This window comes from Melozone crissalis, unplaced genomic scaffold (genome assembly GCF_028551555.1).
Source record: "Melozone crissalis strain CALT ecotype California unplaced genomic scaffold, PUWL_Pcris_2 ptg000027l_1, whole genome shotgun sequence".
NCBI classification, from domain to species: Eukaryota; Metazoa; Chordata; class Aves; order Passeriformes; family Passerellidae; genus Melozone; species Melozone crissalis.
The window spans coordinates 23,573,920-23,675,163 of NW_026535805.1; the positions used below are offsets into that span (position 1 = coordinate 23,573,920).

The 101,244-nt window shown below is 36.1% G+C and overlaps 1 protein-coding gene across 1 annotated transcript; it reads right to left on the reverse strand.

Annotated features, from left to right (window-relative positions):
- Positions 1–7,960: 7,960 nt before the first annotated feature.
- WDR27 (WD repeat domain 27) lies at positions 7,961–98,416 on the reverse strand. Its single transcript, XM_054279977.1, has 24 exons — positions 98,206–98,416; positions 97,202–97,343; positions 94,845–94,969; positions 94,272–94,385; positions 93,488–93,539; positions 92,939–93,009; positions 91,957–92,071; positions 90,494–90,626; positions 87,379–87,482; positions 86,846–86,913; positions 85,806–85,939; positions 83,926–84,002; positions 82,345–82,423; positions 81,751–81,822; positions 80,509–80,612; positions 79,304–79,393; positions 76,275–76,396; positions 75,570–75,703; positions 73,052–73,149; positions 72,624–72,745; positions 68,627–68,724; positions 59,246–59,348; positions 49,455–49,553; positions 7,961–8,592 (listed from the first exon to the last, which is right to left on the reverse strand). The coding sequence occupies exons 1-24, from the start codon at positions 98,386–98,388 to the stop codon at positions 8,545–8,547; spliced, it is 2,487 nt and encodes an 828-aa protein (XP_054135952.1). The 5' UTR covers positions 98,389–98,416; the 3' UTR covers positions 7,961–8,544.
- Positions 98,417–101,244: the final 2,828 nt, after the last annotated feature.

The window sequence follows — 101,244 nt, forward strand, 5'->3', positions numbered from 1 at the left end:
CATTTTGTTTATCATTTTTATAGAAATGTCTGTTTTCTATTACCCTGAAGGTCAGTTTTATGGGGAGAACTCTTTAGTATGTTACCTGCTGCCAGGGTCCCATGAGCCTGGATTCAGTATTATCAGAAAAAAGTCCTTTCTGTTTTGGCTATAGCTTTTGCTATCGCATTTGGCCTTGATAACATTTGGCCTTGATAAAATTAATCACTTAACCAAGTTTATTTTCTAAATATAATTTCTTCTGCTCCATTTAGAGAAAATACAGGCAGTTTACGTACGTAGGGAATCTTTTAGAAGGTTGGGAATTTAAGCTCTTGTATCTTTCACATAATTTGCAACCTACAGTAAAAAGGAATTTGGAAAAAGCACTACAAGAGGAAACCTCACCCTTCTTACAGGTTTCCCTTTGGGAGAAAGTTATTTCCCTTCCTAATTACATTTTATATGTGTCTTCTTAAGTAATGTATTGCCTACACAATAAATATGAAATTCATAGGCATATTGCTAGGTGTTAGCTACTGTTGTCATTTATTAACTTTAAAACATTTTTCCAGTCTGTCTGCCAAAAGAGTGTGAAGGATGATGATGGTGTATGTATATTATGACATATATGACATATATAATGGGTGTGCAACTTCATTATCCTTAGTGGATGTCCACATTTGGAGGAAAAATGTCTTAAATCTCCAGTCTCCTCCATCCCAACTATGTTTCTTTCACATCATCCTTACAGTTTTTATTTTAATCACTGGATGTTAGATTATTCTGCCTTTTCTTAGCATGCAAACCATTTTAATAGGTGCTTAAAAGTGAGATGATAAAGATTATTTGTATTAAGGTATTAACTGGCAACCTAGAAAGTATAAATACATAAATATTTCTAAAGAAGAATAATAAAAGCACTTATCTCTTGATTGAAACATGAAAAAAAATTTTACCACTGTCTTATTACACAATTTTGTTTCCTTTCAATGCAGCTTACTATCCTGAGATTAAAAACCAAACAATCAAACAAAAAATGCAGTGAATGAAAAAGCCTTTGGATGAGTGAACTAAAAAGGTAATTTTCATTTACTGAATACCATAGCTACACGTCATGCTTCACTTGAACATATTCACTGTTATGACTTCATGGGTGGGAGCAAAAAGGAATAATGGGTAAAATGAAATTTTCCACTATGTCAAACCACTCATCACAATGGTTTAAACTAGAGAAGTGAAAAAAAGCTCATTGCCACTGTGTTTTTCACAGCCCAGGATCACACAGGGTGGAAGGCACTTTATTCATTTTTTCAGCTATTATTTCCTTTCCTCAAGATGTCTTCTCCTCTATGATTGTGGAGAGTGTGTTTTATATTCATTAGGTCAAGTTTCCCCCTGGTGCAACCCTAGCCAAGTGCATAGCATTGGGCCAGGAACAGTTTCAGCATCTGGTGTCCTTTTTTGGGGGATTGTTACTACCTGAAACCAGCATCCTCCCCCGAGGCCTGGCTTTGGGATGGGTTAGTCAGCGTGCACAGATGTGAGGCAATGCTTCCTGCCAGGGATGGGCAGCTGCCTGTGAGCCCCATCTACAGGGGGGTTAAACGAGACATTCTGGGCGTTGTCAGAGAGGAAACTACACACAGACATCTCTCTCTGCCTAAATGAGAGATTAAATGGTAAATTTAGGGGCAGGTGTTGCCCTGGGAAAGTAAAAAGCAGTTCATCCAGGGGTTTTGGCACATCCCTGAGCAACAGCATGGAGGCAGAACCACAACCACACTACTCTGGTTACTTTTCACAGCTCACATTACAAGACGGCTCTAGGAGCTCTAAGTTTGCCCTTACAGACCCCACACACAAATGGGAACTACTCAAACAATATTCCAGTGAACCCTTAATTTGAGCCTGTATTTATGATATTGCTGCCTTTTCTTATTTACTCTTTCCCTGAGGCTTAAAACAACAGAATGTATCAGAAAGTTCTGGCTGTGCCTAAGCTCACTCCCTGTAATTGCTCCAGGCAGAAATACACTGGGTGATGCTGGTAGATGACTAGAAATCATCTTCCATGTAGAGACTTAAAAAATGTTGGATTAGTACTTTAAGCCTAATGAGACTCAGACCATTGAACTCTTGAAGGCGCAGAAAAATCAGGTTAACTTTTATCCTTTGCTTTTATTCCTATTAATTGTCACAGAAAGAGACCAAAACAAGGGAGAAATTGCTTACCTCACATAACTTTCATTTCTTCTCTGGCTTCAAGAAAATTGCATAATTCTTTTCTTCTCCTAATTCAACTGCTCAGTGGCATATTATGCAATAATATCCTAGCTCCCTATCCTTGACAGAGCTAATGAGAGAAACAGGAGCCACGAACCTCCAGTAGGCTCCTGCAGTGGCACAATGCAGCCTTCACATGGAAGCTGCATGAAACATCAGAAAATGTTGTCTTGAAGATGATAATAGTAATAATTTTGGGGGGTTTTGCTATTCCTTCTAAAAGATCTTAATTCACTGAGGCTGAGTCTACATAACCAAGCAGAAGCATTTATTGCTACCTCACAACAATGACTTTGGAGGGAAGTAAAGTCAGAGATTTAATTCACCTTAATTCTATCAGTGATAATGAGGAACCACTCTTTGAAAATGACTGGAGAGATTCAGAGTTAAACAATCATGAAGGTGTTTTGGCCAACGTGGCTGGTCCTTTTCCAGTTATGTTGCCTTTCTCACATTAGGAATGCTGTAACTAGTTGTCCTGAGAGATGATAAATTTCCTAGCCCTGGAAACACCCAAGATGAGGCTGTGTGGGGCTCTGAGAAACCTGATATAGTTGAAGACCTTCTTGCTCATGGTTGGAGGGATGGTCAAAGTGCTGATTTAAAGTTCCCTTCAACACAAACTATTCTATGATTTGTATGAAGCTCTTTGAGCCTAAAAGGAGAGTGAGATCAACAGTGTTTCAAAGTCCATGCCTTCAGAAAAAACCAAAGGGTCAACACATAATTGTGTGCAGGATTGTTTTTTACAGCAGAGGGCTAATGCCTCTACACAAAGCCCAGATGAGTGAAGGAAGACGAAATTTGCACCGTGAAATAATAAAGTAACAATGATGCATTTTGTCCTCAGCAACATCAATAAAAGCTAAGGTGCCCTGCGTTCACTTTGGGGACAGTAATTTCAGGTAATTATTCACTAAATATCTTCTCTCATGAGCATGAGCCATGTAGAGCAAGTGAATATATAACCTAGGAGCCAAATCAGCAGGCAATCCACTTTCTCTACCCTCTGGAATCATTACTGATCTGATTAACAGAAAATAATATTAATAAAAATTGAAGGGCTGGAGGCAGATTGGAGTGCAGGATCAGAATGCAATGTGATGGTGGCCAGTCGGAAAAATTAGCTGAAATGAAGGATCCAGCAAACCTAGGGGATGGACATGAGTCAGTAATGCCACAAATGTGTGGACAAACTCCATAGCACAGTGGAATGCCAAATTATGAGTGACATATTTGAGAGGCACCAAGCCATGCCTTTGCTCTACACTGCAGTGGCACAGCACATACTAGTGTAAACTTTTGAAAGCACTGCACTGCCAGAAAGAGGAACATGGGACTATAGGAGGTTCAGAAAACAGCAAAAATTAACAGAAGTCTGGAAAACATGACCTTTGAAGACAGATTGAGTGACCTGGCTTTGTGTAAAGTATAAAAGAAAAGTCTGAGGGGAGACACGATAACAACTGTCAAGTATGTAGAGTGTTGCTAAAACAAGAAGGTAATGAATTATCCTCTCTCCTCAATGGATTAAGACAGAGAATAATGGGTTTTAATTGCACCAAGGGGATTTCACCTCTGGGGAGGCTGTGGAATCTCTGTCACCAGAGGTTTTGAGGAGCTATTGAGACAAATGTCTTTTGTGAATGATTTAGAAGCAAATGCTTTGGGCCATTGGGCTGGTCTTTGGACGTGACTTCCCCGGGTGCCTTCTGTGACTGGATGACAGAGGCAAGCTAATTGTCACATTATTTTATAATACCTTTGTACTTTGGAATTTATTTTCATCCAGCAAAACTAAACCAAAGAAGTCAAAAACTGTCTCTTGTTTGGACAGAAGGGAAGGCATGAGTTCATTTGTATACATTACCAAAAACGGTGGAAATGTTTCATTGGGGTTCATTTCATTTCAGACACAACATAAAACTAATCTGGAAGGTCTTAATCTGGTAATGGAATGTATATTGCTTTGCTAAATCAAATTCATCATAGCTATAAACCTAATTTATGCCACATTATTTACTCTGTTTGGTTCAGTATCTTCCTTTAACAACATTCAGTTTTCATGAAAATATATATATAAAAGATATTCAGTTTAACACTAATTTTTGAATGAAAGTGTATTTTTAGTTAAAGACACTATATCCACATCAAACATAAATATTTAACATAAAGCAGTTAACACAGGACATCAGTGACTTCTGTAGACCTTCACAGGTGTATTCAGCTTTTAGACTCAATACCATTTTGTCACCCAAAAATCTGTTAATAATAAAAGCATGTTGTTTCCCCTTCAAAGTTATTAAAATGCCCGAAACAGAGTCTACTCCTAGCCATGCCTTTTTCACAAAAATAAGGAGAATTACTCTGGCTTTAACAAAGTGCAGAATTCTGAAGAGCAGAATTTGGCTTAAGTGATCATGGGAATGCTGGTGGGTAGAAGTTCAATGTAGACACTAAGATAAAAAGCAGTATCAGCCAGAGCAACATCTTACATTGTCCTTAAAAGAAATTTCACTTTCAAACCTGCAAGGGTTTAAGGGAAGGTCTTATTTTAGTATTTCATTTCTGTTGCTCTATGTTTCTTGACTGCCACTCATGCATTGAAGCAAGGCATCCTAAATTAGATTTTGACAGAAATTACCGACCACTTCATTTTTATTTATTAGACATGTGCCAATTTTTTTTTAACAGTTTTATGGATTTTTATTGATATTTTCTCTTTCTGCAATAAAATACCATGAGACAAATAGATCTACTAATTTTTTTTAAGGGAAAATAAGAGCCACAACACAGTTCTGAAAAGATCATTTGTTATGATCAAATGAAAAAATAAGAGAAGAAAGAATAGAATAAGTGCTGCTGCCTACCTCCAGATATTCCAGGGTTATATAACTTTGTATCTAAATGCAATCATCATGTATAATGAAAAGCAATATAGTCTTGGGGAATACATCCAAAAAAGCACTTCTTTCATGGTGAATTACTGAAATAGAAAAGGTCAAGAGAAAGGAGAGGTCATGGGCTTGCTCTTCCCCTCCTCCTGACAGTGCATTTGTATATACTGTATATCTGTATACTTGATTTATACAGAACACTGGGTAATACCTGATATTTTGCAAACTTCTTCATCCCAAACAGTTTTTTACAGCATCTGCTTCAGAACAGCGCTGGCCACCCTGCTGCACTCTCTGACCTTTACAGCACCAGAAAAAAAAACCTGCTGTGCATTTTAAGAATTCTGTGGCATTTGGTAGATGTTCAGCTGGGAAAGTCCCCCACATAACAGCACGCGGAAAGTCACAAAAACGCCACTCCTCTCCCCAGCATATAGGACATTCAAGGACAGATGACACAGCAGACATTTAATGAAGCTAGACTATTCTTCTGCCAGCTGTTTTCCTCACATATTGCTACATAATCCTTCAGAGCAAGACTTTCAATTTTCTTTAGCTGTTTGGGAGTTATATTATAATCACTTTTTCCCCCCTAAAAGCAGTCTGAAAGCATACTCAAAATTCCTTAAAATTACATATTAATTATTTACACTTGCAGCTGTTTGTGTCAATGTTTTTAGCTGGAACATGATATGCACCTTTGCTAACCAGGAATCTTTCCTATCTGCTTTTGGGACTTTCTAATTGCAAATAGCTTTGTCTTTAGAACAGAAACTGAACACGTAAATTTCAGATTTGTCAGATTTGCCTATTAAAAACACAAAGATATAGATGCTGCTTTTCTGGATACACCCTCATGACTTAAACTCTTTATTAATTAAATACCCCCTCCTGTGTTCTTCTATCAGAAGAAAAAGATATCTCAGAAGGATTATGATTATGAAAATTCTAGTGATTATGAAAATTCTAAATGTAATATTATAAGATGGTAACACCATCCACAACAGTTTTTCCTCCTATTTGTCATTAGAAAATCTTCTTTCAAGCACTTAACTTTGCCAAACTTGAAGTGTGTCAGCTAAAGTTTTCCATTCTCAAAACCACAAGCATTCAAGCATTTATGAGGAGTCTAGGGGGGATTTTTTTCTTTCTTAAGATGGAAAAAAATTACAGTGAATTTCCATTTGAAAAGTTCTAGTGCCTGTGTGGTAGGACAGATTCTCTGTCTCCCTTGAGGGAAAAAGGGGTTAACAAATTCCTGGGCTGTGGAAGAGCTGCACATCTGCAAGGCCTGAACAAATGAATGTCTCTATTCAGCATGGACTGATGATGCCGTGGTCACAGCCAAAATGCCCCAAAGAGTTTTCTATCCAGAAAAAGTCCTTGATAAAATAAAAGAAACCGGCATACAGCTGAGTCTCACTTTAGGGAAAGAGAGATAACACCGTATGTTTGGAAGAAGAGTTCCTCCTTCAGAGATCAAACTAGCTCAGAGATTTAGAGGGGTTTTGAGGATACACTGTATAACTGGTAATAACAGCAGTTAGTTAGTTCTGGAAGGTAAGAGATGTAGAAAATTGAAGTATTTCGCTTTTATTTCAGTCCAGTGGGGATTGTGACTACCTCCATGTTTGCAGCAAGAATTCAGTTTTTCTGTGTCCTCTACCTTAAGCCTGAGAATCATTCTTCTGTCAAAAAAATGTGTTGCTTTTTATAAAAAGAGTAATAATTGCAGTTCACACCTCTTTAGCAGATATTTCAACCTCCCTGAAGAGTCAGTCACTACTAAGTAGCGACACAAGGCTCAGAAACGCTTAACTTGCAAATATAGCTATGGGCTATCTTCTGTATTTGATAGTGACTCTTGATGTGGAATCCACAGCATGCAGAGGAGAAAACTAGCTAAATTAAATTTGAAAAAGACCATCCTGAGGATCTCTTTGATGGAAATTAAAATTTAAATCTTGCTGATAATTTGTGAGTAGAGCATACCAGCATTTAGCTACAATATAGAGCATGATTTCTTGCTTAATCTGATTTTGAATGAAAAAAGTATTTAAAAGTACTGAAGTGGGTTATTTCACATTTTCTTTGATGATACAAAACCTGATTCTGATATTCAGAGTTCTTCTGAGTGTGATCTGGCTGCATTACACTCCTACAGTCATTGATGAGACCTCTGTGTTCTAGAGAATAGGAGAATATCTGGATATGATATAGTGTATCCTACCACTGTATGATTTTGCTTAGCGAAAAATTAGTAAATACTTTACAAAAGAATGCTTAATGGAAACTAAATAGTTTATAGAAATAACTTGATCTACTTAATATTATATGCATAAATTAAGGACAGCTATTAAATAAAATATTCTTTACAGTACTGAAAATGATCTGACTTTACCAATTGGTGTTAAAGTGGAGGTAGGGTAATAACTCCAACCTTTCTTTCTTTTTTTTTAAAGTAATCTGATTACTAAATTCCATTCTGGGAAATTTAACTTTGAAAAGGCAGCACAATTTTGCAAGGAAAATAAAAACTGCATCTCCTTTCATTAGTCACATACATGCTCTCTACTCTTAGCTAAAGCCAATGAAGAGAGACTGGCCAACCCTCCCCAAAAGAAAGTTGTCTAAAAACTGTTTTCTAAGAGCACGACAAGTAACCTAGGGAGAATACAAGATATTAACATTTTTTTCTGATAATTTTATTTTCATATTATTCTAACATTTTTGAAAATACTTAAGGGTTATTTAAAAGACAGAAATAGTTTCTTTTAAAGACAAGACATTTGTCACATATTCCCTAAGAAATTTAAAGAATGTGGTATAAATAGTAAACTGGCAAAATTCTGACGTCAAACAATATCCATGCTGATTCCAGTAACCCGAAAGAATTATAACAGATGGACTCTCATGGCATTTCAGAAAGACTTACAATTCTTTTTTCTGTCAGGTTAATTTAAAATTTTTTCACAAACAGATCTAGCTTTACAAATGGAATACTTGTTATTTTACTTGAATTATCAGTCTAGACTAAAGGGGTCCCTGTCTAACAAAGCACTACAGAATGCACCTGACTATAAGAACCCAAGAAGACCTTTGAAAGCCACTGCTGTGGTGATTTGCTAGAATGAAGTCAGAATGAGTAGTGTCCTCCTTTTCGTGATCTTTCACCCTTATTTTTGCAATAAAGGTAACAGACTGTACAGCAGAAAAACTTTGAGAACATCTTAAGGAACTTCCTGAAAATAACATCAGAAGAAAACTGTAGTTTAAAAGGGAATATTATGCCACTTTCTTCTGGCCAGTTAGCAGTCTCCTTTCTCTCAGCAAGTCATTATTCTCATAGTTCCACGGCCAAAGCTCCACAGGCTGGTGAGTATCAGGGTAGGAACAATCGGAGTTTCCCATCCAAGGTGGCTGTGGTGAGCTGCAGGTCAAAAGAAAAGAACATGTGGCTTTAATGAAGATCTTTCCAGTAAGCAGTTTGCTTTAGAGCAACAGAACAAATGAAGATCATTAAGATGATATTTAAATTACTTCTACGTTAAGTGGTCCAGGATTCATTAAAAAAAATAAAAACACCATAGACTCTTCTCAACCAAGCTGATCTGAAAATTCCATTTCAGTTAGATTTTTCTTTTCCAACTATTTTCAAATTTGTGTCAACATCCGCTAACACATCAACAGTCTGTAAAACTGAAGCATATGTTAAAACCACATAGAAAGTCAAACAGACTTCACTGTGTATGACTCAAGAAGAGAATATGGAAGAAATAAGAAAACAAGCTGGAATAAATGAAGATGGAAAATACTGTGAATTAAATCAGGCATACCAACAAATACAGTTTTCTGATTTTATTGGTGTTGAGTGTAGAGTGAGAATTTCCTTTGTAAGAAAGTATGTTGACAAATTCTATGAACAGGCAAGTCTTGAAGACACGCATAAAGAGCCTTCAGCTGCATTAGCTTTCTTTCACCAGGCTGAGAAAATCTTAACTATAAAATAAGAGGCAATACTATTTTCTGCACTTACATCTACAAACAAGCACTTGAAAACCTGCTGTATCTCAGAAAGAAAGGAACAATCTACAAATGACACCACATACTAGTCATTAAAAATTAAAGGTGTTTAGGCCTTGAATATTAGGATTCACAGTCATTTCTCACCAGTGATAAAAAATCTGTAGGGCTGGAACAAAATAGGCCGCTCATGATCTGACCAGTTCCTTTGGTTAACTTTTTGCATGCTCATTTTTCTTGATCTGCCCTTTCTTTGATACATTGACTTATTTGTTTTATTCCTCTGGATAAAGGAACTCTGTGGTCAATTAATTATCTTCTTGGGTTTGTATTCCCTCCTTCAATATCACCAATGATCAATTATTCTAATCTCTCATGAGCTTAGCTATGGTTTTGTCTGGCTAAATCTTGAAAAATTTCAATGAAATTTCACAGCTCATTCCAGTGTTTAAGTGCCTTCTTAGTTGTCTTTCAGTTTTTTTCCCTAATGTCCAACTTGAACCTCAAAAACTGCAATGTGTGGTCAATCTTTCTGTGATGTCCTCTGACAGACAGTACTGAAATGCAGCTTGGTGTCCACCTGCTAAATGTATTCGCTACACTGCTATTACATTCTGCCTCGAGGGACCTTCAGTTTTCATTGAGCATAAAAAATTATCTTTCTATTCCAACTAACCACTTCCACACTTTTGGTAGCACCAAACCCATCACTGAATTGTTGGCTGAACTAAAAATCCACACCTCCTGGCTTTAAGATCCCTCCTTGTTGGTCATATGATCTAAACTGCTGTCTCTCAAGTCCTTCTTCTTCCTTTCCCCTTTCTCTTACTTTTTCCACTTGATTTCCTGGGCTGTTGATAAAATGAAGTTGATCTTTGCACTGTTCTCCTGAGAAGCGTTACACTCAATATCTTGCCACGAACAAAAGGAATACACCTATATACAGAGCCAGTAGTCTTTATTTAGCTCAATCAATGTTTCAATAGTCTAACAAAAATAAACCAAGTACTAGAGAGTTAACACTCATAACACAAAAAAAAAAACCTAGTCATTAAAGAAAGATTGCATAAAAAATAGAGGGTTTGATGGGGTCAATTAGCCATTAGCATCCTGAATTCTTTCAGTGTTATTGATAATTTTTGTCCTTAGAATGAGTTTTTTCTTGAGTTATATATTTAGGTATTATATGAGTTAATGTAAACTAGCTCTGCTCTTGTTCAATAGATTGAAAGTCTGTTAGCACACTGAGTTCATTTTCTACTTTGAAGTTGTCAGAGACAAGCCCAAAATGCACCCTCACTAAGGATACAACAATGAGAAGTGAAGTGGGATACGTAGGGACAACTGGCAAATTCAAAATCACATCTCTGATCCAAACTAAATTGCTAATACACACTCACAGGGTGTCCAGTTTAGCCTTCATATATTAGAATAAATGCCTATGCCTGACTGCTGAAAAAGCATATTCACTTATGTAAGTGGCATACATCATAGAATCACAGAGTATGCTGAGTTGGAAGGGTCTCACATGGGTAATTGAGTTAAACTCCTGGTCCTGCACTATCCCCAAGAGTCACACTATGTGTCCAAGAGCATTTTCCAAATGCTTCTTGAACTCTGCCAGATTTGTGTTCAGGCAATATAGAAATTTTAGTTAATAGTGTAACAGCAATATAATAACAGGAGAAAGCTAACTGCAATTTGTATTAACACAGACAATAAGAGTTACTAAAAATCTAGCCTGTAGGACCCTTGAAATTCCTGATTTATCACACTTAAAGAGCTATTAAAATTGATTAATAGTGTTGTCAACTGTATTTAGAATCTATAGAAATCGCAGTAAGTTTTCTTTTAAAAGTTTAACTTACGCCAACATTACATTTCCAAATAATGCAAGCATGTTACTTCATTCAAACCCCTCAGCTCCCAAACATGCTGCTCCAAAACTGTTTTACATTATACTTGAAATCTCTATAGTTAAGTCAATATACTACCTATCATTAAAAAGGGGGAAAAAAAAAAAACAAATCAAATTCCCAAACTAATTATGTCTTCCTATTACGTATTCAAATCTTGGCATCAGTTCTGTGAATAATTTGACACCTATGTAAAGGCTTCCTCTGGGACAAACATTAGAACATTATGGGAATATTAGGAAAATGTAGACTATTTTCTGTATCAATAGATATACATGATTGAAGAAAAGACCCTCAAGAAGGACAGAGGACAAGACGGATGTTCTGTGCATTTTGAGCTTTTAACAAAAAGATTCCAGCTTTTAAAAGTACCTATGACATTTGGCACCAGAATGGGGAGGAGCACAAGTTCTTGAACACAGCTCTCTTCTACCTCATGGTCTGCGCAACATATAAAAGTTTATTGGATATTTAAGCTCAACCAGTGACATGCAGTGTTGGAAGGCTGTGAGTTAACAGTATGATTTTCAAGACATTGTCTACTGCATTATCATATTAACACAATGTATATATTTTTCTAGAATTACTTTTGTTTGGAGGGAAATTTGTTTCTGTAGTGATACCACATCAAAAAAAAAACCCCAAAGACTATGCTGCAAATTAGATACCTGGATTTTCTTAAGCCACAAACACAAACAGTTGAATTTGTATAGAAATGCATCAAACTAATATTTTGTTTTAATATTTCACACAACACACATATGTATATATGTGTATGTGTACAGGGAAAGCTTGAAGACATTCCATTTTATTTCTGGAAATAAAAAGAATCAAAGCAATTTCAGCTGGTTTCACATCACAGGTACATAACATCCTTTTGTTTTCCTTCAGTTAGTATAAGTATCCATAATATGCAAGTAGAGACACAAATTTTTAAGAAATACATGAGCTGCACAGCATAAAGTATCATCTGGCCAAAAGTCCAGTATCTAAGAAGCAGAACAGATGGGAATATAGTTTTTAGGAGGTTAGTATTTTCAGCTTTCATTATTCAAACTATCAGGCCATAATTAGAACCAATGCTCTTGAATTTCGCATTTGTTTCGCAACTAGCAGCAAGCAAGAGCAACAGGAAAAGGAGACATTATGGAATTGGGTTTTACTATATTTTTCCTGTTCAGAAAGTGGAGTCTAAAGCAATGAAGAATTCATCACCTTTATGATATATAGTGCATGAAGGCTTTACCAACTCTGATTTTGTAGTTTAAGCCAAGAACAGAAGACATGTAAGTAGCACTTTGGAAAGATTTGTTTTCTTGAAAGATGAGTCTTTAATTTGACAGCTGCACTCTTAAGCATTCAATCAGCTAGATCAAAGCCACATGGGGTTTTTTTCAGACAGAAGACAGAAACTTTTATTCTTAAATAGCTCTCCTATTGCAGAAATGAGAATTGAGAAGAAAGTACAAAAAACAGGTAGAAAGCTTCTAAACCATAATTTCTTGAGGTGTATCATACACAGATAACCATAGAGGGGTAAGTACAGGTGGTGTCACTCAAGCTGAGAATTTCAGTTTTTATAGTAGCTGTAGATGACATGCTCATATTTTCCCTCCCATTATGCTCAGTGCATGGATAGGGTTGATCAATTTTAGTGTCTCTAGTTCCTGTGTTTGATATACTCTGCATATCAGAGGTGGCTTGCCTATTCAGAGGGACTCTACCTGAGGCCACCATGAATAAGACATTAAACAGCTGTTAAAGGGCCCACTGATGATGTTCATATAGAAATGCTCTAGGTAGGCTTTTTGCCTTAAAGAGGAGGAAGTGTTTTCTGCAATTGATGGGAAGGATAATTGTATGGAAAGACAAATTATTCAACAGATTAAAGTTGTAAGAGGAAAACAATGTCTCAAAGTTAGTAAACTGGGGCTGTAGAGAGGTCAAGGAATGAAAATACTTTTCCAGACAATCTATATGTGCCGAATCCCATCAAAAGAATTATGAAAATGTAACCGATCCACCATATCCAGTATTGTCACTAGTCACATAAACAAATGAACAGATACATTTAAAGATAACTAGGTGTACAAATATTCTATTCTTCCCATATAGGACTGGAATTTCAGCCTCTCCAGGGCCCATTATTATTAAAGTTTATTAATTTGCCTCTCTTCTATGCTGTCTCTAATGTAAAGCATAACTCCACTGCCAGCAAGGTGCAGTCTGTGTTCCCTGCACACTCTGTAGGCACGCACTGCAGTGTCTCCCCTGATTACCCTTCTGCCACCAAGTTTGTGATAAGCCTGACCGGTCACCCAGGGCCACCTTCACTCAGTGCTGTCCACCCTGTTTTCTCATCTTATTACTTTAGTTTTAAAACCTTTTGTCTTCCCTTAAGACCCAGATTAAGTTCATCTGGAACCTCCTGGGAAGTTTCTCTAATGCATAATGCTTTTAAAAGTATTACCTACTTCAGCACTTCAGCACTGCATTTCTTTGCTGTCGGCCTTTAATAAATATTATTTATGTGCTTATTAAAAGCAGAATTCTCATCTATTTAATTTAACATGACATTTTTATCGGCAAGTAAAACTAGTAATTCCCAATAATTCTTTTGATGTGTTAAAATTACTTGATCAACTTGTTCTTGGACTCTTCACTACAGTTATGTAAGATCCATTTCAAATTATGTTCACAAATCTGGAAATACTGAGTTTGGTAGTGTAGGGTGTTTTTTGAATTTTCTAGGTTTTGGGGTTTTTTTGTTCTTTTTTTTTTTTTTTTTGCTTTATTTTGTTTTGTTTTTTGTTGCTGTTGTTTCTGTTGTTTGCTTGCTTGCTTTTTTCTTCTATCAATCCCTAAACACTCTAGATTTCCTCCATGTTATCATACTGGGGTTTTTTTCTCAACCTAAATAACTAGGAAAAAAATTACCAGTAAATTATATTTTCTTTCTAGTAGATAAACTGAGTTGCCTGCTGAACATTTGTTTAAAAGGCAGTAAATGTCTTATTGCATATCTCAGATCTAAAACTAAGAAACTACAGACACAGAAGTTCATAAGGAAGAACTGTAACTGCAAAGATCAAAACATAGTAAGATGGAATAACTTATTTAATCTTTTCCTAGGCTAAGGAACAGAGAAGAGGAATAAAACTCATCAATATTGATAAAAGTATTCAAGTCAAAAAAGGAGAAGAAACTTCAAAACAAAACTGAGCCATTTATGTCTAATTCCTGCTCCCATCTGAGGTTCAGGCAACCTCTCCTTTCATTCATAAAAGCATTCAGCTTTATTTAAATTAATAAACAGCCCCCCATATCTAAGGTAGGGATTTTTTCCCTTGGCAAAACTCCAACTGACTTCTTGCAGGCCAGGAGTACAATTAAGGTCTTTAATTTACAGTACGCATATGTAAACCACTTCATCAGTTGTTCTGACTTCCCTTACCAGATTTCAGATGCACAGAAAGCTGACCCTTACTTCAGATTACTTAATAATACTTCCACTAAATTAATTAGCCAATTTACTATCAAATTAGGAATTTTGACTTGTTTGAAAAACAGAGCTGATGTGGGTCCAGAACACAAAGGAATCGTATCTCAGACACCAAAACCTTACAGCAAGGACATTCCTAGTTTCTGCAGTCTTCAGTATTTTATTCCAGAATGCTACACAGTCCCCACACCTTGAGCATGCACACTATCCTCAGTGAGAGGGTGGGAGACCCCACCTTATGTCCAGTCCTAAATTACACAATAATCTATTGAAGTGAAGGGAGACTCGACCATCCGATTGATGCATCGAACTCCAATTTATTGATCAATCAGCCACTTTATATAACAGTGTTAATTAACTTCCTGCATATTGCAAAATCCAAGCTCACGATAGGTTAACAGAGAAAACTCTAACCACTCCTTTTGTTTTACAATATCTGTAATTGTTTATTAAAAACAGAACCAACGTTCCCACTGTGATATGAAAAGTTCCCAAAACTTCCATATCTGTTCCCAGGGAGCTATCTTTTCCCAGACAGAGTGCTTTGCTTGTTATGGGAAGACTGTCTGAGAACCTTATTGTTTATAAAGTGATGAGTGAGAGAGCCTAATTATTTATAGAATCAAGCCTGGGAAATGCTTTATAACTACCTTTTTTACTTTTCCCTCAGCTGTATACCTTCATGGCTCTCCACAATAATCCACACTGGTTCTTACATCAGAAGTCAAATGTCAATGTGTCCAGCTGTAGCACAGCAATCCTTCCTGCTCTGGGAATCCACACAGAGCACAGCTAATTCATGAACAAGGGAAAAACTTAGTCTAGAGCAAGGGCTTCTGAAGGCCACAGAGAAAGTGACACAGCACTGCCAATGCTTGAGACACAGTTGCTGCAGACAACATAAGAAGAATCAAAATTGTTTCACTTATTGTGTAAGAGCTGATAAGTGATTTTGAGGTTTTGCTTATCCGTGGTGCAATTTGTGGCATACTATTCTTCACGTATTATTCCTCAAACTGACACATATGGCTGTCTTGCACATAGAAGTCTGGCTTTCCTTGGCAAAGGCTAAATTGTGCTTACATCAAGCCTACTGGAGTCCATAATAGATATCATTTCTTGAGGCCAGTAAAGCATTTCTTGAAATGTAATGTCCAAAACTTTTTACAGTGTCCCACGAAGTGATTCAGCACCACTGATGTAGATTGAATAAACTACAAAAATTGATTGATGTCTGACATTCCTATGTTGCCATCCCTCATTCAATGTACTTAGTGCAAAACTTGGCAACAAATAGTATGACTTCATGTGCCAATTATGCCTGTATTCCAAGAAATGGGTTTCTAATCCACATTAATTAGAGGTACCATGCTAATCACCTGAAGCTATTTAAATCTTATTTCTGTCACAGATAAAATAATTTCTATTCCCATGTCTCATTACCACTGCTAATTCTTCTTTGGCTTCCATTTTCTTTCCTTTACATCAACACCAATAAGAGATTAAAAACATACCATGAACATTTCCTCTGCTTTTAGGTAAAATCATGCCATAAATTACCAATGCATGTTTATATGGGCATTTACACATGAGTTCATATCCATACACATACATAGAGTTTATTGTTACTTTCTTCAAGCTTTAAAAGTTGGTTATGTATTGGTTGTGTTTCAGATAAAGAACTCGTTATGCTTCAGATAAAAAGTACCTCAGAGCCTTTCTTACTGAACCCAAAAAGGTTCAGAAATATGCATTTAAACAAGAGTGCTATGTTAATATTACTGTCTTTATAAATACACATCAATTTACATATAAAAACACACAACATCATTAAAAATACAGCTGGCTTGCCTCAGGATATTACACCGAGGAAGCTTAAAATGTCTTACTTCACTGATTCATAAACATAAAAACTGTAGAAGAAATAAACCTATTCATTGTTAGACTAACCCAACCTAAAATTTTACAATATGTTATAAATTTACAGTATCTAAACAGCCTGTAAGCATTCATATCTGGAATTTATTTCCTTTGATAGTTCATACTCAGAATCAGCACTTCTTTGTTTTCTGATAAAAAAGCTGAACTGTTTCAATGTTCCTGGATGAAGCCATGCTCCCATTGGAATTGAAAGGAAAGTCACCATCAACTACAAAGAGCTGGAAATGATTTCTAGGGTTTTGTGGTTTATACCACCAACAAAGATTATGACTTCTGCTTTAGGTATTCATCTTGACTGCTTCATCTGTTCTGTAGCCATAAGAGACTCACAGAGCCTTAAAATCCTGTGGAGATTGAGATGTGAAATAGGAATGCCACAAAAATATTTTCAATTGCAAGAACAAAGAAAGACTAAGGAGCAGATTCTCATTCCTAACCAGAATTAAACTGGATAATTCTACTGGTTTCCATGTTGTAACTCCACTTTTTCATTGCTTTGACTTGTATCATAGTCAGTTACGTCTCAGCTGCAAACGGTCCTTCTACCAAAAAGTTCCACCATGGAATTCATTCTCTAGATGGCCACCTCAGTTGTCCATAAGAAACAGCATAGAAAAAGTAAGCACCTCAAAAAGGAATCCATACCAGCACACAGAGTAGGAAGATGTTTGCCAACAGAGACAACAGAGGAACAATGAAATCAAAGAAATGTCTTAACTTCCATCCTTTCCCAGGGTTTGGCTCTTTACCCAGGATTAGGCAGTGGAATGCTCACTTCACCAAGGATTCATGGTCTAGAACATTTTCCTGAAAATAGTTTTTATGGCCTGCATTGCTGTATCTATTGGCTGATTACTGCAATTCATACGGGATTTTTTCCTTTTAGATTCTGAATGTTTTATTTAATATTCACTTCATATATATCCATATTCATGTGTGTGTCTGTGTATGCCTATATACTTCAAACAGCTAACACTTTTAGACCAGGGTGTGCACAGTTTTGGGTACTGCCAAAGAACTGATGCTGCACAAGAGGAGCTGACACTAGGAAGGGAACCTCCAGGATAGGTTATGGCATGTGGCTGCAGTTATGTGCAGGAGTTGGCAGCATCATTCATTTCCAGATTAACTAACTAATAACCTGCACTGACATTTCACCATGAAGTAAGCATAGGACATGGAATCAAAAGAGCATTCTAGATCAAGAAATGTTTATCTGTTTCATATATAATCAAGATCCATTCTGCACTTAAAAGTCTTTCTATCTCAAAACTTCCAACTAGAAGTCTGTTCCAGGTCCTCACTCATTGATTACTAGGCAGGAAATCAGGAAAGAGATTTTAAGTTTTTCTGTCATTGTTGTTTCTCTAGGAATACTTTTCTCAGTAGAGAATTCTACCGAGAATTCCACATTATTTCAGGATTTCAGGCAATTCTCCCTTCTCCATAGTTCTCTATCTCAAGTTCTGTGCAGCAGACACAACTTTGCAAAATCAAAAAGTTGCTAATCTGGCTGCTGATTTTTTCAGTCACATATCCACTCTTAATGTGGGTCATTGTAACAAAAGGGTTGTCATAATTACAGCTTATTGAAGGCCATCTTGCAGTCAGATTGCTGTCCATTTGCAGAGAGAGCTTGTGGAGCCTCCATTCTGGAAGGTATCCAAAAGCTGACTGGACATGGGTCTGAACAACCTGCTGCAGGTGGCCCAGCTTGAGCAGAGGGATTGGACTGGATGACCTCCAGCAGACTCTTCCAATCTCAACCTTTCTATGATTTTGTGATATTAGATTGGTGAAGCTGGGATCTGAAGATACTGCATGATGAAAAACAACAAAGAGCACTGTGCAGGTATTTGGTTCAATCATTATATGAGAAAGAAAGTGGCAGGACTAGCCAAACTTGCAGAGACTAAAGCAAAATCCAATTAAATTTTAAAAAAATGCATAATTAGTGGTGCTTTTAATACATTTTTAATGTAGAAAACACTTGCACTTTATCCTTACAATAGCAACTTTTGAAAGTCTGCAAAATACACTTGGAATTCACATGGCTGGACAAATGATCAGGAATGTTTTCCAGATCATTTGTTTTAATGATGGGTTTGAAACAACTTAAATGTAATCTCAGACATTCTTCAAAAGCCTGCCATAATCTCTGAGGCTACTAATGTTTGCATGACATCATTGACATTACAATCCTGTCTCTTCACTCAGTAACTAAATAAACTGATGAAAACATGAAAAAGAGTTTTTACTAGCATCCCACTCAGGTGTATAATTTAAAATTCCACTTCAAAATCTGGACATTAGCTCACAGGAAAATATACTAAAACCCAAAATTCTTTCACGCAAACCTAGCCACACAAGTGTAATCAGGCATTCTTCTTCAAAGAAATAGTTTTACACCCCTAATTAGCCTTGAAACACCAGAGGAATGGATTTTTCTTTCTAAAACTGAAGCTTGTATCAGAATTTAATAGCCTCACATTTCTTTTATTATTCCACACAAATGACTGAACATGTTTACTCAGAGTATACCGTGGCATTTTTTTACCAAAACCCAGATATTCTCATGGAATTTCCATATTTAAAATAGTCACTTCATTATGAAATGATGTATCACAAAAGACAGACAATTATAAAAAGAATAAGCCTTTTGTATGAAAGTATTTCTATTACTTCTTGCATTCAACATTTTCAAAAAAAAAAGCAAGAGTAAAAGGAAATTATCAATATGATTCATCATGAATAGTGTTGTTTCTATCCCCATATGATATTGACAAAATTTCTCCAAGTGGCATAAAGTCTGTGTTACAAAAGTTTTGAGAAAGAACAACTTTTTTATTTTATTTAATTAGGTGTTAAGTACTGATCACAGAGGCCCAAAGCAGCATAATGAAGTCATTTGTGCCTGGCAGATCTAGACCCAGTTCAAAGTAACTGCAGGTGGATGTATTTTTTCAGTGTACGTACATATACAGTTTAAATTGGCACCATAGTTCAAAATATTTTGAAATAAAATGTATCAGATTGGTTGCTAAAAGAAAGAGGTAGAAAATCAGACATATCATTAAAATATTTAGCAATTACCACAGTGGCTAGAGGCATCCTAAATTTTGCTCAGTTTTACTTTACTTCTGGGCTAACAATTGAAATAAAGAAAATAAACAATTATTAGTTACAAATCTTCTTATATGCTTATACTGAAAAATTTACTACTGAGATGCAGTGAGTTTATCTAAATTTTTTTTTTAATACCATCAATGTAATTTTTTTTAAAATACCATCAATGTTAAGAACATTAAATTATGGAAATGCTAAAAACCTTCCGTTCTGCCCTATCCTAAAAAATATAGCATGATCTTTTTATATAAGTTAAATTCTCTAAAGCCTCTTAATGTTTACTAATGACATTTAGGACATGTATTCTGAAAGTTATTAAAGCAAAAATACAATGATTAAATAAAAATAATTCCAGATGTCTATTAATATTGCCTAAAATGGTAGAAAACAATGAAATTTGTATTTTCATCTTCCATAAACATAGGTATGAATCAAAGTTTAACCTGAGATTAAAATTCAACCTTATACATGAGCTACAGAATTGTACCTTCCTAATCACATCTTCCTAAACAGATTCCACTTTGTCAAAAATACTTCTGGAAGCAACTACTGAAAGTAATTCTTAAGATGAACTTTGAAGAAAAGGAGAAGCTAAATGTGTTTTCCATATATAATGAAGTACAGTTGCTGGCAGCCAAAAGCCATAAAACATAATGAGATGTCAGCACCAGAAGAAAGTACCTTCCCACTGCTCAGTGACACAAGAACTGTCTGTACATGAAGGAGACCAGGTGACTCATTAGCAGCACTGTGAGTGTGCCCTTACAGCCCCCACAGGCTCTATTCTGAGAGTCATGGGCCATTGTCACTTGGAATCTAACACACTAAAAAGCACGGATAAGTCCTAAATCTCACTGCTTTCCTGCCTTAAAATGGGAAAGCTCTCTTGTCAAAAAGTGGAAGATGATTTGTTACAGTGCAGGCAGCTAAAAAGCATCTACGAGTCTCTGCAGCAGGATCAGCTGCATGACATGAATTTTCCATTCATGATCACCACAGTACGTGAAATCATCTTGAGTAGAAGGCCATAATTCATTTCACTTCTGCCATTCAGCAGATGGTTATTTTAAAATTTTTCAAATAGTCTTAATATGATGAGATTATAATTGTTGACATTAGTAATTACAAGAAGTGGGCCAAGATGCAAAGTTTTAATGACAAAATAGGGCTCAACTGTGGACATATAAATGTAGATGACTCTTGATAAATGGACCTTCTGAAAGAGAATGAAAGACCTGGTAAACCACTCAGGAATCACAAGAGGGAAAGAGGGAGAATTTATATGTGTTATGCAGGTAAGATATTTCTAAAAGTATTTTTTTCTTGAACTCATAAATATAGTCCAAGTTTCATAATATAATACAGAATATGAAAAAAATCTCTAGTCTTGTTGTGATCATAGTTAATTTTATAAAGAAACTTTCAAGATTATTGAAATCTCGCGCAGATTCACCTTTAAATCTTTTAAATCTGTGTTTAAGTCTCATCAAATCATTATTTAAGTCTCATTAAATCATTATTTAAATCTGTATTTAAGTCTCATCTGTATTTAAATCTCATTAAGTCCTAATTACTAAGACTTAAATATGTCTCTTCAATAGTTTACTATTCCTGTGAAAAGTATTTGATATGGGTGTACATATTTTTTTACCTTGCACTTTTACAAAGAGTATGTCATCACATCTAGAATACCCTTCACTTCTCCACCAACAGATGCAAGGAATAATAGAGGGAAAATGTGACCTGATTTCACTTTTCACTTTCCATATTAACCTTATTAAATTAGGAAGTTTAATTTTTCAGGTAGCTGAAATAAACTTGGCAAAGGTGCAATTTTAAGATTCCTCACCATTGCAATTTTATCATGCAACAGTAGGCTCTACGTGTGGAATTATTTATTTCATAATATGAAGATTATTTATAAACAATTTTTTAGAGTTGTTTGATGCCATTTGGGAAATGAGGATTTATCTGAAGTTCCCACAAATAATAATATTTGCTTTTTATCAGTTCCTCATTAAGCTGATATCTTTTGAACAGCATATACAATATATCACAATGAAAAGTTGAAATGAATTTTTTTTTAAATGCAAAGCATTTTTTTTAAATCATGTTTTAATTTATTTTCTAGTATGTCATTGGAAAGTATGCAGATTCCTATTTATGTTTTTGACTACAATCCTATAAAATATGGAAGGCAATAAATATGCATCATTATAAACATTCCCTCTAGCTAGCAAGTCGCACCGAGAACACACATTTTCAATAATCTAATTTCCAGAGCATTGAATATTTACCAATTTCTGTTAACTTTTCAAAATTGTAAATATGGAGAAATGTTCTGCAGGAAAAAAATGCAACATCACATTGCAATTTGGAACAAAACCAATTACTAAAATAATATACACTCACAAAACACTCAGAACACTAACAGAAGACTAACCAGAATTAGTTTCCTGGAATAACTTAGGTCACAGAGGAAAAACAGCAGAGAAACTAGATTAATAGCTTTCTTAAAATGTGCTTTTTCTAAATGCATGATTTGTACAGCCAAATGAGAACTTTAAATGTAGCAAGTCAAGTAACAAGCTCATTTAGCACTCTCTGCGTCAAATGTACATATAAAAACATTTGCGCTAGCAACCCAAGGAGTGATTAGACTGCATACGTTAAATTTAACCAAATTTTTAAAACAACTGTAAGCCTTCTAAGGAGAAGTCTGCTATTTATATCATCATAGAAACAAAAATGAAGAACTTGAAGGCATGAAATTAAGGGTTATCCCTCAGTCAACAGAGAAACAAGGCAGGTTCATAGAGTTTAGCATAGAGCAACACAGTCTTACATATGTGAGCTCAGAAGCAATGTAGCCATGTTAGTTTGGTGTGACCTTCCAGGGAGTTAGTAAGGTTGACAAGAAGCATGAGTTCATTTACAGTGCTGGAATAAAAGTTTAACTGTCCCAGACCACAAGCTGGCTTGTTAGAACTCCGCTGATGAGTTTAAGCCCAGTGGGACTAGCGCAAGGCTGGATCCTTTGTGCACACCTACATAAATATATCACAGAGCCATACAATCACAGAATGGGTCAGGCAGGAAGGGACCACAGTGGGACACCTGGTCCAACCTCCCTGCTCAAGCAGGGTCATCCTAGAGCATGAGTCACAGGGCTGTGTCCAATGGTTCTTGAACTTCTCCAGTGAGGGAGACTCCATAACCTCTCTGGACAAATGCTCCAGTGCGCAGTCACATGCACAGTAAAGAAGTTCTTAGTCACATCCAGATGGAATTTCCTTTGTATTCAGTTTCTGACCATCCCGTCTTTTTCTGTTGGTTGGCACCAGCAAGCAGGGCCTGGTTCCATCCTCTTGCCATCCTCCCTTCAGATAGTTATAGACACTAATGAGGTCCCCTCTGAGTCCTCTCTTCTCAAGGCTGAACAGGCCCAGGTCCCTCAGCCTTTCCTCATAAGTGGATGCTCCAAACCCTTGATTGTCTCTGTAGTCCTCTGCTGCATCTGCTCCAGGAGCTCCATATCTCTCCTGTCCTGAGGAGCCCAGAACAGGACACAGCACTCCAGATGTGCCTCAGCAGGGCTGAGTAGAGGGGCAGGATTGACCTGCTGGCAATGCTCTTCCTAATTCATCCAGGATAGCACTGGCTCAGCCACAAGGGCACTGCTGGCTCATGGACAGCCTGTTTGCACCAGGAGCCCTTCTCCACAGAGCTGCCTCCCAGCGGGCCGGCCCCAGCCTGTGCTGGTGCATGTGGTCACGCCGCTGCAGGACCCTGCACTTGCCCTTGTTGGATTTCCAAAGGTTCCTCTCTGCCCATCTCTCCAACCTTCTGAAGGTTGAGGTCCTTCTGAAGGTCACTCCTCCCAACTTTGGTCACTCCTCCCAACTTTGTGTCATCAGTGAATTTGCTGAGGAGGCATCTGCCTCTCCTTCCAAGTCATTAATCCAAGACTGGACCCAGTATTGAATCTTGGGGAACACCAATAGTGACAGGCCTTCAGCTACAGCCTGTGCTGGTGATTATGACACTCTGGGATCTGTCATTCAGCCAGTTCTCAATCCACCTCGCTGTCCACTCATCCAGGCCACAATTTCTGAGTTTGCTTACAAGGATGTTGTTAGACACAGTATCAAAAGCCTTGCTGAAGTCAAGGTAGACAATATCTACCACTGCTCTCCACTCATATATCCAGGTAGGTGTTAAGTCACAGAATCACATGTAGGTCAAGCATGATTTACCTTTAACAAATCCATGCTGATTGCTCTTGATCACTTTCTTGTCATTCATGTGGGCAGAGATGGCCTCCAGAATGAGACATTTCATCACCTTTTCAGGGATCGAGCTGAGGTTGACTGGCTGGACCTTCCCTGGGTTCTCATTCTTCCCGTTTTTGAAGATTTGGGTGATGCTCGCTTCTACTCCTCAGGCACCTCTCCTGATCTCCATGCGCTCTGAAAAATACTTGTGAGTAGCCTTGCTATGGTGTTCACCAGCTCTCTCAGCACTTGTGGATGCATCCTGCCAGGGCCCATGGACTTGAGGATGTTCAGTTTGCCTAGGTGTTCTCTACTCCAATCCTCCTTGATTAAAGAAAAGTCTTCCAACATTCCTTTACCCTGAACTCCTGAGTCAGGAAGGATGGAGTTGGGGTGTTTCCCTACTCTAGTATTGAGGATAAAAGGAAGTCATATATCAATATTTTAAAGTGGAGCAGTCTGCACAGACATTCAGCCTGTGCACACGTGTGCCATCAAGCATCGAAGACTAGAGGTATCGGTGTCCCACTATCTGAACCTAAAAGAAAAGATGAAGAGAGGGCCCCACCTTCTTGGTTACAAACCCAACTCTTCCCTTTGAACAAGGGCCAAAGAGTAGGAATGCAGCTGTGAATACAGATAACAATTTCCTAAGAATTTCCCTCCCACCATCCCTCTGGTTTTTGAAGAAATAACCTTTTCAACCATGAGATTATCACTGCATGCTCATCCTCTGGATGGCCTCAGGCTTTATCATTCCTAGCCTATTCAATTAGACAAATTCAGAGATATTAGAAGAACATATTCACTTTAGCAGTTGCATAATTTTCTATAAAAGCACCTATCTTCAGACTGTATATACACACATCACTAGCTTAGACACACTTCCAGAATTTACTTGGGAGAGCCTTTGGATTCAGCTGACGAGTTGCTGCTGAAAATTCTCTCCAGCACCTTCACAGCAGATACGCACAAAGCTGGCACTACTTTGGAGAAGAATATAGTGAAAGCCTCAGGAGTAATCATATCAGGAAAAGTAAATAATATGCAGCAGATCTTTTTAAAAAACCTAAATCTATATATTTTTCCAGGAAAGATGGTGATTACCAAATGGTCATTTTTATTAAAAGAAGAAGATACTGTAGACATAAAAGGTTCACAGTAATTTGATACCCCTTTCTCTGATATAGTCTCTAGAGGGAGAAAGCAGCAATTGTTCAAAGCTACAGATGTCAGTGTATGAAAAAATTTTATAATCTTCCACAAGAGCACTGAGCAGACACTGACACCAAGTGCATCTTCACACAGTTTACAGAATTCCTCATGCCAAATGGGGAACAAATGGGTCTTCTGGGATTGAAATGCATCTGATTACGTTCAGCATCGGAATGCCAGTCCTCTTCACTATGTATTTTCAGTTTCCTTTACATTATTAATTATGTGCCAAGTAAACTTGCTTTAACCCTCAGAGTCATACAATATTCCTTGGAGCAGATTTACAAAGTTTGCATCAAAGATTCATTCCAATCCATTAAACAGGCTTGCACTGGTAAGCAGCCCTGAAATCATGACATCTCTACCATGACAGTGAGGTAATTTTCTTGAGAAAATGATGCCTTGCTTTCCTCTATATTTACTGAAGGAAAAAATCTTGACAAAGCAGAAACAAAAGGACTATATTAGAGCTTCAGATAAAGACAAAAGATAGAACCAACAAGGAATCCTAAACAGGTCCTGGGGAAGAAAAATTGGCATCTTCCTATAAGTGGTCCTGTTAGCAGAAGACATAACAATAGAGGAAAAATGTGAAAAAGGTTGATTATGGCTGAAGCCATGGCTAGCAGCAGAAGCTCCTGTCATCAGATGTTTCAGGGGAAACAGAGCTCTGTACTTTTTCTTTCCTTTAGACTGCTCTGAATGGTTGACACATAATATACAGAAGCCCTGGGGTTTGATCCAAGTTATTAAGAACTTCCTGAGCAGCCATGCAGAAGGTGAGAATGCCTGGACCAACTAATCCTTGAAATCTAAAACCAAATTCTCTACTAAAACCACCCACATTTTTCTCAGTAACTAAATAAGAACCATGAACATACATGAGCTCCTAAAGAGACAAACAGTAGAGAGAATGTCAGTTTTTCCTGATACTTCTGCCTAATTCAGAGAATGAATACTCAAATGCTTAGCTGTACATGTTCCTTCTTTAAAGAGTGGAAGTGGGCTCCCAAACCAGAAGTACAGGTGAAGCTCAGTCCGTTCATTTAGGAGACAGCAGGAGGTCAACAGTGAAATGTCAAGACAGGCAGCATATTCATGACCCAGAAACTAATGTGGAAGATGAACATGCAGAATATAAATAAAATTCTACATCAAAAGAAATTTGGCTCTGCTGTAGAGTCAAGAAGAGATGTGGTGCATTCCCTAAGAGTTTCAAAAAGTAAACAATGGAAAATTAGGAGCATGCCCTGTGGTATTGCAGATATTATAAAAGCCTGGGATCTTATTTGCTGCCAAAGTTTGCAGGTCAGTTTTTAATATTATCCTTACACATCTAAACCTGTCAAGTTAATTGGCAGATACAGAAATGTGCATGAAAACTTATGAAAATCAGTTCCACTCACTTATGTGAAATATACAGAAAATAACGACAAAAATCCTTCTTCAGACTTTCAAGATGTTGACATTTTCTTGAATAGGTTCTGAGAAAAGCCCTATTGTATATGCATCTTTCCACAAGAAGCTGTTGGTGTATTTGTGTTACCCATTTATTATGTTATATAACATCCTGACTGTGGCTTTAGGTATTACTCCAGTAGGCTTTGCTACTATTTGTTATCATTTCATGACAGCCTCCAGACACGACACTGCTCCAAATAAAACAGATGGCTGTTTCCACTAATGTCAGTCAGAGCAAGATCCATTGTTTCAATCCTGCACTCAGAGAACAAAAAACACAAAAACACACTTGCTTGTATTTTAAAATCATTGTCAAATTAAGTACAACTACAACCTACTAACCTTTAAACAAAGTTCCGTATTTAGAAGTAGATCATGTCTCCAAATATCAAGATTTTTCAGCATACTATATAATATCCTAGTCAGGCCAATCAAACCCCAAGTTCTTGGCCTGAAAAGCAGACTCCATAGCCAAATAAAATAGCACTCGGGATCTGTTACAAACATTTCATGAAAAATTGTCAAACCCAGTATATTCAGTCCTGTGACTATATTTTATATCATAAAGGACTAAAATTCTTTTTATAATTAAAAGATTCAAAAAATTAATCTATTTTCCAGTTTTTCTCTGAATTTTAACACGTATTTTAAAATGGCTCTGGTATACATAAATAATATGCTATATCTTTTAAAAATAAAATACTTACTAAAACAATTTCCTTCCTAGAACACTTGGATTTAAAAATATATTTTTATAAGCATAAGCCTGGAAAACTGCATCCACTCACAAAAGTATGTGTGATACTACAGTCACTATTAGTCCATTCTTATGTGCAGTGATCAAGAAAATCCTTTGTATCTTACATGCAAACAACAACAGAGAATCCACTGATGCATAACAGAAATTTTCTCCCACACAGCCATCAGAGCAAATTTTTTTCTGTTTAATTAATTTTGATACATTTTCTTTTATATAATTATTTTTATCAAGTTAATACTCAATTTTTAATCAATTATTATTTCTTATTCTTGTTGAAATGTATTATATTTCTAATGTCATTGTCTCACAAATCCAAGGCATATTTCTTTTTTTATTCAACTCATATTTACTAATGTTTTTAAATATTTTTCATTACCATTTCTTGTTTTAAGATTTTTTCATTTTATAAATGTTCATTCTACCCTTTCCTGCAACTTTAAAGCTTTGCACTAGAATTGTGTGTGAATACACAATTTTTTCTTGCTTTTTTCTTTCTGTCTGGATTCTGTTCTACTTCAACTTCTTTTTGTTATGTTTTGTGAGTTTAATTGTATATAACTATTTTACATAATGGCTTAGTAGTCTGATGGAATAAATTTCTATTACTTTTGAAGATTAATTTTTACTCAAATCCCTGTCTAATATACAAGCTTGTGATCTTGGTACTTTTTTCTCTGTAGTTTTGCCTGAGTAAGATTTCTCCTTTACATGATAGAGTCATCAAAACCAGATAGAAATCTTATTATATTTTCACCTAGTAGATGTATTTCCTTCAGGAAAAAAAAAATTTCAAATGGAAAAAAATAATCTCCTCTTCTTAAGTGCCAGTACAAAGCCAAGACCATGAAACTGTCAAGGTTTGACAGGCATGCCAGTGCTAATGTGTCACCTTCCAAAGGTACCTTTTGAATAAACATAAGCAACCAGATTAATAATATGTTCCATATATAAACATAGGGTAGGATGGTGCAATTAGCCTTCTGAAAATCTACTATTCCATATGGGAGAACATAAAGTATAACTATTTTGGCATGTAAAAATCTAAACACTAATGGCATAAGCTCAAACTAGTAAGAATTGTATACATAAAGAAAATACTTTGCCTTGGTTCTTATTTCATTTGAAAAAGTCAGAACTTTAAGTAGTTGTAAGACTGATGGGTAACTTTGAAATAGCATATCCTTGGGCTGCCATCATGCCTATAAAATTTAGTCCATAAGGAATATCATATTGCCCTACACAGCTAATAAAGAATTTTTTTAAGAGACTCAAACTGATGTATGTTAAAATTGAGAGGAAAGCATTTTAAAGACTCTTAAAGAAGACAACACTCCTCCATCTGCATCCCCAAAGCACGAGTTTCATAGCACTTTGCAAGAAGACATGTAATACCCAAAAAGATTAAATAAAAAAAATTTGTAAAGATCTATCAGCATTTTTCATGAAAGGTTATCTTTGGCACATTTATGAGTACAGATCTCAAAGACAAGTTCTAAGGAAGATAAAATATGGGCTAGCAAGAATTACAATTGAAATACCCTTGCCCTAATGACAGACTAGGTTTGTTTATTATGCATGTACATGAAGGAGTGACCTAGCTAACTGTGCTGCTTCAGCTGAGCAGATGAATTGAAAAGGTTTACCTATAGGAATGGTCAGCAAGCACTTCAATAGAAAATTTGAGAATCTTCTTTCCTTGCTTTTGGTGAGGTTACTACCCTGGTTAAATAATGCTTCTTTTCTAGCATGAAATTTCATTGTTTCAATCACTACAGTTTCTTTTCTAATCATCCCTATTTCTCCACAGTATTTTCTACTTTTCTCATAGTTTTCTTTTCCCCTACTGCAGTGCTGCCTTGTCAGTTGAGATATTCCTCTTCTGTACTCCTTCCCTTGCCTCAGAGGCCCAGTCTCACACAATAACTTACTTCCTTTATTCTCTCCATTACTTATTAACATATCAATGTCATCTGACTCTTCCTCCTTCCGACGTAACCATTCCTTATTTTCTGTGTCCCTGAAAGTCCTCCAGTGGTCCGCATTTGTTTCTCCAGTTACAGATCATCTCTCATTTACTTAATAACAAAGCATGAACTGTTTAGAGTCAGGTTCGGTGAGGGGTTTTTTTCTCTTGTCTAACATACCTTTTGCCCTTGAATTCCACTGAAACAATTCCTGATATTCTTTCCAATGATCTGGTCCTAGACATAACTGACAGAAAATGTGTCATCTGTACTTGCTTCTATCTATCAAGCTGCCTTCCATACAGCTGATAACACTTTTCCTAGACTTTAGATCTTTCTTGGATTCCATGTTTCTTCTCTGTCCTGATTATCTTTTATCAGTCCCTCAGAAGAACATTCTTATCTCCCAGTGAGTTCCCCAACAACATTTCACAGGAATCTTCTTATGTCTCTCTTTCCCCCACTTAGATATTAACTTTAAATAGTGTCAAGCCACGATTTCTCTAATCACAACTCAGAGTTAAACCTCTCTTCCAGACTAATCTCCATGCCAGCCTAAGGATTCACCATTATTTTAACTCCAACAAGATTAGAACAAGGATATTTCTCTTTCACTGCAATTTTTGTTCAAACCTTCTCCATCATTGTAGACAGTAACTTTTCACTGGGACAGGTAACTTGGAGATTATCTGCAACTTAAATGCCCTTCTACATCATCACTTCTAGGTTATGTGCTAGTCCTCCAATTTTTTTCTCCTTAGGATCTCAAGATATGGTCTTCCACATTATTTTAAACTGCTAAAACATTTATCTAGGTCTAGGACTCATTGCAACCATGTCATTTTACCTCATCTGGTTAATTGCTTGAATCCTTCCTTTTTTTCACCATTGCTATCCCTTGATTCAAAACAAAACTGACTATGCAACACCTTCCCTTCCTTTTTTTCACTGCAAGCTAAGAATTTTCACTACCAAATTTTCAAAGTTTGTTCCTGCATGAAGCTTTGAGCATCTTGCTTACAAGAGCACAACTCATCTGTGTCAGACATAAATGCAACAAGTAATTCCTTAGCCTGCCATTACATTCAAAACAAACAGCTGCAACATGTTAAGTAGTACTACATAATGTATTTTTACTTGCATGGATAGATATCTGAAATTCAAAACTAAATTAATAGGTATCATGGGAAAACCAAAAAAGATGATGCTTGAGTGCAAAAGAAAATTTCTTCCAAAGAGTTTATAAATGTAATAGTCTTTGGGGTTACCTGTCAGGGTAATATAAAGTAGGAGAACATAAGGTATACTGTTAGTCTTTGAAAATATTAAATCTTGAAGGTTATTAGGAGAAAATGTCCATGTTTGATAAAGTTTTTTTTGCAGAATCACCAAAGCCTCCATACAGACTTACAGAGTGAGAAACTCTTACATGTTTACTCTGAGCAACATAAAGAACCAAGTGGAGGCAAGTAGAGGAAAATAACTGTGATTTAAAAATTTTAAGAGACAAATATTATTCTTTCATAATAATACAATTCTTAAAATTGAAAATATTTACTATTTTCAAAACATTTCATATGTAGTTATATATAATCCATAGTCTTTATATAACATCTCAATTTAAAGAAAAGGACCATATTACATCAGCAATAATAATATTATTTGCATACCTTCAAAAAAAAGCCCAAAGTGGGCATTCAATAACAATTACTAATGCCAAACACAGATTAAGAATGTGAAGATTCAGCTTTGGGCATGCTGAGTGTGGGACAGATGTGAAATTCCAATACTCTCAACTGCCCACACATTGACCATAGAATTACTCCACAGCAGGAGACCGTCTGTAGCAAGTGAAGATAATCACTCAATCTCTGAGTGCTGTGACAAGCAGACACACAAAGAATGTTCATGAAGACATTTTTTTTAAAAAATGTATATATTCTTGCCTTGTTGCAAACTCTCTGGCTCATCTGCTGGAGGTTTAGAAAATTTCCTAGTGCTTGTCCAAAAGAAATACATCCTTAAAAAATATCTAGAATTCTGTGAAAATAGATATTTCTGTCCGCTCTATTTTTACTGTGGGTTCATGTGGGGTTTTTTTTCCCTTGTTACATCTTTCTTACCTACATTTAATTCACTGTCATCCTTCCTTCCCGCTTCTATCCCATTCCATTTCTGACTCTGCACCATGCTGTTTCCAAAGCAGTTTCCATGCACAAGTTTCCTTACAGATCCAAAGCTATGCAGAAGCCTGGATGGTGGCTGTATTTCTGGCAACATCAGTGCCTTGTCAATAATCTTGACAAGCGTGCAACTCTTGACACACAACAATTTCTTAAGAAAGCTGGCAACTCGAAAGTTTTCCATTGTCATAATTCCTGCATAGAAAATCATTAAAAAACAAACCAGCAAAGATGGAAGTAGCAGTTTAGTTTTACTGCAAATACTTTTATGATTGATCTCGTTCTGTTACTTGATATAAGACAAGGAACAAAGTTAGAGAGTGCTGATAATATCGGGCTACCACTCATTATTATCCTCAGCATCCACAGTTCATTAAAATGAGACAGAGACACATGAGCTACTCTGCAAATATTTCACTTTCTGAAATTTTTGTTAGCAAAAACAAAAATTTGTTCATCTTTTGAAAACCTACTACTGAGCTGGCAGATGTCATCAACAGTCCCTGAAAGAGTTACAATATGGCACCTTTGTGTCACTGGCAAGTGATTTTCAATATGGACAGTTATAATCAAGAGCTGTATTGTTAACTAAGTCAATATATACTTTCTTTTCAAACTGTGTTTGGGAGCATTTGTATTGACTTTCAAAGGTAAGCCAAAAATGACCTTTCATCACTGCTGAATTTCCAAAGCAAAGTAGTATTACATACTGTCCAGCTGAGCCACTTACTAATAAGAAACTGCTTGAAATTAAAATGGGGCAGCTTGGATAAGGACACATGGAAATCACAAAGGGTTGTCAACAGTTCCACAAGATTTAATTATCCACACATGGTATCAGATCTAGCTGTGCAAAAAATATTTTTTCAGCTGTACTGAGAGGAAAAGATTGCTGCCTAATTTGACTCTCATTTAGAAATATTCAAACATGTGAAAGCACAAAAAGATCATTAATTTGCTTTCATTTACTTCAATTCCACTAAAGAATTCTTTGCCATTATCCATCAGAAAAAAAAAAAAGGGTTTTATTTTGCTGGAAAAGTTAATTAACAAATTTAAAATATCTGCATTTCTTTAAAAGTATGAGGAAATAAATGTCTTCAATGACAATTGGCAATGTTTATATCATCACAATTATAAGCAGACTATAATAGCAGACACAAATGGTTCAAGGTACTGAATTGTGGGATCTCAGCCCCTCAGGACTGAGGTGCAGAGTGACCGAGACCGCCCTTGGGGGGCTCGGGAGTCCTAGAATGTTGCCAGAAGTGTCTGGTGGCTGGACTTTGATCCTACACAGGAGACGACATCTGTATGAGGATGGGAGGATTTCACTGGGGTGAATGGTGAAGGGATAAGTTAGTTAGAGTGAAACATAGGGTTTAAGATTTCTGTACAGGGGAGTCTAAAGAAGTAAGATGGAGGAATTGGGGCGTGTCCTCTTCTTCTTTTTCTTCTTCTTCTTCTTGGCCTCCATCTTCTGTAGTGATGTTGGCACTTTGAGATTGGTTATTACTAAAAGTGCACTAGTTAATAAGAGTAAAAAGTATTGGAGAAAAATGATAAATATTGTATACGTAACTTTGAGTATAAAGATAGGTGACCGCCCCAGGGGCTCTCAGTGTGCTCATGGCTGACTGCTGAGCAGATCTCTGTTGGGCCAAGAGAAAATCTTTTAGATAAACAATTAATAAACACCGAGACCAAGAAAAGATCTGAAGTCCCTTCTCGTCCTTTGAAGCGCGGGCGGCCCAAGGCCACCCCGGGCCTTTCCAGGCCATCTAAGCAGCCGAGAATCCGACACTGAATACTAGTTAGACCTGAAGCTTTCTTTGGAATAAGATGGCAAACTATAGATTTTCTGATGATCTCTACAAGTGTGTGCGCATATAGAAAGTCTTACTTACTCACAAGTAAGACACTGTACCCCACAACAGTGATATGAATTCAAAATCAAAAAGGGAATAATTTACTCTTTCATCAACACTAATATACCATCCAAGAAACCAATTGCGAAATCAACCTGTTGCAAGGTAATGGTTTCAGATTCACACTATGAATTTTAGAAATAAATGAAACCAAGAGCTGGTTTTTCTGAATTCTTTATCAAACAAACTTGCAATAAAATTAAATATGCTTTCAAATTTTAGCTTGCAAATTCAATGATCAATGTTGACTTAGAAACAACTTTTCAGATTTGTAGCCTCATCAACTACAGTTTTCTGAACAGCAAATGAAAGGAAAAAAAAAAAAAGAACAAACCCTAATTGCAGCTAAAAGAAAGACTTCACTAGTCTTCATATTGCTAGGGAAGTAGGGGTATAAGAAAAAATGGAAGCATGTTACAGATTTCAATAACTAAAGAGACTGGTTTATTTTCTTGCATAACTAAACATAAAAATTATCAACAGCTCACTCCTAACTGCCCTTAAGACCACTTTGTGTGTCAGAATTAATCAAATACTAACGTAGTATACTTCCTTTCTCTTTCTTTGTGATTCCTTTTATCTCCCACAAAAAAAAATTGAGCAGTGTAGACTCTTGCCAGGTTTACTGAAAATATACAGCATAATGCAGTAGAGAGCTGCAACAGTGTCTTCTCATAAACTACTAAAAGATACTTTATGAAAACACTAGATCCTTGCTATGATTGTAGCAGATATTTCATGTTAGTGAAACATTTTTCAAGACAGACAAGAGCAAGCATACAAAAAGTGCAAAGAATGTCTTTTTGCTCACTTATTCCTTAAAAAATATGAAAACACTTTTTCTTGAGAGCTGAGAAAACATGTGTTAGCAATTTGACCAAAAAGAAAAAAAGTCAGAAATTAGTAAACAAATGACACTCTAAAATGAAAACATCCACAAAACTCTAGTATGATTCAGCCCTAATAGCTGTTTATAGCAACATGTTATTCTGTTTTTTCTTCATTTGTTTCCACTTAAACCTTTTTTTTTTTTTTTCTGTTTCTGGATTGGCATTTTATAAAAAGAAAGACATAGACTACCTTTAATGGAGAATAAACATATAGCACCTGGACAAATGAAAAGAAAAAAATTGGCTACTTTGCTCATTTATCATGGCTAGATTTCAATTTGCCATCTCTGACATAAATATATTAACATAAACCACTAAGAACTGATCAGTGCATTGGGATATGAGGAACACATGGAAGGCACTGAAATCACAAGTGATAGAGGAGATTTTTAAACAAAGGAGCTGCACTACTGAAGTGTCCTTCTTAAGAAAGAGTCAAGAAAAAGAAGCTCTCATCTAATAAGAAGGTAACCAAGGTGATTCACTTCCCTTCTACATCATTCAAATCAACAGTTCCCCACAGCTTTTTGGCACACAAATTTCTTTCAACTTCAAAGTTTGGAAAAATTCTGTGGTTTGGCAATAGAGAAGCTCAAGGGTGCAACTGTATACAGTATTGTGAAGTAAAACTGTGTTCCTGTAGGAGAATGCAACTATACCAATTAATGTAAAGAGATTATTTATTTCTAAAGATATTGCAAGATGTGTAATCAAATATTCAGATCTTTCACTACTTTATCACAATCCAGGAGACATACCTGCCTCTGTAATTATAAACTGAGTTGTAAACTCTGATTTTCTTCACTGAAATATAAAACCCCAGTTTACCAAAGTATGCCTACAAGTGAGACTGCGACCTGTGAGACTGTTTCATGTGGAGTTATTGTGTATGCAGTTTCTTCTTTTCCTATAATGTCTCCTTCCCAGATGAGTGGCTGTCACAAGGCTAGCCATGCTTAGAAGAGTTAAAGAAGAACATACCTATAAACAGAGAGCATTACACTCATTCAAGCCATGGTTTCTTCCAGAAACTGTCCTTTGCAGGAAACTCTTGGACCACCCATGATACATCCTGTTTAGGAGCTATTTGTTATTGATGGACTCTCCCAGACTGCCAACGTGTTATGACCACCCATTGTTGGTTTGCTTGAGGAATGCAACTCAAGCCATTCAACAACAGTGAGAGTCTCCATAAGTTGACTCAAAGGACTAAAAGCTCAAATACTGAATAAAAGATCTAACAAATGAATAAGTGGTAAATAAATAACTGACTTAAGAGCAGCTTCCAATTCCATCTTCAGAAAGGATTTGTAAGCTAGAAGCCTAAATCACTTGAGTGTTTTTATATCCTGCTATTCAGTCCATAAGCCAACATCCATTGCAGATACCTTACACTCTTTATGTATGAAAGCCTGGAAAAGTACAACAACTTCTGATTCATTAATATGGGCTGCATGTTTTTACAATCTACTTACATTTCCAGACTCCAATATCACTATTAATAAAGAGCCACCATCGTCTATGGAGCATTTGTCATGAGCATTGCTGTATGGTCCAGCTACACTCCAACAGAATATTGTTCGCACCAAGTACTGTATAACTCTCAGTCACTTTGCTGTTCTCTTAGTTTTAACTGTAGCAGAATTTATTTTTACTTTCAGATCTTTCCAATTCTTAAATCTAGAAGCTTGTAACTTAGAAGCATGGTGGAAAAGAAAATGAAAGGATGCACATTTGACATGGTTTGAATATCATCCATTAATGACCTGTAACTTAAATTTAGCTCTTAAGAAGCCCTTCATTCTACATTTTGACTATAACTGAGGGACTCTCATTTGTTCTCCTTCTAAACTGTGAGGCCATACTTTGTGTCCATCAGGCACAAAATAGAAAACATTTAACAAATCAAATCATGTCAAAAATAAAGGTATACATAAGGCTAAGTTGAAAGGCACTTTGCCATATAATATACAATTCCCTACTAAATTAAATTAAGTAATTTTCAATACTGTTTTTTATACTCTACTTATTGGCACAACTTCTTTGAAACCACTGCATGTTAAAACTCCCAAAATAACTCAACGGAACAGGAAGTGTTTACAGAAGTGGGACCTTTAAAACTATGACAGTTTTTCACTTCAGCTGTAAGCACTAAGGCAGGCTGGCCAGCTGATTGTTGTGTCAATCAAATGGACTTCAGATCTGATATAATTTGTTTATAAAATTTTTCATTGAAATAAATAAAAATCTCTGTCTTCTTTAAATTTTCCCCCATAGCATTATAAGTTAACAAAAACCTCTTCCTCTTCCAGCATTAGTCTTAACTGTAATTTAACAAATATATTAACATTTGTTTTCTTTGACTTGCTCCTGAGGAAGTCTTTTCTTCTTCAGACTTCATCACATTCTTTTTTTTTTTGCATTTCCTTCTTAAAGAGAGGCCAGAAATGCTAGCTCTAGATAATTACATTACCTCTCTTGACATGCAAACAGAAGATAAAATGACTCATTTCACTGTACACAACTCCATCACATCAGTCAATTTTAATATATTGGTTACATATTAAGGATATTTTCCTTGAAGTTTAATAATTATTTTTCCTTTAAAAATAATATATGTGTAAGATTTTAGCTGTTCTAATACACATCACAGTTCCATAATACACAACCTGCTTTAGACAACGAGAGGTTTTCTTAAACCTGCATTGCTTCCTTTTCATAAAGGTTTTCTTTTCCTCTGGATGATACTCCTACTCTGGGGCTGAGAGATTTATAATGTCTATACGTGCCTGGATAATACAGCCTGGGACTCAAAATGTATTTTGCTCATTAATTATTCCACCCTATAGCTATATGTCTATAGAAAGCAAGTTCATTTTATTGCTGGGTAATTCACCTTTTTCTGGAAAATATTTCTCAGATAGCAAATTCAAAATACAAACCACGGTCTTATATGACATATTGCATATTTAAATATTTTCAAAAGAAAATTATATTCTGTTTAAAAATAATAAAGGCATATAACTCACACTTGAAGAAAAAGTGGAATCATATTTATTTCATACAGACCTTTGTATCTTGAAATATTGCACTTAACTTCCATGAAGGACTTTCTTATTTATAAGATGTTTTAAAACTCTGTGTCCATATTCAAAGTAAAAGTAACAGGAGCTGTTCAAGTCATGGGATAGCAATGCTTGCATAACACTTGGTAAGTCAGCGGGAAAACTAGCTAAACATGCCAGGCTAGCAGCTTCCCAATGGAGAGTGTATCATATTCTGCAGTGCAAACAAAACATTTTGAAGTTGAGTCATTCACAGACAGAATTTGTTCCAACCTTCAAATATAGAGTAAGTCTGAAGTTTGGAAAGAGAACACACTTGAAGTGAAAAACACTTCTTTCAGTAAGTATCATAGCCACTTAAACAAATTATTGATGGAAAAACCTACATTTCAGAGGAGATGCCTCTAGCTGGAACCTATTCAAAACTTCTAGATCACATCTAGATTACAAGCAAAATAAAAGGTAGTCCATGTTCTTATTTCATACTCAAAAAACAGTATTACACAAAACAAATAAGAGATTTCAGAAATCCTTATGAATTCTGTAACAAACTACAGCTTGGGTGTCCCTCATTAGGTCCTTTTTTTATCCTTATGATGAGTACTAAAGTTATTTCTCTAAAACCACCCTATGAAAAAATTATTTTTTAACACTTTGTAACTATTACTTTTTTGCATGACAGGCATTTATAGGAATCTATTGTTGCAACTGATGTATTCCTATAGACTTTTGGCCTGCTTCTCAAACAAAACAAAAAAACTTCTCAATTTTGTATCAAACTTCATATTAAAACAGTCATGAAGATAGAATGGAAGGAATGCAACTTCTAGTTAGAATCACAGAAGAAAATGTAATATGCTCCAGATACAATAAACTGCTGCCATGTATAGTGTGAATTTTAGTTTACAGTACATCTTCTTGGAAGTTCTCAAGATTTGCCTGATAGTTCTGTGTATTAGTCCTAAGGAATTCTAACTCTAATTCTAATTCTACTCCTAAGGAATTTGTAATTCTAAGAAATATGTGCCTTGAAAGGGTAACATTTATGACATACTCTTTGTATAAATTGTAATCTTGCTCTATGCCTTTTCTTAGAATATTAGCTCTACAATTTCTGTTTCATTTTTTTATTATCATACTATTTATTATATTTGGCATCATACCTTTATTTGAAAAATTCTTTAATATAGAAAGGTTAGCTAAAATCTGATAACTGGAATCAGATGTTGCTTTTAACTACTACAGACTTCTCATCCTCAGTGTTCTGTCCAAAGTCAAAGTGGGTAATTGCATTTCAATTACTCAGCTCTACAAAGGCTCCTATCCTACACTCATCATGCTATCTCAAACCTAGAATTATAATTTCAAAAAGCAACATCTCATGTGTTACATTTCAGTGTGATCTATTTTAAACCAGTGAAGACCAACTGGTGCCTTTGCAGGCCCACTGCTGAGACAGAGTTAATGAAGGCTCATGTACTCAAACTGCTACACAGAATCAGCATTTGTACAAGGAATCCCTTGCCTAAAACAAAAGGTTTAATATGATATATAATTTTTCACTGCCTTCATTAGGCCAGACTGTATAGGACTAGGGACGAAAATGGTATGGAAAGGCTGGCCTTCAAAACTTTTGAACTGCCATAGATATTCAGGAATAATTCTCTCCGTGGAGTCCATTGCTCATCCTGGGAAATATGCTATCAGCATATCAATAGAATATCAATAAGTTTTCTTTTAACAATTTTACCGGTGAGGAACATTTTCATATTGATAGTAGATCTACTAATTTTCACCTTATCTATGAAGTTTCTGAACACTAAAATATCTCAAGCAAATTTCAACATTCTGAAAGGTCTCCCCCATTTTTTTTATTTGATGCTTAAAATGAGAAAAAACCCAAAACACAAACAGAAAAAACACTTAAAGATGAGTGAAAGCAGAACTACATCATGGAATATAAAGAAGAAGGAAGTTCCTTAAATCTTTAGACGATCCATAGAGTTTATGTCTGAGAAAACCATACTTGACAAACGTGTGTTACAACTCAGGAAACTTCCTATTCCCTAATTAAAATGTAAGGTCTAGTCCTAACAAATACTGTTGAATTTATGGCCATGAGTTTTGAATATACACTGTGAGACCACAGATGATTCCGTCTTGACTGTAAACAAGGGAAAAAAATCTATTTCTGCTGAATATACAAATTTATAATTTGAGATTTAAAACTATGAGCACTCTATCAGCTTTTGGATACACTAATAAAAAGCCTTTGCCAGAAATTTATCTTGGCATAACAGTGAGAAATAAGATTCACATTTCACTAGTCAGTTTTTAGGACCTGTGTTAGTAAAAGTTGCACAACAAAGTAATTTTATTTTCCACTTGTTTCAAAATTTCATATTTAATTAAATTGCTAAATTTGAAAGCAAAAAAACAACTTCTAAATAAATGTATTAATAAAACTGTTTTCTCTAATCAGGGTCAAATGTCTGTAGAAATCAAACAGCCAGCTTTATTAAAAATAATTTTCCTGGCACTATTAATTCAATGTAGAATTTCACAGATTTCACACTTTATCAGAAAGGTGCTTCTTTCATTAATTTTAAGTGCATTTTTAATGTGTCTAGGTATAATATATGGTACAAATAGACGATAAATACATACACCTATTCACACAAATCTGGGTAGACACAACTCCAGATATTTCTTTAGGATTTAGCTATCCTTATCATTTCTCAAAGTCTCTGCATCAGAGCAATTGTACTTCCCTTGAACGAGTTAAGTAATTTTCTAAATGGATGATTGAGTTTTAACTAGTTAATAAGCAAAAGGCTTTACTTTGTCCCAAAAATTCTAGATAAAAAGACAGTCCTATCTTTAAGCATTTTTGATACAAAAATAATTCCTTCACTTTAGAAAGACACAAGATAGAGACCTCATGAGAGCAAAGTCTATAGAGTCATGCCAAGAGAAAAATTGGCTTGTAAAATAATTTTTATCTTATTTAAAGTTGTACTCAGTAATCCATAATAATGAATAAATAGATTTTAACACATTATTGGGATTCAGAAAAGACCATTAAATGATAGGATTTGACATGTCTGCATTAGCTGTAAGAAATCTTGAATAATCTGAATATTGTGGGACAGTTTTAATTCTTGTGAGCATTGGCTCTGAAACAGATTCAGAAAGACAAAAGAAAATTAATAAAAATCTTGTTTCCACTTGTAATCTTTGTGACGTGCCCTTGAAAGTGGTTTTGGAGCTGAAAACCCCAGGCATTTCAGGCAAATGATAGTCTCATCTTTATTCAGCTCATGGTGAGTACAGGAAATAGAATAAAATTGAATAATTATGTTATGTTATGCCTGGAGTTTTGCCTAAGAAACTCTGACCCAGTTTGAGGCATCCATAGAGCAGCTATCTGCAGTGTGGGTCCCAGGCCCACCAAGGAAACAAGGACACAAGTGGACACACCTACAGCATCACTCAGACAGGACTGCAGGGCCCAGGATGAGCTGAGACAAATCTCCTGGGTCCTTGGCAGGTCACTGTGTGGTTAGAGGCTCCAGAGAATGCCAGTCCCAGCCAGAGGAGGCCTACACTCTCTGGATCCCAGCAGGAGCAGCCCTGCACCGCTCATAAGCTTTCCTTTCGACAGTGATGGCTGACCACTTGGAAGAAGAGCATTGGGCCAATGGACTTCTGCTCTGATGAGCACTGCTGTTCTCAAGCTCTCTTGTTTTAGCTTTTGTTGTCACATAAAACAGGTCAGGCATTTCTAAAACTGATTACAAGGGGAACAAAATCCACAGGGAAATGAACAGGTATTGGTATTGCCCACCTCAAAAACATTTGTAACCATTTAGTTCAGGAATACACCTGCTTCAGACTGAGCACTTTGAGCCTTGCAAGTGTCAGAGATGCAGAGGTTTGACATCCTGTGGAATCCCAGTTGAACTTGATGAACACAAACTTTAAAAACCACACTTCCCACATGCTTTTTGCGAATTTTGTTCAGTCCTTCAAATCATCATAGAACGATCCACAGCTCTCACACCCATCAGAAGGTTCATGCCTTCTTCTCACAAAGGGGGAGAAGACAACACCTAGGGTGGAACATGATTAGCTATTCAGTCCCTTCTACTAATGCAGAGCTGGGAAGAAATATGAGAGATTTCCTCAGCATGTACTGCTTGGGAAAGGAGGAGATAGAAACAATAAAATTCAAATTTAAATTTGAATTAGAAATTTAATTAGAATTAGAATTAAATAGAACAGAACAGAATCAAAATGGAAGAGACTCACAAGTATCATCTAATCCAATTTCCTAATCACTTCAGGGCTGACCAAAAATTAAAGCATGATATTCAAGCATTGTGCATCGACCTGTTCCTGTGTTTCACTACTCTCTCTCTAAAGAAATGTTTCATCACATCAACTCAACCTCCTCTAATGGATGTATCCTTGAGCCATTCCCACATGTCCTGTCACTGGACACTAGGGAAAAGAGATCAATACCTTCATGTTCCCTCCTCATGAAGCTGTAAAGAGCAATGAGGTCACTGCTCAGCCTCTTTTCTCCAAAGTAAACAAGCTCAAAGTCCTTAGCTGCTCCTCACAGGGTTTGAAAACCTGCTATGATGGAGTGACTGAAATGGTCCACAAAGGAAAACTGACTGTTGTCATCTATCTGGGCTTGTGGCAAGGCCTTTGACAAGGGCCCACATGACATCCTTATCTCTCAACTGGAGAGACATGGATTTGAAAGGCGGATTTGAAGGATAGATAAGGAATTGGCTGGATGCCAGAAGGTCAAGGAATGTGATTCTCCACCTTTACTCTGCTCTCAAGGAAATCTAAGCTGGGATAATGCATCTAGCTCTTGGGTCCTCAGCACAAGAAAGATGTGGGGTTGGAGTATATCCACAAAATGATCAGAGGAGTGGAGCACCTCTCCTAAAACAAGCTGAGAGAGCTGGTGTTGTTCGTCCTGGGGGAAAGGTGGTTCCAGGAAGATCTTATTGTAGTCTTTCAGCACTTAAAGTGTTTTAAAAAAAAAGGAGAGTGACCCTTTATACATTTAAATAGTGATAGGACATGGGGGGGGTGGTTTAAATTAAAAGAGAGATTTAGGTTAGATGCTTGGAAGAAATGCTTTACTCAGAGAGTAGTGAAGCAATGGCATAGGTTGGCCAGGAAAGTTGTGGATAGCCCATCTCTGGAAGGGTTAAAGATCAAATTGGATGAGTCCTCAGCAACCTGGTCTTATGGGTGGCAACCCTGTCCATGGCAGAGTGATTTGGAATAGGTTGCATTTAATGTACCTTCTACCCCAAGACATTCTATGATTCAGGTTAAAGAATCACACACATCACGTTGACATTTTAAAAGAGTCTTCATAATTGTCACTTTTCTTTCTCCAGATCTAGCTTCTTTCTGCAATGGACCGTGTCACAGAAGAAAAAGGCAGTGGCAGAGTCAGTGTGATTTGCCCCAGATGTTAGCAGAGGAGCAGAAAGGAAGGCATTAACTGTTGAAATAAGTCCCAGATTTGTGTTTGTTTCTGGTGTGGTGTGATATGGCATGGCATGACATGGCATGGCATGGCATGGCATGGCATGGCATGGCATGGCATGATATATCAGCAGGGAAATTATCTATTTCTTTCAAGAAATCTTCTTACATGAGCAAATAACTAGCTGGATAGAATACAACTACAATTCTGCAAAAAAAACCATGTCACAGTGTTTCAGCAACTACAGTATTCCAGACAGAAACATTGTGAATGATTTATGAAAAAGCACCAATTAACCAGTCCCTTCAGGTGACAAAATTAGCATTTTAATGCATGTATTACCATAATTTTAAAATATTTCAAACACCACTCTTCAGAAGCACAGCAACTAGTGGTGATTGCAGATGTTGAATATTTCTATGAGATAAGAGGAAGGGCCACAAGATCCCCTTACCAATATGTACTTTTCCCTGCCTGCCCCACCACACAGCACAGCCCTGAAAGTAAGAAGGCAAAGCAAAAGTCCCCCCAGTTGCCAGATCAGCTCACAGGGAAAACTTGTTAGGGAGGGCAGAATCAAGCCCTTCTGAGACTGCTGTACTTTACAAAGTGGACTGGAAGAAGAGAGGCACAAAAGGCAGCTTTAAAGAATTTCTGCTTCGCGCCTTTCTCCCTTTATGCTGAACACAGTTCAGATACAGCCAGGAGCTGGGCCAAGATATTTGGTGTGGCTATATCATACTCCATCAGTCAGCTGGAACCATTTTATGTTGCTATTTTAATTTAAGACAGAAGTTGAGTCTGTTTTTCTTTTCATATTTAATCTGTTAGCTAAGACTTAGCTTTCCCTTTTCCAAAAGCTCATTTAGAATGTAGCTTATTCCACACTTCATTTTGGTTGTACTTCATCTAAATATATTTTAATGGCTGAACTCTGATTTGTTATACATCCACTATACGTTTGCATCATGACTGCCAATTAATTTGGCTTTAAATTTCTCAAAGACTATGTAAGAAGGGAGAATCTTAGAATGCAAATGCTGAAATTTTAATTGAAATGGAGGAAGAAGCTTTGTACCTGTTCTACATGAAAAGCCCAGAAACTTTAGAATTGGAACTTCCCACAGAATGGTTTCTAGTATCAACAAATGTTCAACTGCATTCTATGAATACTATGTGTTGAGTGAGTTAAATACAACACTTTTCAAGAAAGAGAAATAAGATAGCTTGATAGCTTCCTAAAGTGCTATATAAGATAATTAAATTGAAAATTCTATTTCTCTATGAAAAATGTAGCTGAACAAACGCCTAACCATTAGTCCTTTAGTTCTTCCTGTTTGGCAAATTTCAGCTCCTCTGGACAGAGGAGGAGACTGTATTCAAAGTATACTTCACAGAATACTTTTTACATGCCCCTTCATGGAGCATTAAAAGCAGATACTCACTTGCTTATCCCCTTTCAATATTGTATTATTGGCTTTTAAAAGACAGGTGTTGTAGTGTGTAAAGGGAGCAAGTGAGGTTTATCTCATGTGGAAGCTTCCCTTTATTTCCTTTGAAAAGATAGGGTTTTTACTGAGACACTGAACACACCAATTTTCAGAACTGTTAAGAGCAACCTCCTGTTCTCAGCAGCTCTGAAAACCAGGTGACAGGCATCTCACTTTCCCTATCTCTTTCTGAAACAAGGCTTAACCAGAAGTTCAGAAACCATAATTCTTAACCTTGCAGTTTTCATCTCTTACTCAGGGCTTTCGTTCCCTCCCTCTAGGCACTCTCTCCATCTCTCCAACATCATCACTTCACTCCATACATATGTTCTCCTCCAGTTCTTAGTCTCCACCATTCTCTCTTCACTCTCTGTCTGACAGTTTCCAAGAAGCTGTCTGTTCTCCAAATTATCCCTGTCACTACAGTTAGTGCCTTTCCTTCCCACTCCCAGCCAATCCTCTCTCTTTCCAGTCCACAGGGAAGCCTGTCTAGATACTTGGTAAACAGAACTCGCATTGAACAGCAGAGTAGCCAATTGCTCCAAATCAACCCTTCCAGCCTAGTAGTGCCATTCAATAAAGTATCTACCCTTGTAAGATGTACCATAAAGATATTATGACAAATGTGCTATGACTTGAGATGCTTGCCCCTGCAAGCATATTTATCTAAAATCATGTGGTGTACAGCTGTTTTTGGCTGGCAACACACTTAAAATGCATAGAGCATTCAATGATTGAACTGAATTATATTGTCCTTCCTAGCTTATAGAAGGTTCTTTCTTTCTCTTTAAAAATCTGTCATGCTTCTTCATATGTTTTTCATATTTATTTGCAAGAATGTTTTGGTATAAACAGTTTTTTGCACTAAACAACACCAACTCATATTTTAATACATTGATACACAACATTATTGGAGTTTGTTAGAAACTGCAAAAGAAATTATCCTTCTGCTATAAACAGTGACATACTTGTTCAGTGATGAACTCAATTTCGAATTCTCAGGGATTGGAATAAATTCAGTAGGACTATCTGCTGTGTCACACTAGTAGCCTAGTTATCCACAGGCTCAGCAGCCCTTGTAGCTGGAGAGTGGAACAGCCCAAAGATCTGCATTCTTTTCTGTCAAAGCAGTTTTTAAGATGGCAAGAGCCAAGATCTGCAAATACAACCACTGGCTCAAAGGCAGCAGCCAAACAAGACACTGTAGGAAACCAAGCCCACTTTGAGACTCTCCCAAAGGTGGGTAGAGCTGAAGATCCTCTTTTCCCCCAAGATACTTAGACTGGCACTTCTCTGCTTTGACTCGATTTCTAAATCCATTTAACTGTTGAAAGTTTGAAAGTTGAATGGTTATCCATTTCTCCAAACCTGAAGACTGTCTCAAGATTTTTAACATGTGGTAGGCTTGTATACAACACAGTTGTATCAGTCAATGACTGCCAATAATTTATTTTTAAATCACCATCTTACATAAAAAAACCCCTAAAGTTTGTCATGTCCCAGTGATTGGTTTGTTCAACAATACTGCAGGTGCTGTTTCATTTGAAGAGATCTTTTTACCCCAATTTCTACCTCTCATAAGCCTCAGAGTCTTACAGAATAAGAAAGGGCACATGCAGCTGCCTTGAACTGCTTTATATGAGTATCTTGGTACCATTTACAAGCTGATCTATAACAACCCATGAACTATCAGGACAAACTGCATTAACTGCTGTCCCTTCCTTTTTTAAATAATACTATCACAATAAATCTGTACATTTGAGGATGAAAAAGAGAAGGATATTGAATATGATGGTGAATAAAAATAAAATATTGATAAAATTTAATCAGACTGATACTTCAGTAATTTGAATAGAAAATTAAACTGGTATGTTTGTTAAATTTAGGAAATTTCCAGTCCCTATCATCATTCACTTCACTGAGATTAACCAAATGTGAGTACACAGATTTGGCTAACAGTTCAAGAAGACAAGGACAGAAATACATTCATCCTCAGAAAAGGTCAGCAGGAGGCTCTATATTTTTTTTTAAATGCAACTGTCTCCTTTGGCTGAATATTGGTAAAGGAAGTATCTTCTCACCAGACATAAACTGCAGTACAGACTTTGGCAAAGACAGTCTTCCTACAAAGACTGCATTACTCCTAAACTGTATAAGGAATATTTAACAAAAGAGAACAGGTTTGTGAAATGAGCAGAGAGTTTAAGAATTGATATCAAGATGCATGAGAACATGCTGATCTCTCTTTAAATAGGAAGAACATTTAAATAGTCTCTTTCTTGGTAATTTCTGATTTGTCACTCAATTAAATTATACTCTGCTTCAGAAGGCTCTCAGCCAGGCCAGCTGACCAACTGTGTAGGCTCAGCTCACCAAAAGCATGAAACTACCTCCCATAGTGTTTCAAAGGGGTGCTAGCAATGCACACTGATTTCAAAGTCCTGATTCTGTCATGAAAAAATAACTATCATCATAGCATATACCAATATTCAACTTCACAAAAACAGCAGATGAGAATATAGTCCCCATTTGCTTTTATCCTGCTTCAAAATCACAGATATTACTTATTGTTTCCATATTTAGTAGATAAGACTCACTCCATTTTTAATTTAGACTGACTAAATGTGTTATAGTTAATAACTACAGTTACTATAGCTAAACACTACAATAACTCTTAATGTATACTCTCTAAAATAGATTGAAATGCTACTAATGGTTTTGGTAAGATAAATATTCTTCCCTACTTAAGTTTTGATCAATAAGTGAAAACCAGGAAGTGAAAACAAGAAGCCAAAACTGAGAAATCATCTTGAAAATTAAGATAAGTGCAAATTTTCTAGCTTATTCCCCTTCTCCAGCTTTCATAGCAATCATTTTATAATTATTTCAGAGTACCATATGATGAAAGCAACAATGCCCCCTATAATAATATCATATCCATCCAGGGTTTTTCCCTCTTTTCTGGAAGAGCACTTATGCAAGTGAGAGTCCTAAAAATGGTTGGAATAAGCTACCTCATGGACAGGTGCTGGGCAAGCAACAACTGAACTGGAGCACTGACAGAACACCACACTTTTGGCTGGATGTTTCCACAGCAAAAGACTTAGTTATAATATCTGAATTTCACTCATCAGCCACTTTATTTTTTTCACCCATTTTGCTTTCTCCTGCCAGTGTTTCCCCTTGAATGCAATGGGACTTTATGCAGTGGCAGTTCAGAATCCAATATAAATCTTAATTGAATTAATTCAAACATTGGATGAAACAACAATAGAGTCAATTTTAAATCCCCAACCAGTAGTAGAAATGCGTACAAAAATCTTCCAGTATTGGAAGCTCTGACTGCCTAAAACAAAGTCTTTCTTTCAAGGTATGGGATTACTCTTTTCTGATTAATTTATGGTTTTCTTCTTTTCTACTCTACAGGCTTATCATTGCATTGCTTAGCAGCTTCTCCTAGTGCCTTGGAATGTAATTTCATGCTAAATTCTATATTGGAAAACTCAGGTAGATTTTTGGGTTTTTTGGATTGGTTTTCATTTCTGTAACTCCCACAAAAACAATTACTTAGAAAGCATTTTGGAGTGCATGTCATGCAGAATTATTTGGTTAATCAAATTTACATTTCATCTGTAAATTTGCAGCAGTTTAACACATTCCTTGCTATTAGTAAAGTGTTTCTGATAAAACCATCCTCGAAATCTTTCCCCACGAGAATATATATGGAGATAGCCATCAGCTGGTTCAAAACCACAGGCCTGGTTTCTCAGGAAAGAGCTCTTCAAGAAAAGGGTCTAAACTTCAGATTTGGCTCTAACTATAGTACTTAATTGACTGTGTAATGTTTGATAAAATTGAGTATTAAAGGGTTTGTGCCCCAAGGCACACTCCCATACCAGTCTGGCTTGGAGCCACAGCCAAAGCTTATTTTACACCATTTGTAGATTCTGTCCCCTTGATTAACAACTGATTTTCCCGAACTTAATTATTTCCAAGTCTTGATTCACACTACTACTGCAATTGAGCCTAGACTTCTAAAAACTGAACTCTAATCAGTCATTTTCCACTAAAATGCATTCCAGCAGCTGGCCCACAGATCAGAGTTCTGCAAGACTACAGTCATCTCTATTCTTATAGTATACCTGTTTTGCAGAAATATGTTCAGAGCTAAACCTTGCACGATTCTTGATTTGCAAAGTTTAATAAACCATACAATTTGGTTGAATATAACATTGCTGAATCCAAACACTGGAAATACGCAATGTTAACCCTAAGACAGCAATCAACAATTTGTCAGTTCAAACAATATATACATAAAGCATAAAACTTCCAGAATTTCTAAAATCACAGAAGTGCTAGCATCTATATTTACACATGGAAGGAGCTATATAAATGTTACAATACTCCTACGAGTGAAGGAATGTTATTTACTCCATAAGTATCTTTAATAGCAACAAGCACAGTCAGTAGTGAGGAGGCAGTGAAGTAAACAGAAGCTACTGTCCACTCTTACATAAATATATATAGTGACCATTGTTGTGTCGTTAAAGTAAGGAACAAAAAAGTAGAAAGTATAAGGCTTCAATGCAAATTCAATATATGAAAACAAAGAGGGTACATCCATAGGATTTAACTTCTTTAAAAACAGCATACAAAGAATTCACATGATAAACTAGCTGCAGGGAAGCTTGAGTGTCAAAATAATACTTAGAAAATAAACCTCTTTGTACATATTGCTGCACTGCAATTAAACCATTACACTGAAATGCAATGCTGTTAACATAGTACAATGATCACTAAACAAATAGAAATTGTTACTGCATAATGCCAACTTCTTTGAAGTACTTTTCACCCATAGATATCTAAAAGGTTCAAAGCACAACAGTAATAGTTTTTCAAAATATTGTGATAAAGCAATTTCAATAGCTATTCTGACACAGAACACTTGAAATAATATTACTTTTTAAATCTTTCAGGCCTTTGAGTTATTTTACATGCTTTCATTACAAAGAGGAAAAAAAGTAATGGCTTACCTGTGGAGATGAGGGATTAAAACTGACATTGATTACAGATTCTGTGTGTCTCCCCAGTTTTTGCAAAAAAGTGCTTGAACGCATTTCATATATATAAGCCTAAAAAAACAATGAGTTGGTATTTTCAGTATTAAAAAATAACCACATTCTTGAAGCATTAAGTTATAGTACAGCAACTCTAAATATATAGCCTACAAAGAAGTTAGAAAATTTTAATCATCGGAGTTATCTCATTTAGAAAGGTATTAGATTCCACTTTAAAAAAGGTATTTAAATTCCACAGAACATATTTTAAAATGTGTTTTTAAAGGGTAATTTTTTTTTACCTGCCTCTTGAAGTACACCTAATGTTTAGTTATTTATTGGGGAAAGAGTGCATTATTCTTTTCATAAATACTTTTTTTTTTTTTTAGTTAATTTAAGCATTTGCTAAATTATCCCAAATTATAGAAATCAATTCTAAGATATTGATGACTTTCATATCTGTTTAGGTCTTGTACTGCCCAGGGTGTATCCTTGCAAGGCCTTTTAATAAATATCTACTTTATTCCTTTAACTCTGTCTAGCCCCTGTTTCAGGTCAGCCTCTTTAGGCTTCAGTTCCCTTTTTTGGAAGGAGTAACAGAGAAGAGGCAAAGTCAATGATAGCAAGAATCAAGTGCACAAAATTCTGATTCACAAAGAAACATGCTCCGTCTTTTAACCAATAGAACATATCACAGAGAGGCATTAGTGAAGTTGAAATTTTTCCATCATAATCCAGTGGCTTGCGGAACTTTGCCAGAATTATCCAGTAAAAATTAGTTTTCCATTCCAGATCCTTAGTTTAATTTGGGAAGGACCATGTTCATTTTTGGCTTAATCTTTATGTCCCTGTTCCACTCTGTAAAATAGATGTGATAATATTTCACTATTTTTTGAACAAAACTCCAAAGTTTGCTAAACCCAGGTATTATGGTAATTTATTCTCTTCCACACTGTTTCTAAATCAACCATTGGGCTCATACCTTTCTTTCAAAAATGCTATCAAGCAGTCGCGCAGCTTAATTACAATCTAGTGAGAGTGTATTTGGTGATGTAGTCACGCTTCTCAGCCTAAAAAGCACTCAAACCCTTACATCCCACCTTTCAAGGGATGATTCTTAGCCCTGAGCTAGAGATTAGGCTGGGATGCAGCACTTTTCCAAATTGCCACATTGTATAGCCAGATTCATTGGATCAGTGGAAAGTCATGACAAGCAGCCACTGGCAGAAACCCATCTGTAGCTAACCACCAAAGCCCTGGGAAAGACCAGATGTGGGAAAGCCCTTTCCTCTGACCTTTACCACAAAGACTCTATGCTCATATTGAACAGCTGCTAGGCAAAACACACAAAACATGGCAGGAAACACAACCTGCCCATTGATCACTCTTACAAACCTATCCTAATGGAACTACTGCTAAACGTCTTTCCAGTACTGTATTCCTAGCCCCGTAAATCTTATATATTTAGGTGTTACGGTTCAACAGAAAAAGGAGCAGAGTCTCTAGCTACATGCAAGAATAGTTTATTAGATTGTAGCAGATATCATCTCTTCCAATAACTGAAAGGAAAAGTAATGGTAATTTTCTGAGTAATTCTGACATGCAAGACAATAAAATCTGATTAAAAGAAAAACATCATCATATAAAAGTGGGTAAAACCAGCTTCTGTTTAAGTAGCTCTAACCATAGATTTTTAAACTAGCCAGTGACAATCTAAATTCTGAGAATAAAAGTTAACTTGGTTAAAGATTGAAAGTACATTTATTTTTAACTTCAAAAGTTTAAAAAAAAATAAAACATAAACCTCAAAGAGAATTATATTTTAACAGAACTAACACTCATAACAAGAGGAATAACTCCAGTATAAACATCCTTCTGCTATAGTGTGCCATCATTTTAGTTTTGCTGTATTTTCTGATGTCATCCAAATGGTTTTTCTATTCTGTACTTACTAGATTATTTTAGCATATTCTTCTCTACAGAAAAAAAAAAAGGAAATAACAGTAACTGAAATAATAAATGATACCATTAACACTAGCCACAGAAGAATAAAAAAAGCTTGAAAACATGAAATCAATGACAGAGGAAAAACAGATTTTCAGCAAACCACATGGAATGAAAAAGAAAACAAAACAGTCTAGGAAGCATTCAGCAATACCCAAAATGCATAGGTGCATATAATGTTTTAGACTTTAGCCAAAGTCAATCCCCTTTTTTATATTAAGATGAAATTTGTCTAATAAAAATACTGATTCAGTAGATATTGGTATTTCCTTTCCAATTCTTGCTGAGGGTCAGCCAAAAGTAAAAATAATTTACCTGTACCAACAGCTTCCAAAAAAGTTTCCTGGACCCATAACCACATACTTACTTGTATTTCCTTTCACTAGACATTTGAAGAACATTTGGAGTAGTCAGTTTTCAGTAACCCAGAGTGTGACAGTGTATTTAGCACCTTACAAATATACACAAGCTTCTGCTTTCTTCCCTAGACTTGTACCATGAGACAAGGAAGAGAGACAAAGGCCCTTCCCTGAGTGGAGGAATTTGTACCCAAATGGAAAATTACTTAATTCTACTGCACTGGTAGACAGAGTGCGCTAGATAAATTGACGTTTTATCTGCAGAGTTTCACTGTAAATTCTTTCCTCTGTTTTCTCACACTCTAACTTCAAAGGAAACTTGTACCCATCTGTTCCCATTGCCCCCTAGTCCAACCCATGGCCATAAACATTTGTGTCAAACTACTTACACTCCTACCGCCTCCTGGGATAGGAAAGAGGGGAAAGCAAATCATAAGTACTTGACTAATAACAGAAGAATTGTCCTTGTTATCAGCTTTTGCACAGGGATCAGAAAAGCAACACCAGTTTCAAGTAAAACGCTTTGTTGCTGCTGTGGCTTTAAGCTGAAGTGTGTATTTTACAAACAAATCACAGGAAAAGAACACAACTAACAAACAAACAGAAAGATATTGATATCTAAGATACCTAATTTGGCCTTACACAAATAGAGATGTTTTCCTCACGTTTTGCATGGACTGGCCAATGTCATCATTTTTCTGTGACTATTTTTCCTAATATTTCAAATGAGCTGCAGAAGACAGAAATATTTAAGTCCCTTGATTGAGGGATAGAGTCCCTTAGTAATCTAAAATTTTTTTATAAAAGACATCTGTCATTATTAATAAGGTATTATCGCCCATTTGCTTCCATCAGTGCCATCAAACTTGATGCATAATCCTGCAATACATGATATGTGTTTGACTTGCACTCCATCGCTCCCTATTTATACTGGGGCACATATTCCACTGAACCATGTATTTTTCCTCAATTTCAGGCTAAAAAAGCTCCTGAACTACTTACACTAAAGAAAAATAACAATTAACCTGAAGCAGACACCGAGCATGGAAAGTTTCAGCCCAGAATGGTCTTACTTATAACCAACTGAAAACAGAATTATAGTGGAAAGTGTTAGACTACCTTAACTATAGGTATTGGTGCCAAATCCACACATAATAAAACAGATTTCATAAGTATCCTAAGCATTGATTAATGCTCTTCAGTCCCAAGATATCTTATACACTTACCACGTGGTAGCATGGAAAGTCTAATCAAGCCTGGCACCAAAATGTTGAGTACAGTACACCCTCTCAGAGTCCCTTTCCTTTTTAATGACTCTTATGGAGGCTCTCTTTCTGGTAGTCACAGGAAACTTCCCACTACTGTAAGATCCCAGTTTCCATACGATTTCCTTTGACATAACTAAAAAAATGAGTGACAGTGAACATTATTAATGCTCTTTATTATTAAAATAATATTACACATATCAGTCATCTTTCAAGATGCAGGGGATATTTTTCAAATGTATCAATCTTCTGGCAGTTATAGATAACACATTTGAATTTTCCTCACTAAAAAAAAATTACATAAACCATCTCTGACTTCCCTCTCTAAGCCACCCTTCTATGAAGGTTCCAAATTGCAATTTTTGCCAATTCAGTTTCTATTTAATTTGCTAATTTTAAGGCCTAATGTGTGTGATTGTTTTTATTTGTTTTAGTATGAAATTTATGCAGTACCATGCACCACTGAATTTAGGTTGCCTTTATTTTTAGAACACACAAAGTGTTGTCAGAGTACAGAATTATAAATTGAAGACTTTTTTCTAAGAATTCACATCTCACTATGAAACAGTATGGTTGTATCACACCCACTTTGGCTCTTTTCTGACTGCTGCTAGGATTCTGCTCTGTATCAATAGTTCCAATAATTGCATTTCCTGCTTGTGCACTGGTGTTGACTGACAGCAGTACTGAAAGATTGAGATGCTGCCAAGGACCTTCAACCAGATGTTTGTACCAGATGTACCAATCATACCCAAAATTCAACTACTGTCAAGAACTGAGACGAAGAAGTACACATATAGAAAACACAAGCCCTGTGGATATAAAACTATATAAACTATATACCCACTTTTAGCACCTAACTGCTGTATGCATTCCAAAATGAACATTGGGTATGCATATCTACTTCACCTTCCTGTTTTGTCTACAGTTGAACATGGGGCATTATCTTTTATAAAATTAGTTTTCTTTAGAAAAATGGCTAATTTCTCACACTTCCTCCTATCTCTCAAAAGCATTAGCAAAATTCACTGTTAACACAGTAAAAAATTACAGACTCATAAAATTCAGTTTGAAAAAAAAAAAAGTTCAGTAGTAGTTAAATAACAATACATCTATAGGCATCAAAAAATCATCCTCAACCTCTCTCAGCTGCTAATCTGGTTTTGTGGTGGTCAGGTCTGAGGTGTACTGGCCTAGATAAGCAGTAGCCTGAACTGACCATAAAGCACACAAGAACAATTAATGTGCTCATACTCAAGTAACTCCATGCTTCATAAAATAACCTACAAAAGCCAAGATTTTCAGCCATCTTCAAAGATACACCCAAAGAGACAGTGAAGTAACAGCACACCCGATGTCATGACTGTACAATCAAGAAAGCAATATTTATCTGTTCACTTCTAGGATAATGGGCCTAACAGCCAACCACGTTACCAAGGAATCCAAAAAACCTCAGGCTCAAGACTAAAACAAAACTGTGTTCCTCTTTGGAAAGGAGTAGATTTTCTCCATCAACAGCTGGCAGAGGCTGTCACAGCCTGTCATTCATTCTCTGCTATGGATTTTGTTCTGCCAAGCAATGTCAGTCCTGCCTTCTCCTCAGTAAACATTACTAATGCTGTTATCTCCAGATGTTTCCTGTTAAAGCCTATCTTAGTTAAACAGTACGAACACATAAGATAAAACTTGAGTAATATATAATTGGAATACCAATCACACTGGAAACCAAAATGCTTCAGATAGTTGCTACCACTGCTTCATACAATACATTCTGTTTTGCAAGCCCTCTGGTATGAAGTGTAGACCAAGACAACAAATTCAGTACAATACCAATAGCATACTTTTCTAAAAGTAATTTTTCGGTAAAGAAAATATCTTCTTTTCTCCAAATAAAGTAATAAAGCATACTTCATCATATATCAAATATACCTAATTTAAACCTTAGTGATGCCTCCAAGATACACTCCCAAGAGATATGGAACAAAGCATTCTAGACTATTAACTAGTCCTATCTCATCCATTTATATACAACTACATAAGAATATCTTTGCCAACTCCCTCATTTGTAGTCTTTTACCTGGCATTATTAGTACCTAAAAAGTTCTAATGAAGTGGTCTATTAAAGGGAGAAAATCAACCACACAATTTTATCATTCACATTTGGGATTTCCTGAGGTGTTTCTTCTTTGGTATCTAGATAATTTTATGTAATTTTTAACCTAATCAGATGCAATTTTAAATCTTATCACACCACAGACACACAAGGATGGAAGGATTTCACATAAGATCAAAGCAGCTGATCACAACAGTAACAAACTGAAACAGGCCTCATCTAAACTCTTAAATACAAGAGGAGAGAGGAAAGATATCATTGCTAATCTCGATTTTATAAGTCAGAACTGAGCCACAGAAAGACTAAGGTGGCTAATAATATATTTATGGGGGTTAAGAAATACAATCTTCTTGGCAATGATCACATTAGGAAGTAGTGAAGTGCAAGAGGAGTAGATGTACAGAGTGCTGGCAGCCCAACTCACAAATATATTTTTTGGTAGTAAAGCATTACGGTATATTGCTCAGCAGCATTGATATTTTATTAGGAATATCAATCTCTGTAGATACTTAAATTAAGGTATCAACTATAAACAAATTCTACAAATTCTAGTTTGTATTATGCCTGATGCAGGATCTTGTATCTGAAAATAACTCAGTCTGCAAAAAATATCAGGTCTGGGTTTGCATCCAGCCACCACTCACAGGTTTGCAAAACTCTTTGGATTTGCCCCTGGACCAGCATCACTTGCATAATGAGAACTTACTCTAAAACAAATTTCGCATGAAGGTTAATATTCAGGGACTCACAAGTGGTTATTAGACTGATGTTATGTATAAGAACCAAATTGCTTTATCCTGTCTCCTGCTACTCCTTTGAATGATGATGCCCTACGGGCTACTGCTTCAAGCTTTGGTGCCTTCACAGTTGGAAGGCATAAATTTCATCTTGAATTTAAAATGTGTTTCAAAGACAGTGTTGTAAGCAAAATCCTAGGCTTTGTTGAAAAGTGTAAAAAGAAAAGGGAAGGGAATTTCGTACATTACCCATGTGGTTTTTGTTATTCATGCAGCAACCTGCTATGCTGAAAAAATTCTGGGTTTGTGATATCGGTCAGTCTGTGTGAGCTATGAACACAGGCACTGAGATTTGGCATGGACAGAGAGTTTTATGTTAGAAAATCCAATTTCAGCACTAGGGTCAAAATGTGCCTCTACAGTTCAAAGAGAGCTAGTAAGAACGAGTCTGAAAGCAATTAAAGAGACAAATATTTATTTCTTCATTTCTGGAAACTTGGAATTTATTCATAGAGCCCTAAGATCTTCAAAGACAAAAATTAAGTGGCTAATTAGACATAAAGTAAAACAGCTAACTAGAACTACATAGCATAGAAAGAAAATGAGGGTTTTTTATTATAAAAAGTAGCATTTCACACTGTCCAGATATCTTCTTACACTAAGAGTGCTTTAGTCAACAGTTCTGTACAGAGTCCAGAAAAATGGAAATCTAAACCCAATTAAGGTATATTAAGGTCCAACATCCTTGATAATATTGATAGTCAGAAACCTGAGATTGTCCACTTGTAAAATGGTTAGAAATTACAATATTATGTGTATTCAGTTAAGCAAAAGTCAACTAAATTCTCTTGTAACCTTAAGCTATTTAGGATGCAGAGAAGATTTGATATTAGAAGTGTTAGCCTTTTATATTTGCTAGTCACAACTAATTACAGAAAGGACAATCACAGTCCAAAACCAGGATTCTGGTTACCTGTTTATCAGACCATCAGGTCCTACACAGGTCTTGGTAAAGGTTCTCTTAAGGAAGTTGGAGTAATCAGTTGGGGAAACACTTTCAACCCCAATTTACAGTATCTAGAAGTCTTACACTAACATGCACCAGAGCAGTTCACATAAAACCATGTGGCCACTTCAGCCACACAGAAGCTACATCAAGCTCTTATATAAAACAGGCCATACACCCTCAAAGTAGAAAGAAAGGCAGACAGAATTTTCATCCCTTTTTTTGCAATAACATATTTTGGGTTGCTGTTCTATGTCCTGTAGCAATGTGATTTTGCTATTATTCATTGTATACAAAATATTCCTCTTTGTTAAATGTTTCAGATATTGTGAAATACAAAAAGCAATTTAGGGTCAATGTCTCTCAATTGTATTCCAATTATGCCTTTTTTGGCTTTAATTTCAATCACATTTGTTAACCACAGTAAACTCCAAGATGACTGAAGATGCAGTTGCTTCTCAATGGAAAGGTACATAACCTATTTCCAGAATGCTCTTTTTGAAGATAATGCTCTGTATCCACACTACTGATTTTTTCATGTAGCTTATTCCAATAGACATTCATTCATATAATCTTCAGAAATATGTGACTCCTTGATACTATTAAAATTGTCCCAGTCACACATTAAGCCATCTGTCAGGATGCTATTAGTGGAAAAATATGAATGGACTATTCAGTGCAGCATTCAATTTTCTGTTTCAAAAGAAAGCACAAAAGTATATCCAGCCTCAACACTTCAAAGGGAAGCTTTCTAAAAAAATGTCCCAAAACTGCATTTTATCCTAACAGTACAGTATAAGCAAGAGTCCAAAACTCAATTTTCCTGAGGGGACAGGAAGAACAATGAAAGTTCTCTACAGACACAGGACACAAATTATGCAAAATTCCAACCCAGGAGCCAGACTAAAAAGTATTGCCTGGCACTGTGCCTACCAGGGACCACATGCCAACTGGAGCAGGATGCATGCCAGCTATTCAGCTTCCTTTGATGACCCACCATGTGCCAAGAATTTGGAGTTAAGACAAAATCATGCTGTCTTTCTTTTCTTGAATCAGCACTAATTCCAAACAAATACCTTAGTGCAAAAGCGAAGACAAAAAGGTCTTGTGACTGCACCTATTTTTATACAACTCAAAAGCAACTTTAGTTAGTACCCTCAAATAAATATATTACTATATCATATATATCGTGATCTGAGATGAATATTAGATGCATTTCTTCACAGGCAAAGCAAAAAGCCCTTCTTTTGTATTGCAAGCTAAATTTTGAAATGCTATTTACCAGAAACTTGAAAAACATGTTTTATCATGAAATGTCAAGAACACAACACCGTTTGCCAAACATCCATCAATCTGCCAATAAAATCTCTAACCTTCACACATTATTTGAGCCACTATCTCAAAACTAGCCAGAAGAGTAAATTCCTCTTCTGAATCTGAATTTTACCAGAAACTGTGTCATGTTCTGATGATTAACCTAGAAATACCTAAAATAAATTTCAACAGCATTCCTACCCAGCTGTTTTGAAAGGATGTATTTGCAATGAGCCCGACCTCAGTCCAGTTTCAAAGGCCTATAGTACAAGTTAGCAATCTCCCATCTCTTCACAAACAGCAAGAAAAACATTTTGCTGACATTGCAAGCATACTGAGTTAAAATTAGGTGCAAACTCAAAAAAAGTATCAATACACATTTACTCAGGATTCATCTCTAAATAATTAAATAATTAAATTTTATTGACATTGATTCAGAAAAGAAACTGTCTGGGGAGAAAATACACACACAAAGAGTCTGGAAAGTACTAATTCCAGTTGAATGACTTCTCATTTTTTATTAAGCTGATAGGTTCATTGGTTCATGGCTTTCTAGCCATACTAAAAGATTCATCACTCTGTATTTGGGAGCTTCAGTAAATTAATTTGCATTTGTTACAGAGTTCCTACTGGTCAGATATATATACAACACATAAAGCTGTGCTACAGGAAACACCATTCTCCTCATCTTTGATGGCACATGACAATTCAGAGTCAAATATTATGGAAACCTATAGAAATAATCTTTTAACAATTACTTTGAGTGCTAAGATTTAGCTGCTCTGGGATTTTTTGGACAAAATAATCATGAATCATTTGTAACTGCTACATGTTAATGGACTATTCAGAAGTATCATAGGTTCCAGTAATCCACATTAAGATGAATCCTAGAATCCTCTGAAAAGGGTCTTTTAGATACAATGAGTAGCTCCTGTAGTTTAGGAGGAAAAATAAGCAAAAGCTACTTACGTATTTGTCATCTGACCCACTGGCTATAAAGCGTCCACAGGGAGACACTGCAATTCCACATGGATAGCAGCGGCTACTGTGCCCTTCAAAACGACGTTCACACCTACAGAGAAGTTCCAGTGTTATTAACCCCAACTAAAAATTACCTCTTTTACTGCCATTTTCATGAAATCCTCCTGGTATCACGTTTTTCTTAGTCTACAAATTAACTATGGCAAATCCACAAATAAAGTTTTAAATATATCGGCAGTAGGATTTTGTCAAAACTGGAAGACACGGAAGAAAGAACATGAATGACTAAAAATCAAATGAACAGACAAAACTGCCCCAGGACAATGACCAATCCCATGCTTTGGCATTGTTTAGTTTACAGAGGTAGAAACATGATTACTAATTAGAGAGGAGGAGCTGTGATGCCTTTCGGTTAGCTAAGGGGAAGGTGTTGTGAAAGTCTGCTCCATGAAGATTTATAAATCTCCCTCAAGTTATTTATATCAAATGAAGACGCAGTATGTGGAATCATGGCATAAATAATTATTGCTTGTTTTCCTTACACCCAAATCTGAATATTTCATCTTTGTTGCCTATTTACATTTCTATCCCATTAATTTATTGTATATGGTAAGTCAAGAAAGACAATTTTCAAACATTCCAAAGTGAAAAATCTCTCTCTCTCTATCTCTCTCTCTCTCTCTCTGTTTTATAACTGTAGATAACTTCTTACCTATCTGTAGGGATGGATTTAAAATTAATGCAAGGAATTAATTTCTTACTTTTCATGTCAATATTGCAAGAAGCATTGTAGAGTAAGTTTTAAATAGCTGAGCACACTTGGGCCATTTACAAATAATGTTTTTAATGAGCTGAAGATTAATATCCACCTAAAAAGCACCACATGCTTGTAAAGAACCATGAAAGCTTTGCAGTCAGCACAAAACTAATGGTAAAAAGATGTTATTTAGTGTTTTCCTTGACATGAAAAGATATTTTAATACAAGTTTCAACACCATTCAGACCTGTGATTTACATATGCATACGTCATTTCAGAAGTTTATTTTTTATACCTTTGAGGAATTATTTTAAAACAGACATATAATAGCTTATATTCTTCTTTTGTCTGTATTATGATTACTGTCAACCTACCCTTCTCACAAAACAAATTCACATACTTCACCATAATGCAGATGTCATATATTTTTTTTTTAATGTATGCTAGGTCCAGGAACAAATTTGAAATAGTAAAATATGCTGCCAACTCCTGTGATATACACATTTTCCTGGCCAGTGAAATCACAGAAGCTAAGTAAATTCAGTCGACAGAACCTATGTGCAGAAAGCTCTAAATTTTTATACCATATTGTTCTGTTGTAGACACACATGTATGTGTAAGAATGTACTAAATGCCAAGCTGGTTTCACCCAGGTAAAACAGACATACTTAAACAAAAACACTACTTTGTGACAGATCTAATTGCTATCACTTCTTAAAGCATAAAAGAGACACATTTGAATGCATGAAAATACACCATTTTATAGAGCCTAACTCTGAACTTTACTGTGTTCTGTATAGCAAAACTACCGGTATTAACAGACCTTTTGAGCATACAGTAACCAGACACTTCACTTCAGACAAGTTCTATCCTGAAACTGCTAAAATAACCCAACTTAAGAGAACACTACAATTCAAGAGAAGCAACTTATGAAGATAGCAAATTACTTTGACTAAGATGTAGAAACAATTTGCAACTTCCTTTTTTCCCAAGAAAATTGAGAGACTTTCAGTAACCAATGGCCACATGTGGTCTATTGACTAACCTGCCTCTGTTCAAGCTCCCTATTTACAGCAAAGGAGAATACTAGCTACCTCAGTCTCCTCAGTATTTTCTTCCTCAGTGAGGCATCCACACAACATTATTCATTGTGTAGAGTAAACTCATACAACTTAGCCTCAAGTCTCAGTTGCAATGTTTGCAAATTTCAGGGAAATTTTTTTTTCTGACTGCCTTTTCATAGAGAATTTGAGGAAAAAAAATCTCTTTAACCTTATACTTGTGAGATACAACAGCAACATCTGAAAGAAATTTCTTCATGAGAAAAATAAGCAAAATTCATATCCATTGTCCCTTTCAAAGGTGTCTTCAGGTTCACCATTCTTCCTTAAGTAGAGGACTGGTCATCAGGATTACTTCTAAATGTTTAACACCTCATTGTCAGGGCCTGTAAAAGATAATTTCCTCAATGGGGTCTTCTTCACAGAAGAGACTCCTAACAAAACACTGCAAAAAACATCCTTTCAAAAGAAACACCTCAGTATTTGTGACCAATAACTCAAATATTTCAGCTATAAATAGAGCCGCAAGAACTAACAGGATTCTAAGGTTTTCACTGATGTTTTCTCTGCTATACAACAGCAGTATAAAGCAATGTCTCAGTCAAAGGATAGTGCCCTTTTCCTTGTGCTAGTGCAGCTGCAGTAATAACCAATACCCTGGATTCTATTTTCGTAATTGTTTTCTTATTCAACTTTTCTATTATATCAGGATATATGTTCCATTACAGGTTCAGCTACTTCCCCAACCTCTCAAAATCCTACACACATTTAAATAAAAAAAACCTGATTCCAATTAAACTTCCCACAGAATTAAGTAGAAATTTTGTTACACAATCTATTAACTCCAGATATCTACAGGTATCACAGCAATGGGGAAAAAAGTGGACAAAAATCATAGCATTATTAGAAAGATACTATATGTATGATTTTAACATATTTTAGGGATTGTCTTCTTTCAGGCTTTTTTTTTTATTTCTATTTTTTTTTAAAGTAGCAACAGGTGGTGATCCAAATTATTTTGGACATTGCAGGTTTTACGTGGCCAGCTGGCATGTTCTCCAGCCTCCTAAGAATGCTTTTCTGGTCAGAGCTTTTCAGGGGTTACCATGACAAACATCTGGCAATTGCATGGGACAGCAAACAGCCAAGTTTTCCCTATGTTCTTCATTGTACATCTTTTAGTCTACATTCCAAAATATGTATCTTTTTATGTTGCAAAAAAACTTGAATAATATTAGAAAAAAAAATACTATTTTTTCTGTCTTTGGAAGAGAAAGATACTGGAATGTGTGTCTGCTTATAAATAAGAGGATACTCTCACAAAGACATCTATTTCATTCTACTTGATGCATTAAAAAAAAACCTGCAAACAAAAGTTTGTGTTTTGGTTTTTTTCTTAAACCACTTTCATTTATATTGTTACTTTGTGCCAGTGCTCTGATATTTGTTCACAGACTCTTCAGTACCAGCAGATCTACTGAGGCTCTGCAAAATGTGAGTCTAACTTGACAGTAGGAGTAGCAGCCACCTTAGATGTACTGAACAGGTGGGTTTAATTTCATTATTCCAACACCAAACCCTTCACATAAGAGCTCCTGATGTTTTCATTTACTTTGAGTGCTAAGATTTAGGAAACTTTTCAACAGAGCATCCAGCAGGGACCACATTCCTGTGTTCCCCATCCTCTACACTTGCATGCACCTCCAGTCCCAAACTTGGAGTAACTCCAGACACTCTTTTATCCCTCAGAATCTGGATAACTAGACTCAAAAGCTACAAGGGAAAAAAAAATGGCAAACCATGGGATCCTCATGTTCAGAAGAAACCAAGAAGCAACTAAATTCTGAGTATGTATATATTTGTATCTTGTTTAGGATTATGTCAAGCAACTAGTTCACAGTAAAGATGCAAACTGAGAAGTATCTCAAAATTCAAATTGCATGTCTGATTCTAAGGTCTCAAAGTGCAAATGTGAGAAAAAAGAATGAGATGAGTTCCCTGTGGCTGTGGGAATTCTGCTAAAATATGTTGCCAGCGGAGCTTACAATCACAAGCTCCTCCGACACAGCATCATAACACTATTTGGAGATTTTGCCCTAATGTCTAATACTATCTTCATACTACTGGTAGATTCTTTCAGAGGCTGAAGGAAGGTGAAACTGATTTTCTCTGGGATCATACATCAAAGCATTATTGTGCAGATGAGTATTCAGCTGAAGCAATTCAGTATGTGCAAGTAGTTCAATATTCCTCAAATCTTCACTGTGGTCCAATAAGCACCCACTGCCTTTTTTGGTTTTTTTTCAGGAGACGAAAAATGGCTGTTTCAGTAGCAAACAGCATAGTTCAACAGCTGAACTTCCATTTCTCAGCTGATCAGAGTGCAAGTCAGAGGCAGGCAGCTCCTACCACCACAGGTGTTAGTGGATTGGGTATTGGGAGCTCTTCCTAATACCTTGTCCCTGTTAGTCTTATTACCTGCAACAGTGATCTAGCACCTACTACATCTACCTCCTCACACTACCATAGCAGCATCCCAGACTTCCAAATTGGGCTGTACTAACTCTTCCCTGCTCTCTCCATTTCTGGCAGCATAGCACAATTGTCCCTTTGCTGCCTTTTAAATTATTTTCAATTCCAACTGTTATTGTACATCTTGTTCTCTTAGTCAATATCACATCAGCTCCCCCAGCAAGTTTCCCATACCCTATCTCTTCTGTGGAAAGTAAAGAAAAAATGCTATTTTCATAGAAAAACAAAGTGACATGATGGTTGAGGTTGTTAGGCAACTTTGGAGTCATCTTATCCAACCTCACTGCTCACATAGAACCAGTGTGGCCTCACCACTGCTAAACAGAGCGGAGGTATCACCTCCCACAACCTGCTGGCAACACTCCTCCTGATACCATCCAGGACATCATAAGCCTTCTTTGCCTGAAGGGCACATTTCTGGCTCATGTTCATCTTGGTCTCCTTTCTGCAAAGCTGTTTTCCACCTAGTTGCCCCCCTCAGCATATATTGGTGCCTGGGGGTTGCATTTGGTGCCAAGAGGACTTTGCACTTCCCCTTGCTGAACTTCAGATGGCTTCTGCCAGCTCATTTCTACAGACTTCTACAGCCTGAAGCAAGGAGCAGAGTTCATGGGTGGGATTCCAAGGCTGGTCAGGGCAATTAAGGCCCAGTGAAGCAGTGAGGGTCCTCACAGTGCAGCTGGTTACTTGACTAAATATACATCTGAAAATCTGATGTCAAGCCAGGTCACACAATTATTGGCACAAAGAAGGATGAAGCTTTATTGCATGATGGCTTTAGCCATAATTTACTGATGAGCAGGGAAGGTCCACATCAATGTCTAAAAGCTTTATAGGGGGTCTGAAATCTACCTGAGGGAAGAAAATTTTACACTACTTCACATTCTAAAACCTCTCTTGGGGAAGAGGACTCTTTGGAATGACCCATGCAAAAGAAGCTGCAGAAAACTGGACACACAATTTTTCTCATTATCATCCAGTCATGAAGATATCTGTATTCATGTAACTTTGCTAGTGAATGTGAGCTAGTGATACTAAGTGTTTAGTCAATATTCTAAAGCATTTAACAAAGTGAAGGGTGCAACTCTATGAATTTTTAGTTTTCTCCTGATAGAATGAATGAAAGAAATTTCCTTTCTTCTGGACATTTCAAGCACAGAATTATCTAATCTGCAAGTGGGAGGAAGTGAGAAATTGAAAGGATTCAGGCTGGTAAAGCAGAATTAAAAGCTGTCATATGAAATTTAAGTGATATATGAACATATTAAAGTAGCTGGTATTTAGTCTAGTCTGATACTTCTTGTTGTTATGAGTTTACTGTGTAAGGGAATTGAATGTTTATTAATTCCTAAGTTTCTACATTCTTTCTATGCATTGGTTTTACAGCACTAGGATGTCAAAGTACATCTCACTGCCCTATATGTTCATGAGCACAGCCACTAAACACAGGCAGGACTGGCAGACAAGGAGGCTTAGTGTACTGGAATTTTCTGATATATCTGGCCTCTGTGGCTTAAAGGACTCAGCAACTTGTGTCATTCCAATCCAGACTTGTTTAGATATTAAATTTAATTGGTGGAGACAACAAGTATGGCTGAGTATAAATCAATGCTAGATTCCTGACTTCAGTAAGAGTAGTAATGTCTCCAAAATACATTCAGTACACACAGCAGTATGAGAAAGGATGGTAACATTTCTTGTGTCTTACAGATGAATGAGTCTACAAGGTTTCATCACAAAGAACTCTCCAACTCCTTCAAAAATGTAAGAATGTGTTAACTTTTTGCACCTCCTGATCATTAAATGCTTTTCTGAGTCTTTTTTGGGAATTTTTGGGAATCCTGAACCTGATGACCATCTCATTCAGATTTCCACAGCGTCTCAGCCTAACTCTTGTGTTTACTGCTTTCACCTTGGACACAAGAGAAAGTAATTTTACTTGTTTTCCAAGAGGTCATTCTTTTAGACAATATAGACTGAAATTGCTCTTCAAAATTTCTTGGAAGTTGGTCAAAGGTCATTATCTTACTCTAAACTATGTATTCATATGGTCTCATACTTCATTGTCCTAACCTGGAAGAAGAGTAGCCATATTTTTCTTCTTCCAAGAAAAAGTATTTTCCTTGCCTTTTTATTCCTAAATCTGCTTTGTAGATCATCTGGAGCTTTTCCTAACTTTAGTTATAAATGAGGAGAATGCAGGAGAATTATAAAAAATATTCAAAATCTTCAGATGAAACTTTACAAATCCATGCATTTCAAAGCAAATGGAGCGGGAGTCTGAGTAAATCCAAAAGCCACTAGCAGTGTCCAAGATTCCCTCATTTATTGGCAAGATGACCTGGCTGTGTGAGGTTGGCTGACAACATCAGAAAGTTAAAATGTCTTTTCTTGTACCACCTTCAGAGGAACCCATGAGACATTCTGGCACTCTCTGAAGGAATCTTGGAATTCCTCCAGATCATCAATAGTGAAAGAGACAGAAAAATTCACAGCTTTATCCAAAAAATATGATGAAAATTGAATTTGCTAAATAATTTCACCAAATTCAAGAACATAAGAAAAGTTAAATGAATTTTCATTGGAAAAAAAATCGTAATTTGATAAGACAGGTTGAATAGCAAAATTTTTGTAGAACTCAAAGCAAAAATATTCATATATTCAAAACTTATAAAGGTGTAGGCCAGTTAACCTGTTTGAAGATTTAATCTGTGCAGATCAAAAAAGAACCAGAGCATCCTGCTATGATTCCACAGTCAATTCTGAGGAAAGGAATGCATGCCATATGAAAAGGAACCACCATCAAAGAAACTGAATAAAATATCTCCTAAGAGTCCAAGGGAATTGTGCAGTTATTCTGCAAATTATTTCCCATGTTTTCAATAGCAGCTTTGAAGAGCACTGTGCTGAAGGGATTTTTCCCCCTTATTTAATCAAAATGTTGTACTTAACAGAATTTTTAAATAAATTAACAATGGATAGATTCTCAAGGGCAACAAACAGATTAAAGAAAATCAAAATAATTTTCACTGTGAACAGATAGGGAAAATATTTAGAACAAAATCAACAAAAAATTAAGTGGAGATCTTGGACTTAGTGTTACTATCCACAACCCTGCAAACAATATAAATGAGAAGGTGGACTTTCCTTTGCTATATTGCAAGAACACTGGACAAAGATTTCATTAAACAAACCCTATTCTGGTAAACCCAAAGGAAAAATAAAGGCAGGTCATTCCAGGGGGACTGGAAACAGTTGTTGATGCACCAACTTTACAAATCAACAACTTGAAGAGATTAAAGGTACTGACCCACCATAAGGTTGTTTAGGAACTAATCTCTCCTGTAAGTACTCAAAAGTGCAAGGGATGGACCGGATTTGATTGGACAAAATCTATGAACAAGAAAAAAAAAAAAGCAAAAGTGTTCAGTCTGTGCAACTATAGTAGACCTAACACTTCAGCAGAGACTTGTTCCAAGTTCAAACAGACCTTTCCAAACCCAGACATTTAAAATTTATTTATGTGACAAACACCTGGTGAACACATAGGAAAAATTGAACAGTTTTACTCCTTTTGAGAACTCAGGAACAGATTTTAAAATATAGAAGACTCAGTCTCTGGTCTGAGCAATGGTAGAAAATTTCATTTTAAAAAATGTGGTTTGTCTTTTTTTCCTTGAAAATTGCTAACAAGAGAAAAACAATTATTTATTTTTTTCTATTTCTTCTCCACAAGAGTTTATACTACTGATCACTGTGTAATGTGTAACAAACACACACATACACATAGTACCTCACAAGCACCCTTAAAATATCTCTCATTAAGGACTTGAACTACTTTTTTGAAGCTTGGCTAATAGAACACAGTGGATACTAGAATACACTGACCTAGCCAAATTAAATATACAGCAAGAACATACATAAATTTGCTCCTTCTTCTCAAGACATATTCATTTAATTGATTGCCCAGATTTTACACTTTAACTACTTTACCATTCACTGACTTTACTTATATTAGTATTTAGAAACAAAGAGACAGATAAGTGATCTGTGAAAAGCTTTCTACTTTTTCATTACTCTTCAGCAACACAGTTTGAGCAGCTTATTAGAAAAACATAAGAAGGTAACATATTCCAACCCAGCAGTTTCTAGTTTCATTACTTTCTGGCATTGAGTGAAGGTAATACAGCAATGATTTTGAAAAGAACACATATGCCCCCTATAGATTTAATGTATTCTTACCACAGAAAGATGGAAATAAATGAAAGGTTTATTAAGCATTGCCCAAATAGAAAATTCAGTACTAGAAAAATTATATGACATCTTTCCACAGCTATGTTTACATACACAGAAAGCAAATAGGAAATTGCTCTTCGAAGCTAAACATCCTCCTGCCCAACCCCCTTTTAAACATAATTCTTTTGGCCTCCACAACAGAGCTTGCCCCAGGTATTACTTCTCCTGACCAATGTTCCCTCCTTGATGTTCTATTCATTTGTCCCAAGGTTTTCTCAAAATTGAAAGGTGTTTAGAAACAGTGTAGCATTTAATTCTGAGTTTATGGTAATGTGTCACGCAAACTTATAGCGCTACATTTATGGTTTTAAAAATGTTGTTGCAATTGGCTTATATTTTAAAAGATAGATCATAGATTTTACTTATTTTAGCAGTAATGGCATGCTGTTTTGGAAATACCATTAGCATTCAGTTCAGGGCACCATTATATATATATATATATATATATACACGATTAGATCTACAAATGTGGGTAAACATAGATGATAAATCATAAATATTTAATGGCTTCCACATAACTAACTATAGTTGAGGATGAGTACTTTGTTTGGTCTCTAAAAACTAGTAAACTTCAATTAACCTGTAGTTCTGGTTCCACATCAAAATTTCTACTGGTATATGACAGCAAGTATGAATTCTGAATAAAGACAAAGCATATAAAGATAAAGCGTTAGCAAGGTAAAGATAAAGCTTTTTATTCCAAGGTACCTAATTAACTCTTACCTCAGTGTTCTTAAATCCCACAGTTTGATGCCATCACCTGCAGCTGTGGTCAGGAAAAGGTTGTAAGCTTCAGGTTGCTGAGTGCTGTAGGATGATCCCTGTAAAACAATAAATCAGTTTCAGGTAACTATTCTCTATGGCATTAATTATTTATAGAATCATAGAATATCTTGAGATGGAAGAGATCCATGGGAATCATCAAGTCCAGCTCCCTGCTCCTTGCAGAATTATGCCATATGATTAAGAGCATTGTCCAGATGCTCCTTGAGCTCTGAAAAGCTTGGTGTTGGGAGCAAGTTGGGACTGGGGAACCCAGTCCAGTGACCATCCATCCTCTCAGTGGATAATGTAGTCCATCTAAGAAAAAACCAGTAAATATTTGTTATATTATGTGAAAAAAAGCTTGTCTGCACACATGCAAAGGAGCAAAGAGGAAGAGCATGCAAAGAGCACGTAGAGGAAGTCCCATAACCCAGTCAGAGAAATGGAGCATGGCCTTGGCTCCTCCCAGTGCTGTCCTAGGACAGCTGTGAGCCCTTTGGTCCAGGGTGACACCCACCAGGACAGTCAGTGAGGTAAGTTATCTGGGGCATCTCACAGACTGATGGGGATTGCTAAAATCGGGGTATGGGATCCATTATGTGAAGCAGGGGAAGATCTTTTTGTGATTGCACAAGACATTACGGGATGTTTAGGGAAGAAAACAAGGGCAGTGAAAGGGAGGGAGCAAAGGTTACTTCAACAATTAATTATAAGACATTGTTAGCCCTGGGCTAAATGTCCAATTCCATTGATTTCAGTAGCAATTGCATTCATTCATCACAAGGCTAATTTTGGCTTCATACTTTTAAATAATTAAATCCAGTTTTAAACCTCTGATATTTTAACATCCACATTGGCAAATCCCAGCCTTTTTTCTGGCTAAAGACTTCTTTCTCCAGGGAACCAGATTGAAACAGTTAAAACACTTTCTTTCCTTTCCTTACCATTCACTTTCTTGATTTGGCTGAACACATCACAGAAACCTCAAGGTAATTTCCTGCAATCAGTATTTGACTGCCAGGAATCTCCTATTCATTATGAAAGCTGGTGCATAGCTTGCTCTAAGAGATTAATTAAAATGTACTGTGCAACACATTTCCCAACAAAGTCTACAGAGTCTCACATTAGGTCTGTATAACTAAAAAAAAGAGTAAAGCAAAAGACAAAGACAGTAGTAGTCCAAAGGACAGCATTCATTAAAAGTTACCGAGCACCCTTTTTTGTGCCTTTGAAATATTTGCTCACCAACCCTTGACTCAGCCAGCACTGGTCACAAGAATCCAAAACAAGAAGTTCTACAGACACATACACATTTACTTTGTGCATTACTCCTTTACTATAGAATACACAGAATACAGGGAAAAACTAAAGCTAAGAAGTGCAATCCATTTGTACCTTCTCTGCTCTGAAATTTTGTCAGCAATATACTTTATTAATATGTATACGTGTATCTTCAAACGACATTGGCTACTGAATATTGATATAAAAGAAAAGAAACTATATACTTGTTGGGATAATATGCGAGCTGAATTTTATTTATCACTTTGTGTTTTTATAGCCCATCAATTTATGATAATCTATTATTTATGACAATCTGATGCAGAAAGTAGCAAAATCCCACACACTGTTGAAACTATGCTTTCATTCTGATAGGCAAATCCCTTTCTTCCGCCCCATCAGCCTCCTCATCCACCATTGTAATCCCTTCTCAGCTTCTCTCTAGATTAACTACATTGCAACCTTCACATAAGATTTGGCCTCAAGAAGGATATGGTTCTATAGAATCCCACTTTCCTTCATTAATTCCTTATAAGCACCATTTATGTCATCCAAGGAGTGCAGCTGGCTTACGCTAAAGGCATGTATCAATAGATATATAAGAAAGCACTCTGTACCTTCTGGTGATCTTACACTTTTGCCAACATTGTAACTATGGTTAGGAAAAAGTTAACTGACTGAAACTTCAGAGTTACCCATTACATTTTTCACTCTTCACATCAAGTAGACTTCCTAACTAATGGACCAATGAATTTTGAAACAAAAGGGTCTGAACAGAAAATTGAAAATTTTGCTGTTTCTGTGAAACTTAGTGTACTCTATAACTGTGCTAGCAGAACATAATACCATCCAAATATTTGTGGCTCACAATGACAGTTTTCTGTTCAAATAATATGTTTTGCACCATTACAAAGACATTCTTAACTCTAAAGCTCTGAATCTTTGTGATCTGATCTCAAATTGCCATCTATTTCAATATCTCATATGTTCCTAAACACTAAGACAGGAAGATGATTTTGATATGTCCTTCAATTCATTTTACTATGTCTCATAAAATTCAGTATAAAAAGCAATGGACTGTTATGATAATCTTAATCAAAACACGTAAGGCTGAGATTAATTTCATACACACTGGCAACTGCAAACAACCTCTAGAACAGATCAAAAGAAAAATTTAAAATCTAAGTCATTACAAGGCAAATTATATATACTTGTTTCAGCTGTTTTTGTCTAAAATCAAATATAAGAGAACATCATGCTGATCATCTAGGCTTCCAGGATATCCTATGTATTTTATAATTTGCTAAGAGGTTTCTCCAACATGTAATTGGAACATACTTTTCCTATAATCTACCACAACCTCAAAATAGATTTGGTTTTTCATTAATTTAAAGAGTAAATTTTATGATTATGCCCACTTAACCATTATCCAAGTGGAATCACAAAAGAGTCTTGGAACATGAGAACTGATTTGCATGAATCTAAAGAAGAAAATGCAGTTCAAGAATATATACACTGCAATCACAAATGAGTATGTAGTCCACACAGTGAGACTAGAAATAATCCAAAGGAAAGCCTTCATAAATTTTGGGGTGTAGGCACTGGATCTTCAGAATGAACTGTTTCTCTCCACAGGTTTGTTTCCATTGAATCGTGTCTCATCACTAGAGAACCTTAGATTCCATTGTGTTTCATACTTTGAACGTGATGTAGTTTGCACACAGCATTCTGCACATTTTTATAAGTCTAATTTGCTCTAATAGTTTTAAACTACCCAATGTAATAAAATAGTTTATGTGTAATTTTCCTATTGACTTATCTAAAATACTAGTTTTATATAACTGAAAAAATAGAGAACTTTGATGTATAATTGTCCCCCAAAATGGTCAGTTTTCTTTGCTCTACCACATAGGTTTTTTTGCCAAATGAGTACTTGCCCACAACTTTAGAGTTTTTCTTGATTAAATAACCTGAAGGCACTAAGCTGACCCAGCAAAATGAAAAGCCAGAAATTTAAACCTATATGTGTTAAAAACAGCACTGAAATAGTTAGCACAATTTTAAGTGTTTTACCAGATCGCATCTATAAGGAAAACCCACAAAGAGTTCTACAACAGTAATAACAAGGATTGTTTTAAACCCACAGAAGCAAGGACTTTCCAACTGGGAATGAAGCACCACATTCAACCAGACCTAACACAGCAGGCATTCCAGAACATATGCTACCATAAAAACTACAAACATTCAAATCAGTCTTCAAGGAAAAAAAAAGAAGAGCAAGGATGAGAGGTTTTAAGTCATAGTACTGAGAAATTATTTTTTATTGCTGCTTCCAGTTTCAGAATAAATCACACAGTGTCAGATTGAGCTTCAGAAGAGAACATTTACATAAGGAAAAATTCCTGTTGAAGTACAGTAATGCATTTTAGCACAAGTAAGGCAAAAGATCATAAACACTTCTCTAATAGCAAGATGATTCAATCAGTCCAACTGCTCCCTCCTTTACACTAGAGAACAAATGAAATCTGTATGGACCTATCACACAGACTCATGTTCTTGCCCTTCCTCCCCAACATATAAAAACTTACTGATTACTACCAATTCTACTTTTAGACTCTGATTTCTTTGTTGATGATGTTATAGTGGTATTAGAAATAAAATTCAATAAAGAATGTACCTTATTTTGGCAGATCTGATGGACTGATCTAACATGAGCTTCCTGTATCACTGCTGTGCTGCAGCCCGCATTGAGGTCAAAAACTTCCAATGCTCGGTTGCTGCCAGCTGTAAGTACAATATCTGTACAGTTCTCCGTGTTAAAGTTATACTTATCCAAAGGTAAAAAAACCCATATAAACAGATTAAAAATACAGATAAATAAACATATATATAAACTCTGCTGTATTTATTGCTCTATGAGCAACAACAAAAATCTTACAGCACTAAAAATTTATGTCTAAGGATGAAGTTCAACATCACAAAAAATTACAAGTTTTTGCTCCAATAGAAAAGGAGTAGTAATTCATCAAATGCTACTTACTTTAGCTGATGTCCGTGTCATTAAGTCCAAAGAACTATCAAGAAAATAAGAAATACAAAGGATACAAGAATAGAACTCATTTACTGCTGAAAGGCTGGTAATCTCCATTGCTGAAGTCATGGGAAATTTCTGTACCAATTTGCAAACACTCCTCTGTTTATATCTGCAAAGAATATCAAATCAATGCTTGTGTTAATGAAATTAGTTACGATTTGTTAACACCCACCCACTGGAACCACGAATCAAAATGCTTTCTTTCATTATTAAAAATTAAAGTGACAGATCTTTTGCCTTATTGTTGAACTCCATTAAAAACTTAGTAACCAAACTCATTTAGATGAAAAACAACTCATGATATTCATATGCAGAACACTGATTTTCCAACAACATGAAACACTAAAATAATCCTGTATGTATACTGAAAATGTTGAAGAGATTAAAGTCTGTCAAGTACCTATGTTCAGAAAGCAGATATGCCACGAGTTTCAGTGTACCATTTAATGTGTGGATGATAGGGCAATCAGGAGGAAAATGAAGAGAAAACAGTGAGGAAAGAATGAAAACAGTGAGGAAACAATAATTTCCATTTAGACGGGAGGAGAATAAGGGACTGATCACACAGTACCAAAGAAATTTTGCTTCCTAAGAAACACAAAACATTTTAGGGTCCTGTGGGTTACCTGCCAGCTCCATGCAGAGGTGGCAAACATGCCAAAACCTCTAAAATGGCTTCAGGCTTTTTTATTAGACAACAAAAAACTGCATTGTAATTCAATATAATTAGAACTTTCTGTTTACTGAAATATATCCACATAGGCAGCATGGATCTATTCTTATAGTAAACAGAAAACAAAACTCCATGGACATGGATATGGTTATGGATATGGATATGTGGGGCAAGAGTGTGATTTTCATAGAAGACACCTAAGGAATACAGAGCCAATAACAACTGTACTGGGTCTGGTTTGGATGGAGTTAATTTTCTTCATAGTGGCTTGTACGGTGCTCTGGTTTAGGCTTGAGATCAAAATAGCATTGATAACACACCAGGGTTTTAGCCATTGCTGGACACTGTCTGCACAGTGTTAAAGTAACTCCTGTGTAACAGTTCATATCATACTTGTATTTTAGCACATCTGTCTAATGAAAGTGCAAAAGTCCATGCATGATGTGCTGTAGGAATCATTACTGTTTCTTTCCAACAATGCTAAAAGTTTGCAAAACTGAGATCATTTGACAAAAGCAATATGGTTGCCAGCCAGATCTGTTCAAAAGAAAAATGCTTAGTGACTTGGTTTTTGCCTTTCATTGTTATTCTCTAACAATGATCTGCTGATCCTTTCAGATGGGCATCAGAACCACTTTAGTATGGATGGTGAAGCAAAAGATAATAAATATACAGTTTTTTGCAATTTGATCCAAGAATCTTTTGTAGTTTCCACAAGTACTTTATTCAAATAAACTAAAAAATAAACTGTACCAGACTTCAAGAGCAAATGATTTATTTCTATTTTTGTGTAAATCTACCCAAGCTAACTTTAAAGAAGCCAACTGATAAAATAGGTACAATCTAATGAAGGCAGTATGAAGTTTCTTCTGGTACAATTTACCATGCTGAAAGAAGCTGATTAAAACAGTTAAGATTTTCCCAAATGCAAGAAAAATTGTTTGAATTGGCGGAAATACCTTTCTTCAGACTGCAGACTACTACACAGATAAATACCTCATAGGGCATGACATGGGTACAATTTCACATAGAAAGAAAATCAACCAAGAGTAAACTGAGATTCATAAAATACAAGTTATGAGAAAACTGAACTAAAGTAACAGAGGGAGGGGGACATAGAAGAGTACCCATTATTAAAAAATAAAGAGGAATTTTATCATGTTTAAGAATTTTTTTTGACACAATGCATTTGCTACATGTCCTGTATATCTTCAATTCAAAGTGCAACTCATTTAAAATTCAGGCAGGTATTGTAGACACACTGAGCTGGACACTGTACATTCGTTCTTGTCTCTTAGAAATTGAAGTTTATGTAGCAATTTGTCTTACCTTTTTATTGGTTTATTAATATCCCCATAAACTAAGAATTAACAAGTAAAACAAACTAGGTAAGCAGATTGTGGAAGAAAACTACTACGTAATTCTGTCTGACCATTTAACATTTCAGTGAAGTTCCACATACCAGATTCATGCCTCAGTCCAGGAAAGCACTCCTATTCCTAAACATATTTAAGCTTGTGCTTAGTACATTTTTCTTTGCAGCAGCAAAACTACAAAGGAAATAGAGGAAGAAAATAGACCAGCTTTTCCCATCTAAGGATGCAGTCTAACACTGACTAATATCATCAACAGACAAAAAATACCATTCACAATCAATATCAACTAAGACTTCAGTGTTGCAGCCCTAATTCTTTTTGTTCTTCCATTCAAAACAAACATATTTTGGAAGTAGCTTTTACTATTTGTTCAGCTTTTTATCTTCTGTAATAGCTTTTCCCCCGTCAGCTCACCTCAACACACACAAAATCGTAGATCAAACTTTACAAGAACTTTCACTGGTCTGTTAATGAACTCACCGTTTTAGGTCATCCTTGGTTGTGTCTAGATGGAAACTTAAGAGATGAAATTCAGCTCCACAACACAGCAATATAAATGTATCTATAAAATAAAACTGTGCAAAGCGTACAGTCTTATAGAACTTCTCTTTACCCTGAAACATAAAGGAATTTGTGACGAATGGAGTCAAACATAAATATATTTTGTCTGAAATTCCTCGTGTTAAGGCAGAATCTCCCTGTCATCCTGATCATAGGCCAGGAGGGTAAACTCTACAGAGTGGCCCTTCTTATTTTTGACATCTATTACTCTGAAAAAAAAAGATTTACTTCTGCTTAAATTAGCTGGCAGTATATCTGTAGTCAATTAAATCTAATACAATCTAGCTTCATACTCTGAACTTCTTTTTGAATTGGGAAATGGACTAAAGTCAAGCAAAGCTGAGCCAATGAAAATACTACATACAGAGCAGACAATAAAACCAAAACTTCCAGACATGTCCACTGGGATTTTTTTTAACAAGGTTGATTTTTTCTGTTCCTAAATTATCATGAGAAAAACCTAATTTGGAGTCAATGGTGATCACCCAGATCATTATATCAGTGGGAGTAGTAGCTCTCAGTAGCTCTAGAAATTGGTTCTTTCTACAAAGCTTTTAAAACAGAAGTAGATAAAAGTGCAAAACAGTGTTCTCTGTGTCCAAATGAATAGAAGATTCCAATTACCAGAATTAGGGCAGGTTCCTTATTGCAGGTTGACCAGACCCTTAAAGTTCTGTCTTCTGATGCAGAAACTAACCACTTCCTGTCATGACTCCAGCCAACAGAGTTAACTGCACCATCATGACCTAATAAAAATAATAATATCTTGCATTAATAAATTTCTCTAGAGTTACTTGTATTGTTTTGATATAATTATGCACAACATTAAAATACATTCTAAGTACAGGTTTCAAAGGGTTGGATTAAAACTGGTAACAGTAAACCAGCTATTGAAATTTTCTTCCACCAAAAAACACAGAAAATGTCTCTCATTAATGAACAGACAAAGATAATTCCAACTCTAATTTTTCAAAGTTATTGGAAGACCACTTTCAAGAAATATCCTTGAAATTAAATTTAAACAAAGATTCAGTATTGGAAAAAAAATCTGAGTATTATATTACTCAGATTATATTTTGTTATTATATAACAAAATTCTATATTAAACATGGTCTGGAAACCCCTTAAGACATCAAAAAGGGTTGAAATACTTTGGGGTTTTTTATTAACCTTTTATTACTGAGCTAGCTATTTTTGGCATATAAATAAAATGAGCATGCCACTTCAATGGCTTGTTAAAAACAAGATCAGAAACTTACAAAGAAAGAACTTTAAAAACCAGAAACAATAGTCAAAAGGTAGAAATATTATTTTGATCCAACGTTATGTTGAAGCTGATAAAAAAGATCAAAAAAGAACATGTCAATCAAGTTTTACAGACTTTGATGCATGTTACTGCAATGTCAGATGAAGTCTGATGAATTTCATCTAGCCTTAAAACATTCAAAGTTCTTATGCTGCCCTCTTGTGCATAGTTTATCTTTACTCAATGAAAGTTTCATATTAAAAAATGGTTTGCTTTAAATTACAGGAAGGCTAATAAATATATCGCAGCAATTGAGATATTTCATTTTGTAGACATATATCTACAAAAATTCTTATAAATGAGGTATTTTAACTCCCAGTTACCAAACAGCTGTAGAATTTTCACCAGAAAATTGCACAGGCACTGCACAAATACACATATAAGTATTATTCTTATTTTGTTCACAATAGAAAGATTCATTTAAAGGCTTTTATTTTCTGAAAATATTTTAAAGCCTTGAATAATCTGCATTAAAGAAAAAAAAAAACACACAACACCAATCAAACAAAAAAAAAAAAAGAAAAGAAAACCACAAAATACAAAACTCTTTTCCAAAGTAGTAAGGAACCTTAGGAAAATCTGAGGTTTGGAAAATTGGAAGAGTCACGCAAAAAGCTTAAGAATCTCTGCTCTCCAGGCCCCAGAGTCCCAAAGCACAGTGAAGGAGATGCCAGCTGGCTTGAAAGAGCCCAGTAAAATTCAAAACAGGCATTATTCAAGGCTCCCCAGCCCTAGAGCACATTGAGAAGAATCAGCAGCTGGTTTTGTAAAGAGACACATTCAGAAAGGCCATGCTGGCTGTAACTCTTTACAGCTGTTCCACATCACCTGCACTTCACTACGGGACACAGACACCTGAAGAGTCACCACTGAAGAAGAATGCAGAACTGCTTAAAACTGTAATTCAACCCTTCAGGGAACAAGGCTGAATAAATTAGGCTAACAGCAAAACTGCTGTTAAACCACTCCTCTAATGCTGCCTTAAAGAGCCATGACTTTTGATAAGCAGCAATATTGAGATGTTAATGCTGCCTTGAAACTGAAATTTTTTAGCAGAATAGATACAATTTCCATTTCTTGAAAAAAAGAAAAATTTACATAGCCATTGATTGCAGCTCTAAGTAAGAATAATGCATCGTGATTTTTCACGAAAACACATATGACACTTCTAAAACAAGAGCATCAAAAGTAGAATGTAAACAGGTGACTGCATGGTAATCTGAACAACACAGAAAAATGATGTGAATGAAACAAGCAGGCAACTAATGGTTTGCGGTTCCTAATCCCATGCATTACTTTACCTGGCAGTTCAACATTTATGTTGCTTTTGAAAGAGCTACATACATGTTAGAATATAGTTTACATTGCTTTTCAGACATGTGCATTATTAAAAAAAAAAAAACAAAACAGAAAACCTAAATGATTAAAGGTATCAATGAAGTAAGTCAGTGAAAAACTTGCTATTGTAGAAAAAACAGACTGTCCACAAGGCATATTTTCATCAATTTTCTCACACAAGAAAGATAATATCAGTAATGTTGCCTCCTTAATGTCACTTCTTGCACTAAGTATAATGAAAATTACTCAAAAGGAAAACTGTTTTCACAAATCAGTTTCCAGAGTTATTTACTTAGAAATAATTCTCTAAAATATCTTTAAGTAGTCTGGCTTTAATGCTTGTTAGGGTCAGATAGTAAAAACATTTCTTTTCCATTATGAGCTTTCACAGAAAATTCATGTAGCAGGTCCGATTTAAAGCCACAACATGTACAGTTATTAAAAATTTAACTGATTGTCCCTGTAGAAATTTAGACTTATTCTGCTGTTGAAGACTCATTTAAAGTCATACATGTTTACACATGCATACACTATTGTAGTTTTGGATTTCCTCTTAGGAATAGTCCCTCTTTGTTTAAATAGTTATTCTCTAGACGCCTGGATTTGCAAAGCAAACACATCTTTTGTCCAGTCATCACAGTCACTTTTTGGCTAATAAACTATCAGAACTTACTGCTATAATGTACACATGCATTATTATTGCAATATATTGCCTTTATTTTTTCTCTTTAATTATTGTAATACATATTATACATCATGATGAAGATTTCTGTATATATCATCATAGATTGCTTCTTACCCCATAAAAAATTGAGAAATGTGACCACCTGGTAGTCACTTTAATTCTAGGACAAAATTAAGCAATCAGAGAAATAAATTTTACATCTTGAATCATCAGTACTTCCTCTCTCTTGTTATCAGGGTGATGTAAGTGGAATCCATGCCATTTTAAATCAAACTCAACCATCAACTCAACTCATATCTTTTATAATATAATTCATAAACTTACCTGAAAAAACATGATGCACATCAGTGAGATTGGAATTGAATATCAGCACAGTTTTGTCAGCCTGGCCACAAGCCAGCAGCTCTCCATCCCCTACAAAGAAGAGCATTCAATTATTTACATCTGAAAGCAAAAAGAAGCTAATATGCTGTCTCTTCTAATCATAAAAGTCATGTATGTCACTCCAACAAAACAAAACCCAGATATTCACTTCATATGTTTAACACTATTTATGAACATCACCAATTAGTGTTGGAGAATTTGGTAGGATTTTGTAGGCAAATTCATTTCTGATCCTGACATATTCTCTAAATAACATAATTTTTTTTAACTCAAAAAAGGAAAATCTGAAATTTTTGTTTTACTGGGGTTATTTATGCCTGTGTGTGCATGCACGGGTGTGGGAGAGACAAAGAGAAAAAGAGAGAAAGATTTTTCTTACTCAAACTAAAAGAAGATTTATACTTACAACATACTAACAAATCTCTCTAGGGAACAGAAATGGAATATAATTTAGCAAAGTTACTGATTGCATCTAATTGCTTTTATTTCCTGAGGATGAAAGTTGTTCTTGTCCTCAAAACACAGATATTTAAGTTTTTAAATATTTTGAAAGTATTTTGCCTTGCTGGGTGTACATTGACATAATTATATACGTGGTAGAATGTTTGATTGCTAATCTAGGAAGTCTTTCTGCTTAATCATATTTACATTGGAACTGACTAAACCTATTGCAAGAGTCATTTATCCAAAACAGTTAAGAAAAATCCCTCTCTTTGGGTCACACAGGAGAATTCCTTTTTTAATATTTCAATTTAAAATAATTCAATAATATTTATATAAGAAATATGAGTATTTTGAAACAGACCTTCAGTATTTTATACACCCTAATGAAACTAAGTAAATGTGCTAGAAAATAAATTCCTTAGTGAAAGAACTCTTAATTTTCAAGCAGTAGTGGGAAAGTCAAAGAATAAATTCAAAAGGAAATAAGACATAAAATCAGAAATAGAATCCAGTTGCATATGTAGCAACAGCTTGCATGGTTTTGCAAGATAAAAAATGATGATCAAACAGTATGTGGTATTGCCAGAAACTTCTCTGTGAATTTATCGACACTAAATTCCCAGTCTTTACAAACTATGCCGCACAAATTTTTAATTTCTTCACACTGACACAACTGCACTTTTTATAAAGCCCATACTTACCAGAATACTGAACACAAAAAATTGGGGTTGGTTTACAAGTAACAGATATCTCTTTTTCATATTTTATTGGAGGATAACTTTCCAATGGATACTCTTTATTTTTACTTCAAAGAAGGAAAAAAGAAAGAAATTAGTACATCTTCATTTCAGTTATGAAATAAATGTGCTTTGGGAATTATTCTAAACATCTTTATAGAAATATTTTCCAGAAAAAAATTATGTCAAATCCAATGTAGGAGCCAAATTCATTTTAAATTGTTATATTTAAACTACTCCTACCTGTAAGAGGTATGAATTCACAAGATCAAGAATTAACAGTGTCTGGCAAAAAAAGAATTTCTTAAATCACAAAAGTATTTAAAGAATGTCAACTCTACCTTGTTTACAAAGACCTTGTGGAAAAATGCAATATTAGCTAAAAAAAAGGCAATTTAAATAAAAAACCCACACAAAACTTAAAATACTAAGTAGCGTAACCTATATAAAACAGTGCTAAAACAAAGTTGAAATTATCTGAAGTACTCATGTAAAGGTTTCCTATGTGTGCAAGGTTTACATAAACTTAGTCTTGAGCTATTAAGTGGGTTTCTTAACACTTTAACATCTCTTTTTAAATGAGAAAAATTATGGCATCAATCATTCTTTACTTTCATGTTTGTATTACATAAAGGAAAAACTATATAATAGTGAAGAGAAAAAATGTGTGCAATATCCCCATTTAACATTCCATACAAATTAACATGAAAATGTCAGCTTTATAAAAACATTTGCTCTTTCTGACCAGTGATAAAGATTCCACTGGTCAATTTATACTATTGCACATACTCAATTTAAATCCATTGGAGTAAGTTTGCATTGACTTTAGGTAACAAGATTTTTAGGGGTGAATGAGGGACATGATCTGAAATCACTTCTCCCTGTGCCACATTCAGTTATTTTTCAAACTAGAACTGCAGCTTAAGAACATGTTAGGACTTAGCTTCCAACCATATTTAACACCTGTTCTTCCTACCAACACAAATCTAAGAAAATAGATATGCATATTTTCTTTTATATGAAGCACTCAAGTTTAACTCACAGTCTGATAAACCAAATCACTTGCTGCAGTGATAAATTTTTATATCAAATTTATGAAGCCTTAGTTCTAGTAGCAACCCTTTCTAAAAAGTTCCAATGACAGAAGCATTTTTAATTTCTTAAATTTATTTTCATTTGTTCCTCCTTTAACATTAGATGACCTACCATTTACAACTGGTCTTCCACTTTGATACCTCTTTTTTTCTCAGGTTAGTATTTGGAGAAAACATGGCCATTCTACGAGAGAGAAAACATACACTCTTATATGAAATATTAAACCTTGCATGGGAGAAACAGCTTTTTTCAAACAAAAGCAATCCTATTTCCTTCTTATTATTTACATCTGTGGGTAATGTCAATAGATAAGAGAATTTACACTTTGATGGCAATATAAATGTCTAATATTCTAATGCCTGAGTTTGGACCTTGATTTCTGTGAGTTATTTGTTGAATAGCATATTCTGAAAGTCAAAATTCATACAAATAAAGTTCTCAGACAATACTTTCTGCGAGCTGAAAGCACAAGAGTCTAGTCAGATGAAAGAATCAGGATGTCAAATATGGATTTCAAAAGGAGGTTGGACAATGATCAGAAGCTGTGAACATTTTGATTTACATTATGTTTTTAAAATTCTTTTCTTTGCTAGTACCGTAACTATTTTTCACAGGTGATTAATTTCACAATCATGAGACTATATAGTTATGTGAAAAAATATCACACACCAAAAAGAAAGGGAAAGTAGTAATATTTCTACTGACCGTGGTGCTGCTGTATATCCTGATGACTTAATTTTATTATGGAAAACCAATGGTTTATCCTTCAATGTGTTCTTCACTCCTGTAGAAAAATAATTTAATTTACATTAAAATATTTTTTAACATTCCATTTTTAGAGTGAAAGATAGTTTTGCACAATATAAATACTTGATGTTCCCTTATGTTACAAAACACATAAATGACTAATCACCCTAAAGTAATGATTACTGAGAAAAGGAAAGATATATGAACTGTTACATTGTAAAACATCACTCCTCCAGTAACATGAATAAGTAGGAACTTTAAACTTTGAAGTAGCAAGAACACTGTTCTGAATCACTTTTTTCACCACTCATTTCAGTTAGAAAATGTGTTTTCTAATTGCCTCTGCTTAGACTTTGTATGCATTAGCTATAATGCATTCACAGCCCATATTTGGACTAAGGAATGGATCTAGAGATCATTAATCAGCTAACTGGGGGATACCTTTAAGTATTTGTGTTCCTACACAGCTCAGGTCATGGGTAATGTCTGCATGTCCAGTGCTGTACTAGGAAGCCCAGTGGGCACCCCTCAGCTCCAAACTGAGTATTTCATATCAGCAGAAACAAACTAAACAAACAAACATTGTAAAGGGGGAAATTTTGTTGATATTCCAAGGGAAAAAATCCCAGATGCATTGGGACAATTTACCTATCCTGAGGGTAGAAGTCCCATCAAATGCCACTAACTATCCTTTCTCTTAATGCAGCAATGAGGCTCAAAAAAGGCCCTTCCTGAGAAGCTCCCAGTACCACACACCTTAAGAGACCAAAGGATTTCATTACAGCACTTATCTATCTGAACATGAGATGTCAGCAAAGGCAGCACAGTTGTCAGTGCTGGCTGTCCAAGACAGCCTGGAATTCTAGATAAAACTCTGTAGATGCATTCTGAAAATACCATGAAACCTTAGAGATACAACCTTTGACATTCTAACAGCACAATACATGCAAATGGTAAGGATAAAAACATTTTTTTAAAATATTTTTTTAATTTTATTGTTGCTCACCAAAAAAAGCTACAGGAGCTTCAATGGCAACTGGACATCAGATCTCTTTTCTTAAGCAGTAGAATATTGAGTAAAAAATTAACTTCGTAAACATCCTAACAGTATTGGCAAAAGATTATTAAGAACAACAAAATATACCAAAACATCTCTTTCGTATATTTCAAAACCAAAGTTAAGAAAGAAGTGACAAATTATACAGAAAAATTTACTGCATGCTATGGAAAAAGAATGACTTACAAGAATGTAAACCTTCGACACTCTAACACCTTTAAAATTCACAGAAAATTCTCAGAGAATGGCTTTTGAAAGAATAAAAATACTTATAACCATAATTTATACTACAATTACATGTGTATGATATGAAATATTAACAGAAGTCTAAAATTCTTCCTACTGAAGTAAAAATATAATGCAATATATACTTAAATCAAAAATCAACTACTGATTGTATTAGGCACAAGCCAGCTGAAAGTCAGCTACTATTTTTAAAAATATAACTTAATTAATTAATTTCAGAGTTGGTTTGTACTTACCAAGTGTTTTACTGGAAGGTCTTTTCATGTTCTTCTTTAAACCTTTACACAATGGAGAATTTGCTAATAAAGCACACCTAAGTTATAAAATGAAGCACAAAAAAATTGATCAATGCAATGAACAAAAATGTCAGATTAGAAAAAGGTGCCAAAACTCCTTTTTAGTTATTTGTCTGCACGCGTGTGTACACGTGCAATAGCAATGAGATTTTAACAAAAACAAGTTAGGCATAGTGGATCAGCTATCATCTCAGATACTCAGCAGCACAGACAAGCCTTGGCCCTGACTCAATTCACAGACCATTGCCTGTACATGCTGGATTCCAGTTTTGTGAATATTAACTGATGATTTTATTTTAAGCACTGAAATCTGTATTTCAGTGTATATTGTGGAGGTTCTTTCATCTTCAAAATGTCAGCATTTTCTCATAAATCATTTCTAGGGACATATAGGACAAGAAAGTAACAGCCAACAGGGATTCACCAAGGGGAAGTCATGCTTGATCAGTTGGATAAACTTTTGTGATGAGTGGCTTGGCAGATGAGGGGAAAGCAGATGAAGATATTGTCTACTTTGACTTCAGTAAAACTTTCCACACTGACTCCCATAAGAACCTCACAGAGAAGCTGATGAACTGTGCTCTGGATGAACACACACTGAGCTGGATTAAAAACCAGACGAGCAACCAAGACCAGACTGTGATGATCAAGATCTAGGCGGAAAGCAGGAACTAGTGGAGTAAGATAGAGGTTACAACTCCATTCCATATGATTCCGTGGTTATAATAATTCCATTCAAAATCTGCATTAGTAATCTGGATAAGGGAGCAGAGTGACTCTCACCATGTTTGCTGATGACTCAAAACTGAGAGGAGTGTGACCGTGGTCACAGGGGTTTTCAGGTGAAGCACGAGACGAGAATGTTGACTCCATGATCAGAAGGCTTGGTTTATTATTTTATGATATATATATATTACATTATAACTATACTAAAAAGAAATAAAAAAGGAAAGGTTTCCTCAGAAGGCTGAGCTAAGAATAGAAAAGAATGATAACAAAGGCAGCTGGCTCGGACAGAGAGCAAGAGCCAGCTCTGCCGTGAGTGGTCAGTAAATCCAAACATCCACAGGAGAACAATCACAGATCTACCTGTTACATTCCACAGCAGCAGATAACCATTGTTTACATTTGTCTCTGAGGCCACAGCTTCTCAGAAGGGAGAAAAATCCCAAGAAAAGATTTTTCACAAAAGATGTCTGCGATATGAGGTGTCTTAAAGAGCAGAAGGTTTTGTTGTCATCCAGGGAGACATTTATTGTCTGCATAAATGGGCTGGCAGCAACCTTGTGGAGCTCAACAATGTGGAAGGCAAAGTACTGCAGCAGAGGAGGAACGAGCCCATGCAGCAGTACAGGCTGTAAAGCAGACTCTAGAGCCAGGCTCTGTGCCCTAAACCCAGTAGCAGGACAGGAGACAATACATAAAAAATGAAAGACGGGAGGCTCTCTCTGAACGCTAGGAAACACTTATTTACTGTGAAGGTGACTGAGCACTGGCACAGGCTGCCCAGAGAGGTTGTGGCATCTCCCTCCATTTACATATTCTAAAGTTGTGTGGACATTGTGATGGGCAAATGACTCCAAGTGGCTCTGCTTGAGCAGGGTTGTTGGACAAGATGACCTGAGAGGTGCCTTCCAAATTCAACCATTCTGTGATTCTGTGATTTCTCCCTCTCAATACAACTAAAGCATGATAAGAAAAAAAAGTAAAATCAAACTATGTCAACAAGCAGCACTACAGAAAACCATATGACACACTGTAGTGCCAGATAAACAAATTCATCATCCAACATGGAGAGAAAACATTTAATAATTCTGTACCTGGCAATAACTGATAGACTTTTCTCATTTCCACATGGGAGAAAATCACTCTGCTGAGTTCTCACCAATGCAGCAAGGTTAACTTCCAACACAGCAATCATATCTTCAAACATTGAGGCAATCGAGCATAAAACCTGCAGCAATCACCATAAATTAACACTCCATTTACTCAATAATTTAAGTTCAAAACATAATGCATTTATAATGAAAAATAAAACAAATTTCTGAAATTTATAAAAATTAATCAAAAATATCCATGGATTTAGTCATAAAGAGCATTAAGTGGTAGAGTGTTTAAAGCAATCCTTCAAAATATGCCTATGTTGCTTAAATGTGTTTTAACAAACTTACATACATAACAGTGACAGAAATTCCAACACCACCTACACTGGAGACAATTCTGCAGTAAGAGTAGTGAGAAAAGAAGCACACATGGAAGAATGGCTTCAGCAACATGATGAGAACATACTAAGAGCTGAATTTAAACAAAATCCTAATCTAAAGCAAAAGTCTTCTATGTTAAATATGTAGCCTAGATTAAGCTTACCTCTGTAGGAAAATTGCAATATCAAAAATGGAGTATATAGATAAAAAGGCCTTCCATTTTCTTAAAATCACTTTTAGTGGCTTTCAACAGAAATTTTCTCACAACCCAAATAGTTTTGACAGATTCTTTAGAAGGATTCAGAAGTTGCACATCCTAACGTTTTTTTTGAGAAACAAACTATAACAATTATTTTTTCCCCATAAAAGATTTCCTCTGCTTCTTCAATGGTCATTCTTGACATTCAAGGTACACCCTGAACATTGTAACAATTCACCTTTTTCTTATAAATCACTTTAGACTGTATATAACCTGTGAGAGCTTCAAAACAGCAGATTCCATAATGAAGAATCAACCCTCTTCAAAAAAGTTGCTATGTAAGTCATATTAAATAACACAAATCTGTGCACTAATCTGTTAGCAAAATGTGTAAATATTTATGGAAAATGACTGTAATTGTTAACATTTATTAAAGCAATGTTTACTGTATACTCACCTTTCCATTAGCTGCCTTCCTTGTTAATGCACATGATCTGGCAATCTGAATGCTGAGGTCACTGTAATCTTTATCAAGAAGAACAAAGTACTATAAAATAATACCTGCATTTCATAAAATAATACCTGCATTTCACAACAAAAAACCTGTCTCTATGACACACACATAAAAATCACTCTCACTAATTTGACATGACCCTAACCCATTCTCTTCAGAGTATATACTTCTATTTTACCCTCAAATTATAATGGAGTAAAATAACTTGTATTTAACACTAGTATTTAACACTTATGAACTGCAAAACAGAATAAAAATTCATGGCTAGACACTACACAGATCTAGCACCAACATGTCTTCTGAAAAAAGTCACCAGGGCCAGGAAAACATACAAAAACTATTAGGGAAAAAAACATTTTAAAAAAACATTTGGTTTCTATTGTATTCTGCCATTTCACAACCTAATTCTTACATTATTTATGTCAGATAACAAAAGCAATCTCATTATCGTGTAATCATATATCTTTTAAACATACCTCTGTAAAATAAAAGAGCTTCCAATTCTAAGTTTGCCAGATTAATTATTAACAAGCCAGTAGAGGTTCCAATCCAAAAATAGCTAGTATTATGGGAACAATATCTATTAAAACAAGGAGAAAAATATCTCTGAGTAGGATAAAGAAGCTTTTCTTGCTACCATACAACAAACAAAAATCGGGTTTTTTAATTCTCATTGCTCAGACCCAGTGCAACAATAATAAAGCACACACAGAAAAAATACATTACATTTAAAGCTTTTTTTTCCAAATCTGTAGCTCAAAGTTTCAAGCAAAATTCATGAAGTTTTGAAAACTGGAGAGCAGTTTTCACAATCCTTGAGCAGAACACAATCCTTGATTCATGTAAGTACCTCATGGCACATCCAAAACTGCACAGGAAATACTTTTCTTCAAAAAGTTATTGTGGTTTGTAAGAGTTTGGAGATGCTGTAAAAGCATTGTATACACAAAAATAAAATTCAAACCAAAAGATAAATTCACTCGTAATTTACTTTTAACACTCTTATATGAACACCCAAAACACAGGGAAATTCAATGTCTGTTTTTACATAATTAAAGTACAAGAGAAAAAGCACAAACTGAAGGGGAGAAAACCCCAGGGAAGTCTGGAATGTCTGTCTCAGCCTGTGATTAGTGGCAGCCCTATTGCAGCTGGGTAATGAAATCCAGCTTCTGCAAGCACCAGAGAGTAAACCAGCGGGTTTGTTAATTTCAGTTACCAGCCTCACAGAAGAAACATATTATCAAGCATAAGATAATTCTAACAAAATAACAGCTGTCATTCCTCAAAAAACCTAGAAATTTTTGATGCCACAATAAATAAAAATTGGCATCAACATTTTAATAAATTTTCCAAATAGGAGTCAGTAGACCTATTAGTTTGATTTAAAATCAGACCACAAGAGTTGAAGTAAGGATATGGAAAAATATGAAGTTGTAACATTATTCCAAAAAAAAAAGAAAAGAAAAAAAAACCCCAAATGTATACAGTCAATCTGTTAAGAAGCAGACTGGAATTTCTGGAATTTTCATTTCTGGTTTGTGATACTTTTACATGATATGAATAAATTTTTTTTGTGGTTTGCACTACTTTCATTGCAGCAGTAACAGACTGATTTAATTTTCAAATTCTTTGAATTATGTAAAAAGTGTCACTATCAAGTTATTACGAACACCATAAAGTGATATATCCAGGAAGCTTAAGTCACTCCAACTCTAAAATAATAAAATCCATTGTGATGAGATTGCTCAGTGTCAAAAAGCTTAGGAAAGTGTGAGATGCCTAATTTTGGACATCAGTGTTCCAAAAATGTTTCATTGTTGCTTTTCATTGCAGGCAGGAAAAGCAGTATATCAGGGATTGCTCAATTGTTCAGACAAATCTGAAGCATCTTCTAAAACCAACACACTCTTTTTAAAAAATAAACAGAAAATAATTTTTATAAACACAAAGCTCTCAACCCAAAATATAATGGAACTTAATTAATAGTAAGAATTTAATGACCATGGTTGTTCATAAGCAGAACAAAACCTTCAGCTGCTGAAAGAACAAATAGACCTCAGATGTACACTGTGTAGCAGTAACAGGTGGGAATGGGAAAGTGATGCTATCTCAATTCAGTAAATTATTTCAAATATTCTATTACTGTGGATCCATTTCAGGCAACCATGTCCCAAAAGGGCATTGAAAAATAAATGAGATTGAGTTTCAGACATTTCCAAAGGCAAATGTTACAAATGTTACACAAAACATGCCTTCCACAAGGTACAAACTATTTTATCCGGAAGTGCAGAGGTAACTTGTTCATGAGTTGTAATTTGCTGTCCAAGGAAGGAACAGGATAGTGGCTGGCACTGGACTATCAGAGTGAAAAACATACTAAAGTCCTGTATATGAAAAGAGAGCAATTCATACTAGAAGCGAAATTGAACAAATCAGTTCCTAGAACAACTTCACTAGGGACATGGTGGATTCTTTATTGCCAGAAAACTTGTCATCTTTAAAGATGTGCTGCTGTTCAAATAAAACTTACAGTTGTGATGAAGGCAAAGCTTTGATGCTTTGAGAGTGATATTATACAAGCAATAAGACAGACTGTAATAATTAATCACCTGACCTTCAAGTGCTGTCACTGCATTAAAATATGGTTGAGATGTGCATCTAAAAAATCACCACTTCCTTCCTCTCAATGGTGGTACTTCTAAATATGCAGGCATCATGAAAATAACTGTGAATAATTACTTAAATTAACATAAAGACAACCAAAATTGTCCAGTACTGCTGGATACTTTTCATCTTTGTTTATCAAAAGTTATATATCTAACCAGAGTTTAATCAGTTCCACCTGAATAATCCACCACAGAGCAAAGGTTAGGACAAGAGTTTTCTAAAACATTGTGTGGCTGAGAAATTTATACAGATGACAATCATAAAATACAAATAGACCTCAGATGTACACTGTGTAGCAGTAACAGTGTTACACAGTGTAACAGTGCACAGTAACAGAGCAACAGACAGGTTGTTATTTGAGACAGATCTTGTGGGAGTGTCCTGAATAGATCTCCAGGTGCCTGATAATATGGTTAAACTTCCTCTCTAACCAATTCCATGGGAATGAGAAAAAGCATCATGTTCTGAAACATCTGTCCCTCTGACAGAAGTTTGACTGGAGCAGGTTATGTAGCTCAAAAATTATTTAAACTTGGAAGACAAACTAACACAGTCACACAGTGGCTGCATGAGATATTTCTTTAGAAAAGCAAACCCAAAATAAATTTGATTTATTAATTACTTTTTAACTCATCCTCCCTGATCAGCTGGTATCAATAGATGTTACAATGGATATTCTCAATGACATTTTTATATAATCATTTTTCAGAATAAAACCCAGTTTTAACTTCGTATCAGCTTGTGTACGTTATCTTCCTAAGAGCAGGCCACTAAAACTTGCAGATCACTAAAAACATTATTTGATTTTCCTACTGCATTTTTCAAAAAATACAAATTGGCAGTGAAAATAATCCAAGAACCAATAGGAACTCCGAAAAATAAATTTGACTCAAATACTAGGTGATATTTTAAAGGACTTACATGTTTTCTTCATTATGGAAACATACAAAAAAGTCACAATGCTCAATTAAGAGGACAGGCAATGATGTTTCCACTGATCCTTCTGGTCTCATGTTGTCTGTTTTGCAAAGCTTGGAATTATTTTGCCCTTCACCTAAGAAAGTAAACAATACCAACTATCAGAATACTATGAAATAAGGGAAACAGACAGAATTGAAGAGAGAATTTGTAGCAGTCATGAAAAACTAAGACCACACTCAAGAAACTTCTATTTCAAAAGATGGATATTTCCTAAGAGCCAGTTTTCCTCGTTATTATGTGAGGCTTTTTCACATACCAAGAGACAACATCCAAAGATCCTACTTGTGGACTGAAAAGGAGTTTGCAGATTTTAGGTGTTTTCATCTCAAGAAGTGACACTGAAAGCCATATTCCAACAATTCTTAAATATGCTGGGTTCCTTTCCACTTAGCCTGAAAATTGTCTTAAGACTAAAGTTACAACATAATCCAAAGGCAAGATGAAAATCCACCTCAGTTCCCTGTTCCCAAGGAGCCTCCAATCCATTCTGCATGTCTAATTCACACTCAGGAACTACTAGCACCAAATTCAGCATTGTATACAGATATTGCATCACTCTCTTTCAAACATGAAAGTCAGATGCACAGATTTTAAATAATAACAAGAAATGTAGCAGTCTTTCTCCTTAGGTTAGGACCTCAGGATTATGGAAGCTGGACCCCTAGGCAGGTAAGAATACAACAGTCATTGATCCCGAAAAAGAGCAAGCAAGGAAAACCATATTTCCCTTTCCTTAGGAAAGCCACAGCAGTGCTGAGGGGACAGGGGTCTGCACCTCACCAGGGAGAGGGTGACCTCCCGTTGTACTAAGGCTGTCACCTGCTCATGGCCATCCCAAGGCACAACAAGGCAACAATCAAACCAGTCTGATACCAGGGAGTCACCTAGCTGGGGTTACCAGGGCAGCCTATAAAGACTTATATGTACTCCGTGTTACACCACTAGAAATATCACAGCCAGAGAAATATCACATTATGAAGGCACTGTTATAGATTAAAAAAAAAAAAAATAAAGACAAAAAAAAAAAATTAAATAGCTCAAAGGAACTTCAAAGGTAACTGAGAAATAGTACTGCATTTTGACAAGGGATTAATTTTTAGGTACTCGTTCTGTTCTGAGGCCTTGGACAATGAATTCAACCAAAACAAATTCTTAATACTGCACATGATGCAATGTTTCATGAACAAATGGCACTGGCCAAGAATTTATTACATACATGCATGCATAATTCCTTCCAGATACACCAATACCCAACTACATATCAGCTTCAGTAAGAATTCCATGCCACAGTCTAAGACTCCTAAGTCTACCACTTACAATAAATTATCACAGTAAAAAAGCACACTCAGTAGCCAGTAACAACTAGACTATACCATAAAAGCATTCTAGAAGCATTGTGCTACCTATCTCTTGGCCAGATTTCCACACTTTATTACAGAATTTCTCTTGCTCTTTCTTTAAGTCGATATGTGCTATACAACGGTAATTATGATCACTGATTAAACTGAAGATCCAAAGCTGCAAGAAAAAGAAAAAGCAATTGCAATAAAGATAAAGCTTACATGAATACAAACTAAAGATCCAATATTTAAAACCGTAGATGTAATTAGTGAACTTTTGTATACGGCATCTCACCTTGGACAAGAACTCCAATTATATGTATCCCTAAGACTGTTAAAGATAATTAAAGCAGCAATGATCAGTTTGAGCTGTACATCTAATTCCCACATGTTTATGTGTTTTGAAAAAAAAGCTCCTTATAGAATATTTCTCACAATTAAAAATCAGAGGTAACATGGGTGCAATTGCTCATTGGGTCATGTGGGTCATGAATTTCATTTATACGTTTCTCGGTTTAGACGCCACTACAGGTAAAGCTTTAATTTTCTTCAGAATTACTGAACAGTAACACTGAAGAAAAACATCTGGAAATTATCATGTAAATATATTCTTACCATGAAAGAAGTGGTGAAATGGATATTCACATTTATCGCATTTTTATTAGAATTCTCACATGCTGAAATCAGAGCCTCTTCCATTTAATTGTCATGTATTTCTTTTTCTTGGCCAAAATAGGAGAATCCTATTTTTAACCTTTTTTCTTTTAAAACAGATATATTTATAGCCTCTCAGAGTGCTCTTCTTATATAATCCCTGATTGTGCTCTTACAAGTTTTCCTGGTTTTCAGGAAAAAGTTTCTGTGTTGTAATAGAGGTCTTATTTACCATTTATGGTTTACACTAAAAGCACCGAATTATGCTTACTAAAATAAGTCTTTTAACAATTCAAAAAATTTAGGCAGCTTGTGAACCTTTTTTATAGACAGAAGCATGAATAATAGTTGATTCTTGACATAGAGACTGAGTTTAATGAACAATTCTTACCTGTCCCTCAGCACATCCAGTGATAATCTGTTTGTTTTCTTCATCAATTAGCAGACTTAGCAAAGGAAATGCTGCTCAAAAAATAAAGATAAAAGCATTTCTAGAGTAGACACAAATCAGATAATTAATTAAAATACATCATTCAAAATTGAATCTTCTTGTTTATAAAGACAGGGAGAAAAAGCTCTTACTGCAGTTCTCATGGTTGCACAGAGCTTTGTGTGTCTCAGCCTTTGTGCTGCCGAGGGCTTTGTGTTTGCAGGTCTCATCTAAGCTGCTTTTGCAGTGGTTTCCTGCACCCTGTCACCCAAGCTGCTGTGGCATGGTTTGCAGACTTATAAAAGTACACTAAAACTATATACTGGGAAGCTGACTTTAAAGGAAAAACTATTTACTGTTGGCTTTAAAGGATAGTATGTTTACTGTTACCTTGTCTACAGGAATTATTTTCACTAAATCAACCCAAAACTTCTATAATAATCATAGATTATTATTTAGAGATAGGAGGTTTTTGCTATGCAAAAATACATTTAAAAATAGAAAAATTACCTGTTATTATTCCTGACTGATACATTAACTGGCTGGTAGAATAGTCCCACACCTTTAGATTAAAAAATTAAAAATATATAAAGATAGGTATCTACTTAGATATCTACTGAAAACACAACTTTCAACAGCCATCATGTGAAAACAGAAAAATGCAGGCATTCAAGGTAATGTTCTTAGGAAAGAATTTTTTTTTCAGCACCTGTTTCCAATTATGAAGGGTTTTCTCCAACTGATAATTATCCCTGGTGAGAAAGGGCAAACTCACATGATATAGATACACAAAGTATCAATTTTTCTTAGGTTGATCCCTCAGTGATTTTAGTAAGTTTACAAAAAGGCATACATGAATAAGAAAAGAAAAGAGGAGAGGAGTGCATTGCATACAGTAACCCAGTCCAATAATCCCAAAAAGGAAAATTCAAATTTATATCAGTAGAAGCAAAAGGAAATGTTTTCCTTCAGCTCAGCATACCCGAAACATTTCAGTTACAGCCAAGCTAATCAAAATATTTTATTTCTATTTGCCAGATGATAATAATCACTGAAGTTAATACTTCAATGTGTAAAGTTTTGAGTATACAAAACCTGCATTGTTCTTTTAAAATAGAGTAATTAATTCTTGTCATAATTTCCCAAATAATTCGAAGAACAATGTCCTTATCTCCATAAAGTCAAATACATTTTTTACTTCATCTTCAGTGCATATATAAAGGGGAATAAAGAAGAATACTTCACATATTCACTCAATTATTCTTTTTAAATTTCACTTTTACAATTTCCTTGCCTTAAAGGTTCTGTCTTCTGACACTGATACGAGCATACTTTTCTCCCATGTGCAAAAATCAGCAGCAGTCACCGGAGCCAGGTGTCCATTCAATTCAGCTAGTACAGCCTCATTCTGTGATGAAACAAGTCAAAAATAAAAACAGAATAGACTTCAACATAAAATTGACAATTAAGTGTTTTGATAATTAATAACTCTTGCTAAGCATTGTCAGATTTGTTTTCAAAATATAATTCAGTAAGATTTCTCTTATTCAAACCGAAGCCCTGTATACCATCCTGCTGGCAAAGCCACTACACATTACTTTTGCTTCTTCAGACTGACTGATACAGGAAGAGTTTTTCAGATGACCTAAGAATATTTTCTACTTTTAAGTTATTGAGATACTCTTTCATTTCAACTCTTTAAACATAGCCTTTTATCTGATATATGATGCATTATCAAGTGCCAGTTCCTACTCATTTTATGACACAAAATGAATGCTTTTGCTTGATTTTACTAACATTTCTGTATCGTGATATTATTTGAAAGTGAATAAGTAAAAGAAATACCATACAAAGAATGCTATCTCACCTTTGCACTTAACATGTAGATCTGATTTCCAGCACATACTGCCACTTGTTGATCATCTGGACTAAATCTTATATGAAGCACCATTCCCAAAAGTGTTCCTATAACAATTCCTCGAGGTGTAACCCCTGCAGTAATTGTATTGTTAATGAGACTCAATGAAATATAAAAATTTGGTGCAGTGATTCTAGGAAAATTGGCATAGCAGTTACTAACCACAGAGCTGTCCCAGTTTCTGTCAGGAATATGTACAGAGAAACACACTGTTTAAATACATCAGGGTATTGGGGAAAAAAGCAGAGAACGATAGACCATCAGAATTCCTCTATCTGCCCTGTTGCCTAGACATGATCTGCCACTCCTTATGATATTAATCATTCCCATCAAATCATGCTTTCTTGCTTCTACTGAAGATTGCAAGGGAAAGGATTTTTGGAGTAGGGTGATGTGCCCATGGAACCCACCAGTGCCACATTCGTTTTGGAGGTAAGAAATCCTAACTGAAGCCCAGCAAACCATGGTTTTGAAAAATACTTCTTCTGGCAGAGTATGCCAGTCGCTCAGCCAAAAAGTAAGGAGGACTTTCCTTCTCTGCTTTTATTTTTTCTGTGGGAAAAGGCTGAAAGAGAAAGTACACCACTAAATATCATTACAGTGTCAGATAAGACTAGATCTGAGAACAGGTCATATTTCTATCCCGTCTTCATGATTTCATTATGGTCATCTCATTGGGTCAAGCAGATTGGTTTCTGCTGATCCCTACTTTATAATGCTGCCTTTAATGACATGAGGATAGTTTGGATATGTCATTAAATTTTAGGATTTCATAGGGAACAAATCATCTAGAATACAAGCACAACTACAGGTGTCCTTTCAGGCTTTCATATTAGATGCTGTGGAGTCTTTTTACAACTGATTAACAGGTCAAGGTCACACAAAGAATTTCTTAACTACTTTGACACAGTTTATAAGAAATAATATGAGAAAACGTGCCAAGAATGTGCAGAGGAAAGTCTGTGGAGACAAAGTCTCTACAGCATCTGCTGAAGAGCCTGTAGATGAAGAGAAAATGAAAAAATCAAGCAGCAGACAATCTGGATGCCGAATGTCTTTGTATCAAAACTACACACATTCTTCATCTCTCTGCTACTTTATATTCCTATCTTCCAGTTTTATTTCCTCCAAATTAATTTCCTCCAAATTTTATTCCCAGTTCCTGAAGTACCCTTTGATTGTCTATGTTACTCTTACATGGATTAAAATTTAATACTGACCTTTATTTATAAAAAGCACTGATATTGTTAATATGAGCTCAACATTAGTTTTCATATAATATAATTTGCAAATTCAAAATGGAGCAGAGTACAAGAGAACTCCCTTACATTAAGCCATTGGCAAATCTCTAACTACAGGCAACAAGCCAGAAACTTTTAATAGTGTGGGACATTGCCATGCAACTTTAAAAACTTTAAATATTGTCACCAAAAGGAGATAGAGTCCCACTGGAAATCCTGTGAATCATGACTCTGCGGATCTTTCTTTCTTTTTTTTTTTTTCCCTTTTTCTTTCATTATTCTTCTACTTTGCAACGAATTTAAGCTTGCAAAGAGGTTAGCCTGCTCCCCAGAATCTAATGCCATTGGTTGAGGCTCCAAACCAAGATGGTGGTCAGGACACTAAAATTCCTATTTTCTGTGTGCTGCGTCACCACAATGCTCTTCCACTCATGCACTCTTCTCCCAGATCAGACACCTGCATTGGTCTCTCTCACACACACACACCCGAAAACAATGTTCCAGAGACAGAAGGAGAGGCAAAGCAGGATAAAAAACACCAGTTCCACAAGTATTCCAGAAAAGGAAATACTTTGGCATTGCATGTTTAATTATGCAGTACTGCTGATTATTTTTCTTCTGTCCATTGTATTCCACAGTGGCAAAGCGTCACCGCCTCTGCAGTGCTTCTCTGCCCGCCCCGAGGCGAACAGCACAGCACCTCGGCCAGCTCCGGAGCCAGCCCAGCATCGCCGCCCGGGGCCGGTGGCTGTGACAATGACAGGACGGGCTGTGCTGCCGGCCTGGTTCAACTCGGCATGGCTGAAGAAGAGCCGGAGAGAAGCACAGCATTTATATGGCAGTTCCTGCTTCTCAATCTGAGTGACTGAGGTGTGCTTCTCAGAAATAGAACTATCTCGTTAGAGAAGGAGCAGTGGGAGAAAAGGAAGTGTTGGGGTGGCCTTCCAAGGTTGTTGCTGCTCAGAAACTGGATGGACACTGGTCTGAGTGATTGGTGGTGAATGGTTGCCTTTGCATCACTTCTTATATAGGTGACAGACATATATTATATAAACAATACTCTACCTTCTTCCACTTTCTGCGTACATTCATCAAGATTCCACACTATCACCCGTTCATGAGAGGCAGAGCAGACAAGGAGTGGATTGATTTTATTTCCAAATGACAATGCAGAAATTGAGGAATGATGCCCTGACAAATATAATGGCTGACAAATGTAGATAAAGAAAAGTTAAATTAATAACTTCAAACAAAGATTATGAATCATATAAAAGTACAAATGGAACAATAATTAATTTTTATTGACAGCTTCAAAATCACCTAAACTACAATGTAGCTATACTGGTTTGGCTGGGATGGAGTTAATTATTTTCATAGCAGCTTGCATGGCACAATGCTTTAGATTTTGTGACAAAAACAGTGATGATAACACAGGAATGTTTTGGCTGTTGCCAAATGCTGTTTGCACAGCACTGAGGTCTTCTCTTTTTCTCCACATTTTCTCAGTTTCCGCATCACAATAACAAACTGAAGATGCATAAGAGGTTGTGAGGGGACACAGCTGGAACAACTATTTCAGTTTGCTGAACTGGCAAGGGGATATTCTCTACCATATGAAGTTATACTCAGCAATAGAACTGGGCTATTGCATGCAAGAAGGTGTTGAGGGCCTGGTACATTGACTGTAAGGTGGCTGTTGCTCAAAGCCTGGGCTGGGCTTAGTCTGGTTGGAGGGGGTGCCTTGGTATAGCTTTTTCCTCTCTTTTCCCTTCACTCATTAAACTACCTTTGAAACTACCTGTGACTTCTCACTTCTTCCCATCCTATGCTCTTCCCTACCCCCCTGCTGGGAAGGAGTCAGCAGGAGCCTGGGTACTGGTTTAGCTGCCAGCCAGGGCCAACCCACCACAACAGCTAATTTTATTCTTTTCACAATAAAAAAGTTCATAAAAATGCTAGTAGCCTTCCAGCATCGAAGTGAAAACTGACACTTCTACATTACCTTCAAATATTTCATTTATAAACTAGTTTAAAGTAGCAGCCTACTGAGGGCTCTATTCTAGCTTTACCTGAGCAGTGGCTGTGTTCCAGACGCACAACCCATTGCGGCTCACGGGGAAAGCGCAGTGATGGTGACTGCACGCCAGCTGAAAGAGCGGCTCCGGCAGTTTGCCTTTGAACAAGTGCTTTTCGCAGACAACGTCAGGATCGCGGCTTCCTCCAGAGGCGCAGCCGGCCCCGGCGCCCTCCATCCTGCGGCTGCGAACGGCCCCGCGGCGGAGCCGGATCACCGGGGCCGCCTGCCCCCGCCGGCTGCGTCCTGACCCCGGGGGCCCACGGCTCACGGCCCCGCTCGGGGCTCCCTCCCGCTGGAAGGCGGAGAGCTCCGGCCCCAGCCGCTGTCCCTGTCCCTGTCCCTGCCCCGGCTCCCGCTCCTGCCCCGGCCCCGGCCCCGGCGCGCCCGGCCCGGCCCGTAACCAGGGCAGCGCCGCCGCTGACGGGAGGCCGCGCGGGACAGCCCTCGGTCGCCTGCAGAGCGTGGCGGGCCCGCGGCGGCAGCCGCTGTCCCCTCACCGGGGCAACGGGCCCCGGGGCTGCTTCCTGGCTCTCCACAGAGATGTCCAGGGCATGATGACCAGCAGCATGGCCCGAAGGTCCAGTAGTGTCCCACCCGTGTCCCATTCATGGGACGCCAGCTGGAGCACTGCGCCCAGCGCTGGGGAACCCAGCACAACACAGACATTGGAGCGGGACCTTAAGGAAGAGGTGAACATCTCTCCTGAAAAGAAAAGAAGAGAAATTTGGGCTCTTCACAGAATCAGAGAGTCAGAATGGGTCAGATTGGAAAGAGACCATGGTGCATCATCTGGGTCAATTTCCCTGCTCAAGCAGAGTCATTCTAAAGCACATGGCACAGGATTGCGTCCAGACAATTGTTGAGTATCTCCACATTCATATCTTGGTAGAAATTCCACAACCTCTCTGGGCAATCTGTTCCAGTGGAGGTCACTTGCACGGTTCTTCCTCAGAGTGAGGAGGAACTTTTCAGCCTGGAAAAGAGAAGGCTCTAGGGGCACCTTACAGTACCCTGTGAATATACAAAGTGACCATATAAGAAAGACAGAGATAAACTTTTTACCAAGATCTGTAGTGTCAGGATAAAGGGCAAAAACATTAAACTAAGAGGGGGTTGATTTGGATTGGACAGAGGGGGCATATTTTTTACAATGCAGGTGGTGAGGTGTTGGGATTCATAAGTGAGTGAGGCACCAAGCAAAACAAACCTCCTATTTTCCCCAAGTTTGTGGATGATGCCAATTTGGAGGGAGCAGTCAGAAACAAGCTGACAAGAATTTCGTGGAGTCCAACAAGAGTAACTGGCACAGAGTAACGCCATGTAAGATGAAATGCTGAAGGATGAAGGGACTCTCCAGAAAAGGATCCAGACATCCTGCTGGACAAGCTGAATGTGAGGCACCATGGTGCCCTTGCAGCAGAGGCAGGTAACTTCATCCTGGGCTGTGTTAGTAATAGAGAGTAGCCAGCAAGTTGTGGGAGTGATCCTTCCCCTCTATTTGGCCATGCCTGCAGTGCTGTGTCCAGTTTTGGGGGTTTTGGTACAAGAAAGATCCTGACATACTGGAGCAATTCTAGTATAGAGCAAGAAAGATTGTCAGGGAGCTGGAGAAAATGATGTACACAGGAAGGCTGAGAGAGCCTGGAGAAGAGACAGCTGAGACTTTATTGTTGCCTACAACTACAAAATTGGAGGATACAGGAAAGACAGCCTTTTCTCAGAGGCACTCAGTGATAAACTGGATCCTGGGAAAACCCAATTAGGGTCATACCAAATCAGTATTTAATTTTTTAAAATGTCATGACAGTGGTTGAATATGAGAACAAGTTTCTGAAGAGAGGTTGTGGATCTCTATATCTGGTGTTGTCCAGCAGTCAAATGGACATGACCCAGAGCAACTCAACTTGAACAGGAAGGTGGACAGGAGGAGTCCAGAAGTCCCTTTCAACCTGAGTTATGATTTTATGACCAAGTGTTGGATCTGCATCAACTTAAACCATTTTGATGCAGATCAGTCAATATCAACCTCAGATTCTTTTCAAACAGATACTTTCAATAGGGATTTCTTAATTGGGTCTGTCTGTAATTAACAGTACAAGCGTTTTTGCCCTATATAAGTATCTGAAATATATTATCACTGACAACATAGTCCCCCTGTTAGTTTTGCCTGGAGAAAGTACCAGTCCAAATTCCCTTTAGTGTGTGCATGTGAATTTGGATAAATCCACTGTATTGAGAACCAGCTGCACAGAGGCAACTCAGTGCACTGCACATGACACTGTTTTTCTGAACTGTGACTCATGCCTGGGAATATTAGAGAAAACTTTATTGTTAATATGCTGGTGACAATTTTCACAACCGATAGAGTCATGAATGCGTTATGACAGTTTAGTCATTGGTAAAGAAAAATAAATGCTGACATTGCAAAACGGGTGTTGTTCTGACATGCAAACAACCCCTGGGAATCTGAAATAACTTGTTCTGAAACATGTTGTGTCTCTGTAACTGCTTCTAGGCAGTAAAGTACTCTTTTTTACAATTTTCACTTGACTTTATTTTCACCTTTCAATGTTTATACCTATGATACTTTCAACAATCCACTATCCATAACAATTAGTAGCAATCCAAAGAAGTATTGGAGAACTTGGATTCTGATTTCTTGACTGATCATTATTGACATGTAAATGTGCAGGAAGAATTTTATACCTGACCACACCTCCATGAAACACCTCTGACAATTATTTTTTATTTTTATTTCCTTGGCTCCACATATTCCCACACCTTGGGTACCCACCTATCTCAAATCACAGAATCACAGAACCAATTAGCTTGGAAAAGTCTTGTGAAATTACTGAGTCCAACCTATGGCTGAACACCACCATATCAACTAGACCATGGCAGTAAGTGCCATATTCAGCCCTTCATGATACAGTATATACTATATATATATATATATGACAGTGACTCCAGCACCTCCCTGGGCAGCCCATTCCAGTGTCTAATCACCCCTTCTGTGAAGAATTTTTCCTGG

What these genes read in the sequence shown, in the direction of transcription:
- WDR27 (XM_054279977.1), bottom strand. Translation starts at nt 98,388, where the DNA reads ATGGAGGGCGCCGGGGCCGGCTGCGCCTCTGGAGGAAGCCGCGATCCT. An exon ending in GGATATACAGCAGCACCACG is followed by an intron (nt 81,823 to 82,344) that starts GTCAGTAGAAAT and finishes TCTCTCTCGTAG; the next exon opens with AATGGCCATGTTTTCTCCAA. An exon ending in TTTTTGTGTTCAGTATTCTG is followed by an intron (nt 79,394 to 80,508) that starts GTAAGTATGGGC and finishes TCTTCTTTGTAG; the next exon opens with GGGATGGAGAGCTGCTGGCT.